At 33.7% G+C, this 113,913-nt stretch overlaps 6 protein-coding genes and 1 long non-coding RNA gene across 10 annotated transcripts; 4 read left to right on the plus strand and 3 right to left on the minus strand.

Annotated features, from left to right (window-relative positions):
* The first annotated feature begins 16,550 nt into the window (after nucleotides 1-16,550).
* LOC128185260 (uncharacterized) lies at nucleotides 16,551-22,872 on the plus strand. Its single transcript, XM_052854902.1, has 9 exons — nucleotides 16,551-17,263; nucleotides 18,425-18,519; nucleotides 18,742-18,873; nucleotides 19,021-21,491; nucleotides 21,631-21,703; nucleotides 21,848-21,914; nucleotides 22,050-22,265; nucleotides 22,401-22,676; nucleotides 22,849-22,872. The coding sequence occupies exons 1-9, from the start codon at nucleotides 17,093-17,095 to the stop codon at nucleotides 22,870-22,872; spliced, it is 3,525 nt and encodes a 1,174-aa protein (XP_052710862.1). The 5' UTR covers nucleotides 16,551-17,092.
* Nucleotides 22,873-22,965: 93 nt separating this feature from the next.
* LOC128186086 (uncharacterized) lies at nucleotides 22,966-23,922 on the plus strand. Its single transcript, XM_052855813.1, has 3 exons — nucleotides 22,966-23,152; nucleotides 23,618-23,774; nucleotides 23,861-23,922. Exons 1-3 carry the CDS (start codon nucleotides 22,986-22,988, stop codon nucleotides 23,873-23,875), a joined length of 339 nt encoding a protein of 112 aa, XP_052711773.1. The 5' UTR covers nucleotides 22,966-22,985; the 3' UTR covers nucleotides 23,876-23,922.
* Nucleotides 23,923-64,764: 40,842 nt separating this feature from the next.
* Nucleotides 64,765-69,310, plus strand: LOC128184663 (uncharacterized). The gene is made up of 7 exons (XM_052854229.1): nucleotides 64,765-64,886; nucleotides 65,058-65,274; nucleotides 65,771-65,890; nucleotides 66,843-66,990; nucleotides 68,272-68,366; nucleotides 68,484-68,543; nucleotides 68,683-69,310. The coding sequence occupies exons 1-6, from the start codon at nucleotides 64,803-64,805 to the stop codon at nucleotides 68,540-68,542; spliced, it is 723 nt and encodes a 240-aa protein (XP_052710189.1). The 5' UTR covers nucleotides 64,765-64,802; the 3' UTR covers nucleotide 68,543; nucleotides 68,683-69,310.
* Nucleotides 69,311-70,066: 756 nt separating this feature from the next.
* LOC128185949 (uncharacterized) lies at nucleotides 70,067-77,904 on the minus strand. 4 transcript variants are annotated; one of them, XM_052855668.1, is made up of 4 exons: nucleotides 77,290-77,904; nucleotides 72,925-73,050; nucleotides 71,931-72,083; nucleotides 70,067-71,804 (listed from the first exon to the last, which is right to left on the minus strand). In XM_052855668.1, exons 1-4 carry the CDS (start codon nucleotides 77,645-77,647, stop codon nucleotides 71,500-71,502), a joined length of 942 nt encoding a protein of 313 aa, XP_052711628.1. In that variant the 5' UTR covers nucleotides 77,648-77,904; the 3' UTR covers nucleotides 70,067-71,499. The 4 variants fall into 4 exon arrangements, with proteins under 4 accessions (XP_052711628.1, XP_052711626.1, XP_052711627.1 ...); XM_052855666.1 differs by having other exon boundaries at nucleotides 70,067-72,083; XM_052855667.1 differs by lacking the exon at nucleotides 72,925-73,050 and having other exon boundaries at nucleotides 70,067-72,083.
* A 6,548-nt stretch (nucleotides 77,905-84,452) lies between these two features.
* LOC128184459 (coadhesin-like) lies at nucleotides 84,453-89,775 on the minus strand. Its single transcript, XM_052853945.1, has 5 exons — nucleotides 89,381-89,775; nucleotides 88,474-88,570; nucleotides 87,952-88,128; nucleotides 86,429-86,599; nucleotides 84,453-84,800 (listed from the first exon to the last, which is right to left on the minus strand). Exons 1-5 carry the CDS (start codon nucleotides 89,693-89,695, stop codon nucleotides 84,625-84,627), a joined length of 936 nt encoding a protein of 311 aa, XP_052709905.1. The 5' UTR covers nucleotides 89,696-89,775; the 3' UTR covers nucleotides 84,453-84,624.
* A 4,425-nt stretch (nucleotides 89,776-94,200) lies between these two features.
* LOC128182741 (thrombospondin-2-like) lies at nucleotides 94,201-109,805 on the minus strand. Its single transcript, XM_052851483.1, has 4 exons — nucleotides 109,375-109,805; nucleotides 103,287-103,380; nucleotides 100,132-100,308; nucleotides 94,201-96,502 (listed from the first exon to the last, which is right to left on the minus strand). Exons 1-4 carry the CDS (start codon nucleotides 109,687-109,689, stop codon nucleotides 96,315-96,317), a joined length of 774 nt encoding a protein of 257 aa, XP_052707443.1. The 5' UTR covers nucleotides 109,690-109,805; the 3' UTR covers nucleotides 94,201-96,314.
* Nucleotides 105,223-107,598, plus strand: LOC128182742 (uncharacterized). Its single transcript, XR_008243461.1, has 3 exons — nucleotides 105,223-105,634; nucleotides 105,984-106,055; nucleotides 106,669-107,598. It is a non-coding gene; the product is annotated as an uncharacterized LOC128182742 (long non-coding RNA).
* Nucleotides 109,806-113,913: the final 4,108 nt, after the last annotated feature.

Below are 113,913 nucleotides of genomic sequence, written 5' to 3' on the forward strand. Positions count from 1 at the left end.
TAAATAATATCATTATTAGAATAAAGAAGTGAACTATTTTTAGAAGTTGTTTAAATTTATTAGTCATGCAAGTTGATGAAGTGACCCTATAGGGAATTTAAATTAGATTTAAAATTACTGTCGTGATATGATTGTAGTGTTTCCGCAATTTTAAAATTGTTTGTAATAATAATTTTCTTTCTTACATATTTTTACATAGTATGGTAATTATGGTAATGTTTTGGGAGTTTATTAAATTTAACAAGCCTGTCAAAGAAAATCATATATAAAGTCCTATGGGATCAATTTTCTGATATGGAGTTCCATTGAACCATAGCAGAAAGTGAGGAAAATTTGAAACAACTAACTGCATCTGTTAAGACTCTTATTAGAAAGATATTCAAAGTTTTATCAACAGAAGAGCATTGCTTGGCTACCGGTATTTCCATTTACTGCAAAGGGTGGGATTATTGTCATTTTGTTGGTTTTTCATTAAAACAATTAAATAAAAAAAATATCATCAGATACATTAATTTGTAAATATATTACTGTTATACATATGTATTCAAAGTGATAAGTACCCCAAAGAACCCAAATGAATCCCAAGTATACCAATGAAAACCCAAAGGATACCCTTGAGAACCCCATAGATACCTCAATGGTGGAAAGTAAATTTGATGACCAAGGCCGGTCTCATTAAAAATCAACGGGTCACTCCTGATACCCCAAGGATACCCCAATTATAAAAATTGATAACTATTGATACCCCAGGATACTCATTGGAGTCCAAAGGTCAACTATTGGTACCCCAAGGATACCTGTAGGAACCCCAATTGCAAGGTACCCAATTGATAAAATTTAATAACCACCCCAATGGTTGTACTGTAAAACATATTACTAATTAATACCCAATTACTCAATGGAATATCATAAAAACATCTGGGCAACCCAAGGAACACTTGTGATACCCCAATACATACTGGTATGATAAAAATAATGTTTCTCCTGACTTAAAACATCTGTTCACTTTGGATGAATTTAACAATTAATGTTGTCAAATCGGTTGAAAATCATATGCGAGTACCGTTAATCGGCAGAATTTGTTGTCTCTTACCAACTGATGATCAGCCAATATTGAATCAGTAACAAATTATATCAAATTCATGAAAATAGGGCACTAAATTTCATGTCACCACAAGGAAGTCTGCAATTCTTCCGTTGAACCATTCATATGAACACTTAATATGACAATGTTTCTTCGATGAAATTTTCAAATGAAGTGGGGAAAGATATTGTTCAGTTACAAAGACCCAAACTTGTTTTACTATTGACATAGGGGGTGTTACCCTTATTGGATTACTTTTGAGAAAAGACAAGAAGTGATCATGGAAGTGTGGAGTGGGGCTATCTCCCCTTCGTGGGTACAACACAATGGATTGACCCATTATGCGCGCAGAATGTTCACCTGAGAGGCACCAAAATACCTGTTAATTGCAGGTAGACACCCGTTGTATATTGGTGGTAGCTCTCGGATTAATGGTTAAGGGTTATCAAAAGTTTTACATTTGTATAACAATGTATTAGGGTATCCTTGGGGTTCTACGGAGTATTAAGAGTTATGATTCTGTATTATTAGGGTATTCTTGGAGTTCCTTGGGATATCCATGGGGTTCCCTGGGATTCCTAGAGGTGTATCTGGAATACCAATGAGTCCTCAGGGTTAATAAGAGTTTTAAATTTGTATTATTAGGGTATCCTTGGGGTTCTATGGAGTATCAAGAGTTATGATTCTGTATTATTAGGGTATTCTTGGAGTTCCTTGGGATATCCCAGGGGTTCCCTGTGGTTCTTAAAGGTGTGTCTGGAATACCAGTGAGTCCCCAGGGGTACCACGAGTTTAAAATTTGTATCATTAGGGTATCCTTGAGGTTCCTTGGGATTCCTATGGTGTATCAGGAGTTATAAATCTGTATTATTAGGTTATCTTTGGGGTTCCTTGGGGTATAATTGGGGTACCAAGGGTAAGGGGTGACCCTTGCACTCTAATGAGACCCCCTTGGGTATCAATAGTTATTCATTTCTGTCATTGGGGTATCCTTGGGGTTTCCTTGGGGTTCCTTGGGGTTTCCTTGGGGTTCCTTGGGGTTTCCTTGGGGTTCCTTGGGGTTCCTTGGGGTTAAAAGACGTGCCGGTTTTGACTGATTTGCTGGACGATGACTTTAATAGTGTTTTGAGTAGTTTGATTTACTCATGGAATCATATAATAAAACAAGTGAAAAGCTGTCAATGTGACAGCAAACCGGGTTTTCTTTTATGTGAACTGTATCCATAATCCATGTCAACCCGAATCCAGTGAAATGGAGTAATTATATGCAATATTTTGACAAAAAAAGCTGGTACTTTTTTCATAAATCATCAGAAATCAATATCCTAGCAATATGCACACCTCTGATATATGTACAATAAATCTGCAAAAGAACAACTTCCTATCTTGAAAACTGTAGGAGGAGTTATCCGTACAATGTGGGTACCCTATATGCAATATTTTGCCAAAAAAATGACTATTTAAAGTTCAAAAGCTGGTATTTTTTTCATAAATTATCGGCAATCAAAATCCTAGCAATATGCATACCTCTGATATATGTACAATTGATCTGCAAAAGAACAATTTCTTATCTTGAAAACTGTAGGAGGAGTTATCCGTACTATAAGGGTACCCTATATGCAATATTTTGCCAAAAGATGAGTAAGTTCAAAAGCTGGTATTTTTTTCATAAATTGACAGAAATCAAAATCTTAGCAATATGCACACCTCTGATATATGTACAATTGATCTGCAAAAGAATAACTTCCTATCTTGAAAACTGTAGGAGGAGTCAGTGATTTTGCATGGCGGTACGGCGGTACCGCCATGCAGTGAATTTCCCCCGCCATGCATCACACAGTGCCGCCATGCTTCCCGCTATGCATGTTTATTTCAAAGCAAAATTCTTTTTACAATTATTATACATCTTAACTGTAATTAGTATATATAAATTGTCGTTTCTCCGCTCAAACTTCAGAAAACCACTTGCACCCGCAGTGAGCGCAGTTAACTTGGACATCGATCTCAGTAAGGGTGCACACGTGGTTTACTGTTAAAGGACTTAGCTTATGATTGAAATATATTAAAACTGATTTTATAAATTGGTGATTAATGCATAAATAGAGACGTGATTACTTCTTGTTTTAATATAATATGCATTTTTCGTCATCTCCATCATTATCGAATGTTGTGGATTTTCCAAGATCTAAAAAGAGCACATGTTCACTCGATGGTGTTAGCTTGGATTCGATATTCTCTTTATTTGCCGCAAGGATATTGAAAACTTGAGAAAATGTACATAATAAAGAAAACAAAAACTAGTTATTTGCAGTCACATGACTAGAAACATCGTATGCCTATGAAATGATTGACTGTGTACATACATGTAAACAGGGAAGGGGACTGGTGTCAAGATATCACAGAAACTTTCATATAAACCCCTAATTTAAACAAGAAATATTATCTGCCCAGAATAAGTTGAATCAAGTTTGCTGTAATTGTATGGACTTCTGCCTATTTCTTGTTCAACACCCCCCTAAAAAATCTCCTCTATATAATATGTAGAAGAAGGAGTGGGGCAGAAGCTGATGTTGAACTGCCATGTGAATCTATATTTCTTGTGTTTTGTGAAAACTTGTGAGGACCAACCTCTTAAAAAACTGATTTTGAAAAAAAAATGTTATTAGTTTTGCCAGAAAAAACCAGAAAAATTGTATATTAAATATAGTTACAGATATCAAAATATAATTATAAATTGAAATGATCCTTGTTGATGTAGATTTCATGAAAATGCATCAATTATAGGATAATAATATAACCATTTGATGAAACGTACTAAATGATATGTACTAGTACATATCATTTAGTAAGTTTCATCAGATGGTTAAATTATTATTTACGCAGAGTGATTTCGCGCCGGTTTAGGCGCTTTGATGACGCACCACGCACTTACTCTGACACATCCCCCCTATGCTTCAAAAATTTTCTGGGGAAAACACTGAGAGTTATCCGTACAATGAGGGTACCCTTTTGGCAGCCGCCCACCTGCCCACCCGCCCGCCCGCCATTTTCACCATTTTAATAACCATTTTTTTCCGTTGGAAAACCCGGTTAACAATTACATGTATTGCTGTTTTTTTGGTCAATATGATGATTTTGCTACCCTCAAAGTGCAATATTCACCTCGTCCTTTGGGCTCGGTGAATATTGCACTTCTCAGGTAGCAAAATCATCGTATTGACCTCAAAAACAGCAATGATATTATACAATATCATATCATATTATACAATATATTATATGATTTAATACAAAAATAAATCAAAAATCATATTGTTACACTATCATATAATATTTTACAATATCATATCTTATGTTACAATATCATATCTGATAATATACTATATCACATTATTCATTAAAATTAAAAATAGGATATGACAAAATATAATATATCGTAATCAGCAATCACATCTATCAAGCAAGTTTGAGTGAGGAAGGACAAGGTTTACTTAGCATCCGATAGGCCCTTTATCTGGGGCTTGCCTTATTTTTCAAAACAAAAGTTACATGTACTACAGACCCTGAAACGTGCTACTACACTTCTAAAGCGAACCATACAATTCACAAAGTGAACCGTCTGTTCACAAAACAAACTGTACTGTGCAAAAAGTGTGCTAGATAATTTATGCAAGACCTGCCTTAAAACATCCAAACAAGTGGCCCATGGGCAACATCGCTCACCTGAGCAACAATAGGTATGATAAGTCAGCTTAATGGAGTCATATGGAAACTATCTGGACATTGTAGTTTACATGTAGACCCTGTATAAATAAAAATCCATTTTTTTTACCCTGTATATTTTATGTTTATAATCAAGTCCTTTTTCTAATAGGATGATTTTATATCTTTATCACTTGTTGAGCATTGCAGATCTCAAAAAGATCCGAAACAATTGTTTATATATGGGATATAAACCTACATCAAACAACTAACAATTGTAAATTGGAATCCCAATGTGGCCCCACCCTACAGTTCTACATTATCTGAGGTTCCTTTTAGTAAAGTTACAGCTTTTCTTGGCATGTGCTTTTTAGAAAAGATATTTTTTTAAAAAATTCTATCTATATTCCTATGTATATTTTTGCCCCCCCCCCCCCCCCTGTTGTGACCCCATCCCACCCCTGAAACGTTCAACCCAAACCCCCCCCCCCCCCCCCATTGTGGCCCCACCCTTCCCCGAGGATTATGATTTTAACAAATTTGTACTTACACTATATAAGGATGCTTCAAAAAAAGCTTCAGCTTTCCTGGCTGATTTGTTTCTGAGAATTTAAGATTTTAAAGATTAACTCTATGTAAAAATTCGCCCTTCCCCAAATGAGGCCCCACCTTACCACAAGGACCATGATTTTAAAAAACTTGAATCTACACAATCTGGGGATGCTTCCACACAAGTTTCAGCTTTCCTGGGCAATTGGTTTTTGAGAAGAAGATTTTTAAAGATTTACACTAAATATTCCTATGTAAAAGGTCAACCCGCAATTGTGGCCCCATCCTACCCCTGGGGGGTCATGATTTTCACAACTTAAAATCTAACCTACATGAGGATGCTTCCACACAAGTTTCAGCTTTCCTGGCTGATTGGTTTCTGAGAGGAAGATTTTTAAAGATTTACTTTATATATTCTATGTAAAATTTCGACCCTCCCCCCCCCCCCATAGTAGCCCTACCTTACCCCCAAGGACCATAATTTGAACAAACTTGAACCAACACTATCTGAGGATGCTTCTACACAAGTTTCTGCTTTTCTTCCCAAATAGTTTTTGATAAGAAATTTTTTTAAAAATATCAGCAAAGAATCTGGGGGAATAAGCTGAGGCAAATGCCCATGTAGGTCCATAGAAAAATCAAAGGCCTGAAGGCCTGAGCGGCGCATCGCATTGAGGGTAGATTAGCTGCAATAATGGAGCCCTCTCCCGATTTTTTTTTTGGGGGGAGGGCTACAACTCCATAGGATCTCTGTAATGGTGCAAGTGTGATTCACTCCCACAACGATTTCGTCTCAAATCGTATATAAATGACAATAACATTTGCATTTCTTACCTGAACTCAAACATTGTAGATGTCTATGGCATAAATTAATCAAAATATCAAGTATAGTCCATATATCGGTTATTTTTCGTGTATGTCAACAACATAAGTTGAATTTGTCCGCCATGTTTACTGACCTTGACCGGTATTATTTTTGGACAGCCAATGAGAATTCAGGAGCGGATCTTGAACTGAATATAGGAATTCCCCTATTATAAACATAATTAACACGGTAGATATGAATTTCTATTATATACCATTTCCTTAAATGATGTTTTAGTGATAGAAGGAGGTAAGATCTACACTGACATTCACGCGAGAACTGTGAAAAAAACAACTGGTAAACATGCTGATGTGTTTTATCTGGTTTTGATTTATATAAGGAATAAGGAATCATTCTTTGAGTATTATGAGGTGATAATTTCGGTCAGGGCGCGATCAAATCCAATAAAGCCCGAAGGGCTTTATGATAGATTTGATCACACCCCGACCGAAATTATCATCTCATAATATTCAATCCTTGAAAGCCTTGTTAACACAACAGGGACATACACTGGACAAAAGTAGTCAAATATGCACGAAATGCAGAATACAAGCCAAATCAAAGGTACAGTGTGCGCCTAAAGGAAATTCAACAACTAACTCGCCATGTATTTCACTTCCCATTGTATCGGCAGGAAAGTCACATAACAAATGCGTGTTTTGTTGCGAAAGAAATAACATAGTAGTTGTACCAAAAGAAGCACGAATGGATGCATTCATTCACTTTCAATTGCTTGTACCAGTTGGGTGCAAATGTTGTCGCAAGCATTTACTTGGAAAACGGCTTAATATTGATCATTTACATGTTGACTTTGATAAATATAAGAAACACAATTCTGCACTGTCATCTAAAGAAATACAAGATTTACTCGAACACGTTCGCTTAAGAGCAATGGGTTCTTGTAACACTTACAACCTAAGTTTTGATAAACTTATCAAAGATGAAGATTACAATTCTTTACTGGGAATCTCCAAACTCAATTTCGACGATCTAGTTTTACATGTAACGTCAATGAGAAATACACAAAATCGAACAGTTAGAAACGCTGTTGGTATTCTTCTTTTCAAGTTGAAGTCCAGTTTATCGAATGGGTTGCTGGCTTCTCTTTGTTGATTTTGATGTAGGCGACAAGTAGCCAAAATCGTTTGAAAGTGCTCGAAAAGCGATTATGAAAGATTTTGTTCCACACAACCTTGGTTTTGACCATATTACTAGTCTAGACAAAATGTCATAGATAATCATACGACAGATATATCAAAACAACTGTTTTCAGATCCCATATCAGACACTGTCATATTAGTTCTAGACAGTACGTATATATACATACAAAAAAGTTCAATGTATAAATTCCAAAGACTTTCTTATTCTATGCACAAAGGACGGCCTTTGGTGAAACCATTTTTGGTGACAACAACAACCGGATACATTTTAGAAGTTTTTGGGCCTTACTTAGCAAATGGTAGAAACAATGACGCTTCTATAATAAAAAATATAATGGAGACAAATAGATGCAATATTTTGTATTTTCTCAATGAAAACGATGTTCTGGTAATTGATAGAGGTTTTCGTGACTCCATTGATTTTCTAAATGAATGCGGGTTCAAAACACAAATGCCAGTCTTTTTACCAAAGTCCTGCACACAACATTCTACATCCGATGCAAATTCATCCCGATTGGTTACTAAAATCCGATGGGTAGTGGAGGCATCAAACGGTCGACTTAAAAAATGGCGATTTTTGGACAATGTGGTGTGTAATTCGCACATTCCTTCCATAGGTGACTATGTTAGAATCGTATGTTCTTTGATCAACAAATACAGACCACCCTTAAAATCAGATAATCCAAACGATCTTGGTAATGGTTTCCAAATGTTAATGATGGCAAAGAACAAGATATCTGTGAGCCAATGCTCACTAGTGATACCCCCGCTCTGATGTGAATATGCAAAATAAGCAAAGTCGACATTTAACAGAAAGCTGGCATCCGATTGGTACAGAAATATATCCCACAATATGGCATGCCTAAACAAATAGTGTGTTAAAATGCTGAGAAATCTTTGAGGAAAATTTGTTTGAAAATTTTGGCTAAAATAAACAAAGTACTCATTTAACAGAAAGATGACGTCCGATTGGTACAAAAATATATCCCACGATATGGCATGCCTTAACAAACACTGTGTTAAAATTCAAGCGTCTGCGACAAATAGCTGCTCAGAAATCTTTGACGAAAATTTGTTTGAAAATTTTGGTTAAAAAATAAGCAAAGTCGTCATTTAACAGGAAGTTGACGTCCGATTGATACAAAAATATATCCAACAATATGGCATGCCTAAACAAATAGTGTGCTAAAATTTCAAGCATCTGCGATAAATAGTTGCTGAGAATTCTTTGACGGAAATTTGTTTGAAAATTTTGGCAAAAAATAAACAAAGTCGTCATTTAACAGGAAGTTGACGTCTGATTGGTACAAAAATATCTCCCATCATATAGCATGCCTATATAAATACTGTGTAAAAATTTCAAGCATCTGCGATAAACAGTTGCTGAGAATTCTTTGACGGAAATTTGTTTGAAAATTTTTGCTAAAAATAAACAAAGTCGTCATTTACAGGAAGTTGACGTCTGATTGGTACAAAAATATATCCCACGATATGGCATGCCTATACAAATACTGTGTAAAAATTTCAAGCATCTGCGATATACAGTTACTGAGAAATCTTTGACGAAAATTTGTTTGAAAATTTTGGTTAAAAAATAAGCAAAGTCGTCATTTAACAGGAAGTTGATGTCCGATTGGTACAAAAATATATCCCACGATATGGCATGCCTTAACAAACACTGTGTTAAAATTTCAAGCATCTGCGATAAATAGCTGCTGAGATAAATGCGACAGAAATTTTTGTTACGGACGGACAGACAGACAGACGGACAGACGGACAGACAGACGGATGGACGGACAGACAGACAGACACACAAGGGTAAAACAGTATACCCCCTCTCCTTCGGAGCGGGGGTATAAAAATGAAAATGTCTTGAAAAATCTCTGTGATATGGAACCACATTACAAATATCGTGCTAACTCTAAATCCTGGAAGAGAATTGATGCACATGATGCTGCAGTTAACTTTCCCACTCTGTCGGAAGAAGATGTTAGACAATTAACTTTTGGAACCTATCAAATTCGCCAGGCAAACTCTTACATTAGAGAACATGTCGATGAGACTGGTCAGTACACTATTGATGTGTCACAAATGGAATCCGACCTGATTCACTGTAGGCTTCAATCTAGACACTCGAGCAGTACCCTGTACAAACTGTGGATTAAGTTCACAGATTGAGCCGTGACATCATGGTACTGCCAGTGCAAGGGCGGAGCAAGAACTTTGGGTTGTTGCTCTCACATTTGTAGTGTGATCTGGTACCTGGGTTGCTATAGCCATAACTGTAATGTAATTGAAACCAGGGGGTATGAAACAAGTGTTGATGATGCAGGGGAATACGTTGATGAATCTGAATGATACAAGAGGCCCATGGGCCACATCGCTCACCTGAGGAATAATAGGTATGATAAAATCAGCTTAATGGAGTCATAATACAAACTATCTGGACAATGTACAATAATACATGTAGATCCTGTATAAATAAAATCCATTTTCCCCTGGATATTCTTATGTTTATAATCATTAGTCCCTTTTCTAACAAGATGATTTTATAGTCATATCATATGTTGAGTATTGCAGTTCTCAAAATGATCCTTAACAATAGTTTATATATTAGATATAAACGTACATCAAACTCTGAACCTTCTCGGGAGGCCAAAGAATTGTCCTGGGGCCAAATTCTTAACAATTATAAAGAAACATCTGGCTGATTAGTTTCTGAGAAGATTTTTAAAGATTTACCCTATATATTCCTTTGTTAAACTTTGACCCCCCCATTGTGGCCCCACCCTACCCCTGGGGATCATGATTTTCACAACTATGAATTTACACTACCTGAGGATGCTTTCACACAAGTTTCAGCTTTCCTGGCTGATTAGTTTCTGAGAAGAAGATTTTAAAAGATTTACACTGTTTATTCCTATGTAAAACATCGACCTCCCATTGTGGCCCAAACCTACCCCCAGGGTTATGATTTTCACAAATTTGAATCTACACTACCTGAGGATGCTTCCACACAAGTTTCAGCTTTCCTGGCTAATTAGTTTCTGAGAAGAAGATTTTTAAAGATTTACTCTATATAATCATATGTTAAACTTCGACCCCCCATTGTGGCCCCATTCTACCCCCAGGGGTTATTATTTTCACAACTGTGAATCAACACTACCTGAGGATGCTTCCGAAGAAGATTCAGCATTGCCGGCAGATTAGTTTCTGAGAAGAAGATTTTTAAAGATTTACTCTATATATTCCTATGTTTAACTTCGATCCCCCATTGTGGCCCCATCCTACCCCCGGGGGTCATGATTTTCACAACTTTGAATTTACACTACCTAAGGATGCATCCACAAAAGTGTCAGCTTTCCTGGCTGATTAGTTTCTGAGAAGAAGATTTTTAAAGATTTACTCTATATATTCCTATTTTAAACTTCGATCCCCCATTGTGGCCCCACCCTATCCCTGGGGGTCATGATTTTCACAACTATGAATCTACACTACCTGAGGATGCCTTCACACAAGTTTCAGCTTTCCTGGCTGATTAGTTTCTGAGAAGAAGATTTTTAAAGATTTACTCTATATATTCCTATATTAAACTTCGATCCCCCATTGTGGCCCCACCGTACCCCGGGGGTCATGATTTTCACAACTTTGAATCTACACTACCTGAGGATACTTCCACACAGGTGTCAGCTTTCCTGGCCGATTAGTTTCTGAGAAGAAGATTTTTAAAGATTTATTCTATATATTCCTATGTAAAACTTCGATCCTTCATTGTGGCCCCACCCTACCTCCGGAGATCATGATTTTCACAAATTTTTATCTACATTACCTGATGATGCTTTCACACAAGTTTCAGCTTTCCTGGCTGATTAGTTTCTGAGGAGAAGATTTTTAAAGATTTACTCTATATATTCATTTGTTAAACTTCGACCCCCCCATTGTGGCCCCACCCTCAGGTGAGCTAAAAAGGTTAAGGTTACAATACAATAAGTTGTTAAAGTTGGTTTCTGGAAGAACAGGCTTTGTAAATTTTCTTAATAAATATTGACAAATTTTTTAATTTTTTAAGCTTTAGTTTTTAAGATCTGTGTACAAACATAGAATTGTGAGCAAATCTCTGTATCTTGCTTATAATTCGAAGCTTAACACTCAAATATGGTTAGTAAATAGAAATTGTAAACAATTAAACACAAGAAACATGCACTACATGTATAACAAATAAAGAACACAATTTATTTTTTCGAAATGAATCATATATATACATGTATATACCTACATATTTCCGTCAGCGATATCAAACTCTATTTAAACTGAATAAACTCGAGAAAATGCCGAGCATCTCAACAAAACCTATTGCATTAATCTACATGTACCATTACGCAAAAGATTATGCCGAATTACCGATAGAATGAATTGTATTTCAGTACCCCTACATCCGATTTTGCTTAATTTGCGCAGGTAAACAGTTAACTGTTTGATTTACCGAAGTCTCTGTTTGATTTGATACGTAAAAATCACGAAATACAGACGATAGTTTCCAGGTTACAAAGCATAATGAGAACGAAACGAAAATCAGAACAAGCTAACACCATCGTCATGTGTGAAAACTATCAACGCATTGAAATATTTAGCCTCAATTTACTTCACAAAATCGGCACCAATATATTTTGTATGTTTCAAAATTTCCCTTCATACGCAAACTGTTGCACAACAAGCAAATTCATCATAGTCAGAAAGACCTTTTTCGTATAATGTCATGGCTGCTTTAAACAAAGAACCTCGTTTTAGAAGTATGGAATCATTTTACCGTATGCCGAACCCGAAGCTATTAAACTGATTGAAACACGCCTTTCCTTTATTATTATTTTCGTAATAACTCAGATTTGAAACAGAATTACCACTTAATTTTTGCAATTTATATTTTCCTTCCCATAAGGATAATTTATGCTAAACTAGGTTGAATTTGCCTCGGTAGTTCTTGAGAAGAAGATTTTTAAAAATGCACCCCCCTTTTTCTACAGTTTCAAGGTTTTCTCCGCTTTGAATACAGATCAAACTTTTATTTCTGCAATTTATATTCGCCCTCCCATAAGGATGCTTTGTGCCAAATTTGGTTGAAATTGGATAAGCGGTTTTAGAGAAGAAGTTCAAAATGTAAAAAGTTTACAGACGGACAGACGGACAGACGGACGGACAGACGGACGACGGACAAAATGTGATCAGAATAGCTCACTTGAGCTTTCAGCTCAGGTGAGCTAAAAATTATTAACTGATCTTTGCTTTGTTTATATATTTAGGTTAAAATATCTTCAAAAATACCGTATTTTTCCGACGATTAGTCGGTATTTTTTTCCTCTGAACCAGAACACCCGACTTATCGTCTTCTTCGACTTGTCGTAGGCTTGTAGTCAGAAATTTTTTAAAAATAGCATTAAAAATCTTGGTTTCAATCATCTTGAGTTGGCTGTGTGATTGAAAATTACGTTGTTGAATTCACTGTTTATCTTTAATAATTATTATTTTCACTCATCTGTCAACACTTAAATACATAATAATAACAACAGTTATTAAAAAATGTTACATTGTCTTTAATCAATTAAAAGTTTTACCGTTCCGTTTTTATAAACACATCGTCACATGGTTCTATGTATCACTAGTAGGAAGATAACATTGCGCAGTAAAATTGAAACCAAGTTTGAATGGAAGAAAATATTGCAGTAGGTCCGGGGGATGTTTTTTTAAATTTAATTATTTTATTTGTAAAGAGTTGTTAGTGGAAAGTATAAATCAGAAATATTTAATGGTCAAATTCAATCTTAAAATACGTAATCGGCAATTATCAATACTACTGTTTATACAATAGGCTGACACCGGTTGTGTTAATAATCTTGCCCTAAGGCTGAGATCTTTACGGCAATTTCACTCCCTGTGTATATAAAGAGTACCGTTATAAGAGTGATTATAGTTCATTGATTAATTATTGTGCAATTCTTTGATTATTGTTAGATAATTTTTTTAGGAAACGTATGTATGTCGTATATCGTCATTATCAAGTTGTACAAATGATCGATTTATTTCTAACAGTGTCTATGTAAAACAATAGCGTGTAACTGCATTACTGGATACAAAGTAAACAAGTTTCATCAAAGCTTTCTGCACTTGAGATCCCCCTTTGAAGTCCGACACGAGACAGGTGCATGCTTATGACACCGGAAATTGTTAAACAAACATTGACCACGCGCCGAGTCAACAGGTGGCTGGTTACGTAATGGCGAATACACTGGCGATAGTCAGAGTGGATACTTATTTTAATGCTTGGGAATAAAATATTTCTGACAAAGTAAGTTTACATTTGCATAACACGCGATATCGGGAATTGTTTAAAATGCAAGCGACTTTGTAGAAGTTGCCGGTATTTGAAAATTTGATGCATAAGTATAAAGCGTAATTGTTTAAATGTTAATCATTAATAATAATTGGTAGCAATATCGGTGACATCGTGGCAACATACACTGATAATGTTACTGCAGTTTTATAGGCCATTTTGAAGTGATAAGATCGACGTATGGTCTGAGATCGACGTATCGTAGGATTTTGTTAAAATTTTGGCTAAAAATTGGCAATTCGACGAGTTGTCCGCATCGACGAGTCGTCGGGAAAATACGGTACTGTTAATTGATGCGGGGATGCAGATCATTCCTTTTCAACTGCATTATTTTTATTATTTACACTGAGATAAATTATACGGTTAATAAAATATTATTAGAAAGTAATCAACATTACCATTTAATTAAACTCTTTAAATGAGTCAGTTATTGTCATTACAAATTTGCCAGTTTTAAATTATATAAGTATATATAGATACTACAAAATTTAAACGCACTTACGTCTTCCAAATGTCGATTACTCATCTCTCGCAGTTTTGGACATTTTCATTTGGACAATACTGTCCTCTGTTTAAACACCTAGTTAACTCGTACGTTTATAAATTCGTATAAGACGTACGAGAGGGTCTAGGGCATTTGCCTTGGCTTATACCCCCAGATTCTTTTCAATAAATCCTAATTATCTCCACTTGAAAAAGACTGTGCCTTTCATTTATAAAAACTTGAATCCGTTTTACTCAATGATGCTTTGTGTCAAGTTGAATTGAAATTGGCCCAGTGGTTCTGAAGAGAAGTCGAAAATGTAGAAAGTTTACAGACAGACGGACGGATGGATGGACAGACGGACATCGGACAAAAAGTGATCAGAAAAGCTCACTTGAGCTTTCAGCTCAGGTGAGCTAAAAACTAAACATCATCCAGCATCTGAAACCTATGGCTAAGATTCAGCATTCAAGACTGTCAGGTGCATCAATATCGTAAGAAGCATCATCCATGCAAGTTTAGTGAAATTAGAACCAGTAATAACTTTGATATTATCAAAAACTTTAAAGAGACTTGGATACGATTTGAGATCATTTTAATTTTTTATGTATAAAATGGTTAACTGGTGCATTTTAAATGTACAATAATACATGTAGGTCCTGTATAAATAAAATCCATTTTTCCTCCTGGATATTCTTATGTTTATAATCATTAGTCCCTTTTCTAACAGGATAATTTGATAGTCATATCACATGTTGAGTATTGCAGTTCTCAAAAAGATCCTTAACAATTGTTTATATATGGGATAAAAAGCTACATCAAACTTTGAACCTTCTTGTGAGGCCGAAGAATTGTCCTGGAGCCAAAGTCTTAACAATTATAAAGAATCATCTGACTGATTAGTTTCTGAGCAAAAGATTTTTAAAGATTTACTCTATATATTCCTATGTAAAACTTTAATACCCCCCCATGTGGCCCCACCATACCCCCAGGGATTATCATTTTCACAACTTTGAATTTACACTACCTGAGGATGCTTCCACACATGTTTCAGCTTTCCTGGCTGATTAGTTTCTGAGAAGAAGATTTTTAAAGATTTACTCTATATATTCCTATGTAAAACTTTGACCCTCCCCCCATTGTGGCCCCACCCTACCCCCAGAGGTCATGATTTTCACAGCTTTGAATCTACACTACCTGAGGATGCTTCCACACATGTTTCAGCTTTCCTGGCTGATTAGTTTCTGAGAAGAAGATTTTTAAAGATTTACTCTATATATTCCTATGTAAAACTTCAAACTTCGATCCCCCAATATCTTACGTAATAGTATCATGTGATAAAATAATAAATTAATAATACAATATAATATTATACAATATTGTATCATAATATACAATACTATACATAACGATATCATGTTACAATATCATAACATAAAATATCAAAAAAATTGATACAATATCATATCGTATTTTATAACTTTTTATAATATTACATATGAAATTATATTGTATCATATTAAACAATATTGTTTCATACCATACAATACTATATCATAGGAGTCATGTGATATCATTTATCAACAAACACATCTATCTATCGAGCAGGTTTGAGTGAGGAAGGAGATTTCTTTAACATCCTTGATAATGGAGATCAGGCTCTGCATCTGAAGCAACCTCTGTGTTTCATTTATAATATAGTTAAATCAACTATGCAAGCTATCATCTATAAAACATGTGACCTGTTCCAAAAAAACTAAACCTCAACCAGCATCCGAAACCTATGGCTCAGATTCAGCATTCAGCCTGTCAGGTGCATCAGTATACATAAGACGCATCTCCATGCAAGTTTGGTGAAGTTCAGACCAGTAATAACTAAGATATCATCATCAGAGGGCACTAGCAATTAAAACCTTAACCTGCTCCAGCATCTGCAACCTATGGCTCAGATTCAACATCCATGCCTGTCAGGTGCATCTGTATCATAAGACACAACATCCATTCAAGTTTGGTGAAGTTAGGACCTGTAATAACTAAGATATATTTTTTAGCATCCTTGATAATGGAGATCAAGCTCTGCATCTGAAGCTTCCTCTGTGATTCATTCATATTACAGTTTAATAAACTATGCAAGTCTGAAATAGTACTATTATCTATTAAACATGTGACCTGTTCCAAACAAGAGGCCCATGGGCCACATCGTTCACCTGAGAAACAATAGGTATGATAAAATCAGCTTAATGGAGTCATAATACAAACTATCGAGACAATGTACAATAATACATAATACATACTTTGTATATATGGGTCCTTCTCAGATATATGTAAATAATAATTACCATCACTTTTTAATTATTTTTTTTTTTAAGAATGCATATGAAATGTAATAAATTATTTCAACATGTTTACTCCTATTAATTCAGACAGAAAACACAGTTTTTCACTTTATACATAAAAAAAAGTATCAAACTGATACAATTGAAAAGTCAATTGTCAAGAATAATGTGCAGCCATTTTGGGTTGCAAGTAAACACACTTAATATCTAGACATGGTTATTAAGACTTTAGGCTTTTTGAAAGATTTAAGTTATGAAAATTTGATTTATCATTAGTTTCTTGAAATTTGTGTGGTAAAAATATAAACAAATCTATTACAGATACTATACAAATTTTGATCAAATATGATGCATACGCCTATTACAAAGTCTGTCAAAATGACTATCTTACATGCATGAAATATATCTGTTAAAATGATCATTGAACTAACAAAATTCTGTGACCAAAATTGTGGATATCAATATATAAAACAATTACCAGTACTAAAATGACGAAGAATGTACACTGAATTTAAAAAAAATATTTTTTAATGATAAACTCCAATGTCGGTCAATTCCGTAATAGGCGTATATATGATCATAACTTTTCAAAAACTATCCGGAGAACGTTTTTATCCCCTGTCATATTTACCCGAGTCCAGTTTTATGCGTGCTACGTCATCGAAACTTGTTTATATTGGGAACACCATGCGGTTATGGAGGTAAGTTTGATGTCGGTCAATTTTTCATTGAAGTGACTTCCGTCACAGGAAATAAAACTTTATCTATTTAAGTTAATAGAATTTATGTGTGCTACTTTTGAAGTACAGATAACGAATGGATTGATTGATGAAATGAAATGGGGAAAATTAAACACACTTTCCTTGTCACAGTTCCGTGTATGGCCATTGCGATCAAATCGGCAATTACGGTTTGACAAAAAAGATGTTTATGGCAATTAGTTGTTGACACGAAATACTCCAGAACGTAATGTCCGTTTATGATTTATTTCTACCTTTATATTCGAAAGATTTAAGATGTAATGTTCTCAGTGAAACAAGTTATTTTATCAATGGAATCTAGTTTGTTATGTTATTTCATGTGCAGCAAGAACCCAAAATATGCACGGTAAAATAAAGTTCGGAAGTTATGTTTTGACGAAGAAAGAATGGCAGCAAAAGTGCATCAAATATAATGGGCAAACGTTAATACTTTATAACAGATATAAGTTATGTTACGATTAAAAACTATATTTTAGATTTACAGTTGTTTACTTGCTGAATACAAATTGTCAAATCATATTATGTTTCTGTAAACAATTATAAAATTATATGATATAATGTTCGGTTGTTATATTGACAAAAATTATTCTACTTCAATGTCAAAGATAATTTCCTTCCCGAGTGAAATAGTCAATCATAATTACCGTCATGCATACTGTATTTTTCTTTAAAATTTCTGCTAACAGAATTAAGCCAAATTTACAGAGTTTTTAGAAATACAAATATGTATGTGTACATACAACTATTTTTTAAAAATAATTGTTAATTCAGCCAGAGTAAATCTTTTTTGTTTGGAAATTATTTTGACACGTCAAATGTAATTTCCAAATTCATGAAGGAGTTTAATTGAATGTTATTTTTTATGCATAAAATTTTGATTTTTTTTTTCAATTGAAATGTTTTGAATCATGAGAAGTAAACATTTGGATACAAAGTATAAAAAATTAAAAAAATTGACAACTTTTTTATGCTGGAAATTATGTTTGACATTTAACACAATATACTTCATTGCAACTAAATCTTTTTGGAAAATTTTTAAATATATATATATAGATAGAACAATTAGTGACTGAACAGTAATAAAATTGGTTTATTTTATAGTCTCATTGCCTCCGAAAGCGCAAAGCAAAAGAACCGATCATATCACCATCAACAAGTCGACTGACTGCACTCACTGCAGCTGAGAGAGCTAAAAGGTATTTTCAAAGAATTGCTTAGACTTTAACATTTAATTGATTGATAATTTACAATGTAATATGTGTGATAATGATAATGTGGATAATCTACATCTCTAATCTCTTTAAGAATTAAGATGGTAATTATAATTTATCTCTAAATTTTGACTATTATATTTCATTTGAATTTATTAAATCTACATTACCGGTACATAAATTATAAATCTAAAATAAAATCATTAGGTATCGAGATCAGAAAAAAAATGATCCATACTTCAAAGAAAAAGAAAAACTTAGAAAAAAAATTGCTTGGGCCCAGAGGACGGACGAGCAAAAGGAAAGAAATAGAAAACAGAATAGAGAGAATCAGCAAAGGTAAATTTTAAAAAAGCCAACTTAATGGTAAATTATTCTGTAAATTCAGCGTTTTGAGTGCATCTACAACTGGTGTAGGATTAAATATTGATTTTTTAGTATTTAAATGGTTTATAATGGTATTTTGGGTTATTTTGAAAATTGTAGATACCGTGAACGAAAGAGGGAGAAGGGGATTGAATCGAAACAGAAATGTTCTAAGGTACTGACAAGAAATGAAAGAGAAAAGCAAAGACAGTATTGGAGAGTTAAACAAAAAGAATCACGGGAAAGAAGGCATCCACAAAAAATTAGAAGAAAGAAAGAAAAAGACAGAGAGAGGCAAAGGAAAAAAAGATTTAACATCAAACTTAAAGCCATGGAGAAAAAAATTGAGAAGACTACCCCAAATACATGTAAAATCAAAATTAAACAAGCAATTATCAACAGCATTAAAGATAATGCAAAAGCGAGAAAAATAGCTGCTAAAAAACTTGCCTCTTTGAAAAAAATGCGCTTAAACAAATATGCAACAACATTTCTAGGAATAAGCCAGTCGTACATGAGCAAACTCTCAAGACACTCACAGGAAGATAGCCCCAAAAGAAAAACAAGAAAAGACAAAACCTCAGCTGAGACTACAGGAACCATAGTTAACTTCTTTAGACAAGGAGATATTTCAACTAACCTACCAGATTCAAAAAGAATTAAATCCAATCTTGAGGAAAGAAGGGTGCTCAACAAGACTTTGAAAGAAACCTATAGAGAATATAGAGAAAGTAACTTAGATGTGGTAGGTTTTTCCACATTTGCCCGGTTGAAACCCTGCAATGTAGAGACCACTTGTAAGAGAAAATGGAATGCATGTTTGTGCGAGATGTGTACTAATGTTGACCTGAAAATCTATGCCTTATCACAGCTGGCAGCAAAATTTAAAAGTAATGTAAAAATTGACAGCAAATATGAAGCAGTAGAAAAGACCCTGTGTGAAAGGGGCAATGAGAAGTGGCACAAAAAAAATTGCATCCAGAGGGAATGTGTTGCTTGTGGTACTGATGGGGTTGTATCTTTCTTTACTCCACTCATGCGAGAAACATCAAACCAAAAAATTAAATACATTAAGTGGGAACGAATGACCAAAGAAAAGAATGGAAAACAAGTAACACAGATCATGCCAAAAACTTACGAAAAAAGTGCCACTGAGGTTGTTTTGGATCTTGCTAAAGAGCTGGACAAACTAGCAGCCCATTTATTTGTTGCTGCTTGGCAACAAAATCAGTTCTCGCAGCTTCTAAAGAGTGTGCCTTCCCACTGGGTCATTCTTAACATGGACTTCTCCGAGAATTATTCATGTGTAAACCAAAACGAGGTCCAGAGTGCCCACTGGGGCCATAACAATATAACGATACACCCAGCTGTATCTTATTACAGATGTCCAAATGAAAACTGTAACGACACAATACAGGAGTCTCTGATATTTGTGTCAGACGATCTAGTACATGATGCGCATGCAGTAGCAACATTTGTTGCTAAAGCAAATGAACATTTGCAGAACAAAAGAGGATTGATAATTGAAAAACAAATTCAGTTTACTGATGGATGTTCTGCGCAGTATAAATCCAAAACTCCCTTTACAGATATATCATACAGCAAAGAGGACTATGGGTTTGTGGTTGAAAGACACTTCTACGGTTCACGCCATGGGAAAGGGCCCTCGGATGGTGCCGGAGCAGTTGTAAAGTCAGGAGCAAGAAGAGCAGTTATGGGCATGAATGTTGTTATTAACAATGCAGAGGATCTTTATAACTTTGGGAAGGAAAAGCTTGAAAGCACAGAAGAGAAAACTGACCATTTACATCACAAAAGGACTTTCTTCCTCATTGAAAATATCGACAGAAACCGCCCAGACAGAAGCAAAACAAAGACTGTTCCTGGAACTCGAAAATTGCAATGTATTAAGTCGACAGAAGAAAAGTATTCTCTCCTGACAAGAAACCTGTCTTGTTTTTGTCAAGTATGCGTAGATAACACAGCAGATGAAATTCAGTGTGAAAATTCTGAACTTGTGGATCAGTGGACTTCTCAGGAATTACACCATACTGCTGTGGGAAATGATGTTCGTCAAACCAGAGGGAGGGGTAGAAATGCAGGAACAAGAGGAGCAAGGGCTAGAAGGGGTGATAGAGGTTTAAGGAATAGAGGAGGAGGAAGGACAAGAGAGGAAGATAGAGATCTAAGAATTGGAGAAGGAGGAAGAGGAGTAAGGACTAGAGGAGAAGAAAGAGGAGCAAGGACAAGAGGGGAAGATAGAGATCTAAGAATTGGAGAAGGAGGAAGAGGAGTAAGGACTAGAGGAGAAGAAAGAGGAGCAAGGACAAGAGGGGAAGATAGAGATCTAAGAATTGGAGAAGGAGGAAGAGGAGTAAGGACTAGAGGAGAAGAAAGAGGAGCAGGGACAAGAGGGGAAGGAAGAGATGTAAGAATTGGAGAAGGAAGAGGAATAAGGACTAGAGGAGGAAGAGGAGTAAGGACTAGAGGAGTAGAGAGAGGAGTAAGGACTAGAGGAGGAAAAAGTAGAGGAGTGAGAACTAGATCAGAGACAAGATACAGTTCAGAAAGTGAAGAGTCCTTTGTAGAAGGTGAGTTAATATGTTAATTGTTAACATATATATATATATATATATATATATATATGAGTGTGTGTGTTTTAAAAACAAATGCAAACATAGAGCTTAACTGAGAATTGTCTTTAATAATTGTATTCTATATTTATTATAGATTCTGAGGTTTCCGATCATTATTCCATGCAGTCGAGTCCTTTCAGCGAAAGTGCGTCTGTGCAACAAGACAGGTATTGTTAGTTTTTTTTAGCAGCCTCTGACTTGTTTCTGACCTTATATTAATATTTTTTGAATATTTCTCAGCTCTTGCTTGACAATAATATATATCATATTTATATATACATGTTGACTATAATTTTTTTTCTGTTTTATAGTGATGAGAGTGATGATATTTTACCGAACATCTCGGGACTCTCAGCCATAATTGCTTCTCTTGACAAGGTACACAGAACTGTGTTGACTAACTAATTAAATATTGCAAATTCATATTAAGACCAATAGTTCTATTTATGCCAAATCAGGCAAACCATAGATTTATATTTTGTGATGACATAAAACCTTTTGTTTTGTTTTCAGGATGATGGCTCTTTATCCCCTGTCTTCCTGCATGATGTAGAGGAACCTGTCCTCCCTTTCATAGAGGAACCTGTCCTCCCTTTGGTAGAAAAACCAACATGTCATATGGTAGAGGAACCTGTATTCCCTTTGGTAGAAAAACCAACATGTCATATGGTAGCGGAACTTGTCCTCCCTTTGGTAGAAAAACCAGCCATAATTGCTTCTCTTGACAAGGTACACAGAACTGTGTTGACTAACTAATTAAATATTGCAAATTCATATTAAGACCAATAGTTCTATTTATGCCAAATCAGGCAAACCATAGATTTATATTTTGTGATGACATAAAACCTTTTGTTTTGTTTTCAGGATGATGGCTCTTTATCCCCTGTCTTCTTGCATGATGTAGAGGAACCTGTCCTCCCTTTCATAGAGGAACCTGTCCTCCCTTTGGTAGAAAAACCAACATGTCATATGGTAGAGGAACCTGTATTCCCTTTGGTAGAAAAACCAACATGTCATATGGTAGAGGAACCTGTCCTCCCTTTGGTAGAAAAACCAACATGTCATATGGTAGAGGAACCTGTCTTCCCTTTGGTAGAAAAACTAACACGTCATATGGTAGAGGAACCTGTCCTCCCTTTGGTAGAAAAACCAACATGTCATATGGTAGAGGAACCTGTCCTCCCTTTGGTAGAAAAACCAACACGTCATATGGTAGAGGAACCTGTCCTCCCTTTGGTAGAAAAACCAACACGTCATATGGTAGAGGAACCTGTCTTCCCTTTGGTAGAAAAACCAACATGTCATATGGTAGAGGAACCTGTCCTCCCTTTGGTAGAAAAACCAACACGTCATATGGTAGAGGAACCTGTCCTCCCTTTGGTAGAAAAACTAACACGTCATATGGTAGAGGAACCTGTCCTCCCTTTGGTAGAAAAACTAACACGTCATATGGTAGAGGAACCTGTCCTCCCTTTGGTAGAAAAACCAACACGTCATATGGTAGAGGAACCTGTCCTCCCTTTGGTAGAAAAACCAACACGTCATATGGTAGAGGAACCTGTCCTCCCTTTGGTAGAAAAACCAACACGTCATATGCTCTTTGAATCAAAGAGAAGGTAATTATATAACTTGTTTGGTATTAATAGACCTTGCTCAGAAATAATATATGATATCACCTGCAATGCAAATTAATATTAATCCATTTATTCTAGTTATCATCCTGGGCAATATATTCTGGTTGAGCATGGTTTAAGTTTGTTTCCTGCTGTGGTAAATGGAGTCCTGTTCTAAAACTTGTTAGAATTAACATTCTCTTAAACTTCATTTATTAACAATTTCTTTGTTATTTCAGACATTTTTTTTTCTTCACTTGTTTATTTTGTTGCTTTGCAAAAATTCCCATAAGGTGTATCTCAATTCCACAGGAAAATAATGCTTATCAGATGTAAAATATAGAAAAACTAATGCTAAATAATTTTGCTATTTTTATGTATCAATCTACAGAGATCTACAGAGATGCTTTTTATTTAATTTTTGATGTATTATATTAACACGTAATGTTGGAATGGATGATATTTCAGGTTCAAGAGTGGCCATTTGTCCTTTTTTTTACCAAAAAGGGAAAATTGTGGGCTGAAGGGGACATTGCCCACACAGTGCTGGAGAGTGATGTCAAAGGGACAATTGACCCACCTGACATTACAGTTCGTGGGTCACGGATTTATTACGTGTTTAATGGTAAGTAAATTTACTAATACATTATGAAAATTCATCTGTTTATTAAAGGTTGCAGTTTTAAAACTTTTTATAATATATAATTTCAGGTTTGTGACAGATGAAGAGAAATGAGAAATTTCTTGAAGAAATGAATAAATGATTAAACAATCGTTTCTTTTTGTTTATTTGTATAGAACTCATGTTTCATGATTCAGTCTTCTATCCTGTATTTAAAACATTAAAAAAAAGACTTTATTGTTTCAGGAATTTGTAATTGTCAAAGTGTTTAAGTAATAGGCGTCACAAAAAATGATTATTGTCAAAGTGTCAACAGTAATATCCAAACAAAAATAGTATTGATTCATAAAAAACTTTTATTTTCAACATTGTGTAAAGGATAAAAAATCATCTATAGATATAGAAGATAACATTAAAATTTGTTTTGAATTTTTTTATTATGTGAATTAACAATAAAAAAAATATGTTGGCCATTTTTTAAAGTAATATCCATCACTTTTTTTAAAACTAAAAAAGAAAAAGAAGGCTAACTTTATTTTGATAGAAATAATTTCTCATTGTATAAAGAAGAAATAAGCTTTCTGAACCCTAAAAATAATTATGTAAAAGTCATTAATTATATACAAAAATAAAAGAAATTGAATGTCAATGTAAGAGGCGTCACTTTTCTAACACCAACTTTAAAAACAAATAATCTATAAAATGAGGTTGTAACTATCTTTTCCTTGTTTTTTTCTTAAAATTTAGGTTTTCCTTAAATGTTAACTACCAAAATTAAGTACTTTTGTGACCAATTAAATTTCTAAAGAAAATTTCCTTACATCTGAGAAGGACCCATGATCTACACTACCTGAGGATGCTTCCACACAAGTTTCAGCTTTGCTGGCTGATTAGTTTCTGAGAAGAAGATTTTTAAAGATTTACTCTATATATTCCTATGTAAAACTTCAAACTTCGATCCCCCAATATCTTACGTAATAGTATCATGTGATAAAATAATAAATTAATAATACAATATAATATTATACAATATTGTATCATAATATACAATACTATACATAACGATATCATGTTACAATATCATAACATAAAATATCAAAAAAATTGATACAATATCATATCGTATTTTATAACTTTTTATAATATTACATATGAAATTATATTGTATCATATTAAACAATATTGTTTCATACCATACAATACTATATCATAGGAGTCATGTGATATCATTTATCAACAAACACATCTATCTATCGAGCAGGTTTGAGTGAGGAAGGAGATTTCTTTAACATCCTTGATAATGGAGATCAGGCTCTGCATCTGAAGCAACCTCTGTGTTTCATTTATAATATAGTTAAATCAACTATGCAAGCTATCATCTATAAAACATGTGACCTGTTCCAAAAAAACTAAACCTCAACCAGCATCCGAAACCTATGGCTCAGATTCAGCATTCAGCCTGTCAGGTGCATCAGTATACATAAGACGCATCTCCATGCAAGTTTGGTGAAGTTCAGACCAGTAATAACTAAGATATCATCATCAGAGGGCACTAGCAATTAAAACCTTAACCTGCTCCAGCATCTGCAACCTATGGCTCAGATTCAACATCCATGCCTGTCAGGTGCATCTGTATCATAAGACACAACATCCATTCAAGTTTGGTGAAGTTAGGACCTGTAATAACTAAGATATATTTTTTAGCATCCTTGATAATGGAGATCAAGCTCTGCATCTGAAGCTTCCTCTGTGATTCATTCATATTACAGTTTAATAAACTATGCAAGTCTGAAATAGTACTATTATCTATTAAACATGTGACCTGTTCCAAACAAGAGGCCCATGGGCCACATCGTTCACCTGAGAAACAATAGGTATGATAAAATCAGCTTAATGGAGTCATAATACAAACTATCGAGACAATGTACAATAATACATAATACATACTTTGTATCTACACTACCTGAGGATGCTTCCACACAAGTTTCAGCTTTGCTGGCTGATTAGTTTCTGAGAAGAAGATTTTAAAAGATTTACTCTATATATTCCTATGTTAAACTTCGACCCCCCATTGTGGCCCCACCCTACCCTCAGAAGTCATAATTTTCACAACTTTGTATCTACACTACGCTTGACTGATAATGACCTTCAGTAGTCTTGATCATCAAGACGTTTAGGCTTTACAGTGAGGATAGATAAAGATAAGCGTCTGAGTGATCAACCTAAATACAAACATTCGCACAAATTTGGAAAAAAAAATGTGTTGGCATCAGGAATTGTTTAATCGCCATGTGGGCCCCTGGAATTGCATTTTCAAATCGCCCACACAAAAACTTAGTTGCAAATGGCGAGTGGGCGAGTGTTAATTTCAAACCCTGTTACACAGTTCCGACGACACATCCCTTGCTACAGTGAATTGTTGTCAAAAAAACAGTCCCCTGCAACTTAAGACCATTGCATGACCCTGATCTAGTGGTCTGAATGAATTTCACATTTTAGGTGAGCTTCATGAATGGACATTATAACCAAAAGTTTGGGTTTTTTTCCAACATGTGTGAACAGTTTTGAGTATTTGAATTTTTTTTGGCATATCTGCATGGCTCTGACAATGACCCCCTGGTGGTTGTCATTTTCACAATTTAGAATCCTCTTATCCTAGAGATACTTTAATTCAAAGTGGTAACAAATGGCCCTGAAGTTATCAACAAGAATTTAAAAATGTTAAATTGTAAACGCACAACGTACATCCATGGGCGAAGACCAATTGCAGTAGGCCATCTGAGTGACTCAGATGACCTAAAAGCAATACATATAAAGATGAAACGATATGGCATTACATAGAGCATATATTAAATTAATACGGCACATATTAAGCGCCCACGATAAAAAGTGGTTTAGTCATGACTAATACTTTTAGACTTCACAGTTTACAGTGATTATGATATGAGCATTTAATATAATGTAGTCTAAGATTTAATGAACTTGAGTCTCAACATTTCAAGATATAAGAATGGATTCTAAAGGCTACCAATTATTGGGACTAAAAAAAAAAGAGTACGACTGCTTGATCGGTGCTTCATTTGTTGAAGTCAATCTAATCATGTCAATAAAATCACAACTCAAATTATTAATATTCTTATCATCCCTTCAAGATCAAACTTATAAACATTTGCAATGAAAGTTATCATAGGTATATTGGCAATACAAAGTTGTTCATTCTGAGCTTATTCATTGACCTTTGTTTTGAAACTCAAATTCTTGGCTTGTGAAGTAACACAAAAATCTCAAATAATTATAACTTGGCTTTGTTTGTGTACAGTAATCAACCTCATCATAACATACCTGTTAACCCTCCCGCATTGCGCGGGAGAATCCCGCAAAACAGCCTAAAAAACCAAGATCCCCCGCATCCAACCTATCTCCCGCGCGGGAGACAAATTTCTCCCACAATCGTATTTGTCTTCCCCATACCCCCCCCTCCTAATTCTGAATCTTTACATGCAAATTTCATCAACCATTGTGGGTTTTTCTCTGATTTTGAGCTTAAAAAAAGCTGCTGTGTAGCTTGAATATATCAAAATCCATCCAAGTACTGTCTACCGTGATCATGGTATGACATGTTATAGTCCAGTTAACTTTTTACGATTACTTCCGGTTTTGACTTAAATCAGTTACGTATTTAGTTATGCATAGGCCTTATAAAAAAAATAAGTGAAAGCTTAAAACATCTTGATTTTACTCTGTAACACCAAAGAAAACAATACACAGCCAGTGGTGTCACTTAACAGGTGCACAGGTAAAGCACCCAAGCCACGTGCAGTGAGTCGTGACTAATTCTGTCTGGTCAGCACCGTCGGTAAAACTCAAAGTGAGTTTGGAACACTGAGTGTTTATACAAGCTACCGATAAAAGTGAAGCTCGAGGAAAAAGTGTAAAAGCATTTCACAAGAGTTTTTAAAGTTTATAGTACCGGTACTATGATTTACCAGTCTAGACGGGACTCCCAAAACGGAGTTAACTCCCAAAACGGAGTCTTTGGCTCCATCATGCATTGCGGTAAAATGGCGTTTCTAATGTAAACAACGTATGAGTTATGCCCCTTAGTTCGAAATAAATCTCTAAAATTGGCCAAAAACACGACAAAAATTAATTTTAAACTTTCAAAAACATTTCTAAACGTTTATTTGTCATATTTATGTCAAATTTTCATAACTGTTGTCTTGTATTACGTAGGATTAATTTTTAAAATGAAAAATTCACCCATATCTTCGATCGCGCATAACTATAACTTTTTAGAAATAAATTAAATGCTTGGGTATGATTATTAATCGTTGTTGGTTGATATATAGTCTCATTTACATCATTTTCAGGCTTAATTACTTAATTATCTCGAATAATTATGCATTTAATATGGTTAACTAACATCGGAAACGCCGCGAGCGATTATAATTGTTTTGATGATAATTATCTGTTTAATTTAAAGAGTTAATGTATCTAGAATGACAATTTGTTTAATTTTCTAGGTTTTTAAACTACCAATTCTATTTTTTCAAAACAAATAAGACGTTTTTAATCATCGCTAGAGCAGCCAGTTTTTGTTAGTAGTCGGGGCCCTTTTCGTTTATGCACTTATCAATTTGTGTGTTTGGTGACTTTAAATTGTAACACAATACGAAGAAAGTACAATTTAATGCAATTTACCTTTTAGTAACGATAAAATTCCATGAAAAACACAAAAATATCACTTTTTAAGCATCGTCCAAACATCCAACTTCGGAGATAAATAACTTTCTTAAGTGCATTGCCAAATAAACACCCATTTCGTGCAAATACGATCGATAGTAAATTATATCCTGGGTCTTTTAAAACATGTTAGAAGTCTGCCAACACATGCAGCACTTTGCAAGATGATTTCTCGTGGACCCCATGTTTTCATCGAAAAATCGCCATTGTTTGTACAAGTGCGCATGCGTAGACTCCCAAAACGGAGTCCAAAATACTTGCAGAAATTCACTTCCGTTGACTCCGTTTTGGGAGTCCGTCTAGACTGTTTACAGGGATGCTATGAACATTACAACAGAGATCATTTTTAAACGACGCTGGAGAAATACATGTTGTTTTGTGAATTAAAAATCTTTCCTATATATAAGGCAAAAAATAATTTTAATGAATATTATTTACTGGTATTTTCTTAACTGGGTTTCACTGCATATTCAAAATACGCAAAATAAATTTTCTGTGTTTACCCTAGATGTCAGCATGCAGTGATGGTTCAATACTCAACAATAAGAAGACTTAATATAAAAGGTGGCACTATTGACTTCTTGTATTGTACCATGCAAACAAATTAATAGTTTTCTGAACACAACACAAGTTATAATTGCACACTGGTAGTCATAGAAATAATAAAATTTAAAATGATTGCAAATGCATTAATTATAATGGTAAAATAAGGTGTCTAACTGTATTTTTAATATATATTTGCATTTCACGTAAAAAAAAAACGTCGTTTACGCAAAATCTCCCCCTTAGCCAAGTTGGTAAGGGGGAGATTCTCCTACATAGCAGCTTTGAAAGGTTAACAGGTTATGTCATAACATATCAGCATACATAAAAATGTATGATACACCCTTCCACATCTTGCACTCAAAAAATCACAAATAATTTTGTGATGTTCGTAATACGCGATTTGTAATGAGCAATCCATCACACATTAAAATAAAAGGACGACTGGGATGGCGACAGCCATTGCATGGCTATCAATTTGTGACGTCATATGACACGTTTAGCCTAGAATCAACTTGAATATGCAAAATTCGGTCGAAAAAAGAAACCTGTTTAATCAAGCCTAACCAAAATAAATAATACTATTGCACAATATCAGTATTAGTACAGGAAATACTCCCTACCTTCCAAGGGTCACATTGAACCTGTTTGTCGAAGCGATGAAATATGTTCAGCTTCCCCGCCATGTACATTCGGAAACCTACGGGGTTTTTTATATAGTTCCGAAATTCCATTTACCATTACGAGCCCGATTTAATTACCCCAGTCATTAATTCAGTCGTTATCACTATGTAGCATTTGACCAAACATTATAAAAAGTAATTTTAAAGAAATCACATTACATATCTCTCTCTCTCTCTCTCTCTCTCTCTCTCTCTCTCTCTCTCTCTCTCTCTCTCTCTCTCTCTCATTTTTAGTCTGTCTTTTTGCTTAATGCTTAAACATTATTTTATATATTTGTTTTTGAGGAGTGAATTTTTACAGATTCTCAGTTTATGTATTTTTTATTAACCACAGGCTCCGCCTGCTCCATTTTAAAATTTTCTCTTAATAAAAAAAATCTGTGTAAAATAATCCGCCGGTGCTTTAGTCGTGACGTTATATTTTACATTTTCTAGAACCTCAACATATCAATGCAATATACACATTTATCATCAATGAAGAAATCTGAAGAAAAAAATCTTTTTACTCTGTGTGTGTTTTGTTTAATTTTGGGGGGTGTTTTGTTTGTTTTGTTTTGTTTGTTTGCTTTTTTTTTAAAAACAGCCTTTATAAAGGTAGCTTTTTCTTTCAGAAATCATTCATTCATTTATTCAATCATTGATGTCAGGCTTAAACAAATAAAATATTTTCATCAACAATTCGTCTATTTAAAGCTAGTTCTAAAGACTTTAAAATTTGCATGCTTGTTGAAAGTTGCGCTCTATATATGTATTTGATTTTCCTCAAAAAAGAGAGAAAAAAAAACTTGTGCAACCATTTGACCGATTAAAATGATTGAGTTCTGCAAAAAATAGCTTCACTCCTTATGTCATACAAAGTAAGATACAGGTATATAGACGAATAATATTTCATGCTATGTACTAGTATGTATATATCCTCCCTCCCTCCCTCCCTCTCTCTCTCTCTCTCTCTCTCTCTCTCTCTCTGCATGTTTGTGTTGTAAAGTGTCATCTGCATGTCTGTCTATTCATCTGTCCATCCATCCGTCATCCCCCTCTTTCTCTCACTCTTTTCTTGTCTACTTATATCTTTTACTTGCTACCCATCTCTCTCTCTCTCTCTCTCTCTCTCTCTCTCTCTCTCTCTCTCTCTCTCTAGCTCTCTCTGCATGTTTGTGTTGTAAAGTATCATCTGCATGTCTGTCTATTCATCTGTCCATCCATCCATCATCCCCTCTTTCTCTCACTCTCTTTTCTTGTCTACTTATATCTTTTACTTGCTACCCATCTCTATCTCTCTCTCTCTCTCTCTCTCTCTCTCTCTCTCTCTCTCTCTCTCTGAGACTATCTCTCTCACACACATACATACACACACAAACGCACTGTATCTCTCTCTCTCTCTCTTAATTTTTATCTCTCTAAGTCTGAATGTCTGACTGTCTTTATTAAAATAAATGCTGTTTTTGTTCATGTTTACACTTATTCCTATCACATTTCTTTCTTTCCTCTTCTTTTCTCTGTTTTGGTATGCCTTGCTCTCTCTCTCTCTCTCTCTCTCTCTCTCTCTCGCTCTCTCTCTACATGTTTGTCTCTTAATGTCTCTATTTGTTACCTCTTTGCAACTGCATGTCCATCTATTCATCCATTTGTTTGTCTCTCCTTCTCCTTCTCTCTCTTTCTCTTGCTCCTTTTTCTTGTCTACTTATATCTTTTACTTGCCATTTATATCTTCTCTCTCTCTTTCTCTCTCTCTCTCTCTCTCTCTCTCTCTCTCTCTCTCTCTCTCTGTATGTGCATGTATGTTTAAGAAATAAATGGCAATTTAAAAAGTTCATTGGGATATGAACTTGGTTGGTCACATGATCAAATCCTGTAAAGCTAGGAGGGCTTCTCAGAAGATTTGATCAAGTACCATCCAAATTTATATCCTGGTGAATTACTTAACATTGCTTACATTGTATATATATGTTTGATAATACCAAATCATTAAAATGATGTTTTTTGTTTACAAATTTATGCAATTGTCAAATGATAAGCATGTGCAATTATCATGAAAAAGTTTACACAGAATTGATTAGTTCATATAACTAAAGGAAGCAATTTGTAAATGTAGATATTTACATTTCACATTGTGTGGAAAGCTACTAAAGATATAAGCACCATTACACAGACTGGGTACCCAAAGGTTTAAATGATGAGTTCCCCGGTCGACAGTAAATTATGCTATGGAAAGTGTCTACTGTCAACTGAGAAACAGGTTGACTGTTGACAGTAGACACTTTCCATAACAGGTTGTCAACCCTCAACATGTCCCTCAGTAGATAGATCAATAGAATATTTCATGGAAAGTGTAAACTGTCAACCCTCAACCTGTCCCCCTTCATGTCAACATGAAATTGTTTCTCTGTGTTGTACATGTTTATTTATTACTAAACATTTCTTGTTATTTTTTCAGCCTATTGTTCTATTAAACATGTGTGTATTTCCCCCTTCCCTTCTGCTTTCTGACTGCATCTGTCTGTATGCTCTATCTGTTTGTCTCTCTGTCTTTGACACTCTCACTTTTACAGTCTCTCTCTCTCTCTCTCTCTCTCTCTCTCTCTCTCTCTCTCTCTCTCTCTCTGCATGTTTATTCCTAAATACCTCTGCATATATCTGTCTTTCTCTAACTCAGACTCTCCCCCTCTCCCTCTCTGTCTTTCTCTCTGTCTGTCTGTTTCTCCCTCTCTCTGTTCTCTCTGCTCTCTCTCTCTCTCTCTCTCTCTCTCTCTCTGCATGTTACTGATGCCTGTGTATAAAAGCTCCATCTGTCTTTAATCAATTTGATCTGTCTGATATGATCTGAGTATAATCCATTTCTCTCTCTGATATTTTTATTTCAAATATATGACATTGTCTTAATGTTTTATATGATGATAAATTGAACAATTTTTATTTCTTATATTTCCAGATGGCCTGATAATCTATAATACTGCAGCTTAGCATGCACAAATATCAGGCAGGTTATATATAAAACATTTTTATTCAATATTAATGATTAATGTTAATCTTTAAGATGATCAAGGATGACGATAAAATGTACATTTATTATGGTTAAAATCAAGCTAAATAAATTACAGGACTTAGTTATTATCCAGTATGATTATCTATTTGAAACTATTGCTAACAGCATTCCACTGTCTTGGTCATTTCACACAATGAAAATCTGTTTAAGTTTTTTATTAATTTTTTTTTCATGTGTCTTATTTTTTCATCATCCTCTCTTGGGCCCCCATTCTTTACTTTTTCTCTGTCCCTGGCTCGATAATTGCCACATGTGTGTTTCAGCAGAGTATCATATTTCTAGTCTGACTCAGTTTTAGCACAACATTCCAATGTGATTAAATTCATGAACTAGGCTAGTTTCACCAGACTTTATGCCCCCCCCCCCCCCTTCCCAAGAAAAAAAAACCAAATTTAATGTTAATACAGCAATAAAAATATAGTTCTACTGACAATAGAATGCAAGTTCAAAGAAAACATTCATTGATCCTATTGAATATATGATAAAAGATGGAAAGAGATTTACTTTGGCTTTAAATTATTAAAATGTACTTTTTGTTAAGTTAATTTTGTTAATTTATATATTTTGATAAAAAAAAAAATTTAAAATAAATTAAAGCATTTAATCATACATGTAATTGCATGCTTTAAAGTTTACTAAATTAATACAATTTATTTCTCACACAACATTAGAAACTACCCATGGATCATCACAGTTCTTTCTGAGTAATCAAATCATAATATTTCCTTATTAAACACCCGAATAAAAAAATTATGCCATTCACACTGAATTAGCAATTTAGGTTAAAGATGTTATCTCATATTTCACCCAGAACAAGCAACATAACTGATGAAACATAAGTTTATGTGTACAATGTCATGTACATGAGAAGAATAAATGGGTCAAAATATACACTAATTATTAATTATCAGTAAACCTGTTGATCTCACTATCTTTTTATTAATTCTTTTAGGTCAATGTTATGCATGTGCTCTCTCTCTCTCTCTCTCTCTCTCTCTCTCTCTCTCTCTCTCTGGAATGAAAATGATAAAATAACAGACAATTACAATTTTATGATTTCTAGTAAAGATCTAAATTGTTTTTCAACCTACATTCTTTGTTTGCAGGCATAAATTGTTTATGTGTCTTTAATATGATGCATTTTAAATATGAAATTATATAATATCACAATACCAATGACAGTGAAAAAATTTGCAAATTTACAGCAAAATTCATCAATTTAAATAGTTGACTCTGCTGGCATGAGGAAAACAAACTCCAATGTATTACAGAGATCTATTGAACTAAAATTCAAGCAGCAAGGACAACTTCTAGCTATAGTAGATGCAATTACCTGTTGCAAAAATTGGCAATTTGTTGACATCTTTAAATGTGCATCTTTTAATATGACCTGAAATAAAAATAGCTTTGACCTAAACCTATATGAAGTGCATGTGCCAGCTGCAGCATGTATGGTTAGATTGACTGTTTATGGTGTTATAGTACTGCCTAATTATCTTCATGTTTTGATCATAAAAATATACATGTATTTGCATTCACAGTATTTATCATCCACCAGACACTGCAATTATATTAATGATAATATACATGCATCACTGAATTAAACCTTTAAGACACACAGGTTACTGTGACAACTACTTTATAATGAGTACAGTGGGCTCTTAATTCCAACAATTAAGCTCTCAAAGAAATCATCGTTCATATCTAACAAATTAATAACTGTTTATAAATACATGTTCGTTCAATAGTTTAACCATTTTTGTAATATCCATTTCTATGCACTTTCCATTCTAAACTTCTACACAGTTGTAAATTGTTATACATGTACTTGGTAAGAACCTCGTTAGTTGCTAGAACTTGTGTTTGAACTATTTATATATTATGTTTATGCAATGATTTCAAATATGTTCAAACCAAATTAATATATGTAGTCCCATTATGATGCTGATTTTTCTGTTATGAAGTCTGATTGCCAACTAATACCGCCTTATTTTTTGTTCTGTAACAGTGTAATTATAAAATTTCTATACAATGTCAGTATTGTTGGTCATTGTTTTAGACATATAAGGAATTAATTTTACATAATATAAACCTGATCACAATTCATAATGTCGCTAGACATTAAACAGATATAAATAGACTTTATATTGTGTTCCTTTAATTTAATTTCCATTCTTTATTATTAAACTGTATCACATGGTGTACATGCCTGAGTCATCTCTTTTTTATAATTCCTGTACATATGTACTAACAATTAAATTTTGCTTGCAAGATATCTATTTTGAACTGATTTTATGGTAATATAATAACAGTGGGTATGATATTCTAACACAATGAGTTCATGGATACTCATGTACACCAAAGTTGAAAGTCTTGACATCTAAGAAAATCAACATCATGTATTGCTCAGGTCCAGTTCCCTTGTTACTTGAAAACCAGCCTTTCATAGTCCCACCCAAATTCAGATAACTAATTCCATTGATCAATATGGCTGGGTGTCTCTCAATATGACAGTTTTAACAAATACATTATAATTATGCTAATATTTCAAACTTTTACTTACGGTGTAATGAATCATGCATATCCAATCAAATTTGTATGGGATGTACCCCTGGATCTAAAATCAAGGGTGTATAAGAATTGATTCTGGGATTAAGGGTCACTAAATTAATCCCACTTCACTTTTAATTAGACTTGGATAATAACTGAATTTCTAAGTAACTGAATGGAATTCAAAATCTCAGAAGTCTTCATGCAGATCATTATGTAAACATCTCATTTTGCATTTAATTCTTTTCTCTCATATACTTTAATGTCATGCAGTGACTTCACAAAATTTAGCAAGATCTAACGAAACTGCAATCTATTCAATGCTGTTTAATCAAATTGGGTAACTTCATTTGGGTTATAAAGTAGGACTGAACTCCACTAATCATACAAATGCATGTGCTGGTAAATGAAAACTGTTTTCATATGAATCTGAGACTCTCTCGCTCTCTCGCTCTCTCGCTCTCTCTCTCTCTTTCTCTTACACATGTTAGGGTTTTTTCCCATCAATTGAAAATAAATGAGAATACATATAAGATTAATATTCATATAAACATTCCATGTTAAAAATTATACAGTCATGCAGGCTAATATTTAAAAGTGCAATACATTGTAGATGTATAAACAAGGGGCACCTAAAGGGAATTGTTTTGAATTTAATTTAAGCTCTGTCACAGCCTTGGATTCCATTGACTTTATCATGATGTGATTGTGCATGTTTGTTTTATTCTATTGAATTGAGAAACTGTTATCTTTAATTGATAAGATTGAAAATCCAAAGAAAAATCAGATAATAATTAATTAGATATGCAAAATCTATATGTAAATGCAGAGTTTCAATGATGTTCTGTGTACTGTAAGATGGTAATTGAAATTTAGATTTAAAAATGATGTTATCCCTATACATTAAGAAAAGGATATACATGTATATGATTGTACCCATCTTTTAGTCTTCACAACAGCAACCACATGTGCATTTCAAGAGTTATTTTTACCCACCTTAAGGATTGTTGGTTTTTTTTTTCTTAAGCATCAGGATTTATGCAACCCATGGTTGTGTTCATTTATTGTATGTTTATATCAAATTTGAACACTATCATATATCTTTATAATTAGATATAATATATTTGTTCCCATCGTAGATCCTTCATCAGAATGGTAGATGGTAGTCGTCTAGGTTATATCAATTTACCTGGGGGGGGGGGGGGGTGTCATACTTTACTGTTGTTGAAACAAAAAGGTCTGTAGGACATATACCTAACCTGAGTAATAGATTTCTTTATGTGTACATACAAATACAGCTGCAAATTTATCAACAAAATTTATCAATATGGGTATAATATACAGGAAAATCTCAATATAAAACTCTTATAATCAGGATAGAAAAATTAAGTTGTGATCAAATGAATCGACATTATGCTATGAATACCGGTAAGTGACTGTGACTCTCGTTACCAAATAAGATTAAATGGAATTTTCACTTATTATAATAAATGTTTGCTTTCTCAGGCAAAAGAGTAAATATACATGTAACTTCCTTTTTTGATAGGACAAGACATCTGAACCCTTCTTTGCTATTTATATGGGATGTATTCGTTTCAGGATATCTTCAGTGTATGTACTTGCTATTTTAAAAGTAGATAATAGGAGAGACATAAATAACAAAATATTTATGTCTCTGATGATAGAGATTTACAGGAGATCTCCGAACCCCAAACGAGCAAATAAGGATTAATGTTGCAGCTCTCCATCCACTTAATCAAATACACTCCTTGTCTCCAGCATATTTCAAACTTGCACAAACTTGCACGAGTTCTTGGCGAGCTACATGTATGATATGGTGTTCCGATGGGGCCACTTCGACCTTCGCACTTTCGCCTTTAGGTCGAAGAGTTGCGAAGGCGAAAGTGCGAGAGTGCGACGGCGAAGGAGCGAAAGTGCGAAGATGCGACGGCGAAGCGCGAAGATGCGATGGCGAAAGTGCGAAGGCGAAGGAGCGATACTACATCATTCTAATTTCATTATGCGACACTCCTTGCTCATGTATGGACCTAGAGGGGGAGAGGGGGTCCGCCACCCGGAAAATCCAATACTAATAACATCACACATGCAGTAAAGGGGGAGAGAGGGTCCGGATCCCATCCCCCGGAAAATGTAATTCTATTAATTATATATAATAAAATTTGTAAAATATCTCTCGGACCCCCCCCCCCCCCCCTCCTTAGAAAAAGTTATGGATCTGCGTAGGCTGTTGAAAATAAGTTCTAAAAAGTTCATCGTCTACCTCATATGTCCTTTTATACAGCTAAAATTGTTTTTAAACGATAGAGAGCTCCACAATCATAAAAAGGCAAAGGCGAAAGCGCGAAGATGCGAAGGCGAGAGTGCGAAGTTGCGATGGCGAAGGAGCGATAGTAGTATCGCTTCTTCATCTTCGCGCTTCGCCGTCGCATCTTCGCACTTTCGCTCCTTCGCCGTCGCACCTTCGCACTTTTGCCTTCGCAACTTCGCACTCTCGCACCTCGACTTAAAGGCCCCATCGGAACACCATAGTATGACGATTGTTCTACGAGAATGTTCGAATGTAGACGACCTATTACGACTTGACTATTCATTCGTTTGTTGGCTCTCATAGATTCTTATATTTATAGTCCGTCAAAGGTTCAGAAACCTATTCAATAGAGGTATATGCAGCTGGAGATGATCGGATGATCATCCATACAATAAAATAGAGAAAAGATGAAATAAAATAGAACAGCTCAATCACAGTGGCAACTCCGGGAAAATATCGATCAGAGCCCGTACAAATTAGTAAAAATGTTGAACAGAAGTCTTTGAAACTCGTTGAATTTCGGATGCATGTTGAGCAGAGATCGTGTCTATGCATTCAGAACTCGCTAAGCAACTCTTAAAATGTCAAACTACTTTTTCAAACGGGGGGAATCGCCGACATACTAGTAATACAATAAATCGGCGACATGCGCACAAGACTGGACAACATCAATTCAATATGTCTTCGACATTTGTTCGAGACTAAAACTTGCACAAGAATTCAAAACTGTTTTGAATTCTTGCCGCTGTTTGGCGAGCAGCGGCGACATGAAGAGACATTTATTCAACATGCACAGAATTACCTGTGGTATGTTCGAGTCCTTCACGACACCTAAATGGGTTTATTACATGTACTCGCTATATAAACTCGTAGCTCCAAATCGTGACAGCGAGACCGGGGCTATAAGGCTCCCTGCGTGTGGTTTGGCCGCTTGTTAGGACATTAGGCTCCCGTGTTAGAACCTGCTGCACCATCGTTAGATGTCAAGACACCTAATGCATCAAAGGTATCCAATGTTAGGGCATTAATTAGGCTCCGTGATTAGGGCCTTTATGTAACGAAATCAATTTTAATTCTTCATCCTAACACAGTCAAAACAAAAACTGATAATTTAACGATCAATTTAATAATTTGTTTAAAGAAAGATATACAATGTAAATGAAAAAATGACAATAACAAACTGTCAACCATTTCAAAAATCCATAAAACGAAATACAAATTGACAGTAGAGCAACACGGACCTCTAAAAATCAGGTGTCATGGACGAGTGAGCATCCTCTGCGCGGGGTATATATTAAAGAAATACTCAAGTAAAGAATGACTGGATGGTTTCTCCCATGCTGCTGACCGGTGTCGTATAATTTAAGGTCCGCCCCGTAAAATGGTCCGGGGCGGACCCTTAATGTTAACATTTAGGGTCCGCCTTTGCTCTAAAAGGGTCCGGCCCGTATAAGAAAAGGTCCGCCTAACATTAAAGGTCCGGGGTATATTTTTCATTTATATTTTTTTCAATTTCGACTATTTTGTTACAAAATAAGTGGTATTATTTTGTAATTATTTTAATGGACTAGGAGTACCTACCCGAGGTGAGTCAGTAAATATCCAGCACAGAGTTTTAATGAAAATACGTATACAAGTAGCTTGGTGAACACAAATAAATCAAAAAATTATTACTGTTTAAAACTGGATTTTCATTACAACTTTATTTTTGCCGCGATATGTCTTATGTAAACAGGGTTTTAAACCGATTGGTGTCAGTAATTAAACAATGGCTTCAGTCAGGTGTATCCAAATGAATTGATTTGTTAATAAGAAATTGAAGACATGTAAGATTAGTAAAGAGCACTATTCCCTCGGCTGTTTATGCATTTTGCTTATGGCAAAGAAATTAAAGGGATCCGATTTTCTTCTTAGAAAAAAAATATCACAGGTGCTTGAGGACAGGACCCCCCCCCCCCCCCTCTGAATTTAGACCCCTGGGGTAGTTGACACTGTTTTGATAGAAATTCCTTTAAAGCCATGTACACAACATGCTCCGATTTATTTAAAACAACCCCAACATGCATATTAAAGATCCTTTTTTCATATGCAATGGTGGGGGGGGGGGGTTAATCGTTTATTTTCCGTTAATATTTAGATATCTAAAATGGAACATGTTGTGTACATGACTTTAATTAAAAGAATTTCTATAAAAAAAAAAGTCAACTTCACCAAAGGTTCAGACCGGGGGGGGGGGAGGGGGCTAGGTTTTGTCCTCATGTACCTGTGGAAAATATTTGTGTGAAAAAACCAAATTTTCACACTACGGTAAAATGTTTCTCTAGATTCCTGCCTGCTACCCCCCATATAGCATTCATTATTTTCCCCACATATTTCTTATTGCCATTATAAATGAAAATCGATATCATCAGACATAAAGGACAAACCTACCTTAATATTTAAGATTATTTCTTGAACTATAATTTTTTGCAAACAGCATTTCAATGGGGCGGATTTTTTCTAAATGAGCCATAATATTACATCTAGGTCCTATCCCTATATTAAAAGAACATCGGGGTCAATCAAAGCAAGTACATGTATCAATACGAATATTAATTTTCTGCAATGGATATTTCAACAGGTGGACCTTTTCTGAGCCATAATATTAGGTCCTAGCCCTAAATTAAAAGATTATCGGAATGAATCAAAACAAGTATGTATACGAACATTCATTATATGAATATTAATTATCTGCATTCAGTATTTCAACGAGGCGGACCATTTCTTGATCTATATTATTGGGTCCTACCCACTGAAACAAAAGATCATCATTAAATTAGATTCAATACTTGATTAAGTGTTTTCCTATATATCAATGATACCATTGCTGCATCGTATGTAACCAGGCACTTTACCAACAATTACATGGAAGTCAGAGAGACAGACAGAGAGAGAGGGAAAGAGAGAGAGATATTAATCTATACCAATACCAATGCAAGACTGCTACTCTAGACACTGTCCATTTGATAAGTACGTCAATATTTAACTCCATGGAGATACATACTAGTATTTATATTTTTCTTAAATCAACAAGGATTTTGGTGGTTTTTTATTTGGCAGTTAAAAAATCGGAAAACTCCGTAGACATCTAGGTGATTAATTTTGGTATAACAATTAGTATGAAAAACGTCAGTCAGCATGCGACCCAGTGAAAGATTGTATTTGCTGACAAGGTCGTTGTATCGACCATAGAACGTACGAAAAGATGACTTCAAAGGAGACTGTCGACAGTCCTGTTTTATCAACGTGTTTAATTGTCAGTAGCTTGTCTCGTCTTAGAAACTGTTCATACGAAGAGCATGCCTTTATGTATCGAATTAACTGAGAGACAAAAACACCAAATACAGGTGACGAAGGTATATTACTACATAAGTAACGAAAGTTGACTATAGAAAAAGTTATCGCGTTTATCATAAAGTTTTGTTGTTAGATTAAAACATCATTATGCAAATCTTTCATGAAACAAAACAAAAAAAAAGTTGGAATCTTTAGAAAAAAATAAGGAACTCTGTTCATATGCATAGAAGAAAAAATAAAGAACTCTGTTTATATGCATAGAAGTATCATTAGATGCATATTTCCTACACCCCCCCCCCCCCCCCCCCGGAGGTAATCAAACAACTTTCCAGATTACATCTCTGCCAATGTAAAACAAAACCCTGTTTTACTTTAACCACATATTAACAGGTATTTACAATATCTTTGATAGCTACAATTATCCCTCTCGATCAAATATTCGAAAGTCTGCATCTATACATGTATTTTTCATATAAGATACAAAAACTAGATATTTGGATAGCATCAGGGTCATCTATGTTGGTTTCTGGGAAACTTACAATATCAACATTTCTAATAAGATTAACAACTTCATTGTAATGAAGTATATTCAATTATAAAAAGTTAACTATAGACCGACTCTTGCCACATCAGGTTTGCTCCCCAGCTTTTGAATGATTTTTTTCTTACGTTTAGTAATGCAGTTATAAGTTATTCATATTTTTAGAATTCATTAATTGCACATAAATGTTTTCACTTTTTTCATTTCATCAAACCAATGTTTTGATAAATCAGTCCCAGTTAAGTCTGTGTATAGAAGAAGCTTTGAAAGAAAGAAAAATATGAAATGCACTACCTTCAAAAGACACGACCAGGTCATTATTTTCTACTACATGTATTAAAAAATTCTTTTTTTTTTAAGTATTATTTTTTAAAGTATTTTTATGCATAATAAAAATGTTGGATTTTCTGTGTTCTACACAGCATGTACATGTGTATTGAATTATAATAAAATGATGCCAAAGACACCAACCATTCATTTTGATATGCATGCATGTATATGGTATTGTGGATGTCTATCGAAATATACTCAATGAAATCGATGATTGTGTCAATGACATCGATTATTCACTTTCTTAATCGTCGATTTTGTTTAATTCTTATAACTAATAAATGTATGCATCTGAGCATACACCAAAGAAGTTAACTGAAAAACATATGTGTAAATCATGATTGTTCTGAAGTTTCCAATTTATAAGTAAAAAGGAAACGGTCTAAATGACACGCTTATATTATCATATTTTTTGTTCAACCTTAGTGTGCGTATAACTCTTCAATGTAAAATAAACAGTCGCCATATTCAGTTTGTTCCTAAGACATCGATTCATCTGCCTACTTTAAAGTAGTCATGTTGTATATTTTATTTGTTAAAATGAAATATATCAGAAAGGACACTTTGATAAAACTATAATCATGTACCAATCATTACTAAGTATATGAAATGTGTATGTATACTGTCATGTTGTGAATTTTGTATTTACTGCCACCCGGTAAATTCAAAATTCACAACATGACAATACATTAAGATTTAGCATATTGCCTGCAAATATTTATTTTAGAATAAAAATTAACCTCCTATCAAAAATTAAATAACAAACTGCACTATATATCTATGAAAAAATAGGCGGGCGTTGAATCTTACTAATTTGTAATGAATGCAATAACATGGCTCTTAAGATATGTCAAAAATAGTTTTACAGTAAGAAAGTTTTGTAAATTAGCTACATGATAGAGATGATAGCTACATGATAGCAGAGGATACTCACTCCTCCTTGGCACCTGAGGCCCGTTTCACAACGGCTTCCTAAGATGTTTCCTAAGATAAGATATGCCTACATTGTAAGTTATAACTTAGGAAGTTCCTAAGATTTGTCAAAGCTGGTTCACAAAACTTTATGAGCGTAACGCAGTTGACTAAATCTTATCTTAAGCCCCTAACACAATTTGCGCACGAGCAGAAGCGACTGAATATTCGTGTGACCGATAAAATTAGATGTCAATCGTAAACTGTTGCCGAAAAAATCGCATTTGAAAAAAAGTCGTACGATCTAAGCGAGCGTTATGTGATGTAAACGCATTAAATCTTGCGATATATCTTGCGTCTATATACGACTGTTGTACAATGAAAGCGACTGTTGAAAGATAATGCGATAGGATCGCGCGAGAGACCAGGTGATCGGACTATTGAACGTACGCCAATGCGATAGGACTTGCGATCATGCGTTCCATGGTACGAATGCTCGTGCGAGTCAGAAAGGGTATATACCGTATAACGGGTATTTTCTGCGGCTTGAAATTTTTGCGGTTTAACCCCTAAAAAGTATCAAATTATATTCTGCGTTTTCAATTTCTGCGGTTACATTAGACCGCAAAAAATACATATGTTTACCCGATTTGCCTTAATAGGGAACGTAAACTAGAGAACCAAACTTACAATATTGTAGCGTTTTTATTTCAATTTCAATTTTTATTTCAAAGTCTTATTTTCTTTTTCTGTTTGTAAGGTCGCGTTTATATGAATCTCTAAAATATCTTGTTGTGGACTCTTTTAATTCTGAATTATCGGCTTTGAATTTTCTCATAGCTGCGGCAGGTCCATGTTCAGCGGCGCAGTTCCCGATTATGGCTCGGTCCCTGGGTGAATAGGTCGAATATGAACCACGTTTTTTGCTCGAATTTGGCGTTGTAAATTTATCCATAACTTCAGACACCCTTGTGTTACACTCTTGGATCGATCTAGGGGATAAACTTGCCGATAACTGTCTGTTAGGATTTGGAAGAATACTTCCGCGCTTTCAATATCTTAAAATCGACATTCTTACCGCGTTCACGGTGAATGAGAACCAACTCTCAAATGTTTTACAAGTCTACTAAATACTGCTTGTGAACTTTTCTTTGATCATTTTTATTTCATACTCGACTAAACACACAGTCCATATATCTGTTCAGTTATAATTGATATCACACAGGTAACATGAGATAATTAGGTGTGAAATACGACGCAGAGCCCCCTAATAACGGACTGATCACGTTTGAAAATTATAGCTTGTATTTTAAATAGTGTCAAAATTAGTGATTTTTTTAAAGAATATTTTGCGTTTTGAATGTTTGCGGATTTTTCTTATCCGCAAAATACCGCAGAAAATAAACAACCGCAGAAAATACCCGTTATACGGTATACCGCCCATTTCCGACGCTTTAGTAGACACAGTTGAAAGCGAAAGAACAGGCCAGTAAGAAACAGAGATGCAGCAGCAGATATTATACATGTAATACCTCAATATGATTATTCTATTATATTTAATCGGTCTAGAAAGTCAGGTGACAGGGCGATTTCATAGGAATGAAAAAGCCGATATGAGCATATGATGTAGACAAGCATGATTAAGTAAAAAAATATTTAATCGTTATGATTATATATCACAAGACCAACTTAACTATCTATGATTCGAAATTATGACAGAAAAGGGAGACAGTAACAGAGGAAATCAAACAATCACGACGTTATTGCCTTTGAAAAGTCAACCATATAATCATATGATATTCGGTATAATAAAACGTTTTTTGCATTAATGTTAAAGGAATATGAAGATTTATTACCCCAGAAAACAAATTTTCCTCGGGCGATGCCCTCGGGAAATATGGTTTTTCTTGGAGAAATAAATATCCCTCACAACCATGCAATAAATGTATATTGTTGAACTGTGATCTGAAACAGAGATGCTTATACATGGTATATAAACTAATGGCAAAGCATGGCATATTACTGATAAGTCGTGCAATGATAGTAAAACGTTGCAAGATAACATAGGCATGCTGAGCAACAGTCTTATGGTCGCACAATACGCGCATAAACAACTGCGATTTATCTTACGACCTTTAAAAATCGTGCATCACTCTTGCGAGTACTCAAAACGTTGTAAAACGTTCGGACTAATGTTCGTGCGTTGCACTGCGATAATTTGGATCGCGTTCGGTCGCGTCTGAATAGTGTGCATGTCCACTATTCAGAGGAGACTTGATACGACAAGTAGAACGTATGCAACGAATGCGAGAGTTGATGCAACGTAAGCGAGGGCTCGTGCAACGTATGCGAAAGCTCGTGCGAAGCTCACAAATTGCGTCGCAAAGTGTTGTAAAGTGCTCGCGCGCCAATTGTGAAAGGGGCTTTAAGATACATTGTAAGCCAGTTTTTTTTAATAATTTCGTTAATTCCAAACTCACTAGTATCTCGATCATGTAAATTCTTTTCAATATGTCACAGATTTAAACTTTTTAAGTAAACGTAAAACCTCATTCCCTTTTTCACCTGGAAACAAATTAGAAAAAAAATTAAACCGTGTAAATAGAGTGTAAATAGTGTAGTGCCTATGTGCATGTACTGAAATTATGTATAATATTTTACCTTCACATACATACACGAGTAGATAAAAATAATGTAGTATACCCAAATATTCTTGAAAACGGTATTTTTTGAATTAGAGAGATCGCAGTATACGGTATATTCCAGTATGGAATACAATACTCCCATGCAGTGACAAGTAAGATTTAGAATGGAAAGGTGTGGAACTTTTAAACTAAGTTTAATTTTACGCGTTTTCTTGTAATGATTGATATAAGAATGTTTTTTTTTTTTTTTTACAAAAGGAAACATCGCAAATTAATGCATCTTGGCCGATAGAGCAAGAGAGGATAAAAGGCAACAATTTCTTAATGAAAGAGCAATCCCATGATTTAACATCGACATACCTAAATCACTTGCCGGTCACTACTACCCTCCCCAACAAAAACTGAAATAAAGAACCCCTCACCCCACCGCAAGGAAAACACCTCAAATTTCTATCGTAAAAGAAAAGCTTATTTGGTGAAGGGATAGAACAAATCATCCAGTCATTCTGTAATTAAGTTTTACTTAGTATTTTTTCCTGTTTTTATCAAACTGCTTAAGATATCAGTGACTCTCGGGAATGACAAATTTCATTATCATCAGTGCATAAGCTATAGCAATACCCGCTACCCATCTGCGCGTGCGACCAGATATAATCTAAAAAAAATGTTAAGATTAAAAGTCTACACGAGAGATGTTAATTGAAGAAATATATGTATATTTTGATAGTTCTAAAGTTTTCAGTTAAACCCCTGTCACACCGGAGCTGCGTCTTAACGGCGATCCCGCTGCGTCCTTAAAAAGTGTAAAACGCCAAGGTAAACGCAGTAGAGTCTCCTACAGCGCCGTAGCAACGCAACGGCATCTTTGTCCGTCGCGGTGGGATCGCCTTGAACGTTTTAGAACGCCATGCGACGGCGCGCTCTTTAAACATGCACAAAGTAGGCGCCGTGGCTCTGCGTTCTGGTAAACACGCCCTAGAAGTGTTGTGAGGTCGCCGTGACAGCGCTGTAAGATCTCCAACAGCGCCACGAGAGCTCCGTGGGCGCGCTCAAGAAACGCAGCTAATCGCAGTGTAGACGCAGTGATAAGTCAATTGCGCTTGCACGGAGACCTCACGGAGTCCTTTGGGATCTCACTGCGTCTCTATCGCGCTCTCACTGCGCATCCACAGCGTTTGAACAAGTTGTTTTTCATTTGGCTGCATTCACACAGCGATCCCAAAGAGCTGTTGCTGCGTTCATCGCGCTCTCGTGACGTTTCTTCTGCGTTTATACCGCGCTCCCACGACGTTTCTTGTGCGTTGTCGAAATCTGTGACTGTTGTACAATAGCAAGCGATGTAATAATTATCAAACTGGATGTAGATGACTATGTAAAAAGGAGCATTTGCTAATATTCCAAGACCTATCAATTAACGTAGATGGAATTCATGCCATTTGGTTCTGATGTTTTCACATCTTTTCTATGTTTTCTAACAACTAATTACGGATCTTTTTTGTAGACCTGACTACTAAGAGTTTTGTCATAGTCCTTCACAAATTGGTTAGAAGTAGTTATGTTTCAATTACAATGTACCTTCTTATAAAATCAAAACAATTTTTAAATCATTTATTTACTAATTGTAAATTCTTGTTTGTTTCCAATACAATAGTACAAATCAATATTAACCTATTAAGAAGTAATGAACGTCTTGTGCACGCAGTCAGCGCGCAGAACACGCCGTGGACGCGCGGTAAAAACTCCTAGAACGTCATGAGCGCTCGGCGGAAAGTCAGCGAGAGCGCTAGCGCAGTAAATCGCCAAGTAGAACTCCGTGGAAACGCATTTACACGCAGTGGGAGCTCCGTAAGAACGCCTCGGTCGCCGTCAGGACGCCGTAAAAAAAACTGTACATTTTTTCTCAATTTTCCTTGCGATCCTACGGCGATTCCATGAATTTTACAACGCCGTGAACACGCCGTGGGGACGCAGCTTGGTGTGACAGGGCCTTAAGAAGTCCTAATGATTTGTGTTTTCTTGTATTTTCGTTCAACTTTAATGTGCATGTAATTCATTTCAATACCAAATAAACAGTCACCATATTTGTTCCTAAGACATCGATTTAGCTGTCTTAAAGTTAAGACATACATGTAATTTAGGAATTTCATAAGATAAGACAAGAATAGTGAAACGGATAAGTAATGAACTTAGGAAAAAGTACTAAGATATAACTTAGTCCTAAGTATGCTTTGTGAAACACCCCCCCCCCCCCCCCCCCCCTGCTTTCGACTATTGATTGAATACCCGAATTGTCCATGGATATTTCTCCGTTTTTCCCGATCATGATATTTTCCCCAAATTACGACATTTTTCCCGATAATGACATTTTTACCGATATAATATTGGGCGCACTGCGGGTGTGACCGGTCAGCAGTGGATGCTTACTCCTCCTAGGCACACAAAGATTTCCTAAGATGTTTCCTAAGATAGAACTTAAGATATGCCTAAGTTATAACTTAGGAAGTTCCTAAGATTTGTCATAGCTGTTTCACAAAACTTTCTTAGCGTATCGCAGTTGACTTATCTTAAGAAACAATGTAAGCCACTTTCATATCATATTCGTAATCCTAAATTGATACCGTCAATCTAAATTCTTTAAATTTCAATATGACACAAATGTAAACTTTTTCAATGAATGTAAAAATTCATTCCCTTATTCACCTAGAAACATCTTAGAAAAAAAGTAAAACGTGTAAATAGAGTGTAAATAGTGTAATGTCTAAGTACATGTACTAAAATAATGTATAATATTTTTACACTCACGTGCATACAAGAGTAGATTAAAATTACCTAATAAATTCGTATAGTTTATTTTCTTTGATTTGAGAGAATGGATAGATCGTCCTTTATTTTTTCAGCTATATATATTTCGTTATTTATATTTAATATTATTTTTTGGACCGCATAAATTAATGGAAAATATTGGTCACTGCTATAATTTCTGTTATTTTTATGAATGTTCGAGTGTTTTTTTTTTGTCTACTTGGTCCATTTTTAATAGCATGTGTTAACGTATACTAATATGCTTATTCCGAAATCTAAAAACGATCGTTGAAATATCCAGATGATTTTACTGTTTCATACGGTATGTTCCAAATGGAATACAATAATTATATGCAGTGACAAGTAGGATTTTGAATGGACAGATGTGGAACTTTTAAACTAAGTTTTTATAACGCTAGTTTCTTGTAATGATTGATATAAAATGGTGTGTTTTATTTTGTTTTTACAAAATGAAAAATCGAAATTCACAAATAAATGCATCTCGGCCGATAGAAAAAACGAGGATATAAGGCAAGGTTTTCAGTGACTGTATAAAACAGCATTCCTATGGAGGATTTAGCGTCGACATTCCTAAAACACTTCCCGGTTATTCCTACCCCCATCCCCCAACAAAAAAATCAATTAACATCCCACCAAAAAACCACACACACACACCTAGTACCTAAATTTTCTCCCGTAAAAAAGGTTTATTTCTTGGAGGGATAGGACAATTCATCCAGTCAATCTGTAATTGAGTATTTATTTAGTATTTATTCTTGATTTTATCAAACTATTTAAGAGATCAGTGATTCCCAGGCGTGAATAATTTAATTAACATCAGTGCACTAGCTATAACGATACCCACTATCAATCTGCGTGTGCGATTAGATAATCTAAAAAAAAATGTAAAAATTTGAAGTTAACACCAACAAATTAACTGATCATGAAGAAATATAGGTATATTTTGACAATTTTTAAATTTTCAGTTTAGAGTAATGTATCTATCGACGGAGCTTTGAAATGAATAATTTGGACTATATAAACCTCGCATTTTTATGGCCAGTCATTAATTTTTAAATTATAAGGAACATATATTGCGTCTTTTTGAAAAGATTAAAAATCTTGATAATAGCCCTTTAATGATACGTGTATTCTAGTATATTTGTTCAAATTAAATATGCGTATAATTCATTAAGATAGACAGTCGCCATGTTAAGTTTGTTCCTAAGACATCGATTTACCCATCTTTTTTTTCAAATTTTATTGTCATTTTCAAAATTAATACAAGAAATCAAAGAAACAAAGTAAATTTTTATTGGCAATCACACACCCTTTCATACCCTTGCACACATAACTATCAGAAACATTCTAATTGTTTACATGAAAATTACAGTTTAAAAATATTTTTCCAGTTTGACCATTGTTTGTCAAATTTTACAATTTCACATGATTTAATTGATATGTACATGTATCTTTCAACTTATATTTGAATTAGATATGTTGTAGTAATCCCTTTAAGTGAGGATCTTTTTTTGTTTCAAACAGTTAAAAATATACTGTTTGGTATACAAAATTATAAAGTTTACAACTTTGTTACCCCAATTTAAAAGGTATTTCACCAACTATTACATTAGTAATATTAAATTCAATTTATTTTTTTACCCATCTTTATATACCCATCTTAAAGTTAAGACATAACTTAGGAAATTCATAAGATAAGATTGGAATAGTGAAACGGGTAAGTAATGAACTTAGGAAAAAGATCATTCCTAAGATACAACTTAGTCCTAAGTATGCTTTGTGAAACGGGCCCCTGATATTTGGAGGTCCGTGTTGCTCTGCTTTGAACTTGTATTTCGTTTTATGGATTTTTGAGATAGTTCAAGGTTTGTTATATTTATTGTTTGTTATTGTGTTTTACCACTTTACAACTTCCAGATCAAACCGAATGCTCCGAGACAACGACTTTACTCAATTTAGACATATAACTGGAAACAGCAGACCAGACTGGATATGGAAAATTCATAGCGACGTTCAGGAAGTTACTCTTTGTAAATTTATTGTTAAACTTTTGACTCTCCAAGACCTTCCCCCGCACATCTGCAGTTTATGTCAAAAACTGTTCACAAATATAAGATAAGATACTGTAAAATTAAAATATCAACAAATCTTAATTTTTTTTCAATATTTAAACAATGTATATATAATATTACATCGATTTGTAACCTTTAAATATGTTAAATACTTGGAATATTTTGCTTTGAAATAGCGTATGCGTATCAAAACTTCGATATAGTGGCATTTCTGGAACTTATATGCCTTTTGATCTAAAGAGTAGGTCTGAGCTTTGTATTTTTGTCATGGTCTAGATAAGGTCTGATGGAAATTAAATCGATTTCAATCAAAAATACATGGAGAAATGACCCACTGTACTATGAAAATATTATTTTGTATCACAACAATTGAGTGATTAGGAAAAATCACTTTTGGAAATTGGGATACTCCAAATTAGAACTGAAAAAGGACGATATAAGGGAGAACCTCTATCTCGATGAAAGAATACATGTGTATAATTTTTTTAGTCGATGAACAAGAAAATGAGATAATTTTTTAAAATTGTATTAAGTGTTTTCGTTTTTAGAATGGAATTATTAAAAAATATCGAATACAATCAAACATTAGTAATGTTTTACTTAGACTGTATCATTTCCCTATTTTTAAGATTTTCCTAGACATACATCTAAATACTTACTTAAAACAAACCTGTATAGACAATCTTTATTGTCCACAAACGCAATGTGTAATTTCTGTCAATACATATATGTTATGATTGTATTTCAGTGGCAGATAGGCCCAATGGGCCGGATGTTTCAATATTCATTTTGTTTTACAGTCATCTAATTTGTTATAGCACATGTCACTATAATAAATTATTCACTTTATTGCTTTTTTACTTAATATGAGTCCGTAAATTCGTGGCCAAAGTCGCATATTGCATTTAAACAATGTACTTTTTGCGACTGAAATGGCTCTATGATGAGAGCATCAGATGAAACGTAACCTTATAGAACTAGGCTTTTTAGGTTGTGGGTTCGTTGACACCCACACTTTCTGAGTTTTTTTTTATCGTTTGTTAGAATCTTCAAAACTGAATATAGTTCGACATTGCCCTTTTGTAAACTTGTATTATAATATTACATGTATCAAATACATTTATAATTCATTAGAAATTGCATTTACGACTAAACCAAATGGACATTTTTACTATCGTTGTCACTCATTTTCTTGAGTAATTTTTGTGAAATCTAGAACAAGCAACCACCATTTCTCTATGGGGGTTGTTCGCTGGAGTAATTTACAACCTCACGAAAGAATTACAAATTGTGGAATAATATTCAAATAGGAGACGAGTTTATATACCTGTTAAAATATATCGTATTTTCTTTGATTAAAAAAATATATATTTATAATGTCCAACCGAATACTCTAATGTTCTGTACTTAATTGTCAAATACTAACTGCGTACCAAAAAAGCCCTCTGCATATTCATGACTAAAATTTATGAGGTTTGTTCTTCACGAGCAAATTGAGCCAGCTCTGCTCATCCAAGCTGTTTGTACATGTATATCTATGTGTTGTGCATCTTGTACCTTTTATGGTTTAAAAAAAATATAAATTTAAAAAAGAAGAATTTATAACAACGATGCGATAAAATTAAAGAGATTGCCCTCAAACGTTATATGCAGAATCATACTAACTGTTGTTGTTGTTTCTTTTTATCAATTAAAAGACTCAATGATATTCTTGCTAAATAGTTTGATTATTGGTTATTTTCTTAATTTCTTAATACAAGTTTTCATTCTACAATTTTTTTCTCCATTTTTAAAAAATCAAATATACTGTAAAACATGTCAGATTGACGGACGATTAAGGTAATGTAATCTGGAAACAGGAAGAGGATGTTATACCGTCCGGGAGGGAAGGGGGATATATCTAATGTTTGACGAAATAATATGCTAGGGCGCCTCCTTTCCACCCGGAGGGATATTGCACACCAGACCCATTTTTCTGTGGGAAAGACTGTGCAGGAATGAGAGTTTGGGGGGGGGGGGGGGGCTATGCTTTATCACTGGTACCAACAAGTTTTTCTGGAAAAATCTTTTTATTCCCAATGGAAAACTTAACGTCATTTAAATACTGTGGAATCATTAGATTTCGTGGTTGCTCAATGATTTTTGTGGAATACGTGAGTATCTCTCATCCACGAATTAACGTCCTCCACTAATTAATAAATTAGTGTTATAAAGTCATATTTCCTATATAGAAGAATACACGAAATTACGTTCCCATGAACCAATGAAATTTAAGCAATCCACAAAAATTGGCCCCCACAAATTTTAATCAAATGGCAATACATGTAACTATAAGAATGAAAATCTTAAAATAATATTCTAGTTATCATTCAAAGTAAGTGTGTTAGATAAAGATATTTCGTTTTCCTTTTCATATTTTTATGACTGGGATTAGTTTTTCACAATACTTCTATTTCATTTTTCCGCAGGTCAAAGAGGAGATAACTCGTTGGGGTCATGTAGTGCATGCGTTGGAATGTAAACAATGAGAGAGAGAGAAAGAGAGAGAGAGAGAGAGGGAGAGAGTGAGAGAGAGAGAGAGAGATTCATTCATTATTAATAATTAAATTAATTATTGTGGATTTAATCGAAAAGTTGTTCGAGCAGTAGTCTAAATCACCTAAAATGAAGTTATGAAATTTTATTTTGATTAATCCTCTTGATATTTTCATAATAATGACGTGGTATTAATTTTTTTCAAAGACAAAATCCAGTATAGAAGTTTACGAATGGTGCTGACAACAAAGTGCGCTATAATTAAAGACATTCTACTTAAATGGCAGTTGTCTAACTATATAAAAACCATTGTATTTAAAAATGTATTGGTTTATAAAATTAACGTTTCTTGATAAATACATGTAGCTTGATTACTTTTCATTTTAAGAAATCAATTACACAGTAAAACACACTGACAGACGATTTCGGCTTGAATACTCCATCCGTGGTTCAAAGAGAAGATAACTCAAAATAACTCACTAGGTAGATGTTGGAATGTAAACAAGAGAGAGAGAGAGAGAGAGAGAGAGAGAGAGAGAGAGAGAGAGAGAGAGAGAGAGAGAGAGAGAATATGAATTATTGATTGCATGTTTACATGGAGCAAATGATAAAAAATTGCATGACTATTAATTATATGTAATTTCAATTTTATGACAGATCATGAACATAATTTAATCAAACACTTCATTGAATAACTAGCCTACAAATATTTCATGTAAACAAATAAATGAGGCTTGAAGGACAATTCGCAGACAATACAAAAATGATCGAGTTGTGCGAGTTTAGGAGCAATGAATTCCAGATCTTGAGTTCATTATTAGGTAAATTTTGTCAATGTTGAAAAATGAGTAATTACCTGGTGTTAAGTCTCTCATTCATACAATCCAGACTAGGATTTGAACCTAGATACCCCATAAAAATATGGTTGCTTTTCATTAAGCTACCTGGATTTGAAATGAGAAGGAACTTTACCATCAGATAAATTTAAAGCAAATCGAGACTTATGTCTACCACAAACTTTTGAAATCAAAATTAAAAAAAAAGATCTAACGGATTATAGTGTTGAAGATTTCACTGTATATGACATTGTAAAGATTTGTTTTAAAACAACCAAAGGTTCTTGTGTATAGTGGCTTCAAATTTGAACTTTACACAAAATTCTTCCAGTTGGATACTACCTTAAAAAATCAATATCAAAACTACTGACGGGTGTGTTTTGTAAAAAAAAATAAAGTGGAAACGATAATTTATGTTTTTAAAATACATACCCTGTGGAAAGAACTAAGTTTATAAATTTATAGAAAGACCTCTGAAAGAATTGGATTTAATATGTCTAATATTATAATTGGCAAACTTTCATCATCGTTTCATAACGAAATCGTTAATTTTATAATTCTTCATATGAAACAATATATATTTTGTTGTCTTATGTAAAATAAATCTCCATGCTTGGTTTCCTTTGTCACTTAAAACTAAATTACAATATTGAAAGATATGGTGCAATACAAACTTGTATATTCAATATTTTGCTGCTTATATCTGTTTTATTGTTATTATGACAATTTTTTCATTTTCTTATTTTTTTGTGATTTTTTCTCCACGTAGGCAAGTAAACACAAAGTAATATGGTTAGGTGTTTATTCATAAGTGTGCGTAGTCTGCTTTTTCAAAAAGAAAGAAATTATAAAAATAAAACCAAAATAAAAACCACTTCATGTACCTGTAATGTTGATTGTTGATCTAAAATCTTTATCGTTATGAATTTAGTCGGCATTCCCCAATTCTGATTGTCTGTGTTTTCCATATGTTTAATGACATCTGGTTTTTCTCCGTTATCAGTAACACAGCCGCTGAGAGAAGCTAACATGACCTTGGCTGTAAAATGTAAACAAAGCTCTTCGCGAAATTGATATGATCAAGAAATTAACCACAGTCTGTATCTGTACTGATATTAATTAGACGAAACAAAGTAGTTTGATTAAAATATGTATCTTGATAAACTATGTCGTGCCAATACACGAGATATTTTAATAAACCTAATTACATTTATTATATTAATACGTCTTTTATATAAAAGGATATAGACGTATGTAGTATTACAAGAACAATTTTGATTATTTTGTATTTATCTCTCAGATTTAAGAATGTGCATGGGCTAATCATCTTTTAAGAGAATATAATAAAAACATCAAACTGAGATAAGACATGGTACTATTCTCATCTTTTTGTGTTTTAAAACAAGCTTGGTTAGATTTGTTCAGATCTTGCGGCGTATATTTCAAATATTCTAAGTACCCACATTTTTAGTCTGTTAATTCTTTTTTTTACACCTTTTTCACGTTGACAAACAATGAGCATGTTTTCTTACCACATATCCACACGCGACGTTTTCGTTTAGTCCAACACAAAATGAAAACCGACAAAAATATAATCCGTTAATCTAAAGTACAGCTCTCTTGTATTCACTTTCTTCACTGACACATATTTATAACAAGCCGTAATCGTGTACAGATCGGTAAAACCATACTTAGCCGAACATATCGATCGCCATTTCTTTCTCCTTCTCGTTCACATTATTGGGTCAAGCATGCGTAGAAGCTTAAAATTATATACAAAAACAATACAGCAGAAAATGAGCACTAAAATTTCTGTCGACGGCAATATCTTTTGAAAACTAGATACATATGCATAGCGCAGTACCTCAAAAAAATAAGTCATAATATTAGCGATTTGCTCTGAGCTTTTTGTTGACATATGTATCAAATTTTAGAAAGAAATCTTCAAAAAACCGACGTTTGCTCCTAAATGACATCTCAGACGGAATCGCTCGGCCGGAGATATATACTTCCTGAATGGGTACCCTCAAAAACTTTACTGGCTTTAAGTTATTATGTATCAAATAATTATTTCAAAACTAAAATTTAACGTCTGAAAGAACTCTCCTTATCATGATTAAAGTTTACCTTGTGTCAGTTCGCGATTCGCCGAGTTAGAGCGATTTAAAAAACCCGATCGGACATAGGTGCAAACCGATTTTTCGCCCCAAGTCCCGTTGGCACCTAAATGACACGTCAGACGGTTTCGTTTGCAGCTATGTGATAACATTCGGTTATATATATATATATATATATATATATATATATATATATATATATATATTTATATATATATATATATATATATATATATATATATATATATATATATATATAAACAATTTTTTCTTTACATAAATTACCATTAAAATTATGACAGCAAATGACTCTTTTGCCTGATAACCTCAAAAACTTACAGTTTTTGAACAGAATTACAAAACAGTTATTGCCCTTTGTGTATAAAATGTTTGGTATCGCTACTTCTCTGAAAACATACATGTAAGCTATAAAGGTTTGAAACTTTTACTAACGTCTTTAGTTCACTAAGAGGCTTCTACAATATACATGTTAATACATGTAAATTGTAGAAGCCTCTAAGTGAAAAATCTGATACTCATTCTAGCAGCTATTGTCCCTGAAACTTCCTAAACTTCAATTAAAACACGAACAACTATAATTGAACCTTTCATCATAGAAACATCGGACAACTTGCAATGGACGCGTCTACCTTGGCCGATCAAAATAAGATGAAGGTCATAGGTCAAGGTCATTCAGAAATCCGAAAATTATTTATTTTCATATCTGTTTTGAAGGGCAGTATATTAGATAAACTTTTTCATTTATATAGTATAACTTATAAACTAAAGTCATTTCAAAATATCCCTTTCAGTCCCCACCCTATAAATAGTTAGAGAGGTTATGCCCCTATTCTGTGAATTGGTTGTTATCACTACTTCTGTGAAACCTCAAGAGATAGAAACTTGAAACTTTATTATTGAACGATTTAACGTATTTATTGGATGTTTCAATTTATTCATAACAAAAGGATCTAATGTCTCTTTTATTTTTCTTGAAGTATCGAAAGGGAACCAGTTTATTGATTTTATCAAATTAGTAATGTTTTAAACATTATTAAAAATTATTTAATTTTATTTTTGATAGTGATATTGTTCCAGACGAGTGGTTAATTGGAATTGTAAAGCCTATTTATAAAAACAAAGGGGACCCTACGAAACCTGAAAATTATCGTCCTATAACTTTATTAAGTTGTCTTGGTAAACTTTTTACATCTATTTTAAGCACACGGCTGGAAGCATATGCAAATGAGATTAATATAATAAGTGAAAGCCAAACTGGTTTCCGAAAAGGCTATTCTACCCCAGATCATGTGTTAACTTAACAGTTTTTATCAGAAACTCTTATGAAACAGAAAAAGAAACTATTTTGTGTCTTCATCGATTTTAAGCAAGCATTTGACACTATTTGGAGAAGTAGGTTATGGTACAAAATGTCAAAAAATGGTATTAGTGGAAAATGTTATGTTTATATTAAAAATATGTACCAGGGTATTAAATCTCTTATTAGTATGGATGGTACCACATCTGATTTTATAAACTGTAATGTTGGAGTTCGCCAAGGCGAAAACCTATCACCATTTTTGTTTTCATTGTATATCAGTGATTTAGAGAATTTCTTATTAGACAAAAACATTGAATGTCTCGAGAGTATTTCTGATGCTATAGAAAATGAATTATTTATGTATATGAAACTTATTATCCTTTTTTATGCTGATGATACTGTAATTATGACTGAGACTGCCGACGACCTCCAAAATGCACTGAATGAATTTTATCTATATTGTAGTCAATGGAAGTTACAAGTCAATACTGACAAAACAAAAATTTTGATTTTTTCAAAAGGCCCTCTACCGAAAAATGTGTTTTATTACAATAAGGTTGCTATAAACAATGTCAAAGATTTTAGATATCTGGGTATAATCTTTTCCAGAACAGGATCATTTGCTAAAGCTAAAACACATTTGTGTGAACAGGCACAGAAAGCAATGTACAGTGTTATTAGAAAAATAAGACAATTTAATTTACCAGTCGATTGTCAGTTTGACTTATTTGATAAAATTGTAGTTCCAGTGTTTTTGTATGGGTGCGAAATTTGGGGTTACGAAAATATAGAAGTTATTGAACGTGTACATTTGGAATTTTTAAAGTATGTTTTTAACTTAAAAAGTAGTACACCATCCTCTATGGTTTACGGGAAAACAGTTCGTTTCCCTTTATGTATCAATGTATATACCAGAATGATTTCCTGCTAGTCAAAATTATTTACAAACTGAAAGCAAAATTGTATCTGTTTTATATAAGTTTTTGGTCTTGCAATATCAAAGGGGAAACTGTCAAACTCTTGGATTGCAGGTGTTAAAAATATTTTAGATATGTGTGGTTTTTCAAATATTTGGTATGAAAAAAATATTGTAAATGTAAAGTGGATTTCTACAATTGTAAAACAAAGGTAACAAGACCAATATATCCAAAATGGTCTAGTGAAATTAATGACTCGTCAAAAGGCAAATTTACAAGATTTTTAAGAAAAATTTTAATTATGAAAATTACATTAATATATTGCAACTTAGGCTCAGAAAGGTTTTTATTAAATTTAGAACCTCAAATCACCATCTCCCAGTGGAGACTGGGAGATGGTACAATACTCCTTTAAACCAAAGAGTGTGTAAACTGTGTAATTCAGGTCAAATTGCTGACGAATTTCATTATATTCTTGAATGTAAAGAACTATTGACATTTAGACGTAAATATCTTGATGATAAATACTGGTCAGCGCCAAATACTATTAAGTTTTGTGAACTTATGCCTTGTTCTAATGCTACAAACCTGAAAAACATAATTTATTTTATTATCAAAATATACAGTTTGATATAATGGTCTGTCCTCCATTATTTTACTTTTTTTGCTATCTTCATTGTATATATTGTATATTTATGCTTATTTACTATTTATCTACTACTTATCTATTCATTTATACAATGTGCCTCTGACTTTTGAACTGTATATAATGATTGACCTCATGTACCATTCCATGGTGTGAGCGAATAAACTGAATGGAATTGAATTGAAACATAAAACTTAATGAGATAAAAAGACCTCTAATTGCTCGAGAACAATTAGTCTTATATACCTGTCCCAAGATATCCCTTATTCACATTTTGCTTAATTACTCGATTTTTGTAAATACCTTATTGGTCAAACGATGTTCATTCAAAAGCATGAAAATTTTCCAAAATGTCTCATTTGTAAAACTTCCTCTATCTGACCAGGTTTCAATACACGGCTGAAAAATGTGATGTAAAACATTGAAATGATGTGCGAAGTATTCCGAGTGACTTCCTAATAGAAAAACAGATGTCAACATTATCTATTATACATGTACGCACATGTTAATATCCGTACGAAATCATTTTTCGATTTCGTGAATTTTTACGCGTGAAAAATGATAATATGTGAATCATGTTTTCTTGGATATTTTCTCTTTCATTTATTTTACTTGCACTTCTTTCACAAGTACATATGTGTGTACTTTTATTAGAAATTGTCCAAATGTCCTACATAGATATCTTGCTTTAGTTTTGTTTACAATGCATGCATAATATATGCTGTTTAAATAAACGAAATCAATTGTAGGACAAAACCAAACGGTTTCCCTTTCTAAACATTCCACTGATGCATGAATCCATGGATTCCATGGGACTATGGGATGAGAGTCACTGACGCCACCGGGTAAACTGTGAAAATGCAGAATAAGAAAAAGTGCTTTGTATAGGGAAAAAAACAGCAAAGCTAAAACCAGCTATAATGATTGCCAAAGAGCCATTTTGTCTCCTTTGGTTAGGTACTATTATTAACCAAAATCTCATTATAAACGTCCCATTGTGTTGATATTTTGTGCTTGTAGAATAGCTCTGTGTCCAGAACATTGGATTTAGGTATTTTAACACTTGTGGCATGTTATAAGACAATTCCCTCCTGCCTTCCTCCATTTGTTTTTCATTAATTTGGAAATACACCTGCAAAATTTTTTAGACACGTTTATTGTGCTAAATGCCGTCTAACGCCGTTCTTTAGTCAACAAAAAAACAATGTAAACGTTTCTTATCATTCAAAGATTTGCTTATTAATGAGTGTAAAACAGAAATAGCATTTCTTGTCCGTGATCAACGATTAAATCAAAACTGTGTGTCACTTACTATACTGTAAATTCCTAATTAATTAAACGCGAGGAATAAATATCCCCGTAAAATAGCGAGAATTTTAAAAGATCGCTTTTATTTTTCGGACACGTGTACGTTCACAACATAAAACTACGATACAAATTTGGCGGTCGCGATTTTGTGTTCCCGCTATTTGATGGGCAACAGTTGAATCGCGGAATTAGGTACTCGCTTAAAATAAGGAATCGACAATATTGTTTTCCTCATTCCATAACAACAGACGTTTATTCAAGCTAGATGTGAATACATGTACTTTTGAAATCGACTTAATAAAGTTATCCCCCGATGATTATCTGGATTATTTACATCACCTTTTTATGAATAGGGACAATTGTGCGCCGTGTGACCAAACAGTTGGGTAACAACCGGCATTCAAAAGGGCATTGAACAGTTTTGTTAAAAGAGGTGAAACACATTATCAAAACCTGCAGTCTTATCTAATTTTGAATCAGCAATTGCTCTGTTTATTTTATCAATTGTAAATGGAGATGGGGAGTCAAGTTCTGGACGTTTTAGTGGTTCGGATACTTCGGGTAAGGGTTCTTCATTGTCAGTGTTGTCGATTGCAATGTTTATGAAGTTTTCATATAACACCCCTGCGAATGTGTTCGGAATGTTTTTTTGATCGTTGCTTAGTATCTAATAAATTCAGAGGTGCTCGAGACTTCACCAAGATTTGTTCAGTTTCTGTGAAATTTGGAGCGAAAGTATATGTGTTCGGATAATATTCTCAAAATACGTAAGTACTAGTCGTTTTTCATTTCATAGCCTACTTTGATTTATGTTAAAACATGAAAATCGTGTTAGATGTATGTCTTATTTCATCATCTAGCGGTTATTTTTAAAATTAAACGATATTATTCAGAACAGAGTTATCGTTCGTGTTCAACCACTTGTAGAGTGGTTGAAAATAAAAAAAAATTGGGTTGCTAAAATAAAATCATAGACATGTTTGATGTTTGTTGTGTGCAATACCATGTTTTAAAAAAAATAATGGGTGTCGGTTATGTATAAAAACTTAGTATATCGAGCCTTTTTCAAGGAACATTCTGCATAAAATAGTATATAGTCTGTTTCACTATTGATGCTATTACTAGGTCAGGCGCGGATCGACAATAAACCCTTAGGGGGGATCTCTACTAAGCATGTTAATTGTTGCAACAACAGAAAAAAACAATTTTTTTGTATTGTCACATTTATTTCTAGAACGTATTTTGTCCATCAATTAATGAAGATAAAGTTTAAAATCAATAAACCTCTATATTTTATATTTGACTACGAGTACTTAGATTCTATGAAATAGACTTTGTACACGAGGCACAATTTTTACTGCGAAACAAAAAGGGTCAAATAAAAACACGTGGTCTAAAATTTAAATGACAATAACATTTGCAGGGGGTGTTTAAGTCTAAGAATAGTTTCGGATTGGATAAGCGAAGTAATTCCAGTTGATTTCCCTCATGTCTTTGGTATGTACGTTTTAGACGAATTTCGACGGTTTGTATGTCTTGTTGGCAACATCAAGTTAAACATGATTATCTGGTGTTCTAGATGCGTTGAATGTTGACAAAGATTTTCTATATGCTTGATATTAAAGTCTTTCACCGATCATCGAAACATGGTTTGCTTTTATGGGTTGGTGTGTTATTTTGAATTTTGTTTGGAACCGCGCACGCTGTTTTCGTTCCATAGCATGGCATATGCACAAGCAAATTACGGTTAAAAATTATCTTCGATGTAGCTTGAATTACATACAGACTTAATTGTGTAATGACTAACGCCGACTGAAGAATTATTAATTCCCATTGTGGTCAATACGAGTTTTAACCGTAATTTGCTTGTGCATATGCCATGCTATGGATTGCACTATATATTTGCATGTAACCGAGCTGAGGGCACTGATTTGTCAGTGTGCTCACCGCTTATGGAACATAATTTGTACGGAAACGGTTGAATGTTTCTCCAACTTATAGCAAACAGTATGTGTGTATAATTACCCCCGGTTTACAGCGATCAATGATCCACACATCAATCGTACAGATATAAGCTGAATTTTAATTCTCTGAGAACCAAAGACTTGTTTATATTGAAATCAATGTTTATTCATACTGGAAAGTTCGCTGTATCGTAGATGACCGATATACAAGTCTGAATTTAATCAGAATTGTATTCAATTCACTTAAAATCAAGCAACTTCGGCGGAAGACTTACTCGTATGTTGCATTGCAACAAGCATTGCTCTAGTTCTCTATCTTTTCTTATATAGACAATACCAAGATCGGTACCATTAAGAAAATTCCCTTTCAATAATCAAAGCTACTTGTATTTGGCAACTGAATTTGCGTTCAGAATTCAGAAGGTACAGTACTTTTAATTGAGTATGTTCCGTCTCATACTTTCAATTATTTATTTCTATTTCTTGTTTTAGCGTTTTCTACGTGCATGCCGATATTCAGTTTCGCGGTCATTATATCTTGAATCACCTGTACCATGATAGAAAAAAAAAACAGCGAAGGTTCAAATCATTTCGTGGCCATATCATATTGAATCCCAGTTTTATAGGTATTTTAGAATAAGAGAGGGATTAAATATTTCACGGTCGTAAAACTTCGAATCCACTCTCAAATGATTATTGAAAATAATCAATATTTCGCACCCATAATATCGTGAACTTCCTGTGAGATAAGAAGAAAAAAACAGCGAGGATCAATATTTCTTGACCATGATATATTGAACCCCCTCTTCAATGGGATTGGAAAAAAGGGAAAATCACTATTTTGCGGCTATAATATATTTTACCTCCTCTCCAATAAGAATTTAAAAAAGGGGGTAAAATTTCACGGCCATGATATTTTGAAACCCATCTCTACTTGGAATTGAAAACTGGAGGGGTTCTCAATATTTCGCGGCTATTATATTTCTAAATAACTCTCTCAGATCTCTGATGCGAGCTGAGATCTGTACCGAGTTTCTCTTTCCAAAGTTTTTGGAAGTTATCCAACTCTCCTATGTTGTTACACTGGCAAACCGGAAATTTTAAGTAAAACTGTTTTTGGACCTTAGCACAAATCATTGCCGCAGACAAGATTAACCTTGAAAATAGTCAGATTTAAATGGTACGAAATAATTAGATACTTTTATGTCGCATGTGTTCCTACGATAGAGTTCAGTATAGTGTTGTTTTACCAGACGCTCGGATGTCTCCGTAAATCTCCGAGTCTCTCTTGCTTGTCGGAGATTAACGGAGACAACCAAGCGTCTGGTTTAACGAGACTACAGTTGAATATTGCTTGGAGCCATACAATTATCCAAAAATATTTCAATGACTGATATAGTTTGATGGAATTTAAAATTCTATCCTTAAATATTACACAACATGACTCATATAGTGTTTTCCCGGAATTCTTAAAATTGTAGGAAATGCACGAAAATTCATGTTTTAAAGTATGCATATTCAAATACGTATAAGAAACTACTTGCCATGCAAAGTACATGTATAAATGGATGGTTTTAAGACAAATGATAATCCGTTATTCGATAAAATCAACTCACGTCAGTACTTTGATTTTCTATATAGTTTCATACTAGATACATGTACATCATTCGGTGGCCAAACTACATTTACAGTGAATATATATTCAAAATAAAAATTTAAAGTCAAAATTTGATTTATAAAAGCCTCTCTAGCTAGTGCGTCTGGTTTAAATACTTTAAATGTTTAGACCAATCAAGGGGGGTTGTATGTTTCAAACGACATAAATAAACCCGAATTATAATGTTGAAAAGTTGCATGTGGTGATCTGGAAATTACTGAATGGCTTAACGGTGTTGAACATTCCTTTATGTAAATCCCCGTAAAAAAATTATTTTTAAATTACCCTTCTTCGACGGTTTATGAAGATTTCACGTGATTTTTACTGATAGGCATGTGCATTTACACGGAAGATCAACGACAACAAGTGACAGATAGTGGAACTTTGGACATACAGTAGTTTATAATTGGGCGAGTTGTGTCTAATTCCTTATTATACGTTGACAGCACTTGTCGAATCGTAAATAATATAAACAACATAAAAAAGGTTGTAAAATCTTATCATCATTGATTTTTAGTTATTCAAAATAAAGACCATGTTCGTGATGCTTGTATATAGATCATTTATTTTCATAGGCACGGAAGAAAGTGGTCGAAAAAGGTAGCGAATGGTAATTGTAAATTATTATGTAAAAACGGATTAGACTTAATCAAATTAAAATCCAACTTTAAGTAAATTAAGTTATTTAATTGCATATAATTTACATACTCAAACCCGGAAGCGAACAACACTTCCTTATCAAGAAAAAAATCTGAATTAGTTGAAATTTAAAGGTAAGTTTTACATCAAGGTAAACGGCACTGTAGAAAAATGCACTGGATTAATCAGGTAAGTTTCAGACATCATGCATAATTGTATGTAAGTATTAATAAAGGGGAGTCGTAGATAGTTGATTTTTGTAATACAGACCTACCCCTGCAGTTTTTTTTATGTATGTATGCATTAGTCTGGCACGCGCAGAGCACTTGTCTTCAATTATGAATTTGTTTTATCCATTTAATGAGATAACACAACTGGCAGATCTTTCTATGCTCCCCCTTTGATTGAATGACATATTAAATAAAAAGGTTGATTGTATCAACCATATTAATTATTTTTTAACATGGACAAACGAATATAAAATGCTGATCAATTCACAGGGTTTTGATATATTTCTTTTACAGCTAGAAACATTTTCGTAATGTTTCATCGAACAGCAAGCAATGTCGTCCTTTTCTTGGTTCTCTTAATTAGCATATGGACAAGATCGTCTCTTTGTGTAAAGGTAAATTCCTCAGAACTCATTAACATATGTAAGTTAGAACATCATCACAATGCACATATACCATGCATAATTATGCATGTTTCAAAAAACTGAAAAGTTGTTTCCCCAGTTTCATATATAATTAGACGCATTCATTAAAATAAACAATCATGTAATTAACTTTTTAAACAGGAATCAAGTACTCAGGAGAAAGAATCGAGCATCCATGAAAAAGTCAAAGAAGTCAAACAATGTCCTTATACAAAGAATGGATGGATCAAGGCAGCAGAAAAGAAAAACTGTACAGGTTATTCAGATCAAGGGAACAAACCATATGTATACCACTGTGTCATCAACGAATGGGCCAACGCGACAGTTGAAGTTTGTGCCGTAAAAATACTCGTAATCTGTAAGTCGATGTGTAAACAGTCTTTATCCATATATTTATGTAGAATATATATGGCTAGTATAATTAGCTAGCATACATCTATTTATTATAGTAATCAAATTCGATGTTACATTTGTGTACAATAAGTTCAATTATTAATTATTGTGTGGCCACAAATGTATGTAGTAACTGCAATAATATAAAATTAACTGTTCAACTGTTCAATAACAGTTGGAAACTTAAAAAATGAAATATGCGCCGATTTAACTTAGATACGTGGACTTGAACACTGTATTTCAACTTTTAAATGCATAGTTTAATATTTATCAAAATAAAAGTAGAAAAAAGTATATTTGAATTTTTCATATAATTCTAAATTGGAAGAAGAAAATATTAAATAAAATATCAATTTCTACACAGAATTTTTTTTTACTGGTATTACGTATTAAATTTTAACTGCTTACAAGTAGGCATATTGATGCTTTATTTTTAAAGGAATGTAATTTTAATTTTACAGTAAGAAAATGCACCGAATACAATGTTGGAGCTAAAAGACTTCAAGGCAGTGGGATGAGATCATGTGACAAAAACAATCCCCCGTGTCCACGCGTGTACAACTCTACAGACGCCTACAAGTGTAAGTAGGAAGACAGGGGCGGATCCAGGATTTCAAGTGAAAGATTAAATTTAGGAAAGGGTAAGGTGGCCCCAGTGGGTACAGGGCAAAGCCCTGGTGGGGGCTCAGGGGGTAAAGCACCTGGATATTGTAGGGTAAAATAGAAATGCAGTTTTCAAATTCAGACTTTTGTGATATTTGTTCTCGTGATTATACTTAAAAGTAATTAAATCAGATTCATCAAAACTCTCTGCTTTGAAGAAATATACGAAAACATTTCCTTTTATTTATGGGGGCCCAGGGGAGGATGGACCCAGAGGCTCCCGGATTCTTAGATTTTGTAGGGTAAACATATTTATTTTTTTAAATTTAGACTTTTGTGATATTTATTCTTGTGATTATACTTATAAGTATTAAATTATTTACAATTTTCAAAGATTTAAGACATGCAGGAATCCGAAAAAAAAAATGATTTTCTTTTCTTTTTAATTCTTACGAATAGCTGTACATTAATCAGTTTTATAAAATCAAGTTTGATGAAACGATGTAAGAATAGATCACGCCAGCTTGTATTATAATAAACACTTGTCACATTTGAACCCCAGGAGATTGTAACTAAAATGTGCTGTCTATGTTCGTTATGTACGCAGGTTTTCTTCATACTACACCATTGAAATCAGTCTTATGTATAGGAATCCCATGATTATTTGAAACATTGATAATTAAGACTTGCAAGTTGTATATTATCTTTGCCAGAACTGAGGATAGGATTTAACTAATTTTGATAATTTTTTTTGGGGGGGGGGGGGGGGGTGCCGGGTGCGCTTTCAGAAGTTAATTCTACAAAACTGTTTTAATCTTCTGTGAAAGTAAATTAAACATGTGATATAGTATTATTTTTTGCATTGTTTTTGGATAAAAATAAGTACATTATTTCTTAATACTAACTCATGCAGTCTTGTTTTATCTTCAGATAAGAGTTGTTATAATTTGTCGATCGATTCGGAAAATAAACAAAATTGGTCAAGTGAATCAAAATCGACACGACAACTGTTTATTTCACAAAACAATCCAGTTGAAGATGGTGGCGAAATTTGGAAAATGATTATTCCTCTTTCAATGTAAGTTTAAAAAGTTTTAATAAAGGCAATTTCTGTTTAAAAAAACAACATTGCACATGTATATGGACAAAGTGTGTGTGCATTTTAATGGATGATTGGTGCAGAGCTATTTACGTGGCTGTATAACCCTTTGACATTATACATGCACATAAAACGTTTTAGAAGAAAAAAAAGTTGTATGAAGCCTCTCTCTACAATTAAATTGTGTATTAAGTGGGTTTTTTTGTCTTCAAGTAAATGACGTTATATTGGAAATCCTGCGTTTAAGATAACTTTTCAAGAGATTCTAAATATTTTCAAGGAATTCTTCAGCTGGTGACTGAAACCCAGACATGCGTTGAATTATGTTCCTTTCATTCAATTTGTTTACTATCTTGTACAATACGGGCACAGTGAATCTAAGAATTTCTTATGATAAATAATTACGCGCGTAGTATTAGAATAACTTGCAATCATTTCGCCTATATATCAACATATTCGTTTACAATAAAATTTTTATTCTTTATTATAAACAACTAACTGCATCTTTGTCGATGCTTTCCATAACAATAAACTCATGACATGTTACACATAGAAAAAAAATTAAAGCTACAAGTATACGTGTATCTAGTCTTGTGAGGTTTTCAACTTACCATGAATCCTTCATTAACACGTTTGAATTCTATTCTGACACAACCATTCATGGTAAGCATACATTATCTGGTAGATTATTCTTTTAGACGAACAGAATTATGGTTTCCACGTCGATATATTATTCCAATATTTTTTAAATGGCATAGTCAGATTGTTAAGAGACGCACAAATTTATTTTCACTGCTATTGTTCGATTTGCTAGGGCGACTTGATCTTGGAACAGTTGAAATAGTTTTCCCGCATTTCATGCCGTTTTATGATAATTGAAGAAGTTGATCAGAAAACTGATACAAATACCAATAAATGACATAAATTGTGACGACTTAAGAGACTCCGTACGTAAGTCAAAACACACAGATGAATATTTATATATTTACAGAGAGAAGAAACAACACAACATTTCAAAATAAGATCTGACATTTTGTTTAATATAAATGTGACAATTATGTGAATATTTCATCAAATATTTTTAAAAGCACCATGATTAAATTCATTCAATTTTATTCTGTTCATAAATTTCAAACGTTTTTTCCCATTATATGTGTTAAATTTCTTATACATCAAATTATTACCGTTGGTTAAAAATCTAATCTTCATTCAGTTATCATTCGAGATTTCCAAGTTTTTTCTTCTTTAATCTACTTACAGAGGAGTTGTAGTATTTATTGTGCTGGTGATTTCCCTTTTGGCCGTTGTTGTATACCGCCGAAGAATCAAACAAACATGTAAAGATTCACAAACAGGTACGTGTATTACCACACCTCATACAGTGTATATATGGCTCAGCACAAGATACGTAACGTTTCTAGTATGTAGATATGAGCATGCATTACATACATAATTATGGTTGGGTTTTACAGGTGATACCGACGAACGATCAACATTTGTAAACCATGTGCACAATTCAAATTTGAAATGAGGTAACTGCCTTGCAAAGGCTTTAATTGAATACTTATCTGCCACATTTTTTAAAAAGTATTTTTCATCGTAACTTTATTAAAAAAATTTTTTTTTTTTAAAAATGTACTTGTTACTTATATCACCTTTCTTTGTGTTTAGGACGAAAAATGAACATGGTGTGGGCTAGATATACAAACTTGGTGAAAGTAGAACGGCTCCTTGTCAATCAAAACAGAAAATAATATACATGTATTTATTACATGTATCATTACGTGTTGAATATCAATGTTTATCATATTCATTATGTTTGTATTATACTTTTCATTACTGATACAAGACACCACAAGTATATGATACTTTCATTGTCTTTTTTTTATGTGTTTTACTTTTGAAGTTAGTCCTATATGTTTATCTATTGGTACATTGAATAGAACTTTTTGCCAATTCATTTGATTGATTTGCGATATTTTTTTTAAAGATAAGGTGCTTGTTATAAATGCATTATCAATAATAAAAAAATGCACCAATGCAAAGATATTGGAGCAGCTTTGTCTTCTTACCAAATTGCTTCCTTTATCTAAATTTAAATACAGGTGGGATTTTTATGGGGGAAAGCACTCATAAAATAAACCACCGAGTACCTGTTAACATATTGTTTTGTTATGTCAATCAATGTCATTGTATCTGTTCTCATACATGTTGTTCATTTAGGTATATCTTTGAAACAATTACAAAAGAAATCATTGAGACATTTGAATTCCTCCATTAAATGGTTGTGATATGCTAACTGTTATTGTAATTGATAAAGTGCTGACACATTCAACAATACGTGTACCTGAGATACTCAGAAATAAACTACCCGGATGTTAATTGTCATTGGTTGTATACAATATTTGTGTAAATTGCGTCACATTTTAAATCCCCTCGTAGGATTTTTTTTTAAATTAAGATCTTTAATTGTTCGTTTTAGATATATAAACAAATAACTGAACAAAGTTTAACCTATTTACGGTAAAATTGGAAGAACCGTTTTGTATACGCAAGAAATAACTACATGTAGAAACTTCCTGCGCAAAATGACTAAGAGCGCGTCATTGTAAGGACACCCTGGCAACCAAAATGATCTTTCAGACCCCATCCCCTTCCCGCACCGAGAAAACAATGTTGGCACATGCATTGATCAACAAATGCGTTAAACAGAATTTACTTTTTCAGGGTTTTTGTTTTCATAGACTTTCCCAAATTCTAAAAGTATTCTAAAAAATAAAGCCATGTATTGCGCGTATCAATTTTCATTTTTTTCAACATCATTTAGATTTCTAAATTTTTAAAGTGCTTAGCTATGGAGGGTAATCGTGTTCAAAAATCCAGACATGTAAACTTGTTAATCCGAATATGTAATCGTGTTGATGTGTGAGCCTGAGCATGAATATGTGTAATTCTGATCGTGAAACCTATAAAACTCGGGCATAAACACGTGTAAGATTTGACTCAGTTCCTTCGCATGATGCACATTTTGCAACTTTATTGTTTACATTAGTTATTTCATGACCTTTGCCCAAATAAATATGCTTTTCATGTTTCTAGCTAATACCAATTTCATAACAACAGACAATTATGATTCAGATATTTACCCTGATGTATATACAAAACTAAATAGACTTTTGTTTGTTTGGCGTAGTTGTCATGGCCGTTTAATCAAATGTGCAAAAATTAGATAAGTACATGAATATCAGATAGATATCAGTCAGATATATAGTACATGTACATCAGATAGATTTCATACATGTACATTGAACTCGACATGCGCCGTTCAAACAATATGGCAGCATATATCAAATATATATATGTAATATACAATATTAGAAATACTCTCTTGACCCGAGGAGCCTGGAAAAAACAGTGCCCCACGGAGACAGTATTCTAATCAAAATTATGCACTTTGTTGCCGAGTCCTTGAATACAGATGACCTGCAAAACCATTCTTTGTCCATATTCACTTTCCAGCACATCTTTCTTCTATTCTTCATGGCCATGACGCTGCAAAAGAAAACTCAACCCGAAAAAACTATTCACAATTTATAATTGTACAAAAACAATACCTATGCAACTATTCACAAGTAGTTTAAATGGAAATTTATAATAAATTATAACCATGCAACCTAATTCTAAATAATGGGTTTGGGTGGGAGGGGATTTTTTGTGACCGACTCAGGGAACAGTTGAATATAAAAGGAAGAGCTTAACGCGCACGCTCCAACACCAGGAAGTGTGGAGTTATTGCCCTTGAATTAACATTACTAGAGTTATAGTTCTTGCCCCAAACAATATGCTTAACTGCATGAAATAACAGGGTTTATCCATATTTGATAAACCCAATTATTTCATGACCTTTGCCCAAATAAATATGCTTTTCATGTTTCTAGCTAATACCAATTTCATAACAACAGACAATTATGACTCAGATATTTACCCTGATGTATATACAAAACTAAATAGACTTTTGTTTGTTTGGCGTAGTTGTCATGGCCGTTTAATCAAATGTGCAAAAATTAGATAAGTACATGAATATCAGATAGATATCAGTCAGATATATAGTACATGTACATCAGATAGATTTCATACATGTACATTGAACTCGACATGCGCCGTTCAAACAATATGGCAGCATATATCAAATATATATATGTAATATACAATATTAGAAATACTCTCTTGACCCGAGGAGCCTGGAAAAAACAGTGCCCCACGGAGACAGTATTCTAATCAAAATTATGCCAAATGGATCACGGACACTGTCACGTGAACCATCCGCCAATACCAGGCGGCAATTTTGACAACAATGACACCTGTAGATATGATACATAAGAATGTCTATACTTGGACATTCTAGATTCAGATATATGTATATGATATATAATAAGATAGATAATTAAACGGACCATGACTTGCCACAGATATATCAGCTAGTATATTTTAAGGATAGGTGCGAGAGGAAGATGTCACAAACTGCACAATAGCATTTTTCAGGGAATTTATGTATATATTGTTACCCAGATCTGACAAATGCACACCATCTAATCTACATAATCGCTTTTGAGTTATCTGGATATCTGGATATTTGATAGATGCACCATTAAGCTTTTTCAAAACAAATGTTGCAATGGCACTATTTATTCTACGCCTAGAGTTTTCACCTTCAATGGTTGATAAAGACTGCCTCCAATTACTTCTAGGTAATATATGTGACCATACAATGAGAGTGTTTGGCAAGAGGTCTGCTATTTGAGATAAAGTTAGTTTCATGAATTTTTGTATACCTTTTAGGGTATTTTGAGGGTCCCCAATATTATTACCCCCGCAGTGAATTATCAAAATAGTTGGTTGTTTATTAGCTATTAACATACTTGACACAGTTGTATACAAGTACTCCCAAACCATTCCCCTTCTACCATTCCAATTAATGGTAAAGTGGTTTAATCCAAGGTTTAACTGATTTGTGGTCTCTGCATATTTCTGTGCCCAATGAATAATAGATGAGCCAATGATCCAAACTGAATCTTCATACATAAAACTAAAAATACTATTAACATGGTCTTATGTAGGATTTGAAAGCTGAGGAACTCCATCTACCCATGTGCTTGATTTGTATTTCAGAAACCCCTTTTAAGTACAGGTAAGTTGCACCTCCAATCCTAAATGAGTGCGACTTGAATGAATTTGTAGGTACCTCTAGGAATTTTAAGGATTTATACAGCATGGATGAAAATTGATATTGAGTCAATGGTTTAGTATTGCAGTGGGCAAATAGATGTGTTGCTTGAATGCATTGCCTATGACTTTGAAATTTTTGAAAATTTTGAAACATCAAAAAAGAATCTGGTGTTTTGGGTATTCTAATGGATGAACCATTACCAAATTGATCTGTTTTTGAGCAACCCACAAAAACTATAAATTCATCCTCCAACATTTGAACATGATTTCTTTCCAATGCCACTAGTTCACTTACTCTCAATAAAGCAAAAAATGCAATGAGAAATGCTGACTGAAATAAATGTGCTTCGTACGAAGAAATAGTTAAATGTGGAATGATACTGGTAATTTGTGTTAATAAAGACAATGTAATTGGTTGTCTAATGTCCTGAGTTCTGCATGACCTTTTAAATCCTGCTAACAACTTTTTGACCAAAAAGGATTCTGTAGCATTCTGCCAACCATGTAAATTTACAACAAAACTCAAACCAGCCATATAAGATTTTGCTGTTGAAAATGCAAATCCAGATTCCTTCATATAAGCTATAAACATTACTATATGATCTATAGGTGGTGGCCACAAATGCTCAAAGGAAGCTTGAACTCTGAAATTAAAAAATGCTTGGATGCCTTGTTTATAAACTTTACTTGAGTTTTCAGATATACTGGCTTCTAACAGTTGATCTATAGTTGATGAATAATCTCCCAAATTGGAGCAGGAATTTGACATGGAAAATTGTCTGCTGTAGGAGCCAACTGTCGGAATCTTGACCACTGAAAGCGAGAAATAGCATCTGCTATATTGTTATTTTTTCCCGGAACATGTATAGCTCTAACCTGGATATTATAACTAAGGGTATACAATACCAACGCTCGAATCAAAACCATGACCCTGTTATTTTTTGAAAACTTTTGATTAATAATATGAACTAATGAGAGATTGTCAATATGCAACAATAACTTTTTTGCATAAAGTTGTTCTGCCCAAATAAAAACTCCCAAAACAATAGGCACAAGTTCAAGAAAAGTAATATCTTTTGTTGTCTCATAAAACCAATGTGAAGGCCAAGCCAAATAACACCACTGACTGCCAAATATAACCCCACAACCTTTTGAACCTGAGCTATCTGTATAAAATTTGAGTGTCTCATCATCTTGCCATGTCAAAGATGGAAAAGGGGTTAATCCATTAAACTTTGTAAGAAATTCTACCCACATTTCTAAATCCAATCTGATTTCTTTTGAAATTCTTATGAAATGGAAAGATTTTTTACCTCCTGCTAAAGCCGCATATACACGACGACAAAATGCTCTTCCTGAGGGCAAAGCTTTAACCACAAATGCTAGTGACCCTGCTAATGACTGTAATTTTTTAACGGTGACCTTTTTACAACTTAAAGCATCATTAATTTTTTCCAAAAGTTCAGTAACTTTATTTTTTGGAATGAAAATAGTTCTTGAAACTGTGTCAATGCCTAATCCTAAGAAACAAATAGATGTACATGGACCTTCTGTTTTTTCTGGAGCTAATGGGATCCCTAAAATTTCAGATAACTTTATCATATGAGCCATTAACATCTCACAATCAGCTGTGTTTGCTCTACCTATAAATAAAAAATCATCTAAATAATGAATGATCCCCCTTGAATTTGACCTTTGCTGCAGCTCCCAGTGAAGGAAGGAAGAGAACATCTCAAATAATGAACATGAAATTGAGCAACCCATTGGCAAGCATTTGTCCACATAATATGAATTTAAAAACTTGAAACCTAGCAAGCAGAAATCTTCAGGACAGACTGGCAACAATCTAAAAGCACTTGAAATGTCAATTTTGGCCATTAATGCACCCTCCCCCATCTCCTGAATCAGTGACAAGGCTTGATCAAATGTAGAGTACGACACTGAACAATATTGCTGATCAATGTGATCATTGATACTATTACCCACTGGGTGTGATAAATTAGAAATCATACGCCACCCTCCTTGCTTTTTGGGGAGGATACCAATAGGATTACACCGCAAATTTGAAATAGGTGGACAGGGAAAGGGGCCTAAAATTCTACCCAATTTTATTTCTTTATTTATTTTTTCATGTAACTCAACAGCATGTTCCTCTGCAGATATCATGTTTTTAAATTCAACCTTTTTTCTAATGCCTGTATATTGAAGTGAAAACCCATTTTTAAACCCATTTGATAGAACTGTTGCTATTTCTTTGTTTGGGTAATTTACCAGTAAAGAATCGAAGTTAGATGTATTGATTGGAGTGCTGCCAATATCCCATAATTTATGTAACAAGTTACATGTAGGTTTGCCGTCCTGTGGTTTGTTGTCGATTCCTGAAAAATTTGTTGTTGGAATTAAAATTTTCCGAACGAGCAGGTGCATTTTTGGGAATTTGATTAGATTGATTATTTTTGAAGCAGTTAATGGAGGGATGATATGCATTACATGAAATGCACTGATGCAAATACTTGCAATATTGTTTCTGACAAACACCTTCATAATTGTAGGCATAACATTTCAAATACCTACGAGTTGAGTGATTTGACAATTGGGTTTTATTAACTGTTTGCATGTAAAACAACCATAGTTCAGCATCAATAGATCCCCAGTTTAAAGAGGAGTCGACGGACTTCTTTAAGCGAAATTGCACATCATAATCCAACCAACCTGAATTGTTACTAGCAGCCCCCCTTTTTATTGTTGACATATACCTGAAGAGTGAAATGGCTTGTAGTGGATGTTTTTCTAAGTATATAGAAGCATATATGAACAAGAGGCCCATGGGCCACATCGCTCACCTGAGGAACAATAGGTATGATAAAATCAGCTTAATGGAGTCATAATACAAACTATCTGGACAATGTACAATAATACATGTTGATCCTGTATAAATAAAATCCATTTTCCCCTGGATATTTTTATGTTTATAATCATTACTCCCTTTTCTAACAGGACGATTTTATAGTCATATCATATGTTGAGTATTGCAGTTCTCAAAAAGATCCTTAACAATTGTTTATATATGGGATATAAACGTACATAAACTCTGAACCTTCTTGTGAGGCCAAAGAATTGTCCTGGGGCCAAAGTCTTAACAATTATAAAGAATCATCTGGCTGATTAGTTTCTGAGAAGAAGATTTTTAAAGATTTACCATATATATTCCTTTGTTAAACTTTGAACCCCCATTGTGGCCCCACCCTACCCCTGGGGATCATGATTTTCACAACTACCTGAGGACGCTTCCACACAAGTTTAAGCTTTCCTAGCTGATTAGTTTCTGAGAAGAAGATTTTTAAAGATTTACCATATATATTCCTATGTAAAACTTTGACCTTCCATTGTGGCCCCACCCTACCCCCGGGGGTCATGATTTTCACAACTATGAATCTACACTACCTGATGATGCTTCCACACAAGTGTCAGCTTTACTGGCTGATTAGTTTCTGAGAAGAAGATTTTTAAAGATTTACTCTATATATTCCTATGTAAAACTTCGATCCCCCATTGTGGCCCCACCCTACCCCCGGGGGTCATGATTTTCACAACTTTGAATCTACACTACCTGAGGATGCTTCCACACAAGTGTCAGCTTTCCTGGCTGATTAGTTTCTGAGAAGAAGATTTTAAAAAGATTTACTCTATATATTCCTATGTAATAAAACTTCGACACCTCATTGTGGCCCCACCCTCCCCCTGGGGATCATGAATTTCACAACTATGAATTTACACTACCTGAGGATGCTTCCACACAAGTTTCAGCTTTCCTGGCTGATTAGTTTCTGAAAGGAAGATTTTTAAAGATTTACTTTATATATTCCTATGTTAAACTTCGACACCCCATTGTGGCCCAACCCTACCCCCGGGGGTCATGATTTTCACAACTGTAAATTTACACTACCTGAGGATGCTTCCACACAAGTTTCAGCTTTCCTGGTCTTATGGTTCATGAGTAGAAGATTTTTAAAGATTTACTCTATATATTCCTGTTAAATTTCGACCCCAAATTGTGGCCCCACCCTACCCCCGGGGGTCATGATTTTCACAAATTAGAATTTACACTACCTGAGGATGCTTCCACACAAGTTTCAGCTTTCCTGGTCTTATGGTTCATGAGAAGAAGATTTTTAAAGATTTACCCTATATATTCCTATGTAAAACTTTGACCCCCCATTGTGGCCCCATCCTACCCTCGAGGGTCATGATTTTCACAAATTAGAATTTACACTACCTGAGGATGCTTCCACACAAGTTTCAGCTTTCCTGGTCTTATGGTTCATGAGAAGAAGATTTTCAAAGATTTACTCTGTATATTCCTATGTAAAACTTCGACCCCCCATTGTGGCCCCACCCTACCCCCGGGGGTCATGATTTTCACAAATTAGAATCTACACTACCAGATGATGCTTCCACACAAGTTTCAGCTTTCCTGGTCTTATGGTTCATGAGAAGAAGATTTTTGAAAATTTCTCGAAAATTTTCATAAATTCCTAATTATCTCCCTTTGCAAAAGGGCGTGATCCTTAATTTTCACAAATTTAAATCCCCATTGGCTAAGGATGCTTTGTGCCAAGTTTGGTTGAAATTGGCCCAGTGGTTCTTGAGAAGATGTTGAAAATGTGAAAAGTTTACAGACAGACGGACAGACGGACAGACGGACAGACGGACGGACAGACAGACAGACAGACGGACGACAGACAAAATGTGATCAGAATAGCTCACTTGAGCTTTCAGCTCGGTGAGCTAAAAATGCATCCATCCATTGCGAGAAGTTTGTAATTTTTGTTTCTTTATTTTTTGGTTTGACCTGAAAAACACCCCCCTCGAAAACACTTTGATTTTGCATTTCTGTGCAAGGCTCTTGAAGCAACAATTTGTTTAAATGAACAAATTCGCCATTCCAAATTTTATCTTTAAGAGCTTGGGATACATGGGATCCCAGTATAGAAGTAACACTGTTAAATGGGTTTGGCGCGTCAATATTATTTTCCAAATAATTTTCTGTACCTTGATTCATGTTGGTGGGAACATGTGACGACAACGCACTTGGTGCGTCAGGGGTGGGGTTAACTATGGGCGGCATGTTGTGAGGAATCATCCCGCTCCGTGACATTCCCTGGCCTGCTTCAGTTGACGCCTGTGTCGCTGGTGTCGTCGGAGCCGCAGGTGTTGGAGGAGTCGCTTGTGTCGGAGGAGCATCAATATTGGAGATGTTTGCAACGGGCTGTCTCACTTGACCTCCTCGACGATTTCCGCGACGACCTCGTGCCAATACACTACTCGAGGCAACTGTATTTGTTCCATTTGGCACGGCTGCGTATGGGCTTCTCGCCTTGGATGCCCTTTGGTTCCTTACCCTCAGCATGATATTGAAATAATATGCCGGTATAAAGTAATAAAACTCGCCGATTAATACGATAAAACTTGATTATTTCTCTAGTTGATTTTTTGTGACCGACTCAGGGAACAGTTGAATATAAAAGGAAGAGCTTAACGCGCACGCTCCAACACCAGGAAGTGTGGAGTTATTGCCCTTGAATTAACATTACTAGAGTTATAGTTCTTGCCCCAAACAATATGCTTAACTGCATGAAATAACAGGGTTTATCCATATTTGATAAACCCAATTAATTAAACCTTCAACTTTGCACACTTTCAATCCGTAGTTTCTGCGTTTGTAACTTCAGGCTTGACAATAGCACATCTGACATCAGTGGCGTAGCTACCTTTTAATTTACTGTATTCAAAAAAAGGTAGGGGGTCTAGGGGCCGCCTTGAGGCCCCCAACGGGGTCCAGGGCAGAGCCCTGGTGGGGGCGAAGCCCCCGGAAGCTCCTGGATTTTATGTTATTTGAATGACAAAACAGCCTTAAAAATATGACATTTTAAAAGTATTATGATTCCAATAAATATGAACAATAGTTGCTGAATTCTGAGACAAACATTATTTACCTGGTACTCTTCGAATATTTTCTTTAAAATTTCAAGACCCCCGATGCTCTTGGGTTTTAGGTTTTAGCTTTTAGATTTACAGGCTTTTGATGATGAGATATTGTCTCAAAATGTTACAATTTTACATACTGTATGTGTAAGGGAAATGTTGAATTTTAAAAGAATGTGTAATTATATATGAAACACTGATACCCCAGCGGAAACCAACTGCATATGACTAAAGATAATAGGCGTTTTGTAACAGGTCTATTATTCAAACCGTAACATACTTACCTAAATGACAAATTTTTGATCAAGTTTATCACAATGTATTGTGACTTTGTCAAAATTTTAATCACCCGACCGCCGACTTTAAATTACATGTAAGTATAGACTGACAGAATACAATTACGGACAAACACTCAAAACTTGATGTGTTTTCAGATTTTAGTATGAATATTTAAACTTGAAAGGAGTTAAAAGTTGTTCATCTCATTTTAATCAGTTTATTGTAGATCATTCTTTAAGCCAATAACATGAAAGTCAAAGGTATAGCTCGTCCATATTAATTTATGATTCAAACGAACTTCCAGTTAATTTTAATGTAAAGTATGGAATGACGGTATTTTCCGGAATCGTAGTAATTGCATGGTTTACGATGAGAACTGGTTACTAAATATGCAGATTATAATTCAGTGGAATCTCGATACGATTTGTTTACGTGCAAACAATAGAAAACTCAAATCATAAGACCTATGCTTTGCAAAATTTTGTGTATTCATTTGCGTTTTTGCGTAAAGGGCGCTACGCCACTGGACATGATGTAAAGTCTACAAGTTTGTCGAATTTTGACATGACCTTATATGGCAACTGCCTTGCTGCGGGGAAAAGGCATGCCGTAACCGCCGGACCGGAATGCACGAAAAATAAACATTCAGCTAAACTGTTGCAATAAGCTTCTAATGAACGACACCTTTTCTATCGAAAACACTGGTATTATTTTTAGAAAAAAAAATTGAGGTATGATTGAAACTGGACCAAACAGGAAGAGGTTCATGTAGAAAAAAAATCGTTGCCGATGTGACGAATGCGCTAATTTCCGTAATATAATTCTTATGGTATTATAAAAGGAAATGCCTAATATCTTATATCTCTAAAAAATAATTGACATGTAATTTAAACTGGAATATAAGTAAATGCGTACTCTTTTCTAGAAATGAGACGGATCAAGAAATTTCCTATGGGGGTAAATATATTTTGAGCGGCATGGGGTTCGAAGACCGCCGTGAGGTCCCATGTAACTCCATTGCTTCTGAATTCTAAGAATTTCGAGAGTGAAATTTTAACCGGGTTTCCGATTATTGAAATAGTAAAAATTGCAGACGGGCGAGTGGCTGTCAAAAAGGTACCCTTATTGTACCGATAACTCCTCGAACAGTTTTCAAGATAGGAAGTTGTTTTTTTTCAGATCATTTATACGTATATATCAGAAGTATGCAAATTGCTAAGATTTTGATTTCTGATAATTTATAAAAATATCAGTTGTTGAACTTAGTCATTTTTGGGCAAAAACATTGCATATAGAGTATCCCATTTTTACTCTTGTTATTTTTCTGAATTAGTTAGAATAAACGACCTGCAAGGATTTGGTAATTTTTCGCGGAAAAATTTATGTTACTTAACGTGTATTTATACTTTTTGTTGTTGTGTAAGTGAAAGATAAATAATAACACAATCTTCAATAATAATTAAAAAAACTAGCGCATAATTTTTGTGCGCCGTAAATTGAAGTTTTACTATGGGAGGCACTGTAGCTCAAAGATCGTCCATCTGTATTTTTAAACAGGGAGCTACAGACCTGCAGCTAGTTCACAAGTGGCTGTAAAGCTGTATTATACTAGCTCTCCAGAAAATTTTTATCAGCCAACTTTACAAAGTGAGTCTGTATTGAACCGACATTCAGGACGTCATACTCAATCCCGTAATAATTGCTTAAAATAATTTTTTAAAAATGTCAATTTTTACCTTCATGATAGGCTTTTTTCCTATATATTGCCGACAATGCAAAGAAAATATTCTAAAAATAATTTATACACATTTTATTTTCACGATAACTTTGCAACTCCGCTGACGGACCTCGTGTAATTTTTCGCGTGGGGGGGGGGGGGGGGGTCTTGTCGCAACCTTTTTGGTAGCGATAAGGATGCATTTGGAGATATTTTCTTAATTCAGCCGAGGCCTATACTTTAACAATTTGTTGCATGTACTCTAATAACAGTGGCGTCGGAGGCAAATTGAAGGGGGGGGGGGGGGGCTGAACTAATCATGAAAAATATTGACAAGAATTCCCATAATCATGAAAATTCTAATCCGTGGGGGAGGGTATACCAATAACTCCAATCTTACCTGTCCAATTTTGTCCCCCCAAATCATGAAATTCCTAATCCGTGGTGGTGGTGGTGGTGGGGGGGGGGGGGCTAGTATACCTACTATGACTCTAATTTTCAATAAACTATTAATAATAATCATTCTCTTTAAGGTCTTTTAAGGAACAATTTTGTTTGTTGCGAGGAAAAAGTAGGGTGGGGTGAGGGGTTGAATCCTCCTTGTTGCTATGTTCCTAATGGTTAGGTCTAACTTGGCAAAAAAGTGGGTGGGGGGGGGGGGGGCTAAGTCCCCCCCCCCCCCCCCAGCCCCCCTCCCGGTTCAGACGCCTATGAATAAAAATGCGTATATATCTTTATACACGTGTATTCAAACAACGTCATTAAATGTAATTTTTTCAGTTCTAAGAGGATATCTGAAGCCGATCGAATTCTTTACTTGCATCTTTTATACATTCTCTTGATTAAATGTACACCAATCTCAATTTAATTTTCCTGTTGTTATCCAGAGATAATATGATTATAGGCTTACCTAATAATTATCTTTTTTATTTATTCCGTCCCTATTCCGGCGATTACGGCATGCCTTTACCTGCAGCTAGCCTTTTTCTATCAGTGACGTCACTGTTTCCATATAAGGTCATGTCAAAATTCGACAAACTTGTAGACTTTACATTTGTCAATTTGTATCATGTCAGATGTGCTATTGCCGAGCCTGAAGTTACAAATGCAGAAACTACAGATTGAAAGTGTGCAAAGTTGAAGGTTTAATTAACTAATGTAAACAATAAAGTTGCAAAATGTGCATCATGTGAAGGAACTGAGTCAAATCTTACACGTGTTTATGCCTGAGTTTTATAGGTTACACGATCAGAATTACACATATTCATGCTCAGGCTCACACATCAACACGATTGCATATTCGGATTTACAAGATTACATGTCTGGATTTTTGAACACGATTACCCTCCATACTTAGCCATGATTCATTTTTTTTTACTAAAAATTAATATAGAAATTAAGGGGTAATACATTTCCTGCATTACCTGCATATTTCTTCGACGCGGAAGCTCGGGATATTGGAGCTGTCTCGGGGGACAATTTCCTTGCTACTGTTAATTGGTTTTTAATAATACCAAAGAACACTTTATACACTATGTCATCGATATAGAATATACTCTCTCTCTCTCTCTCTCTCTCTCTCTCTCTCTCTCTCTCTCTCTCTCTCTCTCTCTCTCTCTCTCTCTCTCTCCATGTAGTTCGAGTTGAATTTATTGTACCGACTTCGATGTCATAAGAACAGATATGATTAAACGCGATAGAAGAAGTGAGAAGTTTTCATGACTTTTCACGAAGGGCATATACACTAACAATATTTCACGGTAAACATTTTTTACTTAGTAAATCGGGTTTATTCGTCGTAATTTCACTTTCAAAGTATACACAAATGTAAAATAAGCATCTGTTTGAACAAAAATTATAAAGTACGATGCAATGTTTGCTTTTCTTTTAAAAGAATCAATGACGATTGACTTTCCGCTTATACACGCAAACCTAAAATAGATTGTTCAAATAATTTTTTTTTATTCATAGGCTGGATCAAACGCTGGAAAATGCATTTAAATTTTCTATCGTAAATAGCGCTCCATTAAAAATTAGTTCTAAAAAGTAGCATTGTTAAGAATTACTTTCTCGCCACTGAGACAACGATAATTTGTGAAGAGTTTTCTGTGATGATAATGGATGTAATTACGAGTACAGGGTCCGAATGTATTATCTTTTATAAGAGTTTAACATTACTTCTTAATGAAAAGAGGCCCATGCGCCACATCGCTCACCTGAACAACAGTTCCTTGTAACATTCTATTTCGTAGCATATGCTATTTCTGTTTTAAACTTTGGACCCCTTTCTGGAGCCCCAATAGTTGTCCTGGGTTTATTGTCAACTTGGCTTTAACAATTTAGAATTTTCACTACCTGAGGATCCTTGCATAGTTATCTCACAAACTGTAGTTCTCGAGAAGAAAATTTTTAGACACCCTCCATTTATATTTCTGCGTTAAACTTTGAACCCCTCTTAGTATTAGTATTAGTATCAGTATTAGTCCGATGGTCACAGCTTTATTAAGTTACAATCTTCATTATTTAAGAATGCTTGCATAGTAATCTCACAAACTGTGACATTGTATTTCTCATTAAGAAGAAGTTATAAAGGTTTCCTGTATATTTCTTTGTAAAACCTAGAACCTCACTTAGTGCCCAAGTATTAATCCAGGGGTCACGACTTTAACATTTTAGAATCTACAATTATAGCCAATAATGTATGCATAGTAATATCCCAAACTGTTGCATTGTAGCTCTTGAAAAGAAGAGTTTAAACATTTTTCTTAATATACGTGTTAAACGTTGAACCCCGCCTGGGGCCCTATTTTTTGTGCAGTGGTTCTTGAGAAGTTTTTGAAACATTTTTCTTACGTATTTCTTTGTTAAACTTTAAACCCCGCATGGGGCTCCAATTTTAGTCTGGGCGTCACGATTTTTACAATTTAGAATCTTCACTATATATACATGTACAAGCTTTTGTGTAAATATCGGCATTTCTGGTGCAGTGGTTCTTGGGAAGAAAATTTTTAACGACATCCACCCTATTTTCAAGTTTGGTTAAATTTGGTCCTGTGGTTTTAGAGAAGAATGTAATTAAAATTGTTAAAAGTTAACGACGAACGGACTACCGACGGACAACGGGTGATAAAAAAGCTCACTTGAACCTTCGGTTCAGGAGAGCTAATAAATACCTTCAAATGATACAAACCAGAAATTTTCGTAATTATTTAGGTTTTTAAGAACTACCTTATATCTTTTATGAAATAAATAGCATTGCCCTCTTTTTTACTGTAGTGAATACATTACAATATTACATTATTTCATGTAACAATGATTGCGACAAAAATAATCCATTCTCTCAATTTTGCTTCAACTGTCCTTGATTTCACTTTTTTTTGTAAAAGAAATCACTGATACAAGTACAATGTAGGATGCCCTCCTAGTTTCACCAATGAACCGGTATTTATCGTTTCAAATATTGTGAAAGTAACGAAAATAACCCGACAACGGCTTTTTACAACATGTATATTCGTAAAAAAAATTCCAGCACATACAATCAGGTTTATACATGTACATACATAATTATAAAACCGTTTTAACAAGAGCTTGGACTTTAGGCAGTACGTGACAAACTCCGATTTGTTGAAGGCGGGGAATACTCATGGTTAACTGTCCAGTCATTGGCTAATAGACATGAATATATTGAACGCAATGACACTCGCCCGACTTTACACAGGGATGTATATTTCGCTGAAACAGCGTCAATTTCACACAGCAGAGCAGATCTTAGCAAACAACATTCCGGTTTTGACATTCTATGAATAATAATGAGCACCTCTTAGCGAATTAGAAGAAAGGAAATTAATATCTGACAGACTGTTTTAATGAGCAAACTAGATAGTCACATCCCACAGAATGTCCAAGCTCTTGTTAAAACGGTTTTATTAAATCTTTATCTTTTTTTCCATGATAATAGATAAACGAGTAGAAACACGCAAGGTAGAAAAAAGGAAAATATTTTAGGAAAATTTCATATTTCAAATGAACATTACCATACTATTATGAACACACGACGTAAATAAGTTCATTGATTTAATTAATGGATAAATTGCCATCAAAAGTTGCATCAAATGTTGTATTTAAATACAAATAGCTTTATTTATTTTTATTGGATAGCTCTTTCAGCAATGTATTCGTTTGAACACATACATCTGGACTCAAAACTATGCTTGCATGTATTTACAGTTAATGGACAATGAGATAACGAACTGATAATCAAAATTGTAAAACATAAATCTTTAAACGATTGGAAAATTATTTTTTAACGCCATGTACATGTAGTTGGAACCAAAGTTGATATTATCAGTCGTCTCAACAAATCCAAAACAATATACATCAGAACAAGGTGCAGTTTATAGACGCTGTCAGCCTGGGATACAACCGCTTATAAAGCAGCCTTTATTTTCGGTACTGTCTCCTGCACACTGTAAGCCTCCGTACATCGGGGTAGGGTTGTTACAACTTCTGCTTCTGGTAGCATGGACGGGATTAAGACACGTGCACTCGGCCCATTGACTCCACAAACTCCATCCACCGTCAACTACAACCAAACAAGCCTGTTATGTACAGTAGACAACAAAAGCTCTATAGAATCATTAATAACGCCAACATGTACATAAACATGTGTATTCCTATCCCTGTGTCATGTTGTAAATTTTGAATTTACTGGGTGGGTGTAAATACAAAATTTACAACATGACACCTGACTGAGATGCTTAGGAAAAGAATGTGACATGTTGACTAGCTCTTTTTTTGTCAAAGAGTTAGTTAAATGTTTCAGAGGAAGTGTTGATATAGTTTTCAATGTAATATTGATATTAAATTCACTTACTCTAAACAGGTATTTTTTGTCGCCCCTTTACGTTTTTGAGTTGAGTTGAACATATTTGATTGACTAATGCCAAAAGGATTGGACACAAGTTCCAAAAACTTAGAATGTCCTCTCCTTGTACATAATATATTACAGTGCCATACAATGCCAGTTAACATTGATAACAGTTATAGAACATGTTATGAAATACAAATAAATCATTAGTTTTAAATCTAGAATTAGAATTAGGATGGATAAGAGAGTTATGCAAATAATTTAAAAACTTAGATAAATCTACCACACTTTTGTATAAATGTATGAACTTCTTTAAATATTTTTATGTTTTCATCATAAGATAAAGTTTTGTCACCCCAAAGTAACAAATGTACATCAATTATATTCAAAAAGTTCAGTGATAAAATATTATACATAAATGATTGTCTTAATAATGAATATTTTTTACAAACGAAGAACAAGTGATGTGCATCTTCTAAACTTCCACATGAACACATTCGGTTGGCTATTATGTTACACCGATAAAGATCACAATTGAGAACACAATTATGCCTTAATTTCGTATGAATGATATTTAAGAATCTTTTACCAAAAGAAAAATACTTAGGAGGTTTTGTATAATTGCTCTGTAGTGATTTCTTAAAAATATTTAACGAAGTAGCTTCCTTGGTATTATTATTCAGACTATTCCACTTACGAATAGTGTCAGGAAAGAATGACTTGTTAAAAGCTTCTAATTACTTTTATTTTGCCCTACTTCACTTCCAAACGGTTTTGCCCCTTCTTGACTTCGCCCAGTCAATGTTGCAATCATAGATAGATTATTTGAGATATTGAAATGTGCTCAGTCTTAAATTCGACCAATAACAACAAAGGTGAATTAAAGGGACGAAAATCAAAACTGGGCGAATATTTTCCTGTATAAAGTGTTTTTAATAATCATCTTAAATTCATTCCAACATTCTTAATGTTATAATTACATTTACTGCTTTTTAAGGAGGCTGGATATGGTAAAAAATAAACCATAAGATCTGCCTCGAACTTTTAGATATGATAATTTGGCCCGAAATTGTTATTTAGCAAAGAAAAAATTCAAAGGTTTTACAATTAAAATTTTGAACATTTTTCTATACATGTATTTTTAAGTGTTTGTTTGTTTTGTCAAAAGAAGGTAGATGTGGCCTAAATGTAACCACGAACATCCAGTCCTTTTAGGTTTATGCATGAGAAAATCATGCAGAGATTAAAATCATGTTTCGTGGAAAAAAAATCAGATGGATAAATAATAATGGTACACTATTGTTTTCAATGAGGCTTCATGTGTATCTATAGATTAAACATACTTGGACAGCCGTCAGTGTTACAGGCCACGGTTTCGTTTGATAATCCCCCGCAATTATTTCCGCCGTAATTTGGTGAGGGGTTATTGCACGACCGTTGACGGGAATGATATCCCCCTCCACACGTGACCGGACACGTTTCCCAGGCACTCCATCCACCCCAGCCACCATGAACTTAAAACAAAAACAAAACAAAAACATTAACATGGACGATCTATCTATTCAAGTATAGATATATAATAATAGTTTATTTCCAATTTTGGGCCCAGAGGGCATACAAGATTACAGATATTAGATAGAAATGCCTAAAAGATAGATTCTACATATAAAAATAGTCCATATATATATAAACTATACCATGAAAAACAACCCACAAAACAGCAGCACACATTGACTCTTTAGTGCAAATGTACTTGTAGGTATGGATTATACTAATATCTCTTCCCAAGACAAAAACTGTTAGACTTTATGGCGGTTAATTAAGCATGGCAATTTCACATTGAAGCTTTGGTCTTCTTTACAATAAATCAGGCTAAACCAATAACGTTGTGTAACAGTCTGTAGATATTTACCTGGGGCCCTCGCTTCTCTCTGGAAATTTTCGATGTTAACATTTAAATGCACATAATTTACTCTACTATAATAATACAATGAACTCCAATGTAATCATTTTTTTTTTTAAATCTGCAATTTCAGTTATCCATTTTTGGCAATATATACCGGTCCAACTAGCTAGATTGTAGTAAAAAACAAGACCGGTGAATTAATCAAAGTTCTTTCATCATTGAGTTCCTTTTGCTAGAAAAAGATAGCTGAGGCATGCGTATGTATATAGCTCTCAGTGGACGTTGAAAGCTTTAATCGATTTAAAAGTTTAGTTTGACTTTTAAATAGGAATTACACGAAAAGAATAATTCGTTTCATTTAACGATTTAGATGATAATCCAGTAAATCAACAAATGACGTCACATTCAGTTTTGATTTTTCCCACCCTGAAGATGAGGATTTAAAATATTGTCTCACAATGCAAAGTTCGCTCACATTGAACTTAAATTTAATTGAGACAATTTCCCGATTGTTAATGCATCATCAAAAAATTGAGATTGAACCAGGAGGTGTTTATTTGTCGTAGCACAAATTGATTAGTATGATCCATATCGTAACCCAGTTGTGCATGTTTACACAGAAAATGTACACACGTGAATATTCAATGAGATCTTTACTTTGAAATATCAAACATTTAGTATACACTATTCCAGAACCACCACCCCCCCCCCCCCCCCCAATAAAAAATATCTTTTACATTTACGAAAAGTTTTTACCCGGAAGTTTACACCTAGAAACACAGGAACAACTGTTACAGATGTTATGTTACATACAAAGTTTAAAATCGAAGATTTCTAAACTTATCTATAACGATTGTTATAGATAAGTTTAGAAATCTTCGATTTTAAACTTTGTATGTAACAGTTATACCACGAGGATCACATCAGTCAGTTGACTTAATACAAAAAAAAAGTTGTTACCTGGAGGGAAACATGTGTAGCTCATGGCCGACCAGGTTCCTCCAGGTGGACAGGTAATCTTGTTTACTGGCCCTACTCCTGTGTATCCACTGTTACAGACATAGGTAGCAGTTATTGGTGAAAACGTCCGCACACTCAAGTGTCCATTGCTTAAAGTAGGGTAGGGTTCTGAACATTCTGAAATGTATTGGAAAACTTCACTAAATAATAGAGTCAAATATGAAATCTACTAGTCTTAAAAAATAGGAGTCGATCAAATGCATTTCTTGATTTAAAAAAAATGATCAATTTCGTAATCGTGTGCTATTGAAAAATTCGATGTTCAACGTTACAAAGTAAGATTGCCAGATTATGTTACAAGATAAGAATGCAGTTTTTATGCAAATATTTTTGATAATCAAAAACAATAAACTTAAGGTCTTTTGACGTAATGTTCAGTTTCATGTTAATAATAAGAGTTTTCAAAAGGAAATGTAATTAAACATAATTATGTGATGCAATCAATATTTTTGCAACCCTCACCTGTTTCAATGCAGACGCTGTTTTGGAAAAGTGTAGAAATGCAGGTGGAGTAATGATTACAAGAGCTGAGACCACATTTTTTATCTCTTCGATCAGCCTGAAACGCAAACACGAATATTAAGTCACAATATGATCAATGCAAGCATACGTGTACCTTGTACTTGTAATAGATACCTGCTTTTATAGTTAGATGATTGCTATTATGATCAGTAAATTTAGAAAAAGTCAGATGACTTTGAACCGCAGCTTTAAGTTGAGTTCTTGTACAATGTAATCCGTTGCCAGATTTAGTTTAAAATTTGACAAAAAGTAAGAGAAATGGTACATGTAGGTTGCGTTAAATGAAAACATGAATTGAGTCCATTGCAAATACCTGTAACCGTTTCGAAATTTTGTTAAAAATTTGACAAAGAAGTAAGAGAAATGATAGGTTGTATTAAATGAAAATAAATTTTAAAACAACATTCCCATAACAGGATGTATGGATAATAGTTTTTTCCCTACAAACAAAAATGGTTTTCAATATAGATATTTGTATGCTTAATTTGACCCCCCTCCGAAACCCTGTTTAAGGTAAATGGATCATGGTTTCAACAAATACAAAATTAGATCGTGATTTTTTCATGTTTAGCAGGCTTCATGGTCAGTAAATCAACCACCTTAACTTTTAGATTTTAAAGACAACCCACTCTGCCACTACCAAAATTTCTTTACAAAACTTTTCGAAAAAAAATGTTTTAAAAAAATAATAATATTGGTTTTCGCCCTTTTATACTTTGTCAAAAACTTAATTATGCATTGCAAATCGATTTTAAAGAAAAAATCAGAAGTTTAAATACGTTGATTAAGATGAGTTAATATAATTAAAAAAAAAAAAAAAAGAATTGAATACTATGAAATAACTCACTATTGCTTCCAGTTCGACGTGAACAAAATTGGAGTTGGATTCAAAAGGCGTATCCTCAGTTTTCTTCTGATTAAGTAACTCACAATAGTTATTTTTCTGATGATAATTTACAGATAGACAATCACCTTGAGCTTGGCATTTCTCATAACAATCGTTTGGTCCGATGTCGTGGTAAAAGTTGATGGGGAATACATTAAGTTTTCCTTCTTCGTTAGAAACATACCGACCGAATTGACATTCTGGTGTACTCTTATAAACTGGGTAGGTAGAATACAACAGGATAGCAATAAAGCAAGGCTCAATATTAAACGACATTACGTTTGGAGAAACTAGTAAAAGATTTCTACGATGAATTTATGAACACGTTAGCTTTCTATCTCTGATTTTCAATCTGATTTCCCACGTTCTGAGTTGTGTTGAATAGGAATAGAAATAACCGTTAACCTTTTATGACCAAAAAAAAACTGCATTATAATACATGTCATTTAAACAACTGATGAAATCAATATTGACATATTGATGCTCTTAAATGGAAAAGATAGAATCATCTTAATTAGTTTAAACAATATTTATTGATATTTTTCAATAGCAGGTACATGTACTTGGCATAAAGTACAATAAGATTGGGAAATATACAAATCCCTCTCTTAGATAAGAAAAAAATTGAGAGGTGCAAATTACATGTATGTATGATTGAATAAAGAATCAGAAAGCTTATATAAAAGAGGAGATAAAGATATCCAATATATGTATCAATCAAGAGTAGACATTTTAATTACATATGCATGAGACTGAGAGTTGGAATTACAAGTGCATTTATTTTTAAACTAGTGAGCTAATCGACCCACGAACGTATAACTTCATGTTATACTATAAGGAAAACAATACAATTATGTTCAGAACAATTTGAAGTAAAACACCAAAGGAAATACATGTATGAAATACATCCCTGTATAAATATATCCTAGATGCTTTTACATATTAAGAGAATATAATTAAGTAAAAAAAAAAGTGTCGAGGTTACCCTAAAATCGTTTACTGTCGATGATAAATTTTTGAACCATATAAAAAATGTATTTATTATCAATATCGCTTAGATTGGGAGACCCTAGGAGTAATAGGCTGACATTTGTTGAATCTCGAAGTTTGTTAATTGTTTCACTACGTATTACATTATAATTTGGGCAATATAAAAGATAGTGGTCATTACTTTCAACTGAACCACTTGTGCATAAGGGGTAGGGGCAGAGGTTTCTGCGGAACATATAAAGTTTCAGGGCGCTGCTGCACTCTAATCTTAACTGGGAATGTAGAATTTGTCCATTTCTGGATCCAAGATTATAATAATCGGGAATGTTTAAATTGCTACGATTTAAATATTTTTTAAAATTGTTTAAAGAAGGGTTGTTTTGTATTTCATTAGGTAGTGTATTCCAGAGCCTTATTGTACTTGGAAAGAATGACTCATAATATAGCTTTGTTCGTGCGAAAATTTCTCGTATGGAATTATTACTTCTGGTATTATGTGTTCCACCTTTAGAAGTTTGAATCATCTTAATGGGTTATATTGCTTTATTTTATCCCTTTCATTGAAGACAATGACATTGATGCCAGGTTACTTCATTTAGTGTCATAGCAAACAAATGTGTATGAAGTGGATTAGTAAATTAATTAACTTACTAATTTATTAATTTAATTAATTAGCAAATTACGATTTTATCTTGACACATTCAGAATGCTGAAAAAAGTGGCGCAAAAATACTCTACAAAACATTTCTAGCTAGCTAGTTTTTAGCTTCAGGATGGATGCAGGGGTGTATATATATTGATCGATGGATGAATGTATGTAAAGACAAACTAATCGATTTGTTGATTGAATTTGACCATTTCTGGTTAAGAAATGTTATCACTTACATGTAGATCATTCTTAAATTGCAATCTGTTTGACTAAATGTATTCATTCAGATGAGGTCCTGTTCTTGCGCTTTTTTTTTTCAAAGCAAAAAAAATAAAATTGAATAAGCCAATGAATACGTAATCGTTGGTAACCTTTTTTTCTAGTACCATGAGATTTGATGGTATAAGCAAAGCGAGGGGCCAAATCAAATGGCGAGGGACACTTTGCACATGTTTCACATGAGAAAGTAGGTCTTTGAGATTCTCTCTGACTTCCATTGTTCGTATTTGTCTGTTATCTTTAGAATAGGATTATCTTATTAATTAAAAGTATGGTAATTTTCCTTCAGTTACTATTAATTTCAGTAATAGTGATTACAAAAATACTCCCCTCTGGTAAATTTACCTGCAGCTTTATCCAAAACAATTCACTAAGGTGATGGTATTCACATCCGAAGGATAAGCTTTTTTAGTTTTATTTAGCTTTAATGATTTATATTTTGTATTTATCATTTACTTTATTTAGCTTTAATATACCTTTTTTAAGGTTTGGTCATATCATGTCGACATGTCGTTTTGGGAAAGAGGATAGAAAAGTGGAAAAAAACTCCGTATTTTTAAAGGTGTGAAACATGTACGAAACATAACCAGCTAATTGGATAACTATTATTATAGAAAGTACATTTAGCATACAATATAACTATAAATTACAACTCATGCAATTTACGTCTTAGTCCAAAATAGAATACCACAGTACTAGGGGGATGAAGTGCTCGGGGTTTTTTGGCCAAGAAAAATAGGAATATATTGTTGCATTAAAATGTCCAACTACTGGAAAAGAGTTTTTGTAATGCACTGTTTGCTTTAGAGAGAAAAATCAAGTCACATTATTTCTCGAACAAAGACCTTTCTCGGATATCTAAAAGGATTTGTTTGTTAAAATGTTACAATATTGATGCGTTAACAGATTCAAAAGCTGTAAAGTGATGTGCTTTTTTGTAAAGGGCAATTTAAAAATTCAATACGTTAAATGGTTCTGCACTTTTCACTATTTACATGTCTTATTACCGCTAACAATAAGTTAATATACATAATAAGAGCTATACAAAAATATGTTAAGGTAACTATATACTTCACTTATGCTTATGTATTTTTCTCTCATACTGCACCTTTCTCTCATACTGCACCATACCATTGTATTTTATATAAGTATACTGTTTCTGATTTTTTAAATAAATAAAATACAGATTTGGAGCTCAGTGGTATTCTATTTTCTCAATAAACATAAGAAAGCTTACATTGAATTGTTAATTGGTTCTGAATCATAAGACCTTGTATCTACTTACAATAGAATAAAGAGCATAACATACATGTATGTATTGCAAAGAAAATTTAGTTGTCTTCTCACATACTTTTATGGAGTCATGTGACTTTAAAAAATAATAATCGTAATTCATAAAAACAATTTTGCATAAAAAGAGTTTTATTGGTTTAGACTACCATGTAATTGTAGATAATTAACAAAGCGCTGGGTCTCCCGTGGATTAATAGTTAACCTCTAGACCCCTGGTCATTTTTTTCGAAGCTATGAAAATTAATTTTGTAATTCATCTGGTAAACATCATGTAACCAATTCAACTTTTCAAAATAAAGAATAGGCGAAAATACATGACTGTGTAAAGGGGTGAATGTATGTTTGAATTAACAAATTTGAATATTACAATGACTATATCTTTATCCGGTTTTTTTTTCGGTTAGCTTTGTTTAGATATATGAATGTAAATAGTTAATTCTACTTTCCAAGGATCATCAGTTGTTGAAGGTAGAGCGCACTATATTTTAATTTTATTCTTACCATGTCATTCCGTTCAACATTTAAAATTCAGTAAATATGTCTGATGGATTTTAATTAGTAATGAAAATAACGTTTTGTATTGATTTTTATCTTTTCAAATTTAAAATTTCCTGTCTCATTTGTGATTGCCTTTGGTATCATTTGTCAATATCGTACCACGAGTAACAAAAATTAAAAACACGGATCCGCTTTAATATATATTGTTACCATACACGTAACTCCTAAATCGTTTATGCAGACTTGTAGCGGTATATTGTAGAAGATAGTTCAGATTGATTTACTCAAAAACTTTTATTTAAGAACAGCTTTGAGATTGAAAGACATTATCAATTTAATTAATGATGTATAAAATTCCTACTGGCTAGTCAATTGAATTACTTAAAAAGGATATTTCAACTGTTTAAGATATGATCCATATTTTTAATACTAGTAGTATACAAAATACATGCACTTAATTATGTAACTACAAACTGACAGAAAAAACATAAAGTTAGTGATGATTAATTTAATAATTTGAGGCTCTAATTTATTCTCAAAAATTCATCACTCGATTTCTCGGAGAGGATGAGGGTGTTTTCCTTAATTACATTGATTTCTGTTCCATTTGTTAGGATTTTATGCTGTCTTGTTTTGACAACTATTCATTGTCTTAATACTGATAAACCGAGTCAGTTCCTCGCTTTAGTGACGCTATGATTGGAAATCAATATATTTAATGAATTAAATTGGTTTCGGACATAACAATGTTGTTTCATCGTAACAAGAATGTATGCGTATATTGATGGTTTATACGCCACTGATTGCTGTTTTACATGTAGTAATGATATAGCAAAAATAACAATTTAATGAGTCAGACTATATCCTATAAGCGTAATCAGTAAATCTATCAAAAGAATCGGCGAGTCCATTTTAATGAAATTTCAATAACCGTATGTCAAATTGACTTTTATGAAGGTGATTAATAATCTATACATATTCAGTAAGCAACACTGAAGGCCATGAATAGAGCACGACAGCTTCTGTTAAAAGAATGGTGTGACATTCGACCAAAAACCAATAATTTTGGGAGTTCTCCTTTATTTTGCATGTACTTGATATTTGATATATGTACCACTATAGAATCATTTTTTTATCAAAGATAAAAAGAAACAGCAAGGAAGATATGCATCATAATTTAAATTTATTAAGTTTATGGTAGGCGAACAGTGTTTACATTCAATCCCAGTACATTTTTACATGAAGCTCCGCCCCACATTTTAAAGCTTTTAAAAATTTCAATTTGCGTGTTCGACGTGACTTTATATGTCATTAACATTCATTTCTGTGAAAACATTATTTGCCCGCTGTATTTTTAATGACTGTAGAGTTTGGTGATAAATAATGTCTTGCCCGATCTGCTTAAGTATTTCATATACATATCATCTATTTTACTAAGGTTCATAGATTTCATTTTTTTTTTATCCATTAAATGGACACAAATAAGAGCGAAGTTTATATTACTTGGTCTACAAAACCATCGATAATGTGCCATCCATTACTATAAAAAAAACATGTCCAAGCTTTTAACACCAACAAGGGTTTTTGTTTTTCTTTACTCTCATTTGAAAAATCAAGGTGTATTTTGTTTGAATCACTGTATAAAAAGGGGTTGCTGATATATGCTGGGATGTCATACTTTCTCCTATGATGTCTATCTACATTTGAAATAATCATGAATCAAACATATAATATTATCTATATCAAATATGGATTAACATATTTTGTGTACAGACTCAATATCACTAATATTCAATCTGAATGGTTTTGAACCATTTTTTAATTGGAGAGAAAAATTGATTTTTAAGCATTTAATGCAACTGTCAAAGAAGAATATTCAGAAAAACATTTTTTATATTTCATAAAGTCGCTTCTATCATCACTTATTCAAAAAAGAGATTCATTCTTTCACTTTCATGGAATGACCATAACAGTCGAACACGTGATCAAACCCGATAAAGCCTGAATAGCTTAATACATGTATTGTAGAATTGATCACGTACCGACTTTATTCATTTTTTAACATTTTTTGTCATGCAAACCCTCTTGCTTCCCAAAAGTGCACACCATTTCTCACATCTCGATTTTTTTAGCACAGTAGACCATGTCTAATCATGCTGAGCAAACCAACTACGAGATGCTGTTGAATGTCCAATTTTTAGGTAATATGCCAGCGGCAAGCTAAATGAGGCCGGTTCGGGTTTTTTGCGGAAAAACTACAATAGCGAAACTCTTTATTATTAAACCATATATCATTTACACCATTTCTAGTTTATCTGCGAAGTTTCACGAAAATCGACCTTCTGAGGGGCCGTCTCAAAATAGGGGTACAACCGTATCCTGTGAAATGAAGTACCCTATATGCAATATTTTGCCAAAAAATGACTAAGTTCAAAAGCTGGGGTTCTTTTCATAAATTATCGGAAATCAAAATCCTAGCAATATGCACACCTCTGATATGTGTTCAATTGATCTACAAAAAAATAACTTCCTATCTTGAAAACTGTAGGAGGAGTTATTCGTACAATGAGGGTACCCTTTTGGCAGCCGCCCGCCCGCCTGCCATTTCAACCATTTTAAAAAATAGGATTTTTCCGTTGGAAAACCCGGTTAAAAACTGTTGTTTTTGGAAACTGGATTGTTGTTTATTTTGTGTTCAGGGGGGGGGGGGGTGTTTGTAATTCTTATTTTTTTTTGTTTCTTTGTGGATTTTTCTTAATCTGTAAATATTTTTTTCTCCTTAGATTCTATGATACTCAGCCTCAAAGTATTATGTCATTCTAAAATTGTTATTTTTCTTTAAAACTGTATAAATTAATTGAAATAAAATGAAATGTTTAGATGATATCCATGCATTTTACAAAGTTACTAGTATTGCAAATTTGCCTACGATGGATAAAATGGTATAAATAAACACGTTGGGTTTGAGTTTGAAGAAAAAAGTATTGGTTGCTCGTACTCCCTGTGTAATTGAATGGTAGTTCTCCGTGGATCAACTACGCCAAACATATTGTTGTGTGGCATTAGGGAATACTAACATTAGAATTATAATGAAAAATGTCTGTATAAAAGTCAAATTTTTGATACGGATAAAAGTTTCCGGATAATTTAGAGTTTTCAATTGAAACTTGTCCATAAAGGCTTCTGTTAACTGGTAGAGGGAGTTGGACAGCCGTCCGTGTTACATGCCACGGTTTCGTTTGATTTTCCCCCGCAATTATTTCCGCCGTATTTTGGTGAGGGGTTATTGCACGACCGTTGACGGGAATGATATCCCCCTCCACAAGTGACTGGACAGTTTCCCCAGTTATTCCATCCACCCCAGCCACCATGAACTAAAAATAGAGAAGCACAAGAGTCAGTGTCATCAAAACGCTTAGCTGCAGGACTGTAGCTCCCGGTCTGAAAAAATTCGGATGGACGACCTTGGAGCTACAGTGCCTACCATAGGAAAAATCTGCAATTTACGGTGCACAAAAAATTGCGCTAGTTTTGGACTTATTAACCTTATTTTCACACAAATTCTGTAAAAAGAATTAGTACCATTAAATTATTCAGTCAATTTACTACTGAAATCGTCACTTTATTTGCCTCAGACTTTCTCTTAAAAATGATAACCGACCTCGGAAAATGAAGTATGTTAATTTACGTCGAGATCGAGAGTCGCCATTTTTAAATGTAAACAAACTTGCACCACTTTAATTTACAGGGCTGCTGATGGTGTTTAAAAAAATATCAGAGGCAAGTGAAGTGACGATATCTGTAATAAAATGTCCGAGGATTTTTTTAGGATCAAATATTTGTACAGAATGTGATCGTAAATGAGATTAATCGGTCCAAAACTAGCGCATTTTTTTTGTGCGCAGTAAATTGCTGTTTTTTACTATGGGAGGCACTGTAGCTCCCAGGTCGTCCATCCGAATTTTTTCAGACCGGGAGCTACAGTCCTGCAGCTACGAAACGCTTGCACGTACCTACTACGAAACACGGGATATCCTACTATTTTGATGGTTGTAGATCCTATTTAAGGTGAATCACTAACCCCAATTATTAGGGTAATATATGTTTATTCTCTCTTTAAATCTTACGTAATTCAAACGTCAAATAGATAAATGTCCTGAATGGTTATTCACTTACCCTCTTTAGGCTCATTTTGTTTGAAAGAGGCATGGTCACGATTTTTGTTGACCAAATTTGATTTTTTTTATTTTAATTGTTTACAATGCTTTAGTGATGCAGCCAAAATTTGAGTATTAGTTGTAGAGTTATATTGCAAGATACAGAGCTTACAGATCTGTGTCAGGTAAACAAGGATCATGTGTGGCAACGCACTTTAAAAAAACATTACGCACTTTGAACAAATTTTCAAAGTGCGTTAAATTTGGGACCAAAGTGGTCCCAAAATTAACGGAGTTTGAAAAACAAAAATTCAATGTGCGTTATTTTTCAAAGTGCGTTGTAACAATTGTGCCATGTTTTTGTTACATTGGTTATTCAATATACCGTAAAAAGTTCTTTTTCAAGCTGATTTTTCAATCTGCTGATATTTTTTTGAACATAGATAAAAAGTTCCTAACAATTGTCAGATCAATTTTACTTCTAAACCTAGAAAATTCAAAATGTAAATAACCCACGACCTGAGCTTTGTTTACATATAACGATGATTTTTTTTTTCATTGTAGGCTCTATATTTCATTATATTATCTTCCAATGAGTATGATTCGTTCATTTATTACGGAAACGTGTAGTTAATTCATAGCTCTATAGAAACGGCTAGACTGAAATTTAAACGCCTCGTTTATCGACTGGTTGAAACCAACAGTGACTGTAACAGACAGGAAACTGACAGGACTGAAATCTACACGCCCCGTTTGTCGATCGGTCGAAACCTACAGCGACCTAAGAAAAATTGACTGCACGAAATAATCATAATAATGATCAAGCATGTCTTGCATTTACTAGAATTTTTGTAAGAAATATAAAATCATTAATATAAAATTAATGATTTCTAAACTGATGTAGAAAAATTGATAAGGAAAAAAAGTCGATTAAAGAAATCAAACATTAAAAGCTCGTCTAAATAATTTCATGGTTTATTGGCGTAAGGAAGAAGTAAGAATTTTATTGAGAACAGAATGCTTTTTAACGTTACATTCGAATTCGTGGCAATTGAAAAGATAGGAACATAATTATATTGGTCAACATACTTTTTTTCCTTTCGACGATTTCTAGAACATTTATACTCATGCAAGTTTCGCTTGATCAATTTTACCTAAGAAAACATTTTATCGAGTTATATTTCTATCCAAAAAAGCTGGGTCAATTGATTCGTTTGTTTTAAAGATAGTTGACGTTTCTATAGATCAATAGTTAGCCATGGAATCTACTTTGTCATGTTTATAGCTATTATAGGTACGGTATGAAAGGGTACATATATGTATATATAGTAAACTTTATGTATACAATGCAACTTTTGGATTGAAAATGAAATTAAAGATCAAAACCTGTTTGTGAATTTCTTGATTTTCCAATGACAGTCAATTCGTATTTTCAATTTACTGTTTACCGTAAAACAACAATGACGTCACTCGACTAACCGATCGATATCTTTAAATGGAGTTTCAAACGATGTAAAAATTGAATTTTTATACCATGATGTTCACTTTGTGACACAGATAGATATATTTTAACTTTTAGCAAAATTATCTTCGCTTTTGTATTCTCCTGATCGATACGGTTACCATTAGCTTAATGTTCATTCAAACAATAAAATATATTTATTATGATTCTGCAATGATCGCTACCTTCATAACCGCATAAATCTTCAAAGATAACATCTTATTGTTTATATCTAAATGATCTTACTTATAACAAATTTATATATTCAACGTATAAAGTAAATAATATTAACTAAATCATCGTTCATATACAAAAGAACGTTAGATAATGGAAACAGCCTAACCAGTGACTATATGAATTTGAGTCTGAAATCATTATGTTTATTCCGTGTTGTTCGGGGTATTTTTTCGGTTGCTGAAGTTTTCGACCAATCGATAACCTTTTTATTGTCTGCCCCAATTCATTGTATCAATCACATTACTTTTTGATGATTTTTAATAAAAAATAATACAAATACCCGTGAAAGAAATACAATTGAAATCGATAAAAGGGAAAGTATCAAAGATCTATAGCGAAAAGTGGTGGAGGCAAAAAGTGGGGACATAGTATAGATCTGCTTCGAGTAGATTTTAGTCCTGCAAGCCTTTATATTGCTGTGAATTACAATAACTTCCCGTTAGATAAAGAGGGTATCAAACTTACTGTGTGTTAAAGGGGCATGGTCACGATTTTGGTCAAATTTTATTTTTCTGTTTTTATTATTTACAATGCTTTAAAAATGCACTTTTATGATCAAATGAGTTTTGAGAGTCAGTCGTAGAGTTATAAGCAAGATACAGGGCTCACCACTATTTGTCATGTAAACAAGGCTCGTGCCCTGTTTTTGTTTACATGTGTTAAATATACCAGTAAAAATCTTTTTCAAACTGATTTGTCTATCTTCTTATTCATTTTAAGCATAAATAAACAGTTCCTAACGTTTAACACATTACTTTTGGTCTAAATCTGTAATTTTCACTTCAACATTCAAAATGTAAACAAATGCTTTGACTACATAGCAAAGAATTGTAAGCTCTGTAACTCGCTTATAACTCAACAAATGACACTCAAATTTTGGTTGCATGTTGCATATTAAAAATGCCTTAGTGAAGCATTGTAAACATTATAATTGGAGAAATAATTTTTGACAAAAATCGTGACCATGCCCCTTTAATATATTTCGAGTTAACATTCTATATGTACGAAGAAACGCAGGAAGAACTGTTACATACATGTACATGTATATGTTTACAACTAGGATCACATCAGTCAGAAGACTTACTACAAAAAAAAATAATGTTGTTACCTGGAGGGTAACATGTGTAGCTCATGGCCGACCAGGTTCCTCCAGGTGGACAGGTAATCTTGTTTACCGGCCCTACTCCTGTGTATCCACTATTACAGGCATAGGTAGCAGTTATTGGTGAAAACGTCCGCACACTCAGGTGACCATTGTGTAAAGCAGGGTATGGTGCAAAACATTCTGCAAAAACAAGTACATTAATACTTAATTTGTGTTTAGATGCGTCATCTATCGAACAGAGAATATTCAACTTCGTACTGTTAGATCCAAAATATCGAAAAAAAATTTTAATGGAGACAGTTTAATATTAAAATATACTGCAAGTTCTGAACGTTGAGTTGGGCCTCCTTTACATAAAAACATGCATTCTTTTACTCACTGGATAGCATACAATTATCGACTTCATTGTAAGCCGATATGCGGTTGTATGGACCTATGTCGGGTGATATCGACCGAAGACACAGAAAATGATGTTGACGTAGGGTTTAATGGTTTGTTCCCGTTTTGCACACATTTGAAAATTAGGTATCGAAAAAATGTGTGCGAAACAGGTCGTTATCCTTTATACGTCACTGTATATTCTCGAATGACTTATTATTGGACAAAAATGATCCAAGGTCAAGACAATAAGATTGTGTTTACTGTTTACAAATATTTAGCAAACCAATATATGTATAATAATGACTGTGTAAATCCATGGACTGATTTTATACGACATATTTTAGACTCATGTGGGTTCTCTAATATCTGGACAGAATAATGTACTGCAATAGTTAATGATAAGTGGATTTCTGCCGCCATCAAACAAAGATTGCAGGACCAGTTTATTCAGAAATGGGCAAAAGATATAGATAATTCATCTACAGGTCAAATATATAAATTTATAAACAAAAGTTTGGTTTTGAAAAATACTCAAGAATTCTTACTAAAAAATTTTGGAAACCACTGTTAATAAATTCAGAACAGCAAATCACCGTTTACCGATTGAAACCAGAAGATGGTATGGAATTCCTGTAAATGACAGAAGCTGCACACTCTGTAATAGTGGTAAATTAGCTGACGAATACCATTTTATTCTTGAGTGTAAATTTTTCTTAACTTTACGTAAGAAATTCCTACGTACCAAGTATTTTCAAAAACCAAGTACATTAAAATTTAGGGAACTGCTGATGACAACGAACATCAAAACATTGAAAAAATTAAGCTCTTTTATACTGAATATCCAAGACCAAGTCTGCTGTCCAGCCTAAACTATATTAGCATTTATTATTATTATTACTCTCCGCGTATTGAACACCAGTGAAACATTGTATTAAATTTTTATATGATGATCTATTTTTTTCTACCACTTTTTGTATTATTACTATTTTTTTTTTCTCTTACATACCTATGCTTACTAACACATGTAATACTATGTTGTATTACAATTTATATATAATTTATTAGACCCTTGACATCACAATTTAATGTAAATATGTTATTGTACCTCATGTACCATTGTATGATAATGGTTTGAGAGAATAAATTGAATTGAATTGAATTGGGAATCTTACCAGGGGAGATAACTGCTTAATTGCTATAGTCTATATCACAGTCCCTGTGAGGGCAAATTGACAGTAAAATAAATAAAACATATCTAATCCCTATTGATATTTAGATTTATTCTATGTTACAATATAAAATGCATCAAAGCACATTTACATAACAATTGACACGCATGTTTTTGAATTTAATTTTAAACACCAATTTGTACCAGAACAATTTTTTATTATTTTATTTAAACAAAAAAGATTATTGCAAAAATGTTGGATATGTAATGCTTTTGTTTAACTTGCTGTCTATAGGAAATACATGCACAAGTTTAAAGAGAAAATCTATTTTTATATTCAATTATTGCTTTTGCTGACATAAATGGAGGAAAGGTGTCTATTGAAAACGCTGCTAAATATTTCTCATTCATGCTGTTGTTTGAATAATCAAAGAAAATAGACAAACTGTATGACGATAAATCGGCAATTTTATATGCTTCAAAAACTGTAAAGAGATCAAATGTAAACCTAATTCATGCATGTTCAACCTTCTTAACATTTTTGTGCTTCGTGTATTTAGCTACTGATTTGAAAAAAATCAGAAAGTGACCCGCAATATATACTAAAGCGGTGATGTCATAAGAACTACTGTCAAAGCCGCTACTTCAGTTGCAAAGATTGAAATATTTTTTGATAAAGATCTATTTCCTTTCATAATATTCTTTCTGTTGATACCAATCAACCAATTATAAACATGCGTTTTACATATTTTGCAATCAAGTTGTCAAAAGAGACACGGAGTACCCCATCATTTTCACAGCGTCTTGACGTTGTGAAGATGATCAGTGAGTGGAAATTTAAGACTATAAAACATATCATTATCTTTTTTTATTACATAAAAAATGGTGATAATTATAAGTTATTAGACCTAAAACACAACAAAATATCTATATTCTTCTTGTTTCACAGTAAAGGCGCTGATAAAACACAGGTAAAAATCCAGGTAAAAATTTTCACTGAAAGCAGACTATAATTGCTATCACAACACAATTCACACCTATTGTTCTATTATACAAATATTGACTGTGGTTGAGGGCAACATTGATTATATTAGCCCCCAAGGGACGAAATATTGCCCGACTCGAAATGTGTGCAAAACGGGAACAATATATTGACCGTACAATCAAGTCTATAATTGTTATAATCACTCGCATCACAGTTATCGCTGTCAAAAACTTCGTTTAGAACAAAATGCTAAGGAAGTGTACATTATGACGTCAAAATAATCTATATTTTAAAATACTTAAAAATGCATTAATTACAAAGTCAAGCTATCCCTGCATTCATTATCGCATTATGAACTAAGAAAATTAAATGCCGCCGGTAAATAGTTTTGATGACTTTTCACCAACGGCAGATAGTACGGAAACTACTTAGCATGTTTTTACATAGAAAATATTCATAGATATGTAAAAAATATATATTCTACGGGCGCGCCTTAGCGTTGATATCGGAAAAAGACGAATGTCACATGAAGTACTCACAACCAATGAAAGTGACGAAAATTATTGTTGTATCTCTCAATATATCATTGCTAAAATTGTATGGAATCATTCAATTAACCATTACCTGTTACAATACAGATGCTATTGGAGATAGTGAAAACACAGGTGGAAAAACGATCACAGGTAACCCCGCCACAGTGTTTGTCACTTTGATCAACCTGAAACGCAAAAAATATGGATGGAATCATCAAATCAGAGAGCTTTACCTAAAACGCGTGTTAAAGAAGTGGGAATCTCAAAGGAGCTGGGTAGTCGTGGCCATTTTTAGGCTATATTTACCTCCGCGAGACGAAGAGTTCTGTATATAGTTATAGAAACATGCTCAATTTTAAGCTATCATGTTTAGTGTTTTCTTTATCAAAGATAACTTTGCCAAATTAAAAGATATCATACATCAAAGTTTTAATAAATCTGATGGTTAATTTGTTGATCTTCCAGCTTCCTTAATGAATTAAAAATAAAGGTTTTCTTATATATCTACAATACATGTACAATATGTAGACAAATTACATGCTCTGAGCTGATTTAAGCGGGGTTATTTTGTGAATATTAAATGATAGAATAATGATAACACAGAACATAAATGTAATTAATGCTGTCTTATCTATTAATGTTTTCTATGATAAAATGTTGTTTAAATTGATTTGATAACAGGCACCAGATGTATTGAATAGCAATGGGAGAAGTTGAAATATATTTTTAATGCGTTTTAAAATCCTTTAGTAGTAATACAATGTATCACAAATTGTATTTATTGAGATGTTCTAAAAAAGTATTGTTGGACATTAAACCATTTTAACAATACCTTAGACTTTCCGTAGGGCGTAGCTATGTATTCTCTGCGTCAAAACAAATTAAAAATGACGCGGTTTCAGGCAAAATATGCACCGATTGCATAGTCTTAGCTTAAAAGCCAGACAAATCTTGTTGATTTCAAAGAGCCATGGCTCTGTGGCTAGCAATGAAATAGACAGGCCTACATCATATTGCTGTTGACACAACTACCCAAAGTCCAAGCTCCTGTTAAAATAGCTGTAATTCCATGTGGAACTTTGAACCCCTCATTGGGGAAATACTAATCCGAGGGCCAGTTTGATCAACTGGTACAGATTTTACAATATATCCGAAAGATTGCATTATGATAATGAGGGTGCCTTTGCGGTCACCTGTGTACCATGGTAGCTCTCAGATAGAACCGTCAGGACCCAGGGGTCATTAATTTCACAATTTGGTATAGGACTTCGTGGACATCATTACTATGCATTTTAATTATTTCAATTATATGTGCAAGTGAAAAAGTAGACTCTCCGAAGATTTAATACTTTTCACTGTATGGCCCCAACCTTTGGTTTGAACTACTGACGCAAGGGCAATTAACTCAGGTAGAGTGGTACATGGATACGCAGTGTAACCATGAAACTAATTTTGTACTATTATACATATGAACGTAGAAACAAAGGTTTTCTAAGATTAAATCAATTAAACTAAATACCGTAGTTAAATTGGCCCCGCCCAAGGGCCTGAAGGATGATGGCAAAATACGCCACAGTAAATTGGCGATTGTCCTTTTTCTTTAATAAATATCTCTTTTTATTTTGCATGTACTAAATCTTTGATATGTGTCCTCTAACAAAATCTCTTTTTTACCCAAGAAAAAAACCAATCAAATGGTAGATATATATAAATCATTATTGATCTATGTTTAGGTTACACTGTAAACATTGAATCTCCGCAGACTTTTAGCTCCATCCCACATTTGAAAGCCTTTAAAGTACACGAGCACATTTAGGTACATTTCCCCCCTACAGCTGGTAAATGTACATGTATTTTGTCAAATATGTACCCCATTGCGTTCATGTGTAACTTCATCAAATATGCAAAAGTCCATTACGTCTTTCTGATTATATACTGATGCTGTTTACCCGGGGTGGACTCCCCTTTTCTTTCATAATGTTACTGTAGTAGAGTGAAATTTTATAGGTTTTTAATAATTAAATTTCAGAATATTGATTTCTTCATTATTATTGACATGTTCTAATCAATTTGTTACTTTTCAGGAATTTTACTATTGCAGACTTCGATTTATTTAATTACATAACAGAAAATGATTTATCAGTGGTGAATAAATAAATTATTTAGTTGAATTAATTTAATTTGATATTTTGTGTTTATTTTTATTTACATTGGTTACTCCTCTTTGGAGTACACCTGTAGACTCTATTTGTAGCATTAATTTGAGTGGTCACTTAGATCTGGTCATGTGATTGGTTTATAGGGGTACTTGTATTTGTTCATTTCTGACTCCTGAATTTCATGCTAAGAGGCTAGCCATGCGGTTTTAACTGCCATATTAGAATTTTGAAGTTGTTCTATATTTTATTCATCTTTGAAGTGTTTTCCTGCACTTAGAAGGTTAGTTCTTTTAGTGTATTACAGTGTAATTGGGTTTACAATTTGTTTAATTATTTATTTATCTATTTCCACTTCTTTTCCCACTTTGAATGAATGTTGGAATGTTTCAGATAGAATGAGAGGTGAGTGAACGGCTTATGTGAGTTTATATTTGTATGAATACAGTCATAGTAATTAAAGTAATAATCTTCAAATTAGGTTTATCAGGTGTAAATAATTGTGTTTTTCTTGATAAGTTTAAAAGCTAGGAGAAAGAGTGTGAGTGCATTATAATTAAAAATTTTACAGTTTTATAATGCTTAAATATAAATATCCATACATGTCAAAATCATATTTCTTTCACATTTAGTTTTGACATACACTTACACACGACCTACATGTAACTGGTAGAAGTTTCCATGACCTTCGCACCCCATGGGAGGTATGATATATATGATATGTATGGAACGCCTCAACTGCCTCATGTAGGTAATCTTCATAATATGATGATACTTCAACATGACATGATGGTACTTCAACATTACATACTGATATTTCAACATTACATGCTGATACTTCAACATTACGTGATGGTACTTTAACATTACGTGATGGTACTTTAACATTACATGCTGATACTTTAACATTACATGATGGTACTTTAACATTACATGCTGATACTTCAACATTACATGCTGATACTTTAACATTACATGATGGTAATTTAACATTACGTGATGGTACTTTAACATTACATGCTGATACTATAACATTACATGATGGTACTTTAACATTACGTGCTGATAGTTCAACATTACATGCTGATACTTCAACATTACTTGCTGATACTTTAACATTACATGCTGATACTTTAACATTACATGATGGTACTTTAACATTACGTGCTGATACTTTTACATTACATGATGGTACTTTAACATTACGTGCTGATAGTTCAACATTACATGCTGATACTTCATTATATGATGGTACTTCACTATGCGGTGGTTCTAAAAATAGGGAAGTTTTAACATTGGGCTGTTTCTCTGTTTCAGAGATTGATCATATAGGACTAAGGTCCACTGAGACTAGTTTGGATCATGTCAAAAAGCTGGAATTACAAATAATAAAAAACAGGATTCTGCTTGAAAATATATGTTATTGAAAAACTGTAGATACTCAAATTATGAAAACCACTGGCAAACAATTTGTGAGAAATTATAACAAGTTTTATTACATATGTGATTGCTTAAACTATTCTTTTTTTTTGAATTATATTGACTTGTGAACAAATATTTTGATACATGTGCCCCCTTTTCTATTGTATTTTTTTATCTTCTATATCTCCCTTTTTCTCTTTTTATTTACTGCTATTTTTTTTTATCTACCTATTTTTTTTTGCAAGAAAACACGATTTCACACTACACGGATAATCTATTTCCTTTAGATTAATAAGATATTACAATATGTAGAATCTTGAAATGTATGAAATATGTCTGAAATATGTGTGTATGTGGATTTCTGTGTAAACAAAAAACAAAAAAAAAAACAAAAGCTTATGGAACTGAAGAAGTACACAATACACTACAGCTCATGAGAGAGGATCTCTACTGAATAAAAATATTGTCGAAACATACGATTTGTTTTGGTGCAATGTATTTAGGCAAACGACAAACACACATGCAACTTATAAGATCATGCAAAGGATAAAGCATTGCATTGCTGTTGAATCTGATTTTAGCAGTAACTGTACTGTTGAAAAAATCAGTGCTTTCATTGCCCACTCTTTCACGTGGATCTCCAGGAAGAACCCATTAATCCCCATAAGTCCAATCTACATGTAACATGAATGACAAAAGTATTTGTTTAGGTGCTTTTTTTTTTTTAAAATTAGCTGTTCGCTCTGACTAAGCGCCAAAAGATTGGGTTCTGAATGCACATTTTTAGACCAAAATTCCCTGAAGGACTTTTGGTACCCCCTGATTTTTATGCGCTGAGCCCAAATGATTTAAAATGACCCATTTAAAAGACAACACTTAATCAAATAATAGCATTTGTTGAGTATCTCGATCAAAAGTTTTAGTGGACCTTAGTCCAATCTGATCAATCTCTGAAACAGAGAAACAGCTAGCCCAGTGTTAAAAACTTTACAGGCATCCACGTGTTCTGAGTTTTAGCGTATTTCGTTCCCTAGGCGACGCTTCCCTAACCCTATTTTTAGAACTACCGCATAGTGAAGTACCATCATATAATGAAGTATCAGCATGTAATGTTAAAGTACCATCATGTAATGTTAAAGAATCAGCATGTAATGTTAAAGTACCATCATGTAATGTTAAAGAATCAGCATGTAATGTTAAAGTACCATCATGTAATGTTAAAGAATCAGCATGTAATGTTAAAGTACCATCATGTAATGTTAAAGTATCAGCATGTAATGTTAAAGTATCAGCATGTAATGTTAAAGTACCATCATGTAATGTTAAAGAATCAGCATGTAATGTTAAAGTACCATCATGTAATGTTAAAGTATCAGCATGTAATGTTGAAGTATCAGCACGTAATGTTAAAGTACCATCATGTAATGTTAAAGAATCAGCATGTAATGTTGAAGTATCATCATATTATGAAGATTATCTACATAAGGCAGTTGAGGCGTTCCATAGATATGTCTGTTTATATGAATATATTTTCATCTCATTGTTGAAAAATATAAGTATATTGGACAGAACTATTGCTATATTTGAAATAATCTTGAGAAAAGAATTTGAGTTTATATGCATAACTTGGTTATATGTTTTGTTCATGTAGTTCAATTGATTTGCATGAGTTATTTGTTATTTGAAATTTATTCAGTTTGTGTTAAACAGAAACTTTCTTTGAGTTGAGCATATTTATAAAAAGCTAATAAGAAAGTTTATTGTTAATTTGAATTTGCTTTTAAACTTTGGAAAATTGTTTTGTTTAATTTTATCATAAATTCAATACAAGGTCATGAATGCATAATTTGCATCAAGAGTTATCATTTTTGTATTTATCGTATTTTATTATATTCCAGGGTCGGGAAATTTTATTCTGTAATTTGCCATACACAAATTAACCTACAATAACCTGTCTTATTCCACTCGGTTTCATTACTCGTCTACACCCTCGTGTCGCGTGACATAGATTTCGGTAAGCGTGTTCGATGTGATTTACCATATGTCATTTACCTTGACTTATGTGAATATTCACATTAGATTGTTCTATTGTTAAAATGACAGATGTCTTACGGACCCGGTTTAACTTACTGTGACCTGAGCGTAGCCTGGTCACGGTAAGATTATTCTTTTTAATTATTTGTATTTGATTTGAACATATTTTATTGCATATATATAACATACATAAACAAATGATTAGACATAAGTTCTAACAACTTACGAGGTCTTCACCTTTATTTTATGTAAGTTTTACTAATAACGGATTCCCTTTGTAAGTTTTCTCTCAACTCGAGAGAATTTGACAATAAATAAAGCCACGTGATATATGAACGAGCTTTGTCTGATCTGCCTAATTTCTTCATATAGATAGTGTTTATTATACTAACCCCCCCCCCCCCCCCCCAATTTTATTCAGTTTTATCCATTGAAAGAACAGGGTAACACACCAGAACGATCGATTAAAGTACTTTAGTTAACATAAAAAATCTTACTGACCAATACTTTTAACTTTCCCAAAAGCTTCCCATCTAATTTTCATAGATTTTTTTAAAAGATACTCACTATAGTTTCCAGTTCCATGTAATCAAAATTAGGGTTAGGTGTAAAAATGTTCGTTTCGCTTTTCTTCTGGTTTAGTAACTCGCAGTAGTTATTTATCCGATGATAATTTACAGATAGACAATCACCGTGAACTTGGCATTTCTCATAACAATCGTTTGGTCCGACTCGGTGAAAAAATTTCACAGGGAATACATCAAGTTTTACTCCGACTGCATCAGTTTGGTTAAACGGACATGCTGGAAATCCACTGTAGTACGGAAAGGAGGTGAACATCAGGACGACCGCCACAACACAAGGCACAGTCTTCAACGACATCCCGCTACGAAATATCAAAAGATTGTTCCCCTCTCTCTCTCTTGCTCTCTCTTCCTTTTACTCCGGAGTAGGCATGACTGCCCTTTCTCTATCTATACCGATTGTCTATCTGCGATTCCCCCCGCTTTTATTTAATGATATATGATAAATAAAGGTAGCTTAGGGATTTAAAACGTTCGGCTGTATTATTCCAGTCAAAGGTGTTTTTTAGCTTTGTTCTGTGAAAATGGGATTGTCATTTAATGCACACCATTGAAACTGTTCAAATAATTATATCTACATAACAATCAAAACGTAATACAATTTTATAGAATCAGCAGATTGCATTATCTGATTTCCTTTAGAAAGCCCCACTTTGCTGATTTCATTTTATTGTTGAGTATCTTCTGACTATAAAACCTGTTCTATATTGTTGAAGTCGTTTAATTAAACCTGTTCTATATTGTTGAAATCGTTTAATTAAGACTAGAAGCGGGGGTGTTTAAACAAAATTCGAAATTTGTTTACATCTGTTTTAGTCGATTGGTAATCAATCATTTGAAACTCAGTACAACAAATAAATATCACAATTAAAGTTTTGCAATTAAGGTCTGGAGTTGCAGTTATACGAGACTAAAAGAAGCTCATCTATATTCATAGACTGTACAGGTTGGAGAGGTGTTCGCCAAGATCTCCTGTGTTGTGTGAAATTGACGCTATTTCAATTGAAATATACAGCCCTGGATGAAGTCAAACAAGTGCCACTGGGGGTATTTTTGTGCAAAGATACATGTATTAGATGCAACTATAATCAATCATTTAAATTTTAAATTAATTACTTAGTGCTTTAATCTTGATTAATTAACTTAAGCAATACTGTAGTAATCTAAATCTACTTTGAAAATTTACAATAATGCACCACACAATAACAACAACCCCCCCCCCCCCCTTGGTGGGATTAAGAGGATTGTTGATTCGTAAACGATGACGCGAATAACTCTTCACGACTCCAAAACAAGGTGACGTCACAACAGAGTGTCAGTCAAGGCAAGTAAACAACGGACGCGCAATGCGATGGTTTGCTATCATAACGGATATAAGGATTTGCGAATTACTGTGAAGTAAAACCAGGTAGAACATCTGTATGTTAAATCTTACGGTCGGCGGAATATCACCAGTAGCCGTTTGATGCTGAGGATAATTTGGAAATGAACTTTGCACAAAATTGAATTCGTGAATTCTTTGTTGAGCTGAGAAAATTACGTCGATCTGTTTTCTATTAATTTCTTAAATTTTGGTTTGTTTCTTCATATAACAAAACAAATGTTGACTGTGTTTTCAGGCAACATTGATTATGTTAGCCCCCTTGGGACGAAAATATTGCCCTCCGCTTCGCGTCGGGCAATATTTCGTCCCTCGGGGGCTAACATAATCAATGTTGCCCTCAACCCCAGTCAATATTTGTATAATATTTATTTACAAGATGAAGTAGAAGTCGAGTCTCACAATTCTCAATACACTTACAATGTACATGTATACCAGATATTTAAATTTTAAAACACAATGTTTAATAATTCGTATTAAAATGATGATGTCAGACTCAAAGTATCACAGGAGACTATTTATCAATCATCTTCTCTCCAACTACATGTACCGCCATATCTATTTAGTTCTATACGAATTGTTATCGATATTATTTCACATCAAAAGTTTAAATATTTATCAAATTAATCTGCAACAGTTAAGTTTCAAATGTTAGGTTTTAAAAGTTTTTCAATGTTTCAATTGCACAGAACTCTTTAACGTATATGTACATGTATATAAAAATTCGAATTAATGTGCACAAACGTGTGAATTTATTCTGAAATATTTTTCAATTTTATTGTAATTTGTTTTAAAACTCTCTCTCTCTCTCTCTCTCTCTCTCTCTCTCTCTCTCTCTCTCTCTCTCTCTTCATGCATGACGAAAATAGATAAAGTACACGTCTACCTGTATGTAAAGACTTAAATTTTAATTCACTCACACACTCCATGCCTCCACCTGCACTAAAATTTTAAGTATAATATACTTGTTCGTTTCAACAGAGCACGGTTATTCGAGGTATTGGACACAATTATAACATTTACAGCAAACTACATCGAAGTGTTTAATAGGCACTTACTCAAGAAAAGTTTCTACGTAATGTTTTGAGTGACCTTTGTCCAATCAGATCGTAGAAGGCGGAGTTGAGACGTTACCGCTCGTGACTTAATTAGAGAGAGAGAGGGAGTTAACTGGTGAATGGAGTAAATTATAGATGACGCAGATGAGCGAACTATCTATCAACAAGAGTTATCCTATAAAGTGACAAATCACGGTCTAGTATACCTTTGTATAAAAATGTTCTTAATAAATGGTTACTCAGTGTGAAACATCTCGGGCTATATGCTAGGAAATTTAGTTGGTTAGCTACGTCATTCTCATCCATGTACATGTTGTCGACGGCGCGCGGCCTAAGAAATTTTCACAATCGTTCTTTAAAACGCTTTAAAGTTATACCAATATAGGATATACATGTAATTTTTATAAACGGACCTTAATTAATTTGTTTGCAAGCTTATATAACTAATGATTATTCCTTCATCGGCACCACTTATAATTTACTCAATTCACTTTCTCTCTCTCTCTCTATCATTCAAGTCACGAGCAGCAATGTCTTGACTCCGCCAATTAAGCTTTGATCTGATTGGACAAAGGTCAGTCAAAACATTACGTAGAAACTTTTCTGGAGTAAACCCTAGTTTGCTGTATTAAAATAACTATACTTTGACCCGTGCGTGCACGGGTTGACATTGCATATCGGACATTTACGAAATAGGTACATCGACACACCGTATTATTCACATTTACATAACAAAGTTTTAAGCCTACAATAATGCAATTAATTTCACTACACTTTCCTTAGTTTGAATAATCTAACTTTGTCTCGGGAAAGTTAGAATACCTCCCATATACTAGTACCCGTAATGTAGCAGAAAATTGCAAAATCGCTCCGGAACGATTTTGGAGAAAATTAATGAAGTTGCCTTGAAATTTTTTTTCAAGGCAACTTCATTAATCTTCTCCAAAATCGTTTTTTACCTAGTCAAATTTATCATAATAAATCTGTTTGAGATAAATACCTTTCATCTAAAAATTTTAATCCATATAGTGGAAGAATTCAACACTTTTTCACCAACGTACACGTAATATCTTAGCTACAGAAACAATACACGGAGCGCATTCTATCATAAAACTGGGTCCGTAGGACATAATTCATTTTTACGATAAAACATATTCTATAAACATTACTCTCCTAAGAAATATAATGTCATTTTTTTTTCCTGCAATCAAATATTTTTTGTCATCACGATAACAAAAGTAAGTACATGTACTTAATTGAAATGTATATTTGTTCTTTTATACTTTCTCTCATAAGAAATCATTATTATATATGTACAGAATATATAGCAAATTTCCCATGAAAATTTGCCCGTATTTGTATTGTCATCTCTGAATTTATTCATGCAAATATGATATTGTGGAAACATAAACTAAAGATCCCGTTAGCGTGAATACATGTATATTGCGCAAGAGCAAAATTGTAAAATCCAAAAAATCCAGATGATTTCCGGGATTTTTTGAGGAATTTTCTATGATTATTAATTAGCGAAGCTTAAAGCTGAACACCGCTCGTAAATAGACATTGTCCGCCATATTTCTCTTTAATCACTGCTGTCCCTACAACCCTTATATAAGGGACAGACCTCTAAACAGTTCAAAGTACTTCGCTGTAGAGGTCTCACCTGTGTGGACGTACATTTTGCCTCGCCGTGTTACCCGGTCGCGATGAAATTATCAAATTTTACGCACTTTTTGAAGCCAGTAGAATACTAAAATCAAATAATTTGGTAAATGCATTATTTACGAACAGAAAATGAACATAAGATAAAAAAAATGCATAAAATCTAAAGACCACGAAAGGAATACTACATGTCGGCCACGAGGTTCAGGTGTGCAATCGGGTGTAACGAAATCGAAGGGTTTATATACCAGGTATCTGTGTGACGGTGCCTATTTACGAGCGGTGTTCAGCTTTAACAGAGAAAAAATAAAAACAAATTGGTAATCTTCAAGTACCAATGATGTTTAAAATATATAAAACAAAATACAGTATTCTTCCGATTTATCGGTATTAAAAACCAAAAAATTCGAGTCTATTATTT

The sequence above is a fragment of the Crassostrea angulata genome, chromosome 5 (genome assembly GCF_025612915.1).
Source record: "Crassostrea angulata isolate pt1a10 chromosome 5, ASM2561291v2, whole genome shotgun sequence".
NCBI lineage: Eukaryota > Metazoa > Mollusca > Bivalvia > Ostreida > Ostreidae > Magallana > Magallana angulata.

Coding starts and splice junctions, on each gene's coding strand:
- LOC128185260 (XM_052854902.1), top strand. CDS start 17,093: ATGATAAACTCCAATGTCGGTCAATTCCGTAATAGGCGTATATATGAT. Junction 21,492..21,630: donor TGAAGAGTCCTTTGTAGAAG/GTGAGTTAATAT, acceptor TATTTATTATAG/ATTCTGAGGTTTCCGATCAT. Junction 21,915..22,049: donor TAATTGCTTCTCTTGACAAG/GTACACAGAACT, acceptor TTTTGTTTTCAG/GATGATGGCTCTTTATCCCC.
- LOC128186086 (XM_052855813.1), top strand. CDS start 22,986: ATGGTAGAGGAACCTGTCCTCCCTTTGGTAGAAAAACCAACACGTCAT. Junction 23,153..23,617: donor CTCTTTGAATCAAAGAGAAG/GTAATTATATAA, acceptor ATGATATTTCAG/GTTCAAGAGTGGCCATTTGT.
- LOC128184663 (XM_052854229.1), top strand. CDS start 64,803: ATGTTTCATCGAACAGCAAGCAATGTCGTCCTTTTCTTGGTTCTCTTA. Junction 65,891..66,842: donor CTCTACAGACGCCTACAAGT/GTAAGTAGGAAG, acceptor TTTTATCTTCAG/ATAAGAGTTGTTATAATTTG. Junction 66,991..68,271: donor ATGATTATTCCTCTTTCAAT/GTAAGTTTAAAA, acceptor ATCTACTTACAG/AGGAGTTGTAGTATTTATTG.
- LOC128185949 (XM_052855665.1), bottom strand. CDS start 77,647: ATGCTGAGGGTAAGGAACCAAAGGGCATCCAAGGCGAGAAGCCCATAC. Junction 73,051..77,289: donor TCCCACCAACATGAATCAAG/GTACAGAAAATT, acceptor TCTCGCTTTCAG/TGGTCAAGATTCCGACAGTT.
- LOC128184459 (XM_052853945.1), bottom strand. CDS start 89,695: ATGTCGTTTAATATTGAGCCTTGCTTTATTGCTATCCTGTTGTATTCT. Junction 88,571..89,380: donor ACGTCGAACTGGAAGCAATA/GTGAGTTATTTC, acceptor TTTGCGTTTCAG/GCTGATCGAAGAGATAAAAA. Junction 88,129..88,473: donor CAGCGTCTGCATTGAAACAG/GTGAGGGTTGCA, acceptor AATACATTTCAG/AATGTTCAGAACCCTACCCT.
- LOC128182741 (XM_052851483.1), bottom strand. CDS start 109,689: ATGTCGTTGAAGACTGTGCCTTGTGTTGTGGCGGTCGTCCTGATGTTC. Junction 100,309..103,286: donor TAGCATCTGTATTGTAACAG/GTAATGGTTAAT, acceptor TTGTTTTTGCAG/AATGTTTTGCACCATACCCT. Junction 96,503..100,131: donor CTACACATGTTACCCTCCAG/GTAACAACATTA, acceptor CTCTATTTTTAG/TTCATGGTGGCTGGGGTGGA.